General features: G+C 47.4%; 2 protein-coding genes across 8 annotated transcripts; one reads left to right on the top strand and one right to left on the bottom strand.

The window, feature by feature from the left end:
* The first annotated feature begins 46,780 nt into the window (after positions 1-46,780).
* LOC142584813 (solute carrier family 41 member 1-like) lies at positions 46,781-108,808 on the top strand. Of its 6 annotated transcripts, none has more exons than XM_075695094.1 (12): positions 46,967-47,389; positions 67,275-67,691; positions 69,478-69,585; positions 77,643-77,714; positions 79,765-80,056; positions 82,963-83,113; positions 85,423-85,496; positions 86,852-86,986; positions 89,248-89,396; positions 91,584-91,746; positions 96,276-96,326; positions 106,720-108,808. In XM_075695094.1, the coding sequence occupies exons 2-11, from the start codon at positions 67,305-67,307 to the stop codon at positions 96,290-96,292; spliced, it is 1,548 nt and encodes a 515-aa protein (XP_075551209.1). In that variant the 5' UTR covers positions 46,967-47,389; positions 67,275-67,304; the 3' UTR covers positions 96,293-96,326; positions 106,720-108,808. The 6 variants fall into 6 exon arrangements, with proteins under 6 accessions (XP_075551205.1, XP_075551204.1, XP_075551209.1 ...); XM_075695093.1 differs by lacking the exon at positions 106,720-108,808 and adding an exon at positions 100,391-103,844; XM_075695092.1 differs by lacking the exon at positions 106,720-108,808 and adding an exon at positions 100,698-103,844 and having other exon boundaries at positions 46,968-47,389.
* A 1,086-nt stretch (positions 108,809-109,894) lies between these two features.
* On the bottom strand, positions 109,895-113,892 carry LOC142584815 (prostaglandin reductase 3-like). 2 transcript variants are annotated; one of them, XM_075695096.1, is made up of 3 exons: positions 113,756-113,892; positions 111,967-112,292; positions 109,895-111,747 (listed from the first exon to the last, which is right to left on the bottom strand). In XM_075695096.1, exons 1-3 carry the CDS (start codon positions 113,760-113,762, stop codon positions 110,971-110,973), a joined length of 1,110 nt encoding a protein of 369 aa, XP_075551211.1. In that variant the 5' UTR covers positions 113,763-113,892; the 3' UTR covers positions 109,895-110,970. The 2 variants fall into 2 exon arrangements, with proteins under 2 accessions (XP_075551211.1, XP_075551210.1); XM_075695095.1 differs by lacking the exon at positions 113,756-113,892 and having other exon boundaries at positions 111,967-112,507.
* Positions 113,893-114,153: the final 261 nt, after the last annotated feature.

The raw sequence follows: 114,153 nt of genomic DNA, 5'->3' as shown, positions 1-114,153 counted from the left end.
CCGCTCAGTCAGCAAGCACGGCACAACCCTCACTAAGCCCTGCCAGGCTCTTTCCCCTTTTTATACCACTGCCTAGTTCCTTACAGTAGTCTAGCATCACTCAGAACGCGTCCACAAATTGAAAAATTGCACTAGAAAGCATATCATCACTTTGAAACACTAAACAAAAGCAATATGTTAAAAAAAAATCCTGCCTCAGGAAGAAAAACATCAGTAACAAACAATTTTGAGGCTGATTCCTACGTTAGGGGCTTCGACTTAAGCCATCGGCGTTACCGTTGAGACTCCCCTTTTTGTAACGCACCTCAAAGGAATATTGTTGTAAAGCGAGGCTCCAGCGCAGGAGGCGGCCATTTTTGGGAGAGATGGTCTGCAGCCATTGGAGAGGGCAGTGATCCGTCTCAATGATAAACCTCGAGCCGGCTAGATAGCATGACAATTTCTGAACGGCCCACACGAGACATGCACACTCTTTCTCGGTGGCGCTATACGCCTGCTCACGACTGGTCAGCTTACGACTAGCATACAGGACGGGGTGTTCTACTTCTCCATTTTCCCGTTGGCACAGTACAACGCCCATGCCTCGCTCACTAGCATCGCACTGAACAATGAACCCTTTTGTATAGTCTGGCGATCGTAGCACAGGCTGGCTTGTTAGGGCACTCTTTAGGGCGCTAAAAGCTCTTTCCTTGGTCTCGTCCCAGACGACTGTTTGAGGCTCTGTCTTTCTTAGAGCATCCGTCAGGGGAGCCGCGATATCAGAGTACCTAGGGATGTACCTCTGATAGTAGCCGGCGACACCCAAGAACGACCGAATATCGGTCTTTGTGCGCGGTTGCGGAAAGTCTCGCACAGCGGCCACTTTTATTTCAGAGGGGCGGCGACGACCCTGACCAATCACGTGACCGAGGTAGACAACCTCGGCCTGTGCTAACTGGCACTTAGGAGCCTTGACTGTCAAGCCCGCTTCGCGCAGGCGTGTTAGCACTGCCCGCAAGTGTGCCATATGCTCAGACCAGGATGCGGAGAATATCGCTACGTCGTCTAGATACGGTAAAGCGAATTCTTGCTGTCCCCGCAACACTTTATCCATGAGACTTGAAAAACAGTATGGCGCGTTCTTCAAACCAAAACTCAACACTTTAGGACGGAATGTTCCCATTGGTGAAATGAACGCCGCATACCTACTAGCCTCTTCTGTAAGTGGAACCTGCCAATAACCCCTGACAAGATCTAGGGTGGAAATAAACTGAGCGCTACTAACTTTCTCAAGGCGCTCCTCGATGTTAGGGATCGGATAAATTTGATCCTTAGTGATGGAATTAAGCCTGCGGTAGTCGACGCAAGGACGAGGTTCCTTGCCCGGTACCTCAACTAAAATCAAAGGGGAGGTATAATCACTCTCACCTGCCTCAATAACACCGAGCTGTAGCATTTTCTTTACCTCAGCCTCCATAATATCGCTCTGGCGGGGTGACACCCGATACGCCTTGGATCGTACTGGCTCTGGGGAGGTAAGTTCAATATCATGAGTAAGTACAGAAGTCCTACCAGGCCTCTCAGAGAACAGACCTTGAAACTCTTGTAATAGCTGGTGTAGTTCGGTTTTCTGCTCGGGCGACAGCGGTGCTTTACTGATAAGGTCACTAATGACTTGACCGGTGTCTTCCCTGTTCGTCACTGAGCCTAGTCCCGGAAGCTCGACCGGAAGCTCTTCAGGAACGTTTACCATCATGCACACCACTGCTTCCCTTTGTCTATAAGGTTTGAGCAGATTACAGTGGTAAACTTGCTGTGCTTTCCGCTTTCCTGGCAGACTTACCACGTAGTTAACGTCCGACAGTTTCTGAACAATTCGTGCTGGGCCCTCCCACTGCACGTCTAGTTTGTTGTTTAGCGATGTGCGCAATATCATGACCTCATCGCCAACCTCAAAACGACGGGCCCTGGCTGTCCGATCATAATAAACCTTGGCCCTCTGCTGGGCCTTTGTCATTGCTTCACCTGACAACTCCTGTGCCCTTCTTAAGCGTTCGAGGAGCTTAAGTACGTACTCCACCACGACTGGGTCGTCGCCCTTACCTTCCCATGATTCTCGAAGCATGCGAAGCGGAGATCGAAGCGAGCGACCGTACACCAGTTCAGCTGGCGAAAACCCCGTAGCCGCATGCGGCGCGGTCCTTAAAGCAAACATCACCCCAGGCAGACACAGCTCCCAGTCAGTTTGATGTTCAAAACACAAGGCTCTCAACACGCGCTTCATGACGGAGTGGAGCTTCTCAACGGAATTCGACTGTGGGTGGTACACTGAGCTGTGTAGCAGCTTTACCCCACACCTTTCGAGAAAAGTTGTCGTCAAAGCGCTAGTAAACACTGTGCCCTGATCTGATTGAATTTCTGCAGGAAAACCAACTCGCGCAAATATGGACAGTAGTGCATTAACTATCTCAACTGAGCTGAGTTCTTTAAGCGGTACTGCTTCAGGGAACTTTGTCGCTGGGCAGATCACAGTCAAAATGTGTCTGTACCCCGTGGCTGTTACCGGCAGAGGTCCCACAGTATCAATAACGAGCCGTCTAAAAGGCTCCGTAATGATAGGTACCAATTTCAACGGCGCCCTCGATTTGTCCCCTGGTTTGCCCACCCGCTGACAAGTGTCACATGTCCTCACGAAATGGTCTGCGTCCCGAAAACACCCTGGCCAATAGTACTCTTGCAAGAGACGGTCCTTAGTTTTCTTAACTCCTAGGTGTCCGGACCACGAACCCCCGTGTGACAAGCGCAACAGATCCTGACGATAGCATTGAGGCACGACCAGCTGATCGAACTCCACTCCTCTTTGGTCTAGATACTTCCGGTACAGGACTCCACCTCTTTCCACAAAACGCGCAGTTTTCCTGGCGATACCTTCTTTGACATTGCAGCGCACGTTTTCCAGGCTGCCATCCTTTTTTTGCTCGGCTATCAAAGCCGACCGGCTGACTTTTAGCAACCTATCAAGTCCGTCTGACGTAGGCGCGATGAGCAAATCAGTAGATAGCTCTTCTAACTTTCCCGAATCGGGATTTTCCTCTCCAGTATCTGGCGCCTTTAACGTTACAGACTCAAGTTTATTCAGTTCGGGCGTGCTCGGAATATCAGCTTGCTGCGCCTCTGACCCTTTTTCGTTGTTTGATAACGTCGGCCCCGCAACTACCGCCTTTGCAGCGAGCTCCCGAACCTTCGATCTGGTTAAGGCCTGAACACTAGCTTCACCAAACAAAAGCCCCTTCTCGCGCAGGAGGTGATCGGACCTGTTTGAAAATAGGTACGGGTACTGGGGTGGCAGCATAGATGACACTGCCGCCTCTGTCTCAAGCGCTCCGAAAGGTCCTTCAATAAGCACCTTTGCTACTGGCAGACACACGCTATGAGCTTCCACGGCTTGCTTGATCCACGCGCACTCGCCCGTGAACATATGGGGTTCTACGTAAGACGGGTGAACTACATCCATCGTAGCTGCGGAATCGCGAAGCACTCGGCACTCTTTCCCGTTCACGAGGAGGTCTCGCATGTAAGGCTCGAGAAGCTTCATGTTCTCGTCAGTGCTGCCTATTGAAAAAAACACAACTTTTGGTGTTGTTTCCGGACACTGCGCCGAAAAGTGACCCGGCTTCTGGCACGTATAACAAACGCGCGCTTGCCTCATCTCGAACCGCTTTCTGCATTTGGCTGCCGCCGTCTCTTTACGTTTGGTCGGACTGCTTTCACTCGCATCCTCCCTACGCGTGTCCCCCTTTAATCTCATGGGCGTGAACCTCGGCCTCTCAAACTTCGAGCCAAATTCACCCTTTTGACCGTCCTTAGCTCCGCGAGCCCGACGTGTCACAAGCTCCTCGGCTAGCTCAGCGGCTTTAGCCACCGTACAAACGTCTGGCCTATCCAAGACCCAGTATCGCACGTTCTCCGGTAACCGATTATAAAACTGTTCTAGCCCGAAACACTGCAGAACTTTATCGTGGTCACCAAACGCTTTCTCTTCTTTGAGCCACTCCTGCATGTTCGACATAAGCCTATACGCAAACTCTGTATATGACTCACTTTTGCCTTTCTCATTTTCCCGAAACTTCCGACGGAACGCCTCCGCAGACAGCCGGTACTTTTTTAGCAGACTCGATTTTACTTTGTCGAAATCCTCTGCCTCCTCTCTATCCAAGCGAGCGACTACGTCGGCCGCCTCGCCGGGTAACAAAGTGAGCAAGCGCTGTGGCCACGTTTCCCGAGAGAACCCCTGCTTCTCGCACGTTCGCTCAAAGTTAACCAGGAACAAACCAATGTCCTCTCCAAGCTTAAACGGCCGCATCAGGTCAGTCATTTTGAACAATACGCGTTCTCCTGCACCGTGTGCCTGACTTCCATTACGAGCGCGTTCCATCTCTACCTCAAGACGCTTCATTTCCAAAGCGTGTTGACGGTCACGCTCTTGTTGCTCTCGCTCTTGCTGTTCTTTACGTTCACGCTCTTCTTTTTCTTTCTGTTCTTTACGTTCACGCTCTTCTTTTTCTTTTTGCTCTTTAAGTTCGCGCTCTTCTTTTTCTTTTTGCTCTTTAAGTTCGCGCTCCTGTCTTTTTGCAGTCTCTCTCTCTTCAATGGTCTCAAGGCATTCCGACAGCTCGTCATCCTCAGCCTCTAACTCAAGAATAGCCTTTATCAGTTCCGGTTTTCTTAGTTTGTCTGAGACATCCAGACCCAACTCTCTTGCAAGCTCCAACAATTTCGGTTTGCGCAACGACTTCAAATCCATGGCTGCTCTGAATGCTGCTTTCTCTACTGCTTACTATTGTCTTGCCGCAACTAACCCGGCAGCAACGACAACCACAATTACCAGCTCTGTTTCTAACACTAACAAAAAGCCTGGCAAAGCTCAGAAGAAGAAAGTCCCGCACTCACCAAACCTCGCAGGCAGGAATTCCGCGCAGTCGTTCCGCTGCAGGCAACCAGTCGTCACACAGGGCTCGTTGCACTGCTCCCGGATCGTCGTTGAGCTGCTCAGCATACCGTCAACTGCATCTCTTCGCTGCTGGCCTCCGTTGTCGCGATCTCACCGCTGGCAGACAGTTGTTTGAAGTCGGAGGCGATCTCACCGCTGCCAACCAGATGTTTGGATCTGACTGGGATCGGACTGCTGGTACGATCTGTTGGGAACTCGGCGCTGACGCCCGTGGTTGTACCTGGGTCGCAAGCCCCAAGGGTAGCGTTGGCCTGGCGGCCTGGGGTACAACTGGAAGCATCCGAAGGTCCCGGCAAAGCATGAGTCGACTGGTAACAACGAAACAACTTGTTTATTTTAACATCGCAAAGAGTTGGTGGTCAGGTTTGACCGTAGTAGAGAGACGGGAGAGCACTTCACTCAACAGAAGAAATCGGAGCCCTCCTTTTGGCGTCCGGGGGCAGCTGTTTTTATACTCTCGCAGTTGAGGGCAAGAAGGAACCCCTCAAAAGACGAGCACGTGAATGTACAATGGGCTAATGGTGACGCACACTGTCGTAGCGATGCCGTAGCACCATGTCGAGCACGATCTCGTAGCACCCTGTCGTGGCGCTGCCGGTCGGACACAATGACTGTAATGAGAGGATGGTCCCTGCTTTGGCATCGCCTGTTTCGGGCACAATGACTGGAACGAGATCCCTGCTTTGGCATCGCCTGTTTCGGGCACAATGACTGGAACGCGAGGATGATCCCTAGGCGGTCGCATCGCCGCAGTCGCGCCTGGAAACACCTGGCGATGAGTGTTGCGGCGACGACGATCGGGCCAAAATGTCTGCCGCCCCGCCGCAGTCGCGCCGGCAAAACCACGTGTCGCAGGCGAAACGCAACAGTAGTATTTACTTAGGATGTTATTCACGTTTGGGAGTGCGTTTGAGAATTTAGTAGTAAGAAGAGGCGTGGTTGTTCTTGTGATCCTCGGGCGGGGCTTGAGGACCTCGGCTCGATCAAGTTTGGTTGCAGCGATGTAGGCTGTTTGAAGGTAACTGTTTGGGTGGTTCCTGTTTGATAGCGTTTCTTTAAGGTGATCGAGTCTATCTATGTAGTCTTGGTTTTCAACGCAAATGCGACGTAGTCGTGTGGCTTGGCCTTTAAAGATGCCTTGTTTGCAATGTCTGGGATGGTGGCTGGTATATTCTAGGTACTGTTGTTTGTCGAAAGGTTTCCTATACTTTAACTTTATACCACAGTGTGCTACTCCATCTGTCAGCTCCTTTCTTGTTTTTGAAAATCGGGCATGTAAGTGCTGTGTGCGTGAACAAGATGACGTGTCCGCGCTGTGGTGGTGATAACGATGAGTTGACGTGTGCTGACTCTGACTTGAAGTGCCCTAACTGCGATGGGCCGCACGAGGCAACGTCGAAGGACTGTCCAAAATTAAAGACTGAAATGTCCGTGCTAAGGAAAATGGTACGAGATCGATCTACACACAGAGTAGCGGCTACCAAGGTCCACCGCCGCCAGAGGCGCTCACGTAATCGCAGAAGGAGATGAGCATCGACAACAGGACAACCTGTGCTCCAGGAAAAGTCGTCGCACGCTCCTGCTAGTCCTCAAACGTCAGAGCCACCTTTAACCACGTCTACTCTTCTGAACACCAAGGACAGTACTATATGGCCTTCCATGCCATCTCGGAGTACAAAAATGCAGCCGGAACGCCAGCGTGAACATGAACCTTCATCGTCGGATGGGCAAATCAATGCAATGCTTGCACACTTGATTCATTCCTTGCGAGTGCTGCTCATCGGAGTTAAGACGCCCGTTGCCAAGGCTGCGGTGCAAATTCTCGACGCACTATAACCAGTGCTTGCTGCTGTATAAAAGCTAGTAAACGCCATGGCATCATCAACTTCAAGGTTGTCACTACAGGAAAGGATAAGCGGTTCGGTAATATTCCAGTGGAATGCAAGAGGTCTACGAGGTCGCCTGGGAGATTTTAAACAGAGAGTGCTCAAGCATCGGTTTCCAGTTATCGTAATATGCGAGCCGAATATGACATCGCCATTTAGACTCTCTGGATATGAACAATTCGTGTCTGGGACAAGCGGAAATACTAGCAAAGTTTTACTATGTGCGCGATGTGACCTCACGTATTCGCCAAACCAAGTTCCGGTGCATAACAGCAACGAGTACGTCTCTATAACACTGAAGCTAAAGCGCCGGATAATCTCGATCATCGGTGGCTATATTTCTCCTGGGGGAAGATTTGACTCTGGACTCTTGCGAAGGACCTCATATTATTGTAAGCGATTTCAACGCACACCATCATCTTTGGGGTAGTAGGATCACAAATCTTCGAGGAAGACAACTTCTTAACTTCACAAGCAGCAATGATCTTGACATCCTGAACGACGGCTCACCCACATTTCTTCGTGGCACAACGTACAGCAGCTGTCTCGATTCAGCTATCGCCTCACGATGCCTTTAGTCTTCTGCTTCCTGGTGCACAGATGCTGAAACGTATGGCAGTGATCACCTACCTATTTATGTACAATTGAGATGGTTTACAAGACTTCCAAGTTCTCATACGCGACGCATTGACTGGGATGCTTTTCAGAACAAGCTAGAAGAATCCTGCAAATGTGTAATTTCTTCGAAAAAGATTGAAGAGCGCATTATAGCAGCAATGCACGCAACAACACGCATCATTCAAACATCAAATTCAAGAACATCCGTTGACGTTATATATGAAGAGCTGCGGGCAGTCCGACGTCGCGCCGAGAGGAAATATAGGTGAACTAAATTGATATCAGACTTGAGGGCGTCACGCCGTGTGCAAAAGAAAATTCAAAGATACTTAGACAAGCTCGACAGACAACGTCGGAGGTCCTTTTGCACCAGCCTGGACCCAAGAAAACCGTTGTCCACAATATGGCATGTTGTACGAGCACTACCATCTCCTCCACAACAGCTAAGTCCCATCCGAGCTTTGGCTATCATCCAGACGCGCAGTGAGAAGGAAATCGCAGAAGATTTCTGCATACAGCTCTCTGGATCTACAACATGGGTAGCTTCAGCGCTCAAGTGCGCTCCTCCAACAATGGACGATCGTCTCGACCTCCCATTCCCGCTGCAACAGTTACGTGCAGCGATTTCCTCTTCAAGACACTCAAGTGCGCCTGGTCCTGATGGCATTACGTATTCTACCTTGCGCCATATGGGCTCTCGAGCGACTGAAGAGCTCCTGGTTTTATACAATTTCTCTTGGTCCTCGGGAACTGTGCCTGCACACTGGAAGACAAAACCGTGGCATTATTAAGACCAGACAAGACACCCATCCTATGCTTTCCTACAGGCCTGTGGCGCTTGCCAGTTGCATAGGTAAAAACATGGAACGTGTGGTTTTGACGCGCCTGGAGTGGTTTTTGGAGAAGCGTAATATATACCCAGACGCAATGACATGTTTCCGAAAGGGTAGGTCGTCAATCGACAGCGTCATTGACCTAGTAACAACTGTTGAACATCAGAAACGTCGCCGTCGATTAACGGCTGCTGTCTTTCTAGACATCAAGGGTGCTTTTGACAACGTTCTACATGATGCAATTTTAAATGCCCTAGAAGAATGTGGCGTCGGGGGACGTATGCATCAGTGGATAGCCAGCTACCTTCAAGAGAGAACGATATTCGTGACAACTCCAGACGGTGAAACAAAGAACCACCCCGTCTATCGTGGAGTGCCTCAAGGAGGTGTATTGAGCCCAACCTTATTTAATATCGTTCACATGAGACTGGTCAAAGAACACGCAGGCGCAGTCTCGGTCTCTGTGTACGCAGACGACATCCCTATATGGACCACGAGCTTAACGCGCCTGCAAGTGCAAACGAAGCTGCAGCGCGCGGTGTCAATAACGTCGACATACCTAAACAGTCGCGGACTGCAGCTCTCGCCGGAAAAAAAGTGTAACCATGGCATTTACACGGAAGTCAATGGCCTGCTACCCCGTTATGATTGATGGGAAGATTATACCTTCAGTAACCCACTACAAGTTTCTCGGAGTCATCATCGACCGTGACTTATCTTGGTCAAAGCACCTCTCTGGATTAAGAAAAAAGCTGGACAGCTTTACGCAGATCATTCGACATATGTCTGGAAAATCATGGGGGCCATCCAAGTCATCTCTTCTGCAGCTCTACCAGGCACTTTTTGTTGGCTACCTCCGCTACAGTGCGCCTGTACTTTCTCGGGTTAGTACAACTGCTGTACGCACACTTGAAAGTGCTCAGGCTCGCGCACTGAGAATTTGCCTAGGACTACCACGATGTGCGTCTACTTGGGGCACTATTGCATAGGCACGTGCGTGCCCAGCTCGAGTTTATCTGCAACATGAGCCATTGAGAGTGCATCTAAGGCCACTGACTAGACACAGGAATCATCCACTCACGAACGTCACAAGCGTACGGCATGTGTCCGCCTACTCAGAAGCCGTGTTATCAGAAGACTTATCATAAGACTTATTGCCGTCGGACTTCGAACCGTATGACATACCCGAAGTTCCACTCTGGACGATGGCAAAGCCAGCGGTGAGACTCTCAATCCCCGGAATAACGAAGAAGTCGAAGATGTCGCTTGCTGGGCTCAAGCATTTCGCGCTATCATACATTGCTTACATGTATGGATATTACGAACATGTTTTTTACAGATGGTTCTGTGACGCAGACCTCTTCCGCGGCGGCCTACACTGTGCCAGGAATGGGGATCGCACAACGGTTCAAGATAGGACACAGGACGTTGTCTACAGCAGCTGAGTTGACCGGATTTCGAGAAGCAGTTCGCTGCATACTGCAACAGAGTCGAGAAGTGGACAGTGTTCTGTGACTCAAAACCAGCACTGCAACTCATCATCAATTATATGAGTGACAGAACCGCATATAGTCTTCTGGTTTATGACATCATGTCTCTGCTTGCTGAGGCGCCTCATTTCGGGCATACCATCGTGCTGCAGTAGATTCCTGGCCATTGTGGAATAGCTGGAAACGAACAGACTGACGCGGAAGCAAAAAAAGGCGCACACTGACGGAACTATTATAAAAATTCATTTTTCCCGGTATTAACGCCTTGCTCCATACCTCCCTGAGTGAGTCAGTGAGTGAAAACTTTTATTGAGTCTTTCAAGAGTTTCGCGGTTACGAGGTCTCCGTGGTCTTCATCTTCTTGGCGCTGGCGACTTGAGACTTCTCTTCAGCAAGGGTGGGCCCCTATTCCAAGGCTCCACTGAGTCGTACTGCATCGCTCGCGTGCTGCACTAGGGCCCTTTGGGCCGTGAGCTCGCTGCTGGTGAGCCGACTCTCCCGTTGCTCCGCACTCGGGTGTCGTGTTTGCGGAATGCTTTGTTGCGTTCGCACTCCCAGGTGATGTGGTAGAGTGTAGGTGTGGCACCGCACCAAGGGCAGGTGGCCCTGTATTGTGTCGGAAACATCTTATTGAGCCTGAAAACTTCTACGGCGCAACATTGGGACAACCCCGAATATCGACAAGAGCGCCTCCATAGACTTGACGCTGGATTACAATTCCGGCTTCCACTTCGGTTGCGGAGAAGCCAGGAAACACTCATTCATCGATTACGGCTGGGTGTGGCATACACCCACCGATACCTTCACAAATTGGACAAGCACGGGACCCTGAATATAACGTCTGTCACACTCTCGAGACAATAGCTCACGTACTTTGCATGTGCCCTCAATATGCGGCCGAACGAAGAACACTCAAATCTACAGTTGACAGCTTGGACTCCCGCCCCTTTTCAGAAGAAAAGCTTTTGGGCGCGTGGAGGTGTGTTCACTGTGCCCAACGTGCCATAAAATCACTTTTGAACTTTTTAAGTGAGGTTGGTTTAGACGATCACCTCTAGAAGCTGTGAGACGTGCAGTCAGTGCGAAATGTGTTTGCGCAATAACTTTTTGTGACAAGATTACTTTTTGTATGGACAAGATTACTCTTACGTGTATTGCGTCTACAGTGCGCATCCGCATATTGGACAACGTGTATCTAGTATCTCATTGTACCATAACATAATCAACCGCCACCTACCTTTCCCTGTATTTCCCACTTCCCCTTTCCCCAGTGAGGAGCAGCAGGCTAGAGACACGCTGTCCAGGCCGACCTCTCCTCCTTTCTCTTCATTAAAAGCTACTCCTCCTCCTGTGGAGGTTGGCTGTGCTTTTTGCAGGAACGCGTCTGACGCTCAAGCTATTTTACGCATTCCTGAGGTGCACACACTTAATGTGAGCAAGGTCGGAGGTTGCGTGCGGTGAAGCGAAAACACCTGACCGGAATAGAGTGTTCAGCGGTCTCAGACTGAGCAGGAGACGAAGATGTGATGAGTACAACCACACGAAGAATCGACTGTCTTTAAAGTAGGCCTGATGCAATCTTGACCCCAGGTGCATGGAGGACGAGCTCTGCAGAAAAATAATGGCTTAGAGTAAATGACCGGGGTAGCTGTGTACTGCCTTTGTAAAAATAAAACAAAATGGCACGCACTTGTTTTGAAATCTACACTAACTGAGGTTTCCGTGAATCGTTTCAGTTAATTAATATGCAAAGAGATACATGATGCGTGCAATTATATTTTATTTACAGCTGGTGTAATTATTTGCACATTTTGGTGAAACGCAAGCATGAGTTCGTATGGCCCTTTGGTACGCGACATGGATGCAACGGCTACTCGAGGCTAGCGCAACGTTTTTGGCAGTGTCAAACGTATTATCCTAAAATCTTATTACGCAGAGAATGTTCTAAAATGTATCTAAATAGGCATACTCGGTGACAAACTCAATAGCAAAGGTTCGTGTGGCGTCGAGTGATGCTGCTCCCCCTAACACGATATGCGGAGCAGCATCACTCGATGACACACGAACCACAGCCAACACACTTTTATTTAGTAATGTTAAAATAGCCCGCCAGTTCGCGCACAAAGTTCATCTTTTCAATGTCCGTAAAAATAAGTTCTTCTGGAAGTAAATAAAAAAAATACGGCAGAACTCATCTCACAATGAGTGTCGATGGTAATGTGAATAGCAATCGGGAAATATAGCTACAGACCATATCCCCAAGTCACGTTTATTTAACACGTGTAATGGTGATTCTGACTCTTTCGTTGCTTCAACTGCATGACACATGCTCCGATATCGCCCAACTTTGCTATGGCACTCGCTTGCCAGGGTCACCCATAGGTACGAAGGCATGATAACTACTGTATGACGTCGACGCGGCGACGTTGCAACGACGAAGAAGGAATGGTAGCGATCGAACAACAAATGCGTTTAACAGTGACAGCATGACGGGAATTATATGACGACTGTATGATGACGGTGTTGTGACGACGACGATAAGACGACAGCCGGAAGAAGAAGCAGTAATGACGACGATGGCAGGACCAAGACGGCAGACGACGACGATATGACAATGGATACATGATATATCATCTGTGTGACGACAACGCATAATCCCGATAGAATGATGATGGCCCGATTATATATGATAGAATTATGTCATGAATCTAGCTGCAGTAATGAATGTTGACGCTGGAAGTACCGAGAGAACTGGGCCAGTGAGGTCCCCTGTCGCCAGGCTATATGACATTTCATTCATGAATAATCCCTTATATCAGGGTACCCAGACCATTCTAATTAAAGTAAATAAAAAGTCACTGGAGAATGGAATGTATGCAAGATTTGACAATAAATATCCACAATGAGTGCTGAACATAGGGATAATGAATCTGTCATTATGACAACTTATGGGGTTGCCGAACTTAGTTTTGGCAGGGCTAATATTTCTTCAAGGAATTCAGCCAGGAATACTGGTATGAAATCACGTATTCTAAGGGACAAAGACCAGTGAGAAGCAGGGGAGAAAATTCTAATACCCGACTTTTCTTCACATGCTTCTGTCCCAATCACAGTATCTGTCGCCAGACCCACTAAATCAACCTGTAATAAACCGCTTAAAATACTGCTGGAGAGCTATTTAGCATTGTGTAGACAGGTATCAACAAATACTGCTACCTCTAGAGATTCTCACGCACGCCAATAGGCTGTATCTCACTGGCGCGTACATTCAAAGGTTAAACCAGGTTCTGTAGGAAGACCACCTGAGGTGTATGAAATGTGGACCAATGAACTTCAAAAAATAATAATAATAATAACGCCGGCTGGGAAATTTTTTTATCGGTGCTTCGTACATTTTTCAGAATGCGAACATGTGACAAACGAAACCTGCACAGTAGAGATGGCAAACGTACTTCCTGGCGCAGCGGGTAATTAGCAACACATTTTTGGTAGCCCACAGCATAAAGGCAGAGCCTCCCGTTCCAATAGAACAAGAGGCATTAATTTATAAGCTGGTGCAGCGGAATATAGCACCCATCCAAATTCTAAAATTGGGCGGGCAGAGATTTTGTTGATTTTTGCTGCAGCAGACACATGCCTCATATTGTTGCAAGCATTTGCTCCGGTATGTTCTTGTCCTTAAACTACCAGCTCGAGCCTCAAACAGCAAGGCACTGCCATTTCTGTTATCGTACAGATATTCTCTTGTAATTTCTTTCTTCTCGTTCTCGTAAATCTAGATGGTAATTTTTGTTTCCATACTACCCAATCCACTTTCTTTGTTTCTCTCACTTTCCTTTTGATGGCTCCTGGTTGTCTATTTACGCTTTCAATTGACCTCTTCCGACATTCTGTGTCCGTGCTTTTCAGGTACTTTAGCACAGTCCTTCTACTGTCCTGTGGCACTATATGATGCAATCCCATGAAGCAAAAGTGCTGACCTGGCACTTGTCAAGACAGAACTGAGGTGCCCGCGGCCTAGGGACACTAAATAGAAGCACTGTAGCAGCTTATAATGACAAAGGCTGTGTTCCAATACTCGCCGTAGACGGCGAAGTAGACGGCTAAGTGTACAGCGGCTATCTTAAGTCTCATTCCGATTCTGACGAAGACGTTAGAGAAGACAGCTTCGCGAAGACAGCATCGAAGTCAAAAACGACGTAAGCTCCGTTGCTGTCCGAGTAAGATGGCGGCTGAAAAGGAAACTTGTACACTCGACAGTAAGTCGTCCGCGCACAAGAAAATGAAGCCACGCTTTCCTATTTGTGTGTGCAAACCTATGAAAAACACAACGTGATTTTTCATAGGTTTGCGTACACAAGTAGGCAAAATGCATAAATAATATGCGCTTTCTTAGCTTCTTATTCTCGACGCGAGGTGGTGCCACGTCGCAGAGGCGCCTTTCCGTTGTTTTCCAGACGGTTCCTGGCTCATTCCGTTACTTGGGCTCGAATCTGTCTTAGCTGTCCACGTAGAGAGTACCGCCCCGGTACCCACACGCGTCCCCGAGGTGGCGGAGCAAGTGGCCATAGCCCTGGCAATGCTCGACGACAAGCGGAAGATAATATTGAGCTACTCGAGACCGGCCATCAAAGCGTTCGAGAGAGGAGTCGTCTCTGACCAGGAGTTACATGTCCTCCGCCGCGCTGATCCGAGCACCCTCAAGCACCACACCGTCATCTTGTTTCGCGCCCACCTGGGTCGGATCCCGGGCGTCCCGCCCAACCTCAACGAGACAGCCCACGACGCTGCGCGCGCGCTTACTGACCGCGCCGTCACCGCCGGGCAGCTGCATCTCGACGAGTTGGAGGCGGACAGAGGCGCTCCAGTAACGAACAACGAAATCACTAAACACTTCTACTTGGGATGACGCCTCTTTGCGCCGCCGCACCCCAAACTAAACAGGCCGCAGGCGCTAACGCTACGCTTGTTACAGACACATACATATATCCCAACCCTGCCAGGTTCCACATCATCTACCCGGACGTCGACCCCGACGATGTGTGCCCCTCGTACGGCGACACTCGCACAGGTGCTCTGGGAGCGCATAAATGCTCCGCCCGACACCTCGGACAAGTCGGAGAAGACCCTGCGAAGCCCGCTGATCCAAGACTAGCAATGGGCCGCCCAGCAGGCTCGCACAGCGGCCGCCAGGTATACTCCCTGTCGGTCCCTGCGTGGGAGACACCCAATGCGCGCTGACGTGCGTCCTGCAGGACCTTTATTCAAGTTTGTCTAATCCAATCTCCCATGCTGGCTAGAATTGGAACATACCACAAATATTAGTTCTAAAATATTTGCCGTGATTTGGCGATAATAGGTTGATTATTATAACAGAAAATGGACGTCAAAATTCAAATAGCTTTTTTTTTTAAGTTCGCGCCACAACCCTAGCGCCGGTACATCAGTCTGAAGTCAGCGATTTCAAATTTTTTTCGTACTTGGGCCTCGTCAATTGCCTCTGTAAAAGTTGGCGAAACTCGCAAAATTTAATCTTTACCTTGTTTAAATTATGATGGCGTCGCGGGCAAAGATACTGGCAGTGGGATCCGGAAGGCAGCACGGTGTCCGTGGGCGAATGTAAGATCACGACTTAGAAGCGCGCATAGGTCTGCGAGAAACCGGTGACATCGTGGAGTGACGAATCGTAAGCGCAGGTCACGAATGGCAAGATCACGTCCCTGTAACGATAGTCGGAAGAGGCACACATCAATGTCTGGCCTGTCAGCGTCCGGTGTAATCGTTCGGCGAGCCCGTTACTCTGGGGCCGGAAGGCTGTGGTGAGTGTGTGCTGTGTCGCACACGATCGAACAATGCTGGCCATCGCTTTTACAAGAACTGTGAACTTAACAATGTGAATACTTAGCCATATATCTTTTCTCTATAGGTAGAAGCTGTTCATACTATTACAAATGAAGGTTAGTTCGGTAAATTCCTCTTGAATGCGCTTTTCCCTCTGTTATCAGCATTCACAGAAATTAGGCGAAACTACGAAGTATTAAAAAGCGGAGCACGTCCGCACCAAAACTACAAGAAGCATTTAACAAGTGGAAAGTTAAAGGGACACTAAAGGTTAATATTAATTCAACGTGTACTGTTGAAATACCATCCCAGAAACCTCGAAACGCTTGTTTCATGCGAAGGAGAGACTTATTTTTAGAGAAAATACATTTTGAAGCGTCCGCGTACCTCTAGCGCAGTTCAAATCACCCGCCCTCCGATTGAGGAGTGGTGACGTCATCGTCACATAGTGACGTTACGCCGTCGGTGAGTAAAACGGCGCCCGCAGACGGCGCTACGGCTTTTCTGCTCAAAACGCAAACGCGCGGCCAGAAACAGAGCCAAGACAGAGCCGACAGCAGCGCGAAAGCGGAACTATGGTGGCTAGCGGAAGGGAAAGCGCGCGACGATACGCTGGTTCTTCATTTTATGACGCCGACTTTGACGCTCGTTGCAATGGACGACCCTAACAACGACACATTGGCTCGCGATACTGGGCTCGACTTCAGAGATTTAAGCACTGATGTACGTGACCTGCTGCTGAGGGCTCGCGCTGCCGGCGTCATTGCGTACTGCTACGACGGCAACTGTACGTCATGGCTGTACATATTCGCACATTTGTAGCTTTTCCTTCGTGAAAACCAAATGTCGCACTCACCGCCCCGTCTCTAGCCTGCAGTTGTTCTTGCGCTTCGGAGAATGCAGGCAAGACCGACGGAACAGCGCTGCGGGAAAGCATTGCTTTGAAAGGCACTTCACACGACTTCAGTAAGTTGGCGTTGAACTCGTAATCCTCTGGACGAAAGTGCAGCGAGCACACTATGCGACTTTTCGGCTCTTTGCCAACGCGCTGAGGCAGAGGTACGGCACTTAACCAGTTCGAACGGAGAGGTTCACTCGTTGGCACACAGTGATAAGTAACGTTGGATTCGCCGCTGCAACTGTCCTTGGCCAAGTTCCGCGGACCATTTGCGCATACCACGACATCATATGGATGCGGCATTCTCGTTCGCTGCTTGTTCCAAATGAAAGTTTCGCGAGCCAGCAGAACCAGCGCAGCACAACGCGATAACGGAACAACTGAAACTTCAAAGCACGCTCGGCGCAGAGTCGAGCGAGAACGAAACCTTTCGACCACCCATACTACTGGAGGGTAACGGGAAAATGTTATTTTTTCTCAGAATCGAATAGTAGTAGACAAGTAGCACTTTCTTTCGTCTTATAACCTAATGAAATGATCTTTTTAGTACGAGTAGTTGAGTACTAGTGACAAATTATGATGAGGAGTGCCTTCGTCATCGGGCCTAGTACCGGAATGTCGCTGGGGTGTCTCAAATCGTGCCATGCATTCACCTCAATTTCTCGGTTACTAAAGATCTATTCGCGATTATATTGACGCCTTAGACGTTCTAGAGCATTGCTTTATCACTTTAACTTGACTTCATACTAACCTTTAGTGTCCCTCAAATGTGGGCGACAGAAGCCTTACAATGACAAATTGGCGCGCGGGATTTCATTTTGATCGTTTCTATCTTACTTAAAACCTACATAGCTACCTTTTATAATTATCTGTAGTCTGTATAGGATCTGGTCCAACAAATTTTTCCCTGCTTCGTTTCCGCCAATATTTCGAATGTTTCTTGCTTATTTCGACGGCATGACCGGGTAAGGCTTCCATCCACTTTAAAGCCCAATGCTTGGGCAGGACAGCTCTAACTTGTGCAGGAGAATGCATCCCGAATTCCCATCAAAGTTTTAGACAACGCATAGGCATCTACTTGCACGCGATACATTGACTTGTTCACATTAGCAAGGAATAACGGCCTGAAAATGATTGTGTTGTATACCTAAATGTTCGCATATTGACCTGTAAGCCGCAAATCACAGCACATACTTCCCGATTTGATAGCAATTTTTATAAATGCTCAAGTGCATTAATAATCTCATTCGGTGTGGCCAAGAGCTTATCTGTGTGTGATCGGTTCACCTTTTATTTACGCCTTCTCTATTCATGCAAGAAAATGCTTTACTGTGTCTTCCAGATATTGTCATACGCTGCAATCTTGCCCACGATCCTAGCATTCCTGCACAAAGATTATTTAGGTAGTACACTTATGTCACGCCTATTTTTATGAATATGCACACTCGGTCGTTCATAGAGCATGCAACTCTTTGACCATTAGTGTAAGATCCAGAACAGTTGAAGTGCTAAATTGACAGGGTAATTTAAAGCGGGATAATTCTGGACGCTTCAAGCATGGCAAATGTGGACGCCCGTGCATCTGGACAAGCTTTATGGGGCACTATATTGATGGCATCTACTACACCACTTTCGCTTTGTTGCAAACTACATCCGTATCACAAGCAGTTATTTGTGACGTTATAAATTGTACAAACATTTATGTAGAGCTTGACAGTATTATACCTGCGTATCTCCAATACAATAAACGCCACATCACGAAACTATATTCTATTGCTTATTAGGCGGTGCACCCGTAGCACGTGGTCAATCCTTATCACGCCCCGTAGCTTTCGCAGCACTACAAATTGACTTTATAGCGAAGCACTAAGGCACCCGTTCGTACTGCGAGCGTCGGCGTCCCTCCTAAGAGAGCGAGCGAGCACAGCGAAGTATGAAAGAGCTAGAGTAACTCTACTCAGGAGGAGCCAACAAACACTGACACCAAGGAAAACATAGGGGAAATTACTTGTGCTTAATAAATGAAACAAAGAAACGATAAATTAATGAAAATTAAAGTGGATGAAAAGACAACTTGCCGCAGGTGGGAACCGAACCCACAACCTTCGCGTTTCGCGTGCGATGCTCTACCAATTGAGCTACCGCGGCGCCATTTTCGAGCCCCTCATATAACCCCCTTTCTTCTCGTTTTCTACTCAGGAGGAATTGACGAACGGTGGGCGTGCAGTTCCTCACGGACGACGGAGCGAATCAAGGCACGTAGCTTACTCGGCTAGCAGGCATCGATCTATGAAAAATGCAATAAATGCCCTTGCGATTGCTTGCCCTACTTTGTTGTCCTTGCTTTGTCCCAAGAGTACGGGTGAGACCTTCCATATGTAAATACCATCTTCTGTACTCCCAACATCCTCGTAACAATATTATACCTGCCAGTTTATACAATTTTGTTGTGAAATTCCCTATATTGAGAGCTTCTTTGCAATTTTTGTGATTACGGTTATCATATATTTGATTTCACAGTTTAAACCATAATAAATTTCATATGTATGCCATGTGTCCGACACAACCTGTGCCGAAGCTTAAAAGAAGTGCCACATAGCTGGACAGAACCAAGGTAATGTTGTTTGATGTTGCTTGGAGCAAGTCATTTTTTTTTATTTCGCCTATAGTTACTGAATTAATTAATTAATCAACTTCATGAAATATTCACAGCAAATGTGTCAATGAGGAAATTGTAGACCGTCCTTAAAAATTTGCAATCTAGCTTTCTGCGGCAAATACGTGCTGCATAATAGAAGTTTTTTACAAGTGTGAAAGAAAGCCTGTGAAACACGAAAGTGCGGTGTGATAGGCCGCGCGGAATTTTCCACTGGCTTCTTTCGTTGGGGCAGATCATGCCAGCAGCGACTGAAGGGCACACATGCGTGATCACTTCATCTAATGAAGTCTTAATTTAGGCAGGCAGGCAGGCAGGCAGTCCCCATCCCTATCTTGGGCTGAAGCCATTCCAGTGGGGAGTGCTTGCTTGCAATGCAACATTGCATCGCGCTTCAAAGACATGTTTTAGACGCTGCTAAACCCGGCCGTCAAAATACGGCGACCCAGTAACACTGTGGCATCGCACCGCTCGCGCAGCGCGTTGCTGGCCCCACCCCGCCTGCACTCGCAGCGTGAGAGGGCTCACAGCGGCAGCACTGGCGCTGGAAGCCAGTTCACTCAAGCAACCAATGGATCTGTAATTGTTGCATGGAAGAGCGCACCAGCAACTTTCTCGTGACCAGCTGCGGTCACACGTTTCACAAAGAATGCCTTCGTGCTTGGGTAGAGCTGTCCCGTAGTTGCTCTGTTTGTTGTGCGCCTACTGACTTAGGCAGCACGATCAAGATACATGGCCCAGCCGACTGCTCTGCGAGACCCGACTGTGTGACAGAATTGAGAACAAACAAGGACCTTAGACGCCGGCTGCGCAACGCTGAGCAGGAACGCGATCAAGAGGCCTACAGGGCAAATAAATACCGAGGATAGCCTCTGAGAAGACAGAAAGCTACTTGAATGCCAAGGCAAAGCTAAGTGACGTCGAGGTAGAAATGGAGTCCACGAAGAAGAAAGCGGCGGCTAGCCTCCAGCTTCGACGAAAGGCGATCGCGTTGTTGAGGAGCCTGAGGTCAGTGCATGTGTGCCGGTGTGTACTTGTTGACTGTATTCTTTGAGTCATTTGAGAAGCGCGCAGGGAGGAGCACGCGGATGTGATGCGTACTGTGTTTCCCACGCGTTTCATATTGATTTCATGAGTATCGACACTACTTTTGCTGACTTTACAGAGCACGTAAGCCCGAGAACTAAGAGGTCTGGAGAACCGGAGAACCAAGCGGATCCCGCCGACTCCGCCGAGGAAGCCGACCCCGCCGAGGAAGTTGTTCACGGAAATGCCGCCGAGGAAGCCTAGGGAAGGCCGAGTGAAACTCGGCCTTCTTGTGATTGGTTACTCATGATTGGTTAGGTACCTGCACCTGGAAGATTTGCTCGGACTCCTGGCAAGAGGCATGCTCCTAATAAATTAGTCGGAATTGGTGGTTTTGTAAACCTCCAGCGCGGTTCGCCATTGGTTCGACTCGCGAGCGCCTGCCTGCCTGCCCGCCCGCCTGCCTGTTGGCCTGCCTGCCTGCCTGCCTGCCCTCCTGCCTGCCTGCCTACTTGCCTGCCTGCCCGCCCGCCCGCCCGCCCGCCCGCCCGCCCTGCCTTGCCCTGCCCTGCCCTGCCTTGCCTTGCCTTGCCTTGCCACTTGCCTGCCTGCCCGCCCGCCCGCCTTGGCTAATTAAGGACTTTTGTTGTGCCAAGTCGGAACGGGCCAGATGTGCCTCCCACTGCTCCATTGTGTTATTGGTATTTGGCATATGAGGGTGCTTAGTGCACTCCCAGGTTACATGTATTAGTGTGGTTATGCCACCGCAACAAGGACAGTTGGCCCTATAGCGAGTGGGATACATGGTGTTTAGCATTTTTAAATGGGGGAATACTATAGTCTGTATTTTACGCCAATAGGCGGCCTCTTCCCCGCTAAGGTGTGGGTGAGGCGGCGGATATTTTCTGCGGACTCCACGCAGATGAGCAAGGATGTCCTTGGCATTTAAATTGATGGGGATTGGAGAGGGATAGTGCGAGTGCTTGATGATAGAAGAGGACGCCGCGCGCTCGGTTGGTACACCCTCGAGCTAACGCGTTAGCCTGTTCGTTTCCTTGTATCCCCACGTGTACCGGGTACCAGAGTAGGCGATGACGCTGGTTGAAGGATATGGAAATTATCGCGAGGCTAGCCGCAGTCACGTGCCCCTTGAGAAACATGAGACATGTCTCCCGGGAGTCCGTGACCACGACCGAATTCCTTTGCGGACGCCATGCGTGAGCGAGGGCGATTGCCATTGCTAACATTTCGCCCTAGGTGGGAGATCCCGCCTAACTTTAATCCCGCCGTGGCCAACGTCGTTGTTTGCTGCTGGCAGATCGCGTTCACTGCTGCCAAGGCGTAACTCCTTTGGTAGCATTGCCCGATCTCCTCTGCATACGTAGCTGCGTCCACGTAGTACGTATCATACCTAGAGATATTAAAGCACATCAATTGAATATGATTGGATGATCGAAGACGCTGTAAAAATTCATGATGTCATAATGAGTGGGTGCAGGAACATTGCAGGAAATTCGATGAGGCGTACGTCATTACATGTCTCTTGTTATTGCGTTTTTTTTTCTGGTTTACCAAGCGTCTTATCGTGGTAAGAGTGGTGTTTTCTACGAAACCTCATAAAACGGCGCTTTCTGCAACAATTGCGTTGTGAATGCGAGCGAGAGACTTGGAATGGCCGCAATCCCAGGCATTAAACATCCGCTTTTATAATGTTGCCGACAAACACACGCTACTACCGTCGATTCGGATGCATTCAGGTGGTCTTGCCTACCCGTTTTGTGTTTCAACAATTTAAGAATTTGACCCAAGACACCTGCCCCACTGCATGCTGGCAGCTTTCAGCCCCTTGACATCCCTGATTAATTTCGCAGGGGGGACTGAACCTTCTAGGGCCTTACCTCGTGTCAACCACTGGCAATAGATGGTTTGCATTTTCTACTGACTACGCAATGTGATACGCTGTGACACGAGCCCTTCCTGCCTGCTGCTCTACTGATGTAGCCAATTTCGTGCTTCGCGATGTTATCATGCTCCACGGTGCTCATCCTCAGTTAATAACGGACCGCGGCCGCTGCTTCCTGTACAAAGTACTCGACGACATTCTTCGTTGATGCCCGACCAATCACAAGTTAACCACAGCGTAGCATTCATGCGCACGCAAACTGCTTTACTGAACGCCTATGCGGCGTTCGTAGCAATTACTACAAAGGAAACCCATACAGGTTCCTCGAAAGAAAAGGCTATAAATACATATTTCAAATAAATGTGATTTCAGCAATATGGTGTGTTACAATACTTGAATTCAACCACATTACTGTCGACAGACATAGTAAGATGGTTTGTGTAGTAATTGTTTATAGTCAAGTAATCTCATGTCTTGGTAATGTTTTACAAGCATATGTGACGCCCCCTCGAGCATAATCTTCGTTGGCCCGCCAGACTGGGTTGGCAACATTAGTCACCGCACCAAATAAACACAGACAAGCACAGCTGCTTGCGGTCAGTAGTCGTTCACCACCACCACGCTGCGATACGTCACTCTGACGGAGGGTGTTGCGTACTCCAGGGTAGCGTACCGTACTGCTGCCGAGAAGTAGCGGCGCCTGCCTAACGAAGCTCGACCGACATTACTTATTGGGTAGCGTGGCGTTGTCGGCGGGCTGCAGGCATCCGGTAGATCACGGCGACCAAGCAGGGGCGAGACGATTTGCTAGTGCGAAACTTGCACGGTTTATTCTAAGGTAGTTGAAAGAAAATAAGAAAAGCATGAAGTATGAAGTCTCAAGTAAGAAGTATATCAAAGTACATTTCGGAGCCCCTTAAATAGCTCTCTACAAGTGTGGGCGGGATCTTGCTTCCATTGATGACACGTGACAGGCACGGAGAGAGGGCCCCTCCTCCTGCAATACCAAGCACGGGTAGGAGAGGTCGATCCTTTCATCGACGAATCCGGGGAGAAGGTCGGGTGAATGACCCCTCCGGTGCACGTGGGCTCCGATTCAGGGAAAGGTCGGGTGAATGACCCCTCCGGTGCACGTGGGCTCCGATTCAGGGAAGGTCGGGTGAATGACCCCTCCGGTGCACGTGGGCTCCGGTTCAGAGAAGGTCGGGTGAATGACCCCTCCGGTGCACGTGGGCTCCGGTTCAGAGAAGGTCGGGTGAATGACCCCTCCGGTGCACGTGGTGTCAGACGCCAACCCTAACAGCATTTCCGGCGGGGGAGGAAGATCCCGACGTGTAGGGGCCAGCAGCCGCTGTACGAGGGATCGGCGTTTCGGTATCAGGACTCCCCGCGGAGGTCACGAACCCTTCGTTCGTAGCAGGTAGATTCCGGGGAGTGGTCTTCCGTCCTTGGTGGCGCTCTTGACTTTTCTCCTTGGTCCGGTCCGGTGAAATTGGTCTTTGCCAGCAGGTCTCGCAACTTTTCGTCTCCTGCGAGGGTAAGCAATCACCCCAGAACAGTGCCGGACCCACAACCACAAAGCAGCGAGCACACGGCCACTCTCCCCCAAGACACACCCGGCTTTTAGCAAAAAAAGAAAACCGGCTACACCTTTCCCATTTCCTACGCGTGTCCTTCCCCCCTTAACACTAAAGACAGCCATTTCTTGAAAGCGTTAAGACGTGGTTATTAAAATCAGCTAACAATCGGCTTCACTTCGGAAAAACATATGAATGCACGAAAAATATGCCACGGAAACCCGGATGAGCATGTGACTTTCGATACTCTAGCGGCAACGACTTAAACCGTCGGCATTGCCGTTAAGCTTACCTTTCTTGTAGCGAATATCGAAGGTGTACTGTTGAAGAGCCAAGCTCCAGCGCAAAAGACGACCGTTTTTCGTAGACATGGACTGCAGCCATGTGAGGGGACAGTGGTCAGTCTCTATGGTGAATCTTAAGCCAGCGATATAGCAAGCTAGTTTCTGTACCGCCCAAACTACGCAGGCGCATTCCTTTTCTGATGCACTGTATGCTTCCTCACGAACTGAAAGCTTTCTACTGGCGTACAGTACAGGGTGTTCGTTCTCGTCATCTTTCTTTTGACAGGGCACCACCCCCATAGCCCTGTCACTGGCATCACACTGAAGAATGAATGGCTTAGATTAGTCGGGCGCGTTCAACACTGGCTGACTCGTTAGTGCGTTCTTCAGCATACTAAAAGCCTTTTCTTTCGCGTCATCCCACTTTACCGTTTGTGGTTCTGTTTTTCTGAGAGCATCCGTTAAAGGACTCGCAATCTCGGAATACCGCGGAATATATCGTTGGTAATAACCAGCCAAGCCAAGGAATGATCTGATGTCTCGCTTGGTGCGTGGTTGCAGGAAGTTGTCTATCGCGGTCAGTTTAACCTCGGAAGGCCGACGGTGGCCTTGCCCTATTACATGACCTAGATAAGCTACCTCCGCGCGCCCTAATTGGTATTTGGGAGCCTTAACAGTTAAGTTGGCCTCTCGTAGCCGACACAACACGGTTCGCAGGTGTTGCATATGGTCCGCCCATGATGAAGAAAAGATAGCTATGTCATCGAGATAGGTAAGTGCAAAGTCCTCCATTCCTCGTAGCACCTGGTCCATAAGGCTAGAGAAGCAATATGGCGCATTCTTTAATCCAAAACTCAGGACTTTCGGATGAAAGGTTTCCATCGCGGAAATAAACGCTGCAAGCCTGCTTGCCCTCTCGGTCGACGGAACCTGCCAATACCCTCCGACTAAATCGAGCGTAGAGATGAAATTAGTACGGCTCACTTTCTCAAGCCTTTCCTCGATATGCGGTATTGGATAAGTCTGGTCCTTCGTGATTAAATTGAGCCTGCGGTAGTCGATACATGGCCGCGGCTCTTTCCCTGGGACCTCAACCAAGATAAGAGGCGAGGTATAATCACTCTCTCCTGGCTCGATTACACCTAGCTCTAACATCTTGTTTATTTCAGCGGTCATGACTTCACGTTGACGAGGCGAAACGCGATAAGCTTTCGAACGAACAGGGTCCGACGAGGTTAACTCGATACCGTGAACGATCGCAGTCGTCCTGCCCGGTGTGTCTGAAAATACGTCTTTAAATTCAAACACGATTTCCCTCAGTTCGGCCCTCTGAATGGGATTCAACTTCGCCTGTTCTACTAACTTATCAATGGTCTCGTCAATGTCTTTTGTCTCCGTCACTGCTGTTAACTCTGGAAAGTCGACAGGCATTTCCTCAGGTTGGTTATTCAAAGAGGGTTTCACGATCACTCGCTTTTCCCCAACTTCAAAGCGTCGCGTGCGAGCCGTCCTGTCATAGTAATGATCAGCATTGTTTTGTGCTTTACGCATTTCCTGCTCGGCAATCATTGTGGCAGGGCTTACTTTCAATAACTTGCTGCATTATGCTTCTCGCGACATTTCAGGCTCCGCTGCTTTCCTGGTTTTTTCATTAGCTGGCGTACTTTCCGCCTCATCCCCTATAGGGCTATCCTGTTCAGTACTAGTTGACCAATCAGCTGTCAAACCGGTTTCTTTCACCACTGGACTTTCATCCACTGCTTTAGCCGCGAGCTCCTTTGCCTTGGAACGAGTTAGGGCTTGCACTGTTCCCTCACTAAACCCGATTCCCTTGCGTCGTAGCAAATCCTCTGATTTGTTAGAAAACAAATATGGATACTGAGGCGGGAGATGTGCCGAGACGGCAGCTTCAGTGTCTAGTACTCCAAAAGGTCCTTCGATACGAATCTTGGCCACAGGGAGACAAACACTGGAGGTTTCCACGGCTTGCCTTATCCAAGCACATTCTCCCGTGAACTGGCCTTCCTCTAGGTACGACGGATGCACTACGTCCATTGTGGCTGCCGAGTCGCGAAGCACCCTACACGGTTTGCCGTTTACCACGAGGTCTTGAATGTATGGTTCTAGCAATTTCAGGTTTTCCTCGTTACTAGTTAGTGACATCAACACTAGTTTGGGATTTTTGCATCCCACGGAGATATGTCCCGTTTGCTGGCAGTTGTAGCAAACTATTGGTTTCTTGGCCTCGAAAGCCCTTTTCTTTTGCCTTTCTGCCCTCTGTTCGGGTGACTCCTCCCTTCCCTTGCTGTTCTCGTCACTACTTTTCACTGAATCTGACCTTTCCTGTGCTTTATACTGACTCGACTTCGACCAACGCTCTGGCTTGTCGGCTCTGTATTTAGTCACCTCCTTAGGAGCTTCGTTGCCTTCGAACGCACGGCGGATTACGTACTCCTCAGCGAGATTGGCCGCCCTCGTGATAGTGTCTACGCCTGGCCTATCCTGAACCCAATGCTTGATGTTTACTGGCAGCCGGCGGTAGAACTGTTCTAAGGCAATGCACTGCATTGTCTTTTCGGCATCGCCTAGTGCACCCTCTTCTCCGAGCCATTCTTTCAGGTTTACCTCCAAGGTGTATGCAAAATCTGAATATGACTCACTTTTGGTCTTCTCGACTTCCCTGAACTTTCGCCTGAAAGCTTCAGCTGATAATCTATACTTTTAAGCAGATTTGCTTTGACTTCATCGAAGTCCTCTGCTTCTTTCCCCATGCGGGCGATAATATCAGCTACCTCACGTGGCAGTAACGTAAGCAAGCGTTGCGGCCACGTGTTTCTCGCGAATTTTGCCTTCTCACACGTGCGCTCAAACTGCACCAGAGAGAGAGAGAGAACTTCATGTAGTCGCCTGCAGAACGACACCATGACTAAATGGCGCCGTGACGCGGGCCCTGACGTCTTCTCAGCGGGTGGTCTCTACTCAACTCCAGCGCGTGTTACTCCCGCGGTTGGTCGCCCTGTGGGGCAACGTTCCGTCGGTTTCGCTCGGCCTTTGTCTTTCAAGAGCCGCCGAGACCTGCTGGACGGCCCAGGTTTGGCTTTCGTGGTCGTAGCATTCCGCCGCAGCCGCGAGTCGCGGAGGAATCGTTGTACTTGTCGAAGCCTCATTGGGGAACTTGGTGCAATCCCATAGGATGTGCGTCAGGGTGGCCCTCTCCCGCTGGCACACGCGGCACACATCACTCACATATAATTTAGGGTATAGATGAGTCATTAATACTGGGGTGGGTAAAGAACCAGTTTGCAATTGTCTGAACAGCACCGCCTCCGCTCGGCTCAGCCCCGGATGCGGGGGTGGGAAAGTCCTTCGAGCCAGGCGGCGGAACTGGGTAAGTTCGTTGAACGTCGTAATGCGGTCCTTGGCACTACACCACGTTGGACGGTCGGTTGCAGCGGCGCGGTTGGTTAGCACTCGCGCCACTGCGTGTGCCGTCTCGTTGTGGTTATCGTGCTTCGCGGACGCATCGTTGCCCGCGTGCGCCGGGAACCACTTGATTCTAACACACCGATTCTGTCGTTGCAGGTCAGCCGAGCACAGAACGCGCACAGCCTCACCACACACTTTGCCCTTTGCATAATTCCGCACTGCACTTCGGGAATCGCACAACACCGTCTGGCACCCGGGGTCGGCAATGGCCAGGGCAATGGCCACCTCCTCCGCCTGACACGCCTCGCGGACCCGTAAGCTCGCCGCTGCCCTCGTCGCGCCGGACGACGCCTCGATGACGGTAGCTACAAACGCCGCGCAGTCTCCCTGGTATTCTGCCGCATCCACGAACCTTGCGTGCTCGTCCTTGGCGTGAAAGTCGATGAGGGCCTTGGCCCTCGCCGCTCTTCTCTCCTTGTTCTACTCCGGGTTCATGTTTCTCGGGATGAGGTCCACCCGAATCCGGCGCCGGGTTCCGTCCGGGACAGAAACGTCGCTACTCGCCGCTTTCGCTCCGGGCGTGAAGCCCAAGTATTGAAGTATGCGCCTGCCGGCTTCGGTCATAGAGAGCCGCTCCAGCTGGGCGGTCCGTTGCGCTTCCGCAATTTCGTCGAGGGTATTGTGTACCCCCAGGCTCAGGAGCTTGTTGGTGCTCGCACACTCGAGTAGTCCGAGCGCCGCCTTGTAAGCTCGGCGTAACAGGGCGTCGATTTCACATTGCATCCAGTTGTGGAAGGCTGCAACGTAGGTGACGTGGCTGATTACGAAGGAGTGCACAAGCCGAATCAAGCTTTCCTCCTTCATCCCGGCCTTGCGGTTGGCGACCCGTCTGAGGTCCGGCGTCGTATCCCTGGACACAGAGTTCCCAATCCTTGTAGGATCAGTCGGGTCTGTGATGAGGGTGAAGCCCAGGTCTAATGTGTCTTGGAACAGGGCTCGCCCCTTGGCCAACTGCTTGTTATATCCCCATGCCGGGTGTGCCGCGTTGAAGTCCCCGCATGCGACGAGCCTGTGAGTCCCCGCCACGGTGCTGGCTCTGTGAAGGAGCGTCTTGAATTTTTGCTTCCAGTGTGAAGGGCTACTGTAGACGTTAAGCAGAAAGGTGCTGTTCTTTTGTTTCTTGCCCGTAACGACCTCGATGAGAGTGTATTCAATTTTACTATTGTGCAACTCGTGCTCAATGAAGGTGAGTCCCTTGCGAACCAATGTGCATATCCCTCTGCCGTCGCTGACCTTTGGAGACTTGGCGTATACGCGATAACCGGGTAGCGACACTGTATCAGTGCGAGTCTCTTGTATCATGATTATATCAGGCTTGTTTGCTACTTGTGTTATGTGTTGCTGCAAGACTGCCTTCTTGCTAGCGAAACCGTTACAGTTCCAGTGCCAGGTCACGAGACCCTTCACTGCTGTAGTTGTTGTTGTTGCTGGAGCGGCCATGATTGTTGCTGATTGTACTGCCGCGTTATTTGCTGTATTGCGTTCGTTAACTGCTGACACGTCCGCTCGATGGCGGCGAACCTGTCGTTAATCATCGTGGTGAACGTTGTCTTAATATAATCTTCGAGCCCATCGAGGTGTTCCTCGATTTGGTCGACCTTGTCTTTCAGGTTGTCCACCCGGTCGTTGAGCTTGCGCTCCTTCAGGTTCTCGATCGCTCGTCTCTTGGGTGCCGTTTCCTTCTCAGCGGATGTTGATGGTAAAGCGCTGCTGATGCTGGGTGTTGGTTCACATGATACCGCTTGGGGCGTTTCGTTATTGGTGGAACGGGTCGTGAGAAGCTTCTTGATTTCCATGATCTCGTTTGCCATCTTGCTAATAGTGGCCTCTTGCCTACTGACTTTCGTCTCGAGCTCGTTGTTTTTGCGCCTGAGTGCCTCGTTGTCTTCCTGCAACATCCTCATCGCCTCGTCTTCCCTCGTCTTGCTCTTGTTGTTGCCATCGACGGTCTTGCTGGTGCTAATGGTCGTTGCGGTGGTCGTTGCGGTATTGGAGGTGGTGGTGGTGGTGGTGGCACCCCCCTGTGCTTTCTTGGCACCGTGCCTTGCTGCATCGGCCCAGCTCACGCGGTCACGTGACTGCGATCGCTTGCGGCTAAGGCTACGCTGTCTACTCTCGCTGGCCCTGCGCTTCGAGACGGAACGTGACGCTCGGCGACCAGCTGGGCCGGCAGGTGTTGCAGTTGCTGACATCAGCGATGGAAATTCCTCAGCTCTGAGAGATGTTCGCTGTTGCTGCTGCGCTTGTTGTTCGGCCATCTTGCGCTCCCATTGTCTCCTTGTAACTACGTATGGGACCTTGAACCTATTCTTGCAAACCTTGTCACCGGTCAGATGTGGCCCTCCGCACAATCGGCAAGGGGGGGTACAACTATGGTCTTCCTTGGGGTCAACGGCCCCGCAAGCAAAGCAAGCCCTCACGTGAGGGTTTGGACAAACGTCGCGGCGGTGGCCCACCTTTCCGCACTGCTTACATACATCGAATTGTTTTCGATATAGGCTGCACTTGGTGAGAACGGGACCATAGCACACGTAATTCGGGACCTTCAGGCCCTTGAAAGCCACGATGACTGTGGTCGAGCTACCAATCCTCTTCGCGCCAAGTGCCAAGGGATTTCTCGAGTTTACAATGTTCCGGTCGATTGCGGCCGTGGAGTCCTCTATTGGGATACCTCTAATAATGCCTTTAACGGTGCCATATGGCGCGGTTTGATATGCGCCAACCACGTGTTCCTTGCCACCAATGCAGATCGATTTTATTTCGGCGTAACGTGAAGCACGTATATCGTCGGGGGTACTCACCACCATGATGTTTTGTTGCAAGTTGGGGCAGAAGGTGTCCGCTGCTCCATCCTCCCTTGATGCGTTCGCCGCCGTCATGATGGCTGATGCCACGGTGGCGGTCTGGGTCCTCGCGATGTTAAGGCCTCCCCGAGGCCGCACTATCACCTTGGTCTCCTCCCTCGGTAGAGCGTCCGGCATCCTTGCTGCCCTCGTCACCGAAGCTTTCACGTTCCTGGCAAAGTTCTTCGTCGTAGGTCTTGACTGGTGAGCGGCAGTCCCCTGGCTGGCCAAGGTCTTTATACGCCGGCCTACATGCGACCAGTCTGCATTGTCGTTGAATTCCTCGGAAGAAATTTCTTCCCCTTGAGTTTCAACACACATCTGGCTAACGCCGGAATTCGCCGGGTCCCGGACAATGTACGTCTCCATCTCGGTCGACTGCACCAGAAAAAGACCTATGTCCCCTCCTACTGCGTAGGGTGCCATCAAGTCTGTCATTCTGCGCTCGCTTTCACGTGCCTCTGTGCTAGGTCTTTCGTTATTTTGTGCTTTCAGAAGCTCTATCTCTAGGCGCTTCATTTCGAGTGCGTCGCGTGCAACACGGTCGCGCTCTTCTTTGGCCTCTAGGCGCTTACGCTCTTCTTTTTCCTCAAGGCGCTTACGCTCTTCTTTTTCCTCAAGGCGCTTACGCTCTTCTTTTTCCTCTAGGCGCTTACGCTCTTCCTTTTCCTCAAGGCACTTACGCTCTTCTTTGGCCTCACGTGCTGCCCGTTCGCGCTCCTCTTTTTCCTCTAGGCGCTTACGCTCTTCTTTTTCCTCTCTTTCTTTAATGCCCTCTAGGCATTCCGTCAGTTCCTCGTCGTCTGCCCCGCTCGCTTCGATTGCCTCAATGATCTCCGGCTTTCTCTTTGATTCGGCAATTTGGAAGCCCAACTCTTTGGCCAAGCTCAACAATTCCGGCTTCTTTAGTGCCTTCAAGTTCATGGCTGCCCTTAGTGCTGCTGAACCTTCACTCTATACAACCTTGACGTACTCAAACTTCCGTCAACGGATTAAAGAAAAATCACTGCTATGTACTTTCCAAAAAATACGTAAAAGCCAAGTGATATCTCAGTGAAGAAAAGCCGTGCACTCACCATATGCAGTCATGATCCGGACACCTTCCTTCCGAACGTTGTCGCCAGGACGAAGAGGCTACGATCTCGTAGTTGTCGTCCAAGTTGGGGTCTCCAGGATTCCGTATCCCAATCGCTGCCAGCCAGTTTGTTGCGTACTCCAGGGTAGCGTACCGTACTGCTGCCGAGAAGTAGCGGCGCCTGCCTAACGAAGCTCGACCGACATTACTTATTGGGTAGCGTGGCGTTGTCGGCGGGCTGCAGGCATCCGGTAGATCACGGCGACCAAGCAGGGGCGAGACGATTTGCTAGTGCGAAACTTGCACGGTTTATTCTAAGGTAGTTGAAAGAAAATAAGAAAAGCATGAAGTATGAAGTCTCAAGTAAGAAGTATATCAAAGTACATTTCGGAGCCCCTTAAATAGCTCTCTACAAGTGTGGGCGGGATCTTGCTTCCATTGATGACACGTGACAGGCACGGAGAGAGGGCCCCTCCTCCTGCAATACCAAGCACGGGTAGGAGAGGTCGATCCTTTCATCGACGAATCCGGGGAGAAAGTCGGGTGAATGACCCCTCCGGTGCACGTGGGCTCCGATTCAGGGAAAGGTCGGGTGAATGACCCCTCCGGTGCACGTGGGCCCCGGTTCAGAAAAGGTCGGGTGAATGACCCCTCCGGTGCACGTGGTGTCTGACGCCAACCCTAACAAGGGTGCCTCGAGCCCCTCCTCGTTCACGAACCCGGGTGGATCGTGACAGCGCCGACGAGGGCCCACGTATCCACCCACGCCGCCGCAAGCGGCGAAACCCCGCCCCCCGTTCCGGCTACAATACCGCTGTGCGGAAGGCTCGAGCCGTTTGAGGGAGATGGGTCCACCTAGCTAGTCTACGAGGATCGAGTCCACGTGTTCTTCCGGACAAAGGACACACCAGAGGTGAAACAGCAGGACATTTTATTAGCCAGCTGCGGGACCCGCGTCTTCAGTCTCCTGCTCGACCTTCTCAAGCCAGCGACGCCGCATGTTAAGACGCTGGGCGAGCTGCTTGACATACTGCGCTCGCATTTCAGCTTGGCACTGTACATACTAATGAAGCAGTTCCGCTTCAACAGCCGGAGCCGCCGGGAAGGAGAGACGCTCGGGCAGTTCGTCACTGTGCTATGAGGATTAGAGTGTGCCTGCGCCTTCTGGGACCAGTTGGACTAGCTGCTCCGGGACGGTTTCGCCTGCAGCATAAGTAACTCCGCCATGAAGACGACTTCACTAAGAACACAGACAACATGAAGTCCAGGCAACTGACTCGAATCGAGAACCTCGAACGTACCATCTGTGCAGATGACGTGATCATGTGGGTGGCAAAGGGGAGCGAAGGACAAATCGAGCACACTTGACAAAATTCGATCCGAACCACTGAGGAGTAGCTCAAACCAACAGGCCTGCGGTGCTAGCCGTGCAAGTCTGAGCTGCTGCTATATAGACCCAAGAGACTAGGGCCAAAACCGAAGGGATGGGACACAGGCGCCGACCCATGTGCCCACCTGTATACTGCTGAAGGCAACACCATTCTGGTGGTCGGTCACATGAAGATGCTGGGCATGACAATAGAGGCGAATGGCTCGAACACCATCGCAGTCGCTAAGCTCCCACGAAGGCCGAGAAGGCCACACACCTACTGAGACGAGTAGCCAACCGGCATCACGGGCTCAAGGAGGACAACCTGCATAGACTGGCACATGCCTTCGTAAGAAGTCACTTCGTGTACATCGCGGCCATGCACAATTGGTCAAAAGTGTAGAGAGACAAGCTTGAAACGCTCCTGCGTAAGGTCGCCAAGGGAGCCATGGGTCTATGCACACGAGCATGGAGGCACTGGACGCATTAGGCAGGTACAACACGCTGAGCGAGATTGCGGAGGCACAGGAACGGGCACAGATCACCAGGCTGTCCGGCACACCTGCGGGCAGATGAATCCTACGAGAAGTCGGCGTCGCGCCTCGTAAGGTCGAGTGTAACAGGCACGGGCTAACACCCGACCAGAGGAAAAAGATCAGGGCAGCCCCCCTGCCCAGGAATATGAACCCCGAGCACAACATCGACAGAAGACTTGTTCGAGCCAAAGCACTCCTCCGACAGGTAGCCGCCTCCGGGAAAGCAAGCTGATTTGCGGACGCAGCCAAATATCCTGACAGACGAGCCAAGCAGCAGCGGTGGTCAACAAAGATGGCACGGTTATCAACGCATGCACGGCCCGCACTGATAGTCCTGTGGTGGCCGAGCAGGCGGCCATCAGCCTTGTACTCCTAGAAGACGGTAAAAGTTTGGTATACTGCGACTCCAAGAGGGCGATTCTGTCCTTCTGAACAGGAAGCATATCCCCGACCGTCGGCCGTATACTTGGTACTCAACACCTCACCCCACACTACATCAATTGGTTCCCGGCACACATGGGACCATTGGAGGGGCCGCTCCCTAACCTCAACGAGAGGACACACGAGGCCGCACGAGGCCTAACTCACCGTGCGAGCCGGGACTCCCTCTCGGCAGGATGGGAGAGTGAGCGCGACCCCCTCGTCGCTACAACGATCTTACCCAGCAATATAAGTTAGCCAAGAGAACCATGCCACTACCTCACAAAGCACTCAATAAAGCACAAGAAGCCACGTGCAGGCGGCTTCAGACGGGCACCTACCCATGCCCGGTTTTCCTGCACAATATCTTTCCGGACACGCACACTCACAATGCGTGTCGCTTTTGTAAAGACATAGCTAGTCTTGCTCACATGCTCTGGGGTTGCCCACTGGACCACAAAGGAAGAGTGGAACCGAACTCTATGCAGCTCGGACCTTGAAGCACAGCTCTGGGCTGTCCATCGGGCCCGCGACGCGGCCGAGAGGCATGGCCTCTCTGTCCCAACGTGGGAGCAGCCCGCTGCGCGTTAATCGCGCGCGCGAGGGACCTCAATAAAGTTATTCTTCAATCCATCCATCAATGAAGACACGCCTCCAGGAGCTTCCCGACCCCTCGCTGGACGACGCCGGGAAGGCAGTGGTGGCGATGGACGCTACGGTCAAGGACACCGGCGAGATTGCACGTGCGGCGGGCTCACTGTTGGCGGAAGTGGTGGTCAACAAGATGACGACAAATGGCAGTAGCAGCAGTCGCTGTGGTGGTGCCCACTCGCCCTCACAGTGCCAGTTCTCCCAAGCACAATGCTTCCCGTGCGGGAAAACTGGGCACCTGAAACGGGTATGCCGAAGGGGAAGGACGAACAACGGACAGCAGCAGCAGCCTGGTTCAAGCCCAGGTACCACACAAGCCCGTGGCCAGGGTAGTCGTCGCAAGGGTACGCGGCGGGGGCGTGCGGTAGCAGGCTCGAGTTTTTCCGCGGCCAAGCTCCACTTCGTGGCCGAAGGCCCGTCGATTTCAGACATGTGGCACACAGGCCTTGTACCGCCGTCTGTTCCGCCGTACATACTGACCGTCGAAGTCTGCGGGCACCCGATTTCCATGGAGCTGGACACAGGAGCCAGCGTGTCGGTCATGGCTGGGAAACTGTTCAAGCGTACCTTCCCCGGTGTGTCCGTTGAGGCTTCGGGCGTGATGCTGCGCAGCTACTCCGGGCAGCTCTCCCAGGTCCAGGGTCAGGCACAGGTCACCGTTCGCTTTGGCGATAGGGAGGCAATCCTTCCCCTTTGCTTAACCAAACGGTCGTCGCCGACTCTGCTGGGCCGAAACTGGATTCACGCACTGGGTGTTCATCTGCCACAGTACCGATTTCCAGTCCCTGTTCCAAGCAGGGGTGGGCACATTCGCCGGCACGACGGCTGTCATCTATGTACCTGAGGGCGGCCGACCTCATTTTTTCTAGCCTCGCCCACTGCCGTTCGCCCTGAAAGATGGGGTCACTAAGGAGCTGCAAGAGTTGGGCCGCTCCCATCGCCCTAGTACTCAAGCGAGACGGCAGTGTGAGGATTTGCGGGGATTTAAAAGTTACCATCAATCCCATCGCTACCAGCAAAAAGTACCTGCTGTCCCGGATTGAAGATCTCTGGTCAGCGTTGTCCGAGGGACAGAAGTTCACCAAGCTCGACCTCAGAGATGCTTACCAGCAGCTGGTGCTAAAGGATGCCTCCCGGAAGTATATCACGATATCGACAACTTTGGGGCTCTTCCAGTACGCGCGCTTAGCGTTTGCCCTCATGTTCGGGGTCAAGCACTTTCACTAGTATTCGTGGGGCTGGAAATTCGAGGTGGTCATGGACCACAAGCCGTTGCAGTTGGGGCTACTGGGGCCTGACAGGGCGGTTCCCGTGAAGGCATCCCCTCGAGTGGTACGCTGGGCCTTGAGGCTGACAGCCTACAGCTACCAGCTGGTCTACCGTCCAAGAAAGGACCTGAGACCTGCTGATGCCCCGAGCTGCCTGCCCCTGCCATAGGCGCCTGCTGCTGTTCCAGAGCCTGCTGAAATTTTTATGCTGGAGCACGCTTACCCGGAGGTACTCTCTAGACTTGCGGTGTCGCAGACGACCAGCCGGGATCCAGTCCTGTCCCAGGTGGTCAAGGCGATGTGCCGAGAGGAGGACTTGGTTCAGCGGGCCTACAGCAACAAGGCCACCGAGCTGAGCCTGCAGCAGGGCTGCCTCCTGTGGGGCTCAGGGTGCATGGTGATCCCATCCTCCGCTCCAGGATCCTGCAGTTGCTGCACGCGGGTCATCCTGACGTGGAAAAGACAAAGATGGTGGCCCGGTCCCACGTTTGGTGGCCTGGCCTGGAACAGGACATTTCTCACATGGTGCAACGCTGCCAAGTCTGGATGCAGCATCAGCGGGCCTCAGGTCATGTGGAGATCACCCCCTGGCAGCTCCCACAGAGACCCTAGGAGGTGAATTTTGGGGGCCCTTCAAGGGCCATTACTTCCTGGTGGTAGTGGATGTCTTTTCGAAGTGGGTGGAAGTTCTGCATGTCACCACTCCATTAGTAAGCGTGACCATTGCGGCGCTGCGATAGCTCTTCGCCGCCCAGGGGTTGCCGGACGGAATCGTGTCCGACAATGGTCCGGCTTTCGCCAGCACAGAGCGCCTGGCCTGGCTGACTAAGAACGGAATCCGCAGGATGATGGTTCCGCCATACCACCTTGCTTCAAGCGGTGCAACCGAGCGGGTGGTTCAGACCATCAAGGGCAAGCTCAAGAAGAGTCAGGCTGGAGATTTCCGGACGCAGGTTGCCCGGGTACTGTTCTTGTACCGGACCACGCCCACAATGTCACTGGCCGTGCCCCCTGTGAGCTCCTGCTGGGCCGGATGGTCAAGACACCCATGGACCTCTTGCAGCCGGACCTCCAATCCACAGCGTTTCTGAAGCAGCTGAAGCAGACACTGGCTGACACCGAAGGCGCCGTCCCGGGCCTTTGCCGGAGCCGGGAGCTCCAGTCTTCGCCAGAAACGTCCGTCCTGGCCCGCCCTGGTCCGCCGGACAGGTTGTATCTCCTGCCAGTGCCTTATCGCTGCTCGTCCACGTGCCGGAAGGTACCACATATGGCACCGGCACTCGGACCATGTTAGGCCTCGCCTCAGGATCTGCCTTGCACCCTCGACTGTCACTTCAGAAGTCCAGCCCGCAGGGAGACCAACGGCATCACGAGTCGCTGCCAGCGAAGCACCGCCCACCTCGGAGGCAGCAAGCGCTGCCAGTTGTGCGGCGCCCTTTGGGCCGGTGTCAAGTACGGCGCCACTCTCAAGGTCGGCCACTGCGGACCCTCCGGACGGAGCGAGGCTGGTTCAGGCAGCACCCGCAGCTTCACTGGCAAGTTACCGCCCGATGGCACTCACAAGTTGCCTTGTAAAGTGTTCGAAAAAAAATGATCAGCCGCTGTCTTCAATATTTCCTTCAATGCAACAAAATGCCTGATCATTATCAATGCGGATTCAGAGAAGACCGGTCTACAAGGGACCATTTCGTGCGCATCGAAGCGTACATTTGAGACACATTCGTACATAAACAATTCTTTTTATCTGCATTTCTCGATATGGAAAACGCGTACGACACAGCGGCACAACGTGGCGCTACGGAATCCTGTGAGACCTGCGACAATGGGCATCCGCGGGAACAGGCTGAACGTAATAAAGCTGCATAATAAGGCATCCGTTCGTGTCTAACGCTTTTCCTTGTTCTCGCGCCATTTGTGTTTCTCTGGTACCCCCTTCTTTCAAGTAATAAATCGATTTGGCTGATCGTACTTTACGCGTCAAAAGCGGCAATGTGTTACCCCGTCCCTTCACGCAAGAAACTGGTGCAGCCCAAGGAGGCGTGCTGCGCTGCATGCTTTTCATTGTGAAGATGAACACGTTCCCAAGTTCACTACCACCAGCCATTTTTTATTCCGTCTATGTCGACGATGTACAAATAGGGTTCAAATCCTGTAACCATATAGTGTGCATGAGGCAAGTACAACGAACAAGGTGTCTAAGTGGGCAGACGAAAATGGGTTTAAAGTTAACCCCCGGGAAAGCTCTTGTGTTCTTTTTGTAATAGAAAGAAGGGCTAGTCCCAGAACTCAATCTCCAAATGTACGGAGAGCATACATCTATAACTACTGCGCACAACTTCTTGGGCCATCATACTTCATTCCAAACTAACCTTTGTTGCCCACATAGAGCACCTCAAGGTCGAATGCTTAAAGACAATGAGCCGGCTGAAAATTCTGGCACGCACAACATGGGGCAGCGATAGGAAGTGCCTCTTTAACTCATACAAAAGCCACGTATGTTCGCCTTTGGACTACAGTGCCCTAGTTTACCAGTCCGCTACACCGAGTGCCCTAAAAATATTAGATCCTGTGCACCATATAGGCTTCCGACTTGCCAGAGGAGCCTTCAGAACAAGCCCTGTGCAAAGTCTCTATGTTGAATCCAATGAGTGGTCACTCCAACTGCAAAGTTTGTACGCTAGTTTCACGTGCTTTTTGAAAGTACACTCAAACGCTGATCATCCTTCTCACTCAAGTACAAACGATGCGACATGTGCCACATTTTTTCGTAATCGACCTGCAGCGAGTGAGCTTTTCTCGTTGCGTGTGCGGATTCTCAGCGATGAAGCGGGGTCAACACTCCTTGAACATCGTCTGATACCTCCAGCAAAGCTGTTACCACCGTGGCAGTGGCAGCTTATAGAATGTGACACATCATTTATTGAGAAGACGCCCCCGAGGAACATATTAACATGCACTTTCTTTAACTTTAGGCAAAATACTGTCACGTGGTCGTGACGTCAAAGAACGCAGTAGCAATACTGTAAAAGGCAAAACTATCTTTTATTGAGCGAACCTGTGCCCACAAACCAGGCTACACTTAAAGCACAACGATAGCGGCGAACACGGTCGGCGATCGTCGAAAATCTGATCAGCGGGTCAAGCGCGTCGGCTTTTATAGATCAGTCGTCGAATGTTCCAGATTAACCGCTGGGATCCGCGTTAACACCATCGATACCATTCCAGAAACTTCTTTTGCAGGCGCATCCTGCGCTGTGCGATAACACTTGTTAGGCGGCGAAACGTGGTCGCCCGATAAAGATAAGTACACGCGTCAATACTCGTGCCCCGAGTATTACTCTGACACATCAAGATCACATTCCGGCGTGTATTACGCAGCAGTAGGACCATCCTTCTCGGAGTCTGATGTTCTGAATTCGGAAACAAGCATTTATAAGGCTGAGGCCAATGCACTATTGTCGGATGTAAAGCACATCAGGCAAATAAAAAATACAAACGGCAATTATATTTAGACTCCCTAATCATACCGGAGAGGAAATCGCTCAAGAGCGTATTCGTAGTCAGTGTGTACAGCCCTCCCAGAGACCCCCTTTCAGACTTCGACCACCTTGTCCGAGAAAATAAGAAGCGCACCGATGGTCATCAAGTCGTTATAGTAGGGGACTTCAACGCCCCACGCACGGCCTGGGGATACCAGACCACCACGAAGAAAGGAGCCCGAGTGCACGACACTGCACAACAGCACAGACTCACCATGTGGAATGACCCACTCCAAACAACGAGGATAGGTAATAGTGTCTCCAGAAACACAAACCCGGATCTCACCTTCACGCTAAAAGTGCCCTCGGCAGAATGGAGTCGACTCCCAGAAACCCTGGGCAGCGATCACCACATCCTCCAACTAACCATGGCTCACACTCGCAAGCCCGCTAGGCTTGGAATGGCCCGGGTAACGGAGTGGAAGTCATTCAGAGACGTGCTAAATGTCGAGACCACCATCGAGAACATATATGACTGGCGGAAGAAAGTCCTCGACACGGTAGAACGCCACACGAAAACAATACAGCTGAATGAAGTAGTGCCAGCCGTCGACACGCACCTCCTGCACCTCTGGGAAGCCAGAAGAGCTCTCCTCAAGAGGTGGAAGAGACAGAAGCTAAACAAGAAATTAAAGAAGCGAATTGCCCTCCTCACCGAGCAAGCACAGGCATACGCGGAGAGATTAGGAAGACAGAACTGGTACACATTTTGCGACAAACTCCAGGGAACCCTGAGCACAAAGAGGACGTGGCATCTCCTGCACGCCCTTCTCGACAACAGCCCTACGAAGACGCAGCAGCGACAGAACCTCTGTAGGCTCGTGCATAACCACGCCGGATCGGAAGAGAACCTCCTCTGAGAAATTCGGAAGAAGCTGTGCGGCGACCCAGCCGTTAATACGACGGCACATGACAAAGTTTACGGTGGGAAACCAAACCCCGACCTTGACCAACCCTTCACGCATGCTGAACTCTCTGCAGCACTATCGACGCTCATCAGAAACACCAGCCCGGGCAAAGATCGGATCATGAATGAACAAGCATCTTCGGAACCTTCCGCAGCAGGCTACCGCAGCCCTGCTCCAGTACTTCAATGCATACTGGGAGAAAGGAAAGCTACCGGCAGCCTGGAAGCACTCGGAGATTAGCATGATCCCCAAACCAAATAAACAGCTCAGCATCGAGAATTTGCGCCCAATTTCCCTTACCTCGTGCGTAGGGAAACTTTTCGAGCATATGATTCACAACCGGCTAACCTCGTACCTCGAAGACAACGGGTATTTTCCAAACACTATGTTCGGTTTCAGGCAGAACCTGTCCCCCCAACGCAAGATGTCTTCCTTCTACTCAAGGAAGACCTCATTGACCACCTGAGTACCAGAAGCAAATCATCGATTTTAGCCATCGACGTAAAGGGAGCTTTTGACAACGTCAGTCACGAAGCTATCCTCTGCAATCTCGAAGACCTGGGCTGCGGTTCTCGGACATACGACTATGTCAGGAATTTCCTCACGGGCCGCACGGCCACAGTTGTTATATACAACCTGCGGAGCGACAGCTTCCGACTACCGAGCAAAGGCACCCCGCAGGGTTCGGTCATATCGCCGTTGCTCTTCAACGTCGCAATGATCAAACTACCCAGCCTCCTCGACGCGATACCAGACGTAAGACATGCTTTCTATGCAGATGATATCACGTTATGGACAAGGGCCTCAAACACTGGAACACAAGAAACACGCCTACAGGAAGCAGTAGATACCATCGAGAGCTACTTGCACAAATGCGGCCTCCGCTGTGCTACCGAGAAGTCCGAACACCTCGTCCTCAAGTCAAGAACGAGAGGCAGACCACCCGGCTACGATGAACCCGATCCTAACGTCACCCTCAATGGAACGCCCATTCCAAAAGTGGAAACCCTACGAGTTCTAGGGCTACACATACACAAAGATGGGTCCGGGGCGGCCACCCTCCCGCGACTACAGCGAACGCTATCACAGCTCACGCATCTCGTCAGGAGAGTTGCAAGCCATAGAAGCGGACTTAAAGAACAACACACGCTACGCGTGATGAAAGCACAACTCACCAGTCGAATAACATACGGCACGCCCTACCTCGCGCTGAAGAATGTAGAGGTAGAAAAAAATTAACATTCAAATACGGAAAGCCATCAAAATCGCCCTGGACCTACGATCTACGGCTTCGACTACGAGACTTCTCAAGATGGGCGTACGCAACACCTGGCAAGAACTAGCTGAAGCTCACAAAGCCTGTCAATTAGAACGACCGAAGCTCACGCCCACCGGAAGATCAGTGCTGCAACGGCTGAGCTACGGTGAAACCTTTATAGGCGGCGAGGAGTTACGGAGTCGCCATCTATCGGAAGCGCCTCGCTGGCGTAGTATGAGGGATCACGCGGCGCGCCCCTCATAGGTTTTGCTGTCAGCGCTCACTATAAACACCACGCGCGAGCTCTCCCGGACATTTCTGTAAGTACTTTCGAAACGTGAGAAGTTGTTTACTGTCTAAATAATAATCTTGGGCAAACTGAAAGCACACAATCGTTTAAGACGCTATCGCTTTACCGAATACGTACAGTGAACGCCACTGCGCGCGGTCGCCGCGATGGAGTCTCCCGAACCGGCTTCTTGCGTGAAAGGTAGGTAAACGCTGAGAGCAAGCTATGTGAAATATGTTCTTATAGTGTTTGTATAACTAAATGAAGCGTAATAGAAAGAAGCCTCAATGCAGCGATCGCGCAGATTCGCAGCGACCGACTGCGCGTCTGCATGCTTGTCCGCGCACTGTTTCGCTTTCTCCGCGCGCGCGTTCTCGCACAGTGCCATGAGCTTTAGGCCGCAGAATATGAGCATTTGACAGTATACAAGCAACCATTGTTGCGTGGGAGCTATCAGAGCTGTTCAAAAATAACTTCATTGTAGAGACTTCAACGCCTACAGGGACTATGATGTGCCGTCACGACGATTCAATCTTTTTTTTTCTTCTATATTCTTTGACCTTTCAATATTATTTTTCGAGTTGCGTCGCACTGTATGTTTATCGGTGTTCTCAGCGTGCAATTTCCCGCTGCTCCTTTTTCGTAATCCAGTGCATTATTTCATAACACAAACATGACCATACGCCATGCTTCTCTAAATGTGCTTCCTACCGCTGCCTTTCCACTCCACTGAACTTGCCAGTATCTATATCATCGACAAGTTGATAGACCAAACCGTCATAACATTAGTCGTGCAGCAGACTCGGGCGAGCGTCTCAGTGCGCGTTTTCAGAACATCGCAGACCGGGCGCCGTAGCAGAAATCTTCCTCGCGTCTGTGCTTGCTGCATACCCGAGTTGTAGCCGATGACTGTTTGCCGGTTTTATGTTTCGCGAGCCAAGCTTCACGCAGCTTCTTGTCCTGCGGCTACGTGTGAATAAGGCTGCCACCGGCCTCCGTTACGTGCGTCCGGCCCTGCTGCACCGAGCAGTAGCCTACCATGTTGCGCGCCTTCAAAGGCAGCCACTACCTATTGTAGTGCTTTCAAGCGTTGTAAAGGAGACACTCGAAGCGGGAAAATCTCGCCACTAAATGAGGACCACAGCGTACGAGGGAATTTAAACTCTCGTTTTCAGCTCGCTTCGGCGCTCTCGAAGCAGCCGGCGCGGCCGCTATGTCCACGTGATCCCTCCTAGCACGTCACGCCGAAGGTGGCGCCAGCTTTTCCAGTGGTGGAGCTCGAGGCCAATAGCCACCACGGACCGAAAAGAAAGAATTCCTTCAAACCTGCGCGAATCCCTGTGCATAGCCCCAATTCCACGCAACATGCACCCCACGTACCACAAGGAAAGAAGACAAGCCCGAGTGGATGCTCTATGGCGAAGACACAGGCAAGATCCGGACGCCAGATACACCGACACAGCCAAATACCCGCAAAGAAACGCTTATGCCCTGAGCGTCGTAGATTCTCAGGGCAGAGAGCTAGCGTCTGCCACACTCCGTGCACAAAAAACCTCGAGACTGCAGAAGAGACGGCGATCGCCCTAGCAACTACCACGTGCATGGACGCAGCTGTCATCTTCTCCGATTCTCAAGCAGCCGTCAGGAACTACGCTAAGGTAGAGTGTACTCTAGCTAAGGGTCGCGTGTCGACAGAAGCACTGAAGATATTGAAGCACCGCAATACTCTGATCCCCTACACCAGCGTGACATGGGTTCCTGGGCACGAGGGGCTGGAGGGGAACGAAGCGGCACATGCCGCGGCCCGAGGCCACACCTGCCGGGCCAACCCTTCCTACTCTCGAGACGCCCGGTCTGCGTCAGCGGAGGCAGAGACCGTACCCATCACGTACTCAGGGATCCTTCAACATCACAGGCTGGGGGAGAGATAGAGAGCAAATGATAAGGAAAGGTAGGGAGGTTAACTAGGACTGAGCCCGGTTGGCTACCCTACACTGGGGAAAGGGAAAGGTGGACGGAAAGATTAAAAGAAGAAGAGAAAGTCCACCGGGGATATCGTTCAGTCACTCAGTCCGGATCATAGTCGCTGACTCAATCCAGTAGCCTTCAAATATCGCAGCAGAGCAGGCTGAAATATCACAGGCTGGAACGCAGGGTGTACCCACCACCTCACCCAAAGCTCAACAAAGAAGAAAGCACTACACTCAGAAGACTGCAAAGTAATACTTACATCCACGGAATCATCATGCATAGACTATACCCAACGCTACAAGGATACCACTGCCCAATGTGCGGCGTACCGGACACCTTAGCGCACCTGATCATCGAATGTCCATGGCATCTAGACAAAGACGCATTGCCTTAACCGAGAGAATGTTGCGACGCCAGACAAAGCGAAGGCCTCATAGAAACGTCGGAGGCCAAGCTCGTCTCCGAGGACCTGGAACAACAACGACGCCTCGTCGCCAGGGACAAGGAGGCAGCGAAGGCGAGGGTTCCTGGAATGAGGAGACCTCCCACCGAGAGTGGAACCAGGGCTTACCCCGGAATACTGTTTCCAAAATAAAAGTTTATTCCTCCTCCTCCCTAAGCGTTATCAGAGCTTTGTCTCTGCGAAGAGATAACAATCCTGTAGTAAATGATCTATTCTCGTTTCTGTGTACGATGTATGCATCTAACCAGCATATCGTTTTATGCCGGGTCCCCAGACATAGAGGCACTGCTGGTAATATATATATATATATATAGACAAACTTGCTACATTCATAACAATGAGAGCTTGTAACACTACCATAGCTATCCCTCCCACAGACTTGAAGCGCCTTTCTTGCGCAGAACTCCGAGAAATTGGATGGAACCCACGAATCAGTCCGGGTTCTAGCTTTGGTGTCCCCATTGCCGCTTTGGTGCCCTGTAGGCGCCGCGAATAACGCGAAATAATGACATGTTGTTACAATTAGAAAAAACACGATTGAATATAATTATGTCCAGCCACCAGCTTGTGACGCACTACCGCGCCCCGCGACTTCTGCAACACGAGTCAGAACTTTGCCTCTGAAGGTACGTCGGCAGTGGCGTAGCTACGTCGTCTGGCACCCGGAACCCTTAGCTCTTCTGTCACCTCCCCCCCCCCCCCGGGGTGTAGTCGAGGAAGGCGAGGATATCGACAATTTTCGGGTGTCTTCAGACGTATATGACACCCCCCCCCCCCTGCTGGCCCCGTGCACCCGGGGCCCACGGCCCCCCGGCCCACACAAGCTGTTGCTACGCCACTGTACGTCGGACAGACTTTCTCGCGCCTGCAACGCTGGTGCTGAGTCAGACATAGTCATCGGCGGCCTGTCAGCCACTTGCGTTCAATCGCGGTTGCTAAGGCGCTCCGGCTTCTAGATTTTCAATTTATGCGGCCCGGCCTCTACTACGGTCGCTACGGCTCCCATAGAAACATCTGTGAAGTTATTTACAAGGTACATCGCCGTAAGGCGCGAGAAAGCTATGATCCGCCACGACTGGTTTAGCACGAGCGCCGCAGGTGCGAGACAGTCTGTCCGACACAGCGGTCGCCAGATCGGGCGTCAGTAACCGCTGCTTTGCATATTTTACCGCGCCAGCAGAAAGCGTCCAAGCGTAAACAAACTCGACCCCACTCCGCAAAGCCTAGGGACAAACGCCTACAACACGCGCTAAAAAACCTCCTCTATAGTGCCTAGGCGAAGTCATAAAGAGCAAAAGCCCCCAAATTTTCTCTCTCGCGCCTGCGCACAAACGGCTGGCGATCCCTCAAGGCATTGCTCAAACCGTGGCTCAAACGAACGTCTCGTTATACTGGAATCGGGTAGTCTATCGTCTCGCGGCGAAAACGTGTTTCTATTTGCGATGACAACCGGGAGTGCTGAGGCACGCCGGTCTACTGCAGCGCCATCTTTCGCTGCAGCCTGGAGCCATTGCTGGCAAGAGGAAAAATAATGGTGCAACAAGGGCCTCCGAGATTGGCAGTTATGGTTGTCGTGGATGTCATGCAAGTGTGTTTGCAATTCGCCGATTGCTTGCTGTGAGTTTGCAAACGTACTTCGTGTGTGCGTGCGTGCGCGCGCGCACGTGCATTGAAGTGCCTGCATAACGACCACAACTCCGGGCTGCTTCAGATCGGGCACATTGAGAACATTGGCTGCATTATTGCCCTTCGGCGCCCTTTTACGGAGCGAAATATAAACGTCAGCGGCTGAATCCGACACACAGCAGTTTTTTTTTTCTTCAGTGAAACCTGGCGACCACTTTTCTGGCCGATACAAAATGAAAGGAATCCCGTGCAACCGACCAGGCACAGTGCAGGTGCTCTTTCGGGGCTTTTCATCCTCGTGTCTTTCGTGCTTGCCGAACGGAACGAGCAGGCGAGTGCTTGTTCGTCTTCTGCAACCGAAACGCTGAGCCAATGCTGAGCAGACGATCAGGAACACTGCATGATCTGTAGTCGGAAACGTGCAAGCATAGACGGCGTTATCGATGTATCTTAACAGTTTGTATTATTTATTTCTTTTTTGCAAATTATAAGAATTTCAGTTGTGTTTTGAGAGCGTTTTAGTTTATAGATGCAGTAAGTTTTGCACAATATGTTTAAATTTCGCGCGCTAGGCACGCCGGTCGATCGCAGCGCTTACTGGTGGCGTCATCGCAGAAGCGTCCCCAGTTCTTCCATTGTTTTCCCGTACAGATGACACAGTGCCCCATTCCATGTACCACAGTTACAGCCACTGTACCACAGTCATAGTTCCCAGTTCTTCCATTGTTCACACTGCCCCATCGCCCCATTCACACTGCCCCATTCCATACACCATAGTCTCGTGCCATAGAGTTAGTAGAACAACTCGTCTCGTGCTTTGTACGATTATAGTTCCTAGGCACGACATATGTTGCACGAGACATGGCCACGACTATCCACGACACCGCACGCGTTGCTAGGCAGCAAACCAAAAAAAATTTTTTTTGTACAATTTCTACGCCCAGTCGGTCCGGTTACTTAGTTTTCATTTTATTAACGAGGTTTTCATTCTTTTTATGAAACACTGCAGCTGACAACAAGCGGGTGATTGAAGTTTTTTTAGTGACGTCATTTGAATGAAACGAAAACAAAGCAAGACAAGCCAGCCATTCACGTTGATTCAGCAGCGCAGCACGCAGCAGCAGCCGCTTTCTGCTGTTGTGGGCGGTCAGGGGTTTCCCTTCCCGAGTGATTTGTCGGGCGTTGTGAGCGAGGCCCTGCGTCGAGGGAGAGCAACAGGTGGCCCGACAGCCGTGCTTAGGTGAGCAGAGGCTCATCACATTCTTCCATATGGCGTAGACAAATGCCACGGCGGCTCTGACTGGGTGTGAGAGCGGCGGTAACAGTTGTCGCTCCGCGAAAGTGCAAATGCAGCTGACTGGGCTGCCGCGAGGTCCCTGCAGGTTGACCGTCGCTCTTCGAGGTTTCGCTGCGTGCAGTGCGCACTGTGCACGTTTGGAGCGACGGTGCTCCGCCCCTGACACGTCGGTCAAGCGGTGGCCGTGGCGTGCATCTTTGCGATCTCTCGCGTTTCCTTCGCACAGGAGGTCCTTGAGCTGAGCGCGGCGGCGCGATTTCTTGGCAGCATTGCCGGTGCTGCGAGTCTGTCACCTGCACTTGTTCTCGGTAGCAACCCGATTCATCTGCACGCCTAGGACACCTTGCAACAACAACGTTTCTAACAATGCCCGACAAGATGTGCCACAGTGAGTAGTTGCGGATCACCGCGCGATCCTTGGATGTTCGTTGTGCTTGCTGCTGCTACTGCTGCTGCCCTGTTGGCGTACGCGCCGGCGACCAGCACCGTGCACCACTCTCTCTCTCTCTCTCTCGTACATGTGTGATCAGTGCCGTGGCATGAAACACGCTTTTGTTGCTTTTCGTTGCCTTGGCGCGTCGGCCGTTAAGTGACAGTTTACGATGCTGCTTGCACCGTTCCGTTCTTCTGTTGTCCACTTTTCTGCTACTTGAACACCACTGTCTTCGCTTTGCTTTCTGGTTTCGCTTTTGAACTCCTGAGTGCGACGTTAATCTTGTCGTGGAGGGTTGAAGACGTTGTTTTAGCACATACATGTCCTTATAAGTTCGCCATCAGCGGAGCTATTCCACTGAATCGCAGGGCTGCCTCCTTGGATCGAAGCAAAAGAAACAAGACTAACCGAGAGACTTCACACTACAACACTGTTAGCGTCTCTCCTGTCTTATGCAACTTTGTTCAATTAGTCGCTGCATCAGTGCGAGAGAAGAAGAGGCCGGAATTCAAGCAGCTAGAGACTGTCGCTTAGAGCTGTTCTGTGAACGACATAATAGAAAGACTGAGCGAGAGATACCAAACGTTGCATGTTCGTGAGCATTGGAGGCCTCCTTACCAAACCCACCCCCCAAGTGCTGAAAAAGTTCATTAGTTCCATTCTCACCAGCAAATATTGAACAATAAGCACTCCAAGAGTCGCCTGGGCCCCACTGTATGTACCATAAGCTACATAAGCGTTTTGTTAAACAAGTGGAAGTTGATTAGCCATATCTGTGGGGATCCGTTACAGAAAGGAATGTTTGCATCCACTGGAAAGTAGCATGCTGCTATCGAGGAGATTCATGTGGAAGACAAAGCTTTACAGTAATTTAGGCCATCAACAAGCTGTCTTCCTTGGGCAGCCCCTTGCTTGCATAGCTGCTGATGATAGTGATACGAAGCCTCAATTTCTCCAGTGTGCAACAAATAGTCAATTATACACCATTTTTAATGTGGTGAATTTATTATGCATACCGCAAGGAGTACTGCTGTGGGCATGTTGAATGGGAATCCTTCATGTGTCATGAATACAGGGGTGGTTGCCACATGGTGTCATGTATGCTGGGTTGATGCAGTGTTTGCAGGCTACATTGTGGTCACATTGCAGAAAGCCTTTAATGAAGGAATAGTAGAAGAGAGAAGGTAAGACAGGTGCCCCTGTCCCAAAAGTGACAGCAGAAGACCAGTCCTGATCATGCTCCGGAGGTATTAGTGTGCTAGTTGGTGGGCAATTATCATTCCAGAGAGCTAAAAATTCACAGGATGAGGGACACTAGTGTCAGTTGCCCTTTAGTGTTGTTTTTTCAGGAAAATAAAAGGGTTCTTGTGCCTCTAATTTAGCTGAAGTCAAGAATTGTGTGTAACTTGGTTCTGGGCCTTCTGGATTTTTGTTACTGTTTCTTGTATCTAACGTTGCTGGTCTTAAGCTCTTCTCCCATTAATGTGGCCCTTGGGCCTTCCACCTCTCCCCCGTCTTCATTTCAAACGTGTGTGTTGTATTCAAGCATAAAACCTTAAATGCTTCTCACACAACAATGAACCCTCAGTTGTAATTCAGTGCTCATGTTTGTGATCATCTCTCAGCAGGTGTGCTGCCTTTAGGATGCTAAATGCTTAACAATGTTGAATGTACAGAAGTGAAAAAAAGATATAGCCAGTTCTGGGGGCTGTCCAGTTTTTCGCAACATGGCCATCGTGTGGCTCGAGACCACAGTATCGGGATGAATAACACGTACATCAGTGGTTTGTGGTAACTTGAAAAGTTTTTGTGGTGTACAGATGAGCCCTGCCCAACACATCCTACACCATGCAACTGCAGCCACACTAAATTTATTCTTTAGTATTATTCTTGCGAGACTGCAGTGGTACTGCTTTAAAAAATAGGGGGGGGGGGGGGGGGTGACTGCACAAAAAAAATTCACATAGTTTAAGGACATGACCAAGAAAATGAGTGGCAATGAAATTAAGAGGCAAAATATACAACATTTCATAATGCAAAATGAAAGTGCACATAGAACGAAACATCATGCAGTACGACAACAAAAGAAAGTGCCACTAATCTGTTATATTCACCAATTCTTTTGGAAAGTCATTCCAATCCCCAGTTGTCTCTTTAAGATGGAATTAGCAACACTGCAGGTTGTGAAGGAGTAAACTTGCACTTCTTGAAGTGCTGGCAGTACGTTGAAAAATATATGTTTGCTCTCGAAGATACTCTGTTTTATTATCCCAGTTGCACACCCAACAGTTGTGTGGCAAACCGTGGCACCAGTGATACCAATGGACGCGCTAGCTTTACTTGTTGTGCAGTCTTGCGCAGAGCACCATGTGCATTTCCATGTGTTCACCCACGTCAGCCCACGTTTTATGTCATCGGTAGTTGTGGTGAAGCGGTTAGGTTTTCGGTATGCAAGAGCTCGCCGTAGAGTATCCGAAGAAGGAGATGCCTGGAACATGCAAAACTCAATCTAGAAGTTTACACTATAGCAATATCAGTTTCTGAGCACCATTTTTCAACTTGAAGGCTAACACGGAAAAGTGTTTCCTTTTCTTGGACTTTATACAGAACGTCACGGTGACACCGATGGTAGAAATGCATGTGGAGTGTCCATATAATTGCTCTCGCAATAAAAACAGATTGGAATAGCTTTACGTTATACCAGCTCAGGGTTGATTGCGGCTCTCTGGGTCTGCGGTGACATATGGTGACCCAGAGATTACATTACCACATTGATTGGACCGCATAGTTTAAGAACATTTTCCACTATCTTCATGAGCGTCGACACAGGAATATATAGTTCGCTTGTAGTTCCACCGATGTTCTCGCCTTTATACATAGGGAAAGAATGCTGTGTGTTGTCTCTCGACATACCCTCCCATGTTATCTTCATGCTCGTCTATTTTGTGTTTTATAGTGGTTTCGAAGTGCCCTGCCATATTCCATTATTTGCCAGAATTCAGATTGGCCTGCTCCAAACTGCTTCAAAATGTAATTTTATCTGTTCCAAATTGCTCCAAATTGAAATTTAGTCTGCTCTAAAGTGCTCCAGAATGCAGTTTTGTCTACTCCAAGCTACTCGAAAATGCAATTTTACTTGCTCCAAAAATTGGTCCAAAATGACTTTGGGCAGTCCCACCCCTGGACATGGATCAAGGGAAGACGCAAGAGACATACAGGTGCTGTAGACATAAACGCAGCACCTTGCATCTTGCATTCGTCCGCGTCCTTCACACTGATATACTGTTTCTAATGTCGAACCAACTAGCTCAAGCTTCCATTCAGGTCAAGCACAAAGGGACCGTGGAAATTTGTGTTTGGGAAGCTAACGGCAAGGTCCCCAACTGCTTCAGCTTATGAGTGAATTTGACCAAAGAGTCTCTTGTTAGTGGTCTACTCTTATTGCAACTTCCTCACTCTAACGCCTCTAGTATAAATGCTTGCGATACGAAAGCACAGAAATAACTATTGTGACACTATTGTGCCATCAAATTTTGTTCTTTCTTTTTTTATGTGTGTGATATTTCAAACCAGCAAGCATTTTCCTTCCCAGTTCTGCATTTTTGTTGTGCCTTACAATGGAGGCATACTGAGAGAGTTGTCAGAGGCATTAATAAATGTGACATTGCACCTGCTATCAGCATGGTGCTTGATGAATCGTGCAGCCATGTATGCCAAAGCATTATCCATTGAAATCGTCACAGCAGTCTTTTGTAGTGTGTCATCTCAAGCTTCGCTGAGCTGCTTTGATTTTAACAAAAGGTAGTGAAAAAAATATTTAAATGTGCACACTCACATACACATATGTGCATTACGACAAAGAACAAAAAGCATGGCACAGAAAGGTCGAAGGTAAAATGCTGCAACAAAGAGATACATAATAAATGAATTATTCACACGCACCTCACGTAGCTGCTGACCTATTTATCAGTTCGATTTCATTTTCGTGTAGCATAGAGAAACGCACATTGACGCAGATTCCTTGCAAACCTGTTGCCATGTGGAAGGCATCTTATATCTCCCCCTTTGTCCCTGAGTCACCCCTATCTAGTATTGTTCTGTCTCCTAAGTTTGCCTGGTGTGTTCACATGAAGCAATGAGTGGCGAGGTTTTACATGCTGGCGTCTGTTCTATACATCATTTTCTCCTGCCTTGGCCAGTTTGGTCAAAGTATGAACATCCACGTGGTTTCTCGCACAGACATTTTCTTTTGTGCAGCCAAATTCGAAGAACTGAAAGGCAGGGAGTTCGAGGGTTGCTATTCTGACATTTGCAGGGAATTTCAAAATGGCAATCAGTTAAGTAGCCCTATGAAACCTCTGTTGCCTCTATTAAGAAATAAAGTCAAGGGAAATACCTGTCCCTGTAAAAATACATTCCAGTTTAATTTGTTGAGTTAGGTTAGGTTAGCTCATTGTAACGCAATGGATAGCAGCTATGGTGGTTCAATTTCTGACCGTGGTGGCTGAAATTTTGATGGAGGAAATATGCAAAAACACTTGCATACTAATTGGATTTAGGTACATGTTCAGGAGACTCTCATGGTCAGATTTGGTACAGAGCTATCCACTTTGGTCACCCTTATGTCCCCTGATTTACTTTAGTATGTTAAACTCTAATTTCGCTTGATTTTTGTAAAATCGTGCTGTGTTTCTGTCTTCTAGCATTCATGTCTCAGGCTGTGCACAATTCCAAATCAGCAGTAATGGCCAAAGTTAAAGGGTAGACCCGAGTAATATTAAAGCCAACGTAACAAAAAGGTTCCTGAACTTTATTAGCAAAACGACCATCGTATAGTGAGCCAGGCAAACCTTAAGGCATACTATCTATATCTGCAATTTAAGTATACAAGACGGTCAGCAGACCTCTGTGTAGAGACGTGCCTTGCACGGTGCGGTGGCGAGAAAGGTAACGCCTATAACAAATGACCTCACAACACAAGGAAACAGAAGAGAAGTGGCATGAGGAACTAGAATGAACTACAGTAGTGTGCTGATCTGGGCTGGTTGGCGCATCTTTACCCTTCTAAACATATACTACCCAGGTCAGTTCAGCAGGCCTCGGTGTGATAGCTGAGCTCATATTGGTGGCCAAGTTTTAACTGGGCGTTCTGTGTAGGAGAAAACTGTACTGTATGCTATCTTAATTGCACAACAGTGTTTGTCTGATGAGAGTAATTCTCTGTGCTATAATGCATTATTTGCATTTCTAACAATTTATTACCAGTGCCACATCAAGTTCTGTCACAAAACATAGTTGCAATTAATTTTAAATGTTTAGCAGTTTAGCTATGTAGACCTTATACTGGGATATAGAGAATTTAATGTATGTAATTGTGACTGGGCACACATTTATGGCTTTATAAACAATGTTATTAGATCTCAAAATGTGCACAGTGACTCCTGTAGTTGTAGTTCAGTGAAAGACGAAAATTTGGCTTTGTAATAATTTTAATCTTTTGATACTTCAAATTCTATTTCCTTTCGTATCCCGCCTGACCGTATCTGCAGAATGCCTTTGGAACCTTCAAAAGTGTGCTTGTGTCACTCGTGCCATGCATTGGGTGCACAACAAAGAACTCCGACTAGTCAAAATTAATCCCCACTGTGGCATGCCTAATAAGCAGACTGTAGAGCTGGTACTTAAAACCCTAGAATAAAAATTTTTTGCCTACCTTAAATGAAAGGAGCAGTAAGCAGGGTACTGCTATCGGCACCACCGCAGCTGACAGTAACTCGTAAGTTGGGGGTGAGCGAAGAAAGCAAACATTGCACTTAATATAGTGTTGTTTGTGTTAGGTCTTTTTCAGAAATGTTAATTGAAAGTCACTGCACTCATTGCAGCGCGTTTCTTAGGTTACAAGATGTTTTGGTAATCCTTTAAGAATCCTTTAAGGTGGACATAAATTAAGAAATTTTGAGCTTTTAGAATAGTGCATCTGTAGCTGTTTAATGTTAAAATAAGAGGCCTGTTTCAGTGTACGCTGACTTGCTAAACCAGCAAAGGTGAATGTGACAAATGTACCGCATCACGTGATTTGCATTTGTTACGAGAAACGACTTGGCAAAAGATGTAATTAAACTGGAACCTCTGTAATTCAAGCTTGATTCACTTCAATTCGCAGATACCACTTGAACCAGTTTGTGGGTCCCGTCAAAGTTGTATGCATTAGGATGAAAAATCCTCCAGTAATTGAATGGTGCATCTGCCATTTTTCTTACAATCATTCCTGGGTATCATTGTGTTTGTTATCATGTTTCCTTAACAGAAGTTACTGAAAGAAAAGAAATGTATTCCATGACTTGTCCCATCATCATGCTGTCCTTGTTGCAAATTCACCCAGTGTGTCATATTGTTTCTTGCAGAAACATTAACAGTGGAAGGCGAAAAATCTGCTCTAGAGAACTGCCTAAATTAAACATGAGTCAGCCACTTTAGTATGAGCTGCAGCATGTTTTGTTCATGTCAGCAAGCATATGCGGGTCTTCATTCCTATGGCATGAAGCATTTCAATGTACGCACAGCTTGCAAATGTTGCCATGGCGTGAAGGAGAGCCTTATCTGATTCGCACTGCTGCCAGTGAGATAACATCAACCTCATCAACTGTCACAGCTGGCTTTTCCATTTGAATGCTGTTTGTGAAGCTCGGATGCCCGCAGCCCAAACGAGTGCAACGTGGCTGGCATGGCAAAGGAAATGCCAGGCTGTTGGCTGTTAGGAGTTTGTGTTTGAATTGTTTGCCACCTGCCAACAATTACTTCCTTATAAAAGCGGTGCTGCACAGAAAAGCCACAGACAAGAGCAAGTTTCACCACAGCACTGTAGTGTTGTGCTGTCTTGTTTGTATATCCCTTGCACTGTTCCCCTTTGTGATGTGTACAAGTAACGCGAGCGTGATGTATCATAGCGCAATAGGGGTAACACAACATTAAGGAAACACACAAACCACAGCACTCACAACTGAGGTTTATTTGTAGAAATTAAACACGTATGTGCACAAAGAATGCCGGGTATGTAGATATAGTACATAAGGGTTTTACTCCCCGTTCCCCTTTGGTAATGGTTGAAAAAAGGCATTGCAAGGTATCTGTCGTACAGATTTTTGCAAATTCATTTTGGAGGATATGCAGCTCTGTGAAGAAAGTCTGTCTGTAAAAAGCAGGATGTGGATAGACTTTCTCAGTCAGCGATGACAGAAGTTGCGTAACTGCAGCAAGCAAACACGCTCAAACCACACTATTAAATGTACCAGCTGTCTCACTGTCGCTTACTGCACGTACTGCCGGAAACTCGTCCAACTGTGAGGCGAGGTGCGACATACAAGGGTGAGTCAGAAAGCCTCTGCTTCTATTTTTTATTAGCCGAAATAAGGTACACACAGGTAATTACAAATATACAGATTATTCTACCTACACTACACTATTTTTCCACATAGTCATCGCACTGGTTCAGACATTTGCCCCATCGCAGCATTATATTTGAGATGCTGCTGTGCTAGAATGCGACGCATGCGGCCTCCCCGAACGTTCACTGTCATGCAAGTTTTCACGGACTTTTGCGAACTCACAACACCACCGCCTCGCACTTCTCAAAGTGAGGCACCTTTCCCCATACATGGTCTGCATTTCCCTGTGTATTTCTATGGGCATTCGTCCCTTGCTCCATAGAAAACGAATCGCACTTCGTTCCTCGTACACCGTGGACATGTGTAGCACAACTGTCATCTTCAACAACTGACAGCAGCGCCATGCCGCGGAGCTGCCGGCAGGTAAGGCCCACTGCTGAGAATTTAAGAAAAACATATGCTCACTGTAAATTATTTTGTGCAATAAACAAAGTAGCAAAATAGTTCAATGTTTTAAAGCGAAGCTGTATACCTCTACTGTCCAAGGAAATTTTCGCATTGTTGTTGGCGTGGTAAGCAAAAAACTCCCCATACGTGGGCCGATTCCGAAGATAGCGCAATGCTGACCTGCGGAGGTGCAGTTCGCCATTAAGGGGCCCACATACACAGCTTCGCTGGTCATCCTTCTTCACAGACTGGAAGGGCACTGAGATTTTTTTCTATAAGTGGGAGTATTAGTGCTCTCTTGATGTTTGTTACGATAGAGTGTACACTATAATCTCTGATGATGAATTGAGCGGCTCGGTTCTGAATAGCTTCGAGGTCATTGATTAGATAAGTTTGGTAAGGTGATCAAATGGGTGCAGCATATTCAAGTTGAGGGCGGACAAATGTTTGATGTGCTATTTGTGAGTATGATGACCATCGTAATGGTTACGCTTCAGATCGCAGAGTGTATATGATGCTTTTGCTGTAATTGTGTTGATATACGTCGGTGTAAGATGGATTCCTAGATAGTTATATGAGGATGTGCTGGAAAGAGAGTGGTTGTTAAGAGTGTAGTTAAATGAAGAATTCATGGTTTATTACTAAAGGTAATCTACTTGCATTTATCTGTGTATAATGCCATTTTCCATGAGGAACACTAGAGAAGAATGCCGATGACAGGTGTGTGTACAGAGAAGCAGAACGTAATCCTGACAAAGCCAATGGGAGGTTCGATCGAGGACTTGTTGAAGAACGATGTGGTCATAATGCATTAGAATTTTTCATTACATGACGCAGTCATCCGCATATCTGATCAATGAAATACATGAGGGAAGGTCATTTATGAAAATGAAAAATAAAAGTGGACGCAGCACACTACCCTGAGGTACACTGGTTGTAACATTAGACATATCAGAAGAGTAGTTGTCAATGACTGTGAACTGTTTACGGACTGACATGGAGTTTTGAAGCCATGAGACAGTTAGGGAGTCGAGGTTAAGGCAATATAGTTTGGCAAACAGACGTCCATGCACAACACTATCGAAGGCCTTCGAAAAATCTATGAATACATAGTCAGCCTGGGAATTATCATCCATGCTTGCATGAAGGTCATTAGTAAATTCAAGTAATTGTGTTTCACAGGAAAGGCCTTTTCTGAATCCATTCTGGTTAGGAAAGAAGAAACTTCTTTTCTAAGTGTTGTGCAATGTTAAATACAATCACGTGTTCAAGAAGTTTACCAGAGACAACAATTACAGGGTCTCTTAAGATCTCTCTTAAGAGGTGAACAGCAAAAGCCTACTCTTCATCCTCTTGTCATTCGCCTCTTTCTCTTTGCCGCTTCTCTTTCTTTTCTTTCGTTTAGTCATAACTGCTCACTACTAAGCATTTTTAGTCATTTGTAATCAATTGTGGCCATTACAAGCTGTCATTCGGCATGTTGGTCATATCATAGTCATTAGTAGTCATTCCAAGTCATTTCAGTCATTATTAGTTGTTACTGGTCATTACTAAGCATTTATAGTCATTCCTAATGAATTGTAGTCATTACAAGTTGTCGTTAAACATATTGGTCATATCATAGTCATCAGTAGTCACTATAAGTCCTTTCAGTCATTACTGGTCATTGCTAAGCATTTTAGTAATTTGTAATCAATTGTGGTCATTACAAGGCGTCGTTAGACATGTTGGTCATATCATAGTCATCACCCAGGTAGCACAAAAGAGATACATAACGTTTTTCTATCATTTATCTGAGACGAAAGAAACGGTTTAAAGAAGAGACGAGTAAGAGAACTTCATTCGTAAAAAGTCTTATATGCCTGCTAATGTCCGGCCTAATTACTTTTTTCACATGATCTAGAACAGCTCTTCAAAACGTATTCGAAAAACTGATCTTGAAATAGGGTTGGGAAAGACAAATAATCCCTTTGCCTGGGCTCTTCATATATGATTTCTAAATGCTTTTAAGACGTTATCTAAATGCTGGTCTAGAAGTAGTCTTGAAAGGTTTACGATAATCTGAAACTCATTTTCGCAGTTACCAAATGAGTCGAAGTATCGGTGTCTATAGAGTGCCACTGAGCTCCTGGCGCAGTGCCAAGCACTGTTGCCTATAGAGGCCGACACACCCTCAACCAAGTCACCTGAAACGGCACGTGTCCATGAAAATGAATCCGCAATGCCACCTTTGGTATGCAGCAACGACGTTTATAAACAAAGTGGGAATGACATCCTGCTGAGAAATGTCTTGACAATCGGTCAGGACAGCATTTTTGTGCCAAGAGCACATGAAATGACCATATCACAAACCAACACTTTATTGCAAAAATAGCTCTCATGCAAGGTTTGTGCAAAATATATGAGAAATACAAGGTAAATCGAAGTAAAAGCACATCAAGAATCACTGACGCTACCAGAAACAATTCTTAATGAACTAGAAATTGATCAACAATGGCTAGAACATGCATAAACGAAATTCATAAGTACGCATACAGTGACGAACAGCAAGAACGCGAAGTGAGCTAAAGTTTATTTTGCACAGTAAAGAGCACATGCTATCAGATAACAGACTAGAGTTATTTAGAAATTGATATCACAGCAACTGCAAGAAGCAGAATGAAAATGCGAGATTTAATCACATGGTATCTGCCTACAAGCTATGTTACCAATAATCTAGGAGCTTGAAAAGAACACAAAAAGGAATAACAACACATATGATAAAAAATCAATCCTGTGATAAAAACCAAACAACGGGAACATGTTAAGCTTGAAAATATTGCCTGTACGGTACATCGAATGTAGTAATGGTGAAAGAATTAAAAGAACCTAAAAACTAAAAAACAATCTCGTGAATGATCATAAAGAATACTCAAATAAGGAAATCTGTGTAACAAGTGAGCAGCACTGTAATGCAGAGTACGACGAGACTGAGTAATGCTATACATAACTAAAATAATCATAGTACTCTAGTACACGAGAAATGAATGTGCAAGCCTTATTATTACAAAATTGTATAAACCTGGAAATTTCCCGGCCATGGCGGCTGCATTTCGATGGTGGCTAAATGCAAAAACACCCATGTACTTAGATTTAGGTGCACGTTAAAGAACCCCAGGTGGTACAAATTTCCAGAGTCCCCCACTACGGCGTGCCTCATAATCAGACAGCGGTTTGGCATGTAAAACCCCATAGTTGAATGTTTTGAAACTGGAAATTAACTCGAATGCACAGGAAGCTGTGCTTCAGTAACTAAGGGAGCAATGGTCATAATAAATACGAATCCGTTTATATAAACAGCATTGTACAAAGGGCACATATGTACCACTCTCACAAAAACAGGCATAAGGTCGCAATGAATCATTTGCAAACCCATGAATACATTAGCACACCTTGCACACATCTCCAGTCTCCTAAAGTAAATAAAAGAAATTGGCTCCCCTTCCCGACCCTGTGAAAGTGGATGTCCAGCAAAGCTGTTTAATACTACCACTACAAGTGCTGTGGGGCTATGCAGTGCTTTACTGCTTTAGAGTGATGGTAATTTTGACAGCACGCCGCCGCCCGTAGCGGTGCTGCAAGAACACTGAAATCAGGTGCTAGGCTGGTTATTCCATATACGCAAGGCTAGGGGCATCACTTCCCACGTTGCAAGCTGCCATCGTCGCGGCAGCTTCCGCAGCAGTAATCGCTATCGGGAAATGTATGCGGGGCGCGCTATGTGCTTCGCATTGTTACCAGGCGCACCTTATAAATTACGTCACTTGGATGCTTGTTTTGTGCTTGTTTTTTATTGAGATACACGCTGTTCTATATGTTGCATTCATAATTCAAAAGAATGTATGCACTGTGCGCTTCACTTTGCTGAATTTCTGCCTTACGGGGGTACGAGTCATCGTTTCTGACCCTGCACTGCCGCCGCGATCGGCCCACACTTTCGGTAACGGGCACGGACACAAAAAATGCCAACCAACTAGGGGCTAACAGCTTCACTGTAAAAAGCACTCTGAATGACAAAAACCTTTCACACATGCAGCCCCAAGCCAATGCTTTACCAGTTCACCCTCACTTTCACATCCAAAAATATTTGGCACAGAGTCTAGGCAGAGTTCCATTGATGAACAGCTTGGGAGAACACCACTTTGTAGCCTACAGTTCTGCTGGCAATGGAACTGCCGTACATGCTGGTACTTGAAATGTCTTCATTGTAGACACACTTGCTGCCCTGGACAGGTATGCCCAGATATTTGCACTGGTGCTCCATTTCGTCGAAGTGGACACAACATATTGTAATACGCTGGTAGGGAAATGTTTTGAATGCAGATGCAGTGGCTTCACCGGGACGACTTGCCCACATACCATCTCTGACACATGTATGCGCTCACTCTTGGTAGCACTGAACGTTAAGTGTTCCCACTCGGCGTGCTTGCCAGATAAGTGGGCAGGCCTTACACTCAAATTTTTGCAGTTTCTAATGAAACATATAGCAACACACTTAAGCTAGAATGTGAAAGATATGCTAAATTTATAACCCATGAAAGTGGCATGAGCACGAAATATGCAACAACACTGTATCCAGATCATAAAAATGAACATAGCCAATGCTAAGTATAAAAATGTATTGTGGAAATTGTTTTGAACAAGCTGTTCAATGAAATGGGCACATCATATGTAGATTCCATATTAAGTGTAGTAAGCCTTTTACCTATGTAATGACAATGTAAATTGCATTCACTCGCCCTTCCTGTGCTAGCAATCTGATTGCTTGCACTTAAACGATTTGGAGGACGTCCTTAAAAGTGGATGAGGGAAGATGCCCCGATGTATAACCACATATTTTCTCGCCCTTTTACCAGGGGACACTGTGTTGATGCCAGCGGTTTTTATGTCACCTGTCATCTGCTTAGTACCATTCAAGACACCACGCTAAGTTACCAGGCATTAGTCCGATATTACTGCATTTATTGGCACACTGTCGCCTTGTAATCACATATTCAACTAAGACCTCCAGGTAGAGACAAATATATGCAATTAATCATTCATAAACCCATTCTGCAATACAAGGCTAAAATTGCTGCGCAAATAACCCATATTGCCGCAGACAGCTCTCCACACGCCAGTTACAAGCACTCTCATGAGGTACCCTTCCAAGTGCCTCATCGCTAAAGACCCTAGGCATTACTCATCACATCGCCGTTAGAAAAGCACCAGCCATGGCTCGCGGATGGCAAGACAGCGCATGTCCCGCGTGTATGCGCACACGGCAGCGCCTGAGTCCCCCCATCCAATGAGAAGTCACGGCGTTGCTCCTGGTCTTCAGGGTGTGTGAAAGTGTGTTTGGTGTGGAGATGCGGTTCACTCTTGATAGGCTTCTGTTAACTCTGCTCGGAAATTGCATGAAAGTGCCTTAGGCTTGAGTTTCCATGCACAAGTTCGCCCACAATAAACCAGTTTGTTTAGTGTGCTTCATTGAAGAGTGCTACATTTCTGGTGGAGGTGCGAGGTATGGTTTTGAGTCTCCAGTTCGTAAGAGAGCGGAGTACCGACCCTCAGCGATTGGAATCCAGAGAACTGACTCCAGTACACCAGCGCACAAGCCGCTGCCTCCGAAGAGACTCGCCCGAGTTCGGACTGCCTGTTGCTGCAGCAGTGCAGGCAACAGTTACCAGCAACGGTGCAACCATGACCAACTCGGTGGCATCATCTCAGCTCATCGTGTACCCACTACGCATGCCGAATCTTCCCGCGGCAATACATTCGAAGATGTGGAAGACTGGTTAGAACACTTCGAGCGAGTCGCAGATTTCAATGGCTGGGACAAGGCAAGGAAGCTTCGCAAAGCGTACTTCACGTTAGAAGAGTCAGCGCGGACATGGCACGCAAATCATGAAGTGGCGCTATTCTCATGGGAAGAGTTTCTGAGACAGTTGCTTGCCACATATGCTAGCACCGATCGGTGAGGGAAGGCAGAGCACGCTCTCCAAGCCAGAAACCAGCGCACTAACAAGAGTGCTCGTAACTGGCATGTGGAGAGCTCTCTGCAGCATTACATGGCAATATTACATGAACTCTAAGCATCAAGTGCTATGTACTTTTACCCATCAACTTACTTAATGAACCGACGTGCCGAAATGCCTAAGAAGTTCCTCCGTTTGACGTACACTTGGAAAATTTGTTGCCTAAGGACCAAGAACAGCGGACACCCTGTTGCACGAAGTGCACGAACAGCACACAAATTGAAAGAACCGCGTGAGCGCTTCCGAAACTCCGTGCGTACACATGGGACACGCATGAACTCCGCGTCTGCCGAGTTTGAGGCCGCGCAGCGCGGAGACCGGCACCAGTCACAAACAGCAGAAAATAGTTACTACCTCTAGTAACAGGATATATTACGCCAAGGGGATTCATGACTCACGAGCGCAGTATCCACTAGTGAGTAATACATAGCATATGTGCGGTATCCAATCACAAACTATAGAAACTATAACAAGGACAAAGCTTTAGAAGCAGCGAAAGATATTGCTAGCATTCCGAGGTGCCGAAGAAAATTGAATTCGGCCGTTTCACATTGGACACAAAGTTCCTCTTAATACCATGAAATACCAGTCAAGTAGGATAAAAGGGGCTAAAGTACAATCGAATCTGAATCGCAAGCGATAACAACACGATGTGGTTCACACAATATTCTACGAGTGCACTGTAGGCCAGGGCATGGAAATATGGCGGGCACTTCACCTCGTGTCTTGCGCTACCGTACTTGTGATGAACATTAACGAAGAGCCCTTTGTCAGTTCTATTGTCTGCAACATTCTTGCTAAACAGAAGAGTAAAATACCACAGTGACTGGTGTCGAGAGGATATTGGCAGTGTGCGCAGAATTGGCGTTCCCGCCTTTCTTCGGATCCTGCAAAATTTGCTAGTTTCACATGTGACGACTGATCCAGATGCCAGGCACCCTAAAGCGACATTTAATCTCTAACTTTCATCGTAATACTGCTCTTTAACTCTTTAATTACAGCGTCATTGAAAAGGCCGTCACATAGCCATAGCGACATGACAATGAGCTTGAAGAGCAAATTTGAGCCCTCCACTCAGCGCTCTCCAATGAAAAACTCAGCTGCTCTCCAAATTAAAATGATGCAAACAAATCGCTGCACGTACAGTGCCAAGTAATATGAAGCACAATACTTACTGGACAAAGGACAGCGCAACCGAAAACAGTGAGAAACACACAACTGCCCAAACGAGCACAATTATGGAACTATACACAGATTGCTTTCACACGGCAGTCACGGCAGCCTTCGCCACATGCTTGGTCATGTGACTGATGTGACGATGGTATTGTATCGCCACCTTGCGTAAGGTTGGATTGTGTTGACGGGCTGTTGAAGCGCCGTGGTGTGAGCGCTTGGTGTGCACGTCACCGTCTCGTGCGCGTTGTGCGTTTCTGTGTATCGACTCTGAATCGTGTCATGCAGAGTCAGACGCCGCCCTCTGTTACGTTCTTTCGCGCGCTGGCTCGCTTGCTGAATATGCCGCTCCGACTCAAACCAGAGCAGTGAGCTGGCCGTTCCCGTTGTGCATTTCGCAGGCCTTTCATTTCGGGCGCCGTCAGTGCCGCATCGTTGTGGTTAGACGATCGGCGCGTCTGACCATGTGCGATCACACCAAGCTATGCGCCCACGCATGCCGAGCCCATACCATTGAGTCTCATGAATATTAAAGCGAATAGCTTACTGTCTCCGGCTGTTTTTATGCTTGTTAAGAGGTCAGTGGTCAGTCGTAAGTACTGTTGATGTGCAGGGAACACGTTCGTTCGTTGTTTTGCTCTCTTGCCAACTATATTTCGCTCGCTCTCTCTCTCTCATTCTTTCGTTCGCTCGCTCGTTCGAGCTATTCGCTTGTACTGACATTCATCAACGGTGGTTTCTGCACATTGTTTTTGTATACATTGTGCTCACAGTAGAATTCACCGCGATACTTTCTGCAGAGCACCGTTCCTACAGTAACAGATGTACCGATGCATTCCTTCGGTGCCATCGAAAGTGATGTTCGCTCTTTAACTCGATCCCTTTATTCATGCCTAATATAGAATAAGCCTTATAGATACACTGCATGAGAATGCTTACAAAATGTAACAGGGGAAAATTAACATGCCATCGGTAAAATAAATCTCAATGTGTAAGAAACTGTGAAAACAAAACGCGTAAAAAGTAAACAAATCAATCCAACGTGCACTGCGCTCAGTGTTCAGCAGCTCTTTAAATTTTGCTGCGTATAATTCAGTGCCTACGTGCGATGGCAAGTGGTTCCATTCTACGGTAGTGCGCGGTATGGATGAATTTGCAAAATGATGAGAGTGACATATCAATCGTTTCACATTTGCACTAGTGGTCATGAGAAAAAAATTACTGCAGGGCACTGAAAGAAATCGTCAGAAAGAATTGAATGATGATAAAGTTTATGAAAAAGCCAAAGCTATTGAAGTAGAGGGTGCGCTGTCAGAATCGGCAATAACACCCGCATGGTCTACTGACTGGCAGCGCTCCTCCAAAGTCGATGTGATGCTGTTGTCCGCGTCACAAAGAGCGGCTTCAATGTTAATGCACTTGTGCACCATTCCTCCGTGGCCTGTTGAGGTGTCAACTTCGTTTGCAATCGTTCGTCTCTTCTGACGTGAGGTCAACACTACGCGAAGCTTCTTTTTCCTAGCCGAACTCATGCTCATGCAGGACGAAGGCAGCAGCAATTGACACGAGTGCCACATGATAAATGGAGAATTCTCCCGCCAAGAACGGCACCATCGAAAACCCAGCACGCTAACTGCGGAGATACAGCCCGACTCATGAAAACGTTTTCAAAATGTGTTATCCTCTCGTTTTTAAGCTATCCTGTTTGTGGCGTTTTTAATGCGTCGAGTTTGGTAAAAAATCTGTTTGAGATGTTGAATCCATAAATACGATGTGTTGGAAGACTTTCTGTGCTACCTGGGCAGTAGTCCTTACAAATCATTTCAGTCATTATTGGTCATTACTCGTCATTACTAAGCCTTTTAAGTCATTTCCAATCAATTGTAGTGGTTACAATTTGTCGTTGGACATATTGGTCATTTCGTAGTCATTAGTAGTCATTTCAGTGATTATTAGTCATTACTGGTCATTACTAAGCATTTTAGTCATTTGTAATCAATTGTGGTCATTACAAGACATCGTTAGACATATAGATAATTTCGTAGTCATTAGTAGTACTTTAGTAGTAGTACTTTGTAGTCATTAGTAGTAGTAGTCATTACAAGGTATTATTAGTAGTCATTTTAGTTAATTACTAGAAATTTCTAGTCATTTCTAATCATTTGTGGTCATTACAAGCCGTCGTTAGACATATTGGTCATTTCAGAGTCATTAGTAGTCACTACATGCCATTAGTAGTCATTACTAGTCATTATTAACCTTTACCAATCTCTATCATAATGTTATCGTTCTCTAACAGTCACTATCAATAATTTTTTTCATTCTTTAATCTATCTTTAATCTCTCTTCATATGGCGTGATGACGCTTCGGCGGACACTCTGGCGGTTAGATCTGCTAACACAAACTTCACCATGAGCCTAGAAAAGTTTCCGCCTAACTATATTTGCTTCTTCGATTCCTAACCTAACCTGGCAGAGTTGTTAGCATCGTTTAATTGTGGAAGAGCCAATGACAAGTGAAAGTTTGTGCAAGTTTCAAGTGTAAGTAATGTGTCATTATTTACTACACTTTGGCAGTGCCTCCAGGACACCCAAAGGGTAGCGGGAAAGATGAAAGCTGGAACTCGTGCTGGTTTGTGGGTGTCAAGGGTGCATCTCGTGGTTGCCAAAGTGGCTCTGTGTACTCGGGATATATAATATTGGCTGTCCACAGTCGGCGGCCCCAATCCAAGGACCAGCCTGGATTCCAGCTTTGATACCCCCCCCCCCCCCCCCCCCCACTGCTGCCGCCTACAATTTTAAAATCTTGAGTGCTCTGCTGAGCTCTCCATTTGCCGGTTACATGTGCCCTCCTAGAGCAGTATATGTAAATCATTCAATGCTCTGATTTGCAGCCTTTCCACTTGGAACTCAATGTCCGATTTCATGAGAAGAGTGCTTGCACAAATTCTCACTTGTCACAGTTGCTTCACAATTAAAGGATGCTAAACACAGCTCCGCCACCTAACCTAAACTACCTAGAACAGCAATAATCTATAAAAAGAAGAAGGGAATAATTCAAGAAAAGAATTAATAACTACTAACATACACGTGGCTTGAACCAAGAACGTTGCAGTCGCAAATTCAGTGTCTTTCTATGGCGCCTCAAATCATGAATGGGATGAAGCGCTATTATACAGGTTCTGTATTGGCTGCTATTGCCTCCTGAATTTCTCGTGTTGTGACTATGATGAGGGGCCCACTCCCTATAGTCACTTCCAAAAATGAAAGACAAGTGGTGTTGGTGCCCTGAAGTTGCAAGATGGACAAGTGGACTAGCTGGTTGACATTCATCTTCGGAACATTACAGTGCAATGAAAAAAAAAAAGAAGACTAAAGACAAGAGGAACGACAGGAGCACGTGCTTACTCTCAACTGAAGAATTTTATAAAGAATGCAGGATCACTTCTATATGTATATATATATGATGCTTGTTTCTGAACATATTAAAAGCTCAACCAACTAAGTGTTAACTTTTCCTGCATCGAGATACCCCAAGTACAAAAGAACACACTGGGATCTGCGAGTAACAGCCACGATGGCTGCATTTTGATGAGGGCGGAATGCGAAAACACCCGCATACTTTGATTTAGGTGCACATTAAAGAACCCCAGGTGGTCGAAATTTCCGGAGTCCCCCACTACGGTGTGCCTCCTAATCAGAAAGTGGTTTTGGCACGTAAAACCCCATAATTTTTTTTTTTTATCTGCAAGTAACACTGAGTTCCTAAAACGGTGGTTCTGCCGTAAAAATCACAGAAAAGCGACGTTTGATCTTCGTTTTCTCCTGCGATAATCAAGCTTAACAATTTTGATAATCAAGTAACAATATTGATTGCATGTGTGGCATATTTTTCACTCTTCTCTTGTTGGGAGCAAGAGATTGAATATTTGTACTTGTTTCAGACATATCCAAATTAAAGGAAAGCAGAGTGAAAGTAAGCTGTGCAGCTTTTATGTGCATGGCTTGTACTGCTTCATGTGTACGCTTGCAACATTTTTGGTGTCAGTGTTCATTAGCAATGTTCTTGCCCAAGGCACCCTGTTATTGTGTAAAGAAAGGAAGATTGCGCTTTTGGTGACTCGGCTTTATAGTGTAACAAAAAAAAAACAGTTGGCACTTGCTACCTGGTTGTGCCTATATTGTTCACTCATTCTGTCAATCTCTTTTATCATCTACCTGCTCCACATCACCCTCTTGACGCTTGATGTCTTCAAAATTTAGCTTGTAGAAACAAGCAAGCTTTATAAAGATGGTTGCATAACCATCTTTGTAAAGATGGTTATACCATAGAGATGGTCGCCTAAATGTTGGCTGAGCTCAAGAAGTCTTGCACCTGCTGTCACTTCAACAGAGCAGTCTTGTTGCAGGACAGTGTGCAGACTCTGACTGGTCGTAATCAGTGCTATGGCATCCCTTAAAAGCCAGTGGACAGCTTTGGGGTGTTAAGCTCAATAATTTGAATTTTGAACTTTTGTTCCATCACGAATGCTGATGACACATGTTTGTTAACTCGTTCGTCTTGTCCTTACACTGCTTTTTGACACTTCCAATGTGTGTCCACCAGCACAAATCAGCATCCTTAAACACCTGTTTGCCGTTGTGGCAAAGATCTGGAAGTATGAAATGTGAGACGTAGGCTTTCTTGCTTTTCCAAGAGAGTGTATCTTATCAGGTTCCGGCTCGCACTGCAAACTGCACACCTTGTAACATGCTGATACCTGCTTTTTGTCCTTCCAGGGTTAGCGTGCCGATGCCCTCGCTGTCGCGATGGGCTCTGTTTCCCAGACCGGCCATGCACTGCCGCATAGCCGTAAAGGACTGAGGCACAGGATGGTGCCCCGTCTGACAGGCGACAAAGCGGCTAAGGAGAGCCAGCCGCTCAATGACCTGGCCTCCCCTACTCCTGCCCACCGCAATGATGTCGAGTCGGGCGGAGAGGGTGATTGGACGGCCGACGAGGAGGTGACGGTGGTAGACAAGGAGCCGCTGCTACCCCGGCGACTCAGTGCGGATGGTGCTAAAGGTGACAGGGCTGGAACCACTACGAGTGACACCCCAGAGGCCCTCTGGTCGGTGGCTGTGCAGGTGTTTGTGCCATTCCTCATTGCTGGGTTTGGCACAGTTGGTGCTGGACTGGTGCTGGACGTCATCCAGGTGCGATTCATACCGTCACAACCATGTCGTTGATGCAAGTAGCAACGATAGTGCAAAACTGTGGTGGCATCTAGGCTTGCAGTGTGGGCTTGTTTGTATGCCATCTTGAAATACTAGTGTAACTCAAACTAGATCACAAAGAAGAGCACATGGATATACATACAAGGTGCTAACTGCCAGCAGATTTGCTGTGTGTTCATCTCCTCTTGTTGTGTCCTTGTCTAGTAGTTTGCATTATATTATTGTATTTCTAAATGAGGCAGTGAAATGCTGCTGTTGTTGTGCATTGGAATGCAATCTGATACCCCTGAGTCTCATGCTTTTGAGCAATGTGTGCTTCTCTGTAAGTAAATTTCGTTGGTTTAGAGTAGAAATGAACAGTTACAGAACTCTGTAAGCTGGCTACTCTGTAATGGCATTTTTTAGCCCAGAAATCTCGTCCGCTGGCTACATTTCTCCTTATGGGCACCATCCTCTTGGGGAGGGAGAGCAAGCCACAAAGGCTTTCCGAGAATGATTCCAAAGATTTTATATCACCATTGTTCTCTCCAGCACGAGGAAATGTATTGTTCCCATTCAATAGCCTTTACAACAGCTGGACCCCTGCAGTATAGAGTGTGGGGATTCGGCATTGGGTAAAAGCTATTGATTGGAAGCAATGTTTCATGCTGCTACCTAGCCTGCAGATTTGGCTTCTTGGTTTTAAGACAGGCTTTCCTCACACGTGAAAATTGGCCTTTTTTTTTTTTCATATTGTCAATTCTGACCACTGTCTTGAAAGAGCTGGAAACTTGAGTTGACAGGTTGGATTCTACATCGCAGCACAACTCTTCGCCAAGCCATTGGTGGCTTTTTGGCTGTGTCACACAACATTTCAATATCGAAATAAGGAATTGCATTTGAATCAACTGTTGTTCGGAATGTTACTTGCAAGAAAGTGCAAAAGTATAGTTTTTTATCTTGTTCAGCAAAAACAATTCTTGCTGTAAAGCTGTCATGAAAGCACTTCATGATGGCTCTTATGTTAATTGTTTCTTGCCATGGTAGAAATGGGTTGCTCCAACTAAATGAGGATGTTTTATTAAGATGCACCATTGTTGCAAAGTACAGTACTGTCTCAGTCCAGGTGCACTTCTCTCCAGTGCCGGTAAAGGCTCATAAAGGCGCAACAAATAATTCAGTCAGGGTTCTTAAGCATGCCAATGCACATTCAAAACAATAAGAACAAAAAGGAGTGCTGGGCAAGCAGTGTCCATTCTTTTCCCTTCTTTCTTTTCGAATGTCTGCTTCTTCATGAAAGTAATGGATTGTCCACTTATCCAGCCTGCAGTATTTTAGTCTAACACTGTGTTTTTCTGCATTCACTTGAGTTGACTAGGAGCATTGAGTAGTATGCGTGGCTGAACGACTTTCCAGAGAAGTAATTGTATTTTGGGAAGTCATCGTAGCCTACAAGTAAAGTAGACATGAAGACCAGCAGACAGACTCGCCTGTGGAACAGGAGACATGGCAGCACGGTCACTGTTTAGATGACGGGAATTGCAGTAGAACACGTTGCGGGGCTAGTTGGTTTGTAGCTTTCAAAAGATGACAGGAGAGAAGGCAGGACAGCTTGGGTGCTGTTCACAAGACAGGATAGTATCTGTGCTCTCCCATCTTCTGTTGTTTGTGCATGCCTCATTTGTGCCACGCTGCCTTCCGCCAAGTATCAGCCAACATGCCCAACAGTAAGTTCCTTTGAGTAATTGTATACTGAAAGATTCTGTGTCACCCTGCTTGCTTGCAGCACTGGAAAGTGTTCCAGAAGGTGTCCGAGCTGTTCATCCTCGTGCCGGCGCTACTGGGGCTCAAGGGCAACCTGGAGATGACTCTGGCCTCGCGCCTCTCCACTCAGGTGGGGCACTCAGTGACAAGCCAACCCCTTGTGTCAGATTGAGGTTTCCCCCTTGGAACAAAAGGTGCGGTGGCAGGCATAAGGGAGTTTCCTGCGATGCTGCCTGTGAAAAAACCCAGCGCTATGTCTCTACGAGTTTCTTGACTAGCAAGAAATTTCATGCATGATTAGGCTAGTAGCCACACACCTGTAATCCAGTAATCTTTGTCAGCAAGGGCAAGATGGTAAAACACTTGTGTAGTCTAATTTATGAGCCCGTCAAAGAACCCCAGCTAGTCAAAATGAATGTGTAGACCCCTGCTGTGGCATCTCACATACATTGAGTGTTTCTTTAGGGGCACATAGGTCTTAGAGACTGAGAAATTGAGGAAAAATAGATTTCTTGAAAATGTTATTGAATTCTACAGAGACTGATGCCTGTTCTCAGAAATTTTCTTGCATCCTTGATTGATATTTCAGGTGTAATAGCATTTTATATCACACCTGCAAGCTGAATTTGTACTGATGGACATGCAAAAAAGGGCCTTTTTCTGCGACGTGCAGCTGCCATGCTATGTTTCCAATAACAGCCATCTTAGTCTCATTTGAAAAAAGCAGCTCTTCTTTACCTTTCACACCTCTGCAACTCCGTGCACCAGACAGGTATGAAGAAAAAACTTGTGAAATAGCAGTCCTGATGCACAATTCCAATTATCGATTGAGACACGTGACAATAGGCATGCCATGCCATTGGCACATTTTCGCAGTTGTGTGCTCGGACAAGCTACGTCAGGGCTTTCTTGCCTATATTGGATGAATCATTCCCTGCAACAATATTGAATTCACGGCCAAAGCTTTCCACAAAGCACAAATTCAGCAAACAGAAGAAGAAATGAACAGTGGCAAACTTTCAGAAATGTGCAATACCTTCGGAAGATGTTGACAGTTGCTTCCCATGCAGAGCATCGCCGAAGCCCCCAACTCTAGACTAGGCCTATGACATGGAATTCCTCTAGACTATTCTCTCTTCCATTATCGTCGTGGGTACCACTGGTACTGTATAAATCTCTATAGAACTCCTCAGCCACTTGAACTATGTCATCCATATTAGTGATGATATTGCCGGCTTTGTCTCTTAACGCATGCATCTGATTCTTGCCAATTCCTAGTTTCTTCTAGTAGAGAATAGTCTAGAGGAATTCGAAATCCCACAGGTAACGCCGGAAGAAGTAAAGAAAGCCTTGGGAGCTATGCAAAGGGGGAAGGCAGCTGGGGAGGATCAGGTAACAGCAGATTTGTTGAAGGATGGTGGGCAGATTGTTCTAGAAAAACTGGCCACCCTGTATGTGCAATACCTCATGACTTCGAGCGTACCGGAATCTTGGAAAAACGCTAACATAATCCTAATCCATAAGAAAGGGGACGTCAAAGACTTGAAAAATTACAGACCAATCAGCTTACTGTCCGTTGCCTACAAAGTATTTACTAAGGTAATTGCAAATAGAATCAGGAACACCTTAGACTTCCGTCAACCAAAGGACCAGGCAGGATTCCGTAATGGCTACTGAACAATTGACCATATTCATACTATCAATTAGGTGATAGAAAAATGTGCGGAGGGAAGGAAAAATGAGGAGGGAAGGTAACCGATGGTCATTAAGAGTTACGGAATGGATTCCAAGGGAAGGGAAGCGCAGCAGAGGGCGGCAGAAAGTTAGGTGGGCGGATGAGATTAAGAAGTTTGCAGGGACAACATGGCCACAATTAGTACATGACCGGGGTAGTTGGAGAAGTATGGGAAAGGCCTTTGCCCTGCAGTGGGCATAACCAGGCTGATGATTATGATGATGATGATGACATGGAAGCAATCCTGACAGCAGGCATTCAGCAGACGTTTTGGCACGACACCATTATACTAGAGCCTGCCGATTTGCAAAAGAATGAGGAGGAGGCTGAAGAAAAGCTACAAGACTTTGCTTCAAAACAAGATATTAAGCGTAGATAGGACTTTCTTGCACATGCTGACAACGCTGTGGCTGCCTCGGATGTAGTAGAGTCGTGGTTCATTTATAATGTCTATAAATGCTCTGCTGTCTTGAGTGAAATGCGAGGTGTGTGGGGCGATGGGACAGTGGGCAAAGGGGAACATTACAATGGCCTTAAAGGTGGTTATCACATACGGGATCTGCGGTGAAGCCGTGCTGGCATGGAATTCGCCACGTGTGAATGGCAACCGTGCATGGAAAATGTCCGTTGTGAAAATTTTCACTGCACGCGCAATGCGCAGCGCCGGGTATTGGCAAGCTGCGCTAAATGACATATTTTTCTATACACACTAAAACGTGGCAAGGGTGAGGTACAGGGGTACTTGAAGACGGCGACTGAAGCTGTTGAGAAGATGATGTGCAAGAGCACCCTAACAGTCCAAAAGCTCTACGGCAAACTGAAGCTCAAGAACCCAGCCAACATTGCCGTTTCGTATGATGATTCCTGGATGATGCATGGCCACTTGTCTCACATCTGTGTCAGCACAGGCATCAAACTTTTTTCAGGACTAGCCATTGACTGTGTTGAGCTGTGCAATTTTTTTTTCATTGTGTACAAACATGGACCAAAAGAAGATGACCTGCTCTACCAGTCTTGGAATGAGAAGCATGTATGCCAAAAGAACTCCAACAAAATAGCTGGAGGAATGGATGTGGAAGCTGCACTTCTTCTGTTCCCAAGATCAACAGAAAAGCACAAACTGAGATGTACTGCTACAGGGTTTGTTCTTAACGTAATGAGTCTGGGCCTGGTAAAAAGAATTAATTGATCCGATGATCGATCCGAGAGACTCTGTGACGACCCATTGAATGGTCGGAACATCTGCGAAACGGTGAGCTTACAGGCTTCTCTTGAGCTTTGGGAACAGAAAAAAGTCTGCCAGGCTCACATTGGGCCTGTATGGTTGCTGCGGCAAAGTTGCAACTCCTATCCAGGCCAGGTAGGGGGTCACAACGAAAGCGGTGTGGGCTGGAGAGTTGTCATGGTGGAGCTTCCAGCGATTGGCAATCTCAGGCCGTTTCCGTTTAACGACACTGTGAAGGTGCTCAAGGACTTCTTTGTAGAACACGGCATGGAGCTACAAATTCTTTGTCGACCACCTCACGCTTGTCAAAAAAGACAATGAACATTGCCTTTACCTTGAACTTTGACATTCTTGCTTTCTTGAGGCATGGGGAGTTTGCGGTGTGCCACTCCGAACTATGGCACTTGGTTTTGGGGTCGTACTGGAACACCCATAATTCGTTGGCTGTTATAATACTGTCTAAAATGTCCCGTTCACCTTCTAATTGCACCAACATCTCACAAGAAACGTCAGCTTGTCGTTTTTGTTCTTCAGTCAACACTTTTGGCAAAAATTTCGAACAAACTTTCCACATGTTCATATTTTCAGAAATAATTTTGTGAACCATTGTTTTTCACATGTTGAGGTCTTCTGCGATTAATCTGATACTCAAACGACGGTCTCAGTCCAGGAGATTTCTTACTTTGGCCACATTTTCATCCAAACCACACATTGAAGAAGGTCCAAATAGCTCCATGTCTTCCATGGAACCGTCCGTTCTTGAACTCACTGAACCACCGGAAAACCTGGGCCTTTGACTGGGCGTCGTCTTTGTACGCTTCCTTAACCAATGCGAGTGTCTTGGAAGCGATTTTGCCCAGGTGAAAGCAAAATTGAATTGCATACTGCTGCTTCAGCGAACGCTCCATTTTTTATGTTTTCTGCTGTGGCAAAAAGTTAATAACAGCTGTTGCACCACTTCAAACCCTCGCTACGTTCGAGCTTGGACACGACTGCCACCCAGTGCGTTACTTAGCTTAGAACCCCCACCACAAATCTTCCCTCCGGGGAGTGTGCTACTGGCGACAGCAGCACCGTGCGGCAGGCTGTCTCGTTACTTTACGGGCAAGCCCTGTGTATTCTCAGACAATGGCAGCCACGCCTTCCTTGCCTTACGGGAACCCAAGATGTATTAGTACATTCCCATCAGCAAAAAAGACTGGGCCAACCCTGTTAAAACAAGAGTGTAAATGGCACTGCACAACTTTATTTACAGAAAGACGGAGCTGGATCCGAGAGCCTTGGTGACAAGGGGAAACCGACTGGTTGACTGACTGACCAAGCTCGGTGCATGTTGTAGTTGGGTTCTCAGATAAAGCAAGGGTGATATGAAGGCCATTCACAATGCTGTCATGGCAATCTACTGGAGTGAAACCTCGTTACTATGAACATCACATTAACAAACTTTTCAGATTAATGAACATGTCAGAAATCCCCTGCAGACTTCTTATGACTTCAATGTAAAAATATTTCAGTAGTACCATGAACCTCGGAACACTGAGCTTTTCAGTTTCCATGTCATGTTAACAATGCCTCAGTACTATGAACTAATATCTGGAATTGTTAGATTTCCGTGTATCCTTCATGGCAGCCGAAAAAGTTGGCTAGCAGACGACAAGGCGCAGAGAGCAGATGTCGCGGTGCATGGGGTCTGCAAACTTCAGGCAGCGCCCATTAAAAGAAATGTGGGAGAGAATATATATATATATTTTTTTTTAATCAACTGCAGAGACAACAATGCATCAGGTTTTGCGAGTGCATGCTCCACTCACACAAGTGTCGCCTAGCGATAGAGACGCATCTCTTCCTCTTCTTGCCCTTTCTGCACCTGCACTAGTTCCATGTGCAGAGAAATGTAATCTCCGTACTCACAGGGATGCCACATACTTTCACTTTGCACTTTTCAGATGGTGTCGTTTACGCGTGCTTGCATCTTTAGAATAGTTAAAGTGTCCGCCTCAAGTGAGACAGTTGTGGTGACCATGGGGGGCAAGGAATGTGAAAAACAAACAAATGGCAAGAAACATTGTGCTTTGGAGGCAGCATGGAGCTTCCTTTTTGTCAGTAGTTTTCTCTGCGTCAGTGTCGGTTTTGCATGCATCACTGTTATACGGTGCTTCGGTAGTGTGTGGCAGCGGAATTTATGGAAAATAGCAACAACACAGGTCGAGAGCCAACAGCAACGTTTTCGTGGAGAGCTCAAATGGTGACAACTTACGCACTGGTAGGTTAATGGGTGGGCTGGTTAATCTTTGGGCTTTCACTACAGTCGAACCCGACTATATCGAACCCGGTTACATCGAATCATTCCATATATCGAACAATTTCTGGACACGGTATAGTTACAATGAGTATATATAGCAAAAATTACGCTTACATCGAACAAAACTAGTAGCGACTCCCGATATATCGAACGTCAAGCGGCGGAAAGTGCCCCCGGAAGTTGGCTTTCCCTTGCGGTGACGGGAAAACCCGGCGGCGCGGCTCCAACCAACCGCTCTCCCTACGTGACCGCGCTACCTCGGAGCCGCCGACACCCCCCTACAAAAGATTATCCTGGCCCGCCCGCCCGCAGCGCTTGCTCAGACAGCCAATCAGAGGCTCTTGTGCCCTCGTCGTGCAAGATGGCGAAAGTGCGAGTTGTCTCGCTGCTTATCTGGTTCATTGTGTGCGCCTTCTCCCGCATTGTTGCCGTGATGAAGCGGCAGAATTCGCCTTTCGTCGTGAAGCTCGAAATCATAAATCGGGTCGAACGCGGTGACAAGTCGGATGTCCCCGCAACGTACAAGATTCCGAGGTGCACTCTCGGCACGATCTTGAAGGGGGAAATTAGGGCTAAAGCGCCCTAACTCGCGACCCGGTGCCCATAGTGCCCGTGGCCCCCGACGCGTACGCAAGGCCGTGTACGAGTGGTTCATCCAAAATAGCTTCAGCCGTACCGACTTCCGTGTGCTTGGTGATGACTGTAAATTCTGATTAATGCGACGAAGCCGTTGCCGTTGTTGCCGAAGTTTGAAGCGAGCTGTCAGAATTTCCGGAAGCTGTTGACGAATCAACGGTGAACGAGTTGGTGAGCGCAAATGATGGTGTCGCGACCACGGGAGAGCCCGAAAACGAAGACTACATTGCCGACATCGTGCCGAGCACAAGCGAAAATGGGCACAATGAGGAAAGCAGCGACCGTCTTTGGCCCACATCCTCCGAAGTGATTGGTGCGCTCGCACTAGTCCGGTGCTTCTGCGCGAATGCGGAATGTTGCGGCCTCAGCTGCTCCGACTCCTTAAACAAAGTGGAAAAGTGCGTGCCTCGCACGCAGCGAAATTGCCCAAGCATAAGAAAATGCAGGACTATTTCGTGCGAAACTAAGCCAGTTTCATCAATAAAGTGATTTTATAAATGGTATGTGCTTTTATGACATCCAATTATTTAGCAGGCTTATATCGAATTATGCTCTATATTGAACTGATAGGCGTTTTTTGGCGAGTTCGATATAGCCAGGTTCGACTGTATAGCAACTTCTCAGAATAACAAACAATTTACTGCGGTCCCCTGAAGTTCGTTATATCGAGAGTTCACTGTACGACCTTGTTGCGCTTCTAATGCTGGCGTGTCAAGTTTGTGCCTACACTCGTGGTGTTGGCACAATGTGGCAAAGGCAAAAGGTCAGCCTGCACGAAAGCGTTCCTTCGACTTTCCACCACATGTTTGCAAGGCCCTCTTTCTGATGCACGAACGCTTGTCTCGTGAGAGTCTTCTTTAGCAGCGCCAGCGGGGGAAAATTCAGAACAGCAATGAGCATTTTTCATTCCATGGTGTAAGCAAGTTCATCAAAGGAGCAACATTCATCACTGTCTACCGTGCAGGCTGCTTTGGCCAAGGCTGTGTTGAAATTCAATGCAGGAGCCGAAAAAAGCCTCAGAAGCAATTCTGAAGGAACTGCAAATCAATTCTGACTTCATTGTTACTATAAACGCACGGTACAGAAAGACCACTGCATAGCTATGGCTTCAGCATGCAACTGTGCTTCCACAAAAAACATGTAGCAGATGTTAAAAAAAAAAAAAGAGAAGACACCACTTGGGTGAACTACAACCAAAAGTATGTTTTTGGTGCCTACTGATCACAGTGGAATTACAAATACTCCAACATGTTGTGCGCCTGTTTACTAGAGATAAGCTTATTTAGTTTTCTTCACATTTTTCCAAGAAATGACATTTTCGTTCCCTTGCAAACTTCCAGACACTATATCTTTGCCAGCAGAGTAGCTGGAGCTGTAATTTTTGTAGTAGATTATAGCTGAATCCAAGCACACAAGTCACGACTCTTGTAATTGGGCCTCTGAAAATTTGTAATTTTGCCTTTAAACTGGAGTGACTTGTTTGCAACGTGAAACTCAAGCTGCTATATGGTAACTAAAAGAATGTTATATCAGAAAAGTGCTCCTACCATTGTGCTCCTTATGCATTGTAGTATCTAGGCACATGCCCATAGTAACCCTCTGAGAAATTGCTTTTGTGTTATTGTCCCTAGAAACAATAGTTAATTCATCTTAATTGGAAATAATTGGCCTACAGAAAATGTAAATGAATTTTTGAGATCAGCATGAAAAAACTAAACCAGGTTGCCAAGTTTCATTGCAATAACTAAAACAATTTTTTTAAATTACTCGGCAGCAGTGTGCCCCCCTTTAATCTCTGAGTCAATCAATGAGCAGACTTCCCAGTTGTGTTGCGTGTCTTCAATTAAATAATTTCCTTTTTACCACATTTCCTCTCTGTTTTCTTTCTTTCGTTTTTTTGCTTGCATAATTTATACAAACATTCTGTATTCGATATACGAAGACTGCATTTTTCTAGTTATCAAGCCAAATGAAGTTTTTCTATTCAATCAGACATCGTATTTTAAAGTGATGATCTGTTTCTCACCTGTCTTGCACTCACCTCTCAGAATCTGCCTAGGAGTGCCCACCTCTGCTGCATGTGCTACAGATGGCATGTTTTGGGTGCCTGGTAGGAACACCAGGTGGTCCGTATTAATCCAGACCACCTCACCTACAGGATCTCTCGTAGCCCCAGTGTTGCTTTGGGACATTAAACCTAATCGATCAATACTTCAGTCAATCAATAAATCAATTGCACTACTGGTAGCAAATCTTGAGAAAAGCACTGGGATTGCTGTCTTCCTGCAGGCAAACTTGGGAAAGATGGACACTTCAGCCGAGCAGTGGAGGATGGCCACAGGGAACCTAGCATTGCTCCAGGTAGGTGCACCCTTACTCCTGCTGCCTGCATTGTCTGGAAAGTAATTGATCTTGGAGACGAGGTAAAGACCAATGAGCGACACTGTCGCGCACTGGTTAAACATAGAAGGGACAGTCCTGAAATAGCGTTTGAAGCGCGAGCAGTAAGATGGCTAGTTTACTCTTTCCAAGAGCGACTATCTTATGTTGTAGGCTGCACCTAATTCTGACCACTTGCTCTTGGCATTTCACCTGAAGTTGGAATCTGCTGCAGGCATTGGTTGCCATACTCACTCCACACTAATTTCACAGGCATGAGATAGTGCGACAAAGGGTGTGAGTGGGCATGAATTCGAAAGAGAGTGCCAATGAGTGAGTGTACGTGTGTATGAACAGGAGTGGCTGTCGGTGAGCGTGAGGGAACGTGATTGTGTGAATGAGTGAATTGATGCCATAAGCGAGAATGGAAGTGACTGTCAATGCGAGTGAGTGTTGGTGAGCATGAGTAAGAGTACAGGTAAGTGCTGACGAGTGTGAGTGCACATGAGTGAGTATTGGCAAATGAGTATCCACTTATTCTGCCGACCTATGGCTGCAGGCTCGGCCTGGCAGCATACAGAAGGAAAGTGATGTGGTTCCCGACATTAAGGGTCTGGTGAGCTCTTTCAGTGCCTACCATGAGTGGGCCGGTTAAGCAGCTTACGTGCTCGCCACCTTTGCACGAATTGTAGCACTTTTGCCGCAACCTGTGTAATTGCCCTGTTTGGGACCGATCCTGTGAGCTTTCTGTCCGAGCTTTGGAACCCGTTTCCCTTTGTTACACAAGAAAGGTATGGCCATAAGGGCTTTGCTGAAGATAAGGAAGGACACTACAGCCCCCATCATTCTGTGCCACAATGCACAAGGCAGTCACAAACCAGCAGTGACATGAAAGAAGCTAAATGATATTGGCAGCTGTTCACAGTCTGATTGTGCTGCTGCTGAAAGTTGTGCATATATCCCTTCTGTTCGTAAATTAAGTTGATCTCTTTCTCTCTATCTTTTACTTTATGACATAGCAGCTGCAGTGCACATGCTGCTGATAAGTGACTCTCTGTTTGAGACATTGTAGCCTTGTTTTATTTCACTTGCTGACACTTTCCATGCTGTTCATCTACTTAGGCTTGAAGCAGAAGACAGACGACGACTGTAAGTATTTGGCCTGTGGGGCTTCATGTGCAGCATGTAATCGTGGTGCCTACAACATCACTGGCAGTGCCAGAGGAACAGAATTGCCATTCATTATTCTCGGGGCACATTATTGTATCCGCAATGCGAAATCAGTGCATAGAGCTTAATGTGATCTCATGCCCGGCTAGACGTCTTGGCATGGTCTACTCGCTGAGCACGAGTGAAACTTGGAGCACTGATTCTGTCCATATTGATGGCACCAGGAAAAGCTAAATGCAGAGAAAAGAAGTGAGCAGGCTAAAGTTCAGCCTGGCGAGTGTACCAGATGGTTGTTTCCAAGGCATTTTACCATTTGGGTGTGTCTAGAAGATTGCACATAGCTAGAGTATGGCAGCAATAAACTGAAAGGTATTGTATATGCAGGCAGCATGGCCACTTCAGTGTACCATAATACTGCTTTCTCTTTCACCACCTGGAAGTCCACCACATTGTTCTGAACTTTATTATGAGTGCTCAGCATGGTCCCCCTTCTTCTTCTCGTTCACAGGTTGTAGTGAAGTGTGTCTTCTTTCTGTCAGCATGCAGCTTCTTGCGCTGTTGTCGAGATGAGTCCTTGCCAAGTTACACAGTGCACACTTGTCAAGCTGTCTTTTCTGCAGTGCACAAATGATGGCCAACACATCACTAAAATAACTTTTACGGCGCAGTTATTACACTGCTCTTGCTTTTTCGCAGTCATTCCCACCATATCTAATGCATCAAGCAAGAGCATCGCACGAGCTGCACAGTAATCATCACTGGGCTGGTCACAATGTTTTTGGCAGTCATGAACTGCGGGAAAGCTAGCCTAAAAGTTTTCAGTGAGAAGCTGTTGTTCACTTCTTCGAGTTGTGTGGTGCAGTGCCAGGCGACCGTGGTGGGCTTCCTTGCATCGCTGTTCGCCATGGTGATAGGCTGGATCCCCGAGGGGGCGTTCAGCTGGCGGCATGCGCTGCTGCTGTGCGCCAGCAGCCTGCTGACGGCCAGCGTGGCCAGCCTGGTACTGGGCCTGGTCATGATCGGAGTGGTGATTGCCTCGCGCAAGTGCCACGTGAACCCGGACAATGTGGCCACGCCCATAGCGGCCTCACTTGGTGATCTCACCACTCTGGCGCTACTCGCCCTGGTAGCCAGTTTCCTCTACGCCTGCCTTGGTGAGTACTCTGGACTCAAAAGACCGAAAAGCCAGACTAATTCACAATGGTCTTTATATAATGGCGGGCAGCATGAAATGGCGAGAACCTATTGAATGAAACCTTGACTCAGCCAAATCATGGCTAGAGAGGATGTGCGTCGCAAAATATTAATTGTCTGTTGTGTTTTGCGGTGTTGCTCTCCAGCTTCGGCACTCTGCGGAGTCCTGCCTTTTATAGCATGCACTGCTTGTAACGTGCATCAAGGCCACAGACGGAACTGTGCTTAGCTACCTCTGGCGTTTTTACATGGCAGTCGAGCAGAAAAGGCATCAGAACTATGCTAAGTATCCTGGGACGTCAGAATTGCCACCCGCATTTCTCACTGAACTTTAGTTTCACCATCAGAAGCTTAGTGTTTATACCACGCAGCGCGAAAGACAAAGGGTGTAGGGAAGGAGAATACCTCTCGACGTGATTGGTGAACAGTGCTGCAGCTCTGTGGTTTTCAGACTGCAGCAAGCATGGGTTCTGTTTTAATTGTCTTCTTTTTTCAATGTTCACAAAAGCACACATTCCTGGCAACATACAGTGAGTATACTTTAATGCACATGCTTGATGTGTGTGAGTTCATGATCATTCCTAGGAGTTGTTTGGCCTCAGGTTATGAACATTCTCAGCTTTTACAACTAAGCATCGTTCACCAAATTTGTAGTGAATTACGTCTAAGAGGGTTGCAATGATTCAAAGTATTACAATAACTGAAAGCAGTTTACATATTGCCACGACAACTTGGTCACATTCAAGTTGTGCGCCCTTCTTATTGGACACTGCACGCCGTACAGTGGTGTTGATCAGCAACAACAGGCGGCGATCTTCGTGGCACGAGTAGCCGGTTGGACCCAGCTCGCATGCGCCACGTGCACAAGGTATCATGAGAGAAAAAAGAAGACGGTTCGACGCCAATTTGAGAACGCGACTGCCGGTGATTTTTCAAGACCGCAGTGACTTTTAGTTGTGGGCACAGGTTCGCCTTTAATAAATATTTCTACGGCGCAGCCGCCACAGTGTGGTTTCACTGAAGAGGAAGAAGACGACGTGGGCCTCGCTTGATATATCGTCGCCATTTTGGCCTTCCGTTAGCGTCCCTGTAAATAAATTGTATCTATCATTGGGCTTCAGCTACACGTAACATTAATTTGGTGGAGGTGCGGGGTTGTCTTGTTGACCATTATTTCTCAACATCGTTACAATATTAAATCAGTAGTAAACATTCGGTAGATATCTGCTCCGTTGGAAACAACTTAATTAAGAAGGAAAGCTCCAACCCAAATTTATTTTAAAAATCTAATATTTCAGAGCCCAACCGGCTCCTTTCAGGGGTGAGATGGCATGAGGCATAGCAGTGCCTATGAGTTTTTGGCGCTTTGACAGGCATGCAGGCACTTTTTGTAGACCTCGAGTGTAAACAGCTGGAAGTGCTCCAGGTTATCGATTGATGTTACCTGGTGTCTTCTGGATGTGCCGTGATTGCAAAAGGAGCCGCTGCCAGTGGTTGTTTTATCTCTCCAAGATGAAAGTGCTGTCGGGGCTAATCTGGTGATCAAAGAGCTTGCAGCGTTTTGCCACAGCCCTGCATTCTCTCTTTAGGTGGCGAAGGTCATTCTTGTGTTGACAAATTCTTTCTGGGAAGTTTTTTGTCTCGCTTATATACAACGTAGGGCATTCGGTGTAGGTAATCTTGTGCATTATGCCCTGCACCTTTTCGACATGATCAAAGTCTTTTGGACAAAAGAGGAGGCTACTGACCATGGAGAGAGGCTTGTCAGCGACATCAACCCCTGCCCTTTGCAGCACACAGCGGTAATGTCTCGCGGATGCTTTGAACTTGCTGTATCAAGACACGGCACCGTTGCCTGGGTGGTGCGGCAGCCGCCATCCTCCTTTCATTCTCGTTTTATTGGTGGAGGGCGCGGTGAACAAATGCTTTTTTTTTAAACGTTCATCACAAGGTCACTGATTACTTTCTTCTTTTATTTCTTCTGGAGGTGCGGAGGCGGGCAAATTCTTTTGGCTCTCTTGATGAGGCTTCAGACTACAGAAAACTTCCGACAGATGGAGTGCTTAGAATTAACGTGACGATATCATCCTGTGTGTGTCGGTTTTCTGAATAGAGACAAGGAATGGTTTGGTTGCTCTCTTTTTACTTTTGACGCATGTAAAGGCCAAGCTAAGGACAACCATGTCGCATGAGTGGCTTCATTGGCTCATGCTGCCCTTTATAAAGTATGATATCACAATATCGATTTCATTTGACAGATGTTTTGGTGCAATTTACAGCAAAAATGCGCATGCTCTTGATGTGAATGCAATTTAATTTATGATGAAAGTGGGGGTGATTTCAAAAGCAAGCATTTCATTCATATGAACCAGGATGTGATTGAAACTGAGTTTTCTTTTTCTTAGTGATTTGGCAGTAAGAAAGGCCATATTGCTACAAATATTTTGAGGTTATCTACATGCATTCAGGTTCGCACTTGTCTGAGGATGCTTGGGCACGTAGGGTGTATGCGCATTGTGATATGAACGTACCACCTTTGTAAGATTTAGCTTTACTGCATTTGAGTGTGTCAGTGTCAAAACGCATGAGATGTCCTGGCTCCTTTTCCATGGTTGTCCCATGAGTGCAGTTTCTGTAGTAAATTATTTTTCATTTGCACTTAAGTTCACATCTCGCTCCGTCAACAGGCCTAAATGTTGAGCACGCCCCTGTGCGTTTGATTCACCACAGGCTGCTTTGAGACCCAGCTACTGTGGTGTAGAGACACAGCCAGACAGACGGTGGCATCATATTTCTCTCAAAGTTATTAACTTTACGGGACCGGCACACATGGCACCCTCTCCCATATTTTTTTTTTTCTCCGCAGAGGTGCACCGAATGTGGCTGGTGGTTGTGGTGCTGGTGGCAGTGGCATTGCTGCTTCCCCTGTGGGGCGTATTGGCATGCGCCAACCCCCACACCCAGGAGGTGCTCTACACCGGGTGGACACCTGTCATCTCTGCAATGGTTATCTCCAGGTGCACACCACTTCTGCCGCATAAAGCGCAAGCCGACAGTGCCGATGCTGTCTGCAGTATCTGCAGCTTTAGACTAGGAGTCCCAAATGTTGAGTGCCCCGAGGGCTTTGTGTACGTTGGCTCTGGAGGTGCACAGGAATTAAGAGTTTTACGTTAGGGTTTCGCACTCACAGCCAGCATATTGGAGCACTCCAGGGCACAGCCTGTAGTCACGCTTACATTTTTCGTTGTTTCCACTCTGTGTGCTATGGGTTTGCATTGTATGAGCCACAGTGTGAGGAAACCAAAAGTCACAGTTTGGACATAACTTATAGAATCCAGTGGAAGGTAATTAAAATCCAGTGTAAACTATGGGTCTGCCATAGCTCGAAGGAAAATAAAACTGTTCTCAAACTGGTGGCGTCACTAGGGATAAAGTTTATGCTGCTGTAATAGCGCATCAGGAATCTAGACATGGTAACCACTGAGCTGTCGCAATTCGTACAGTCTACCGTAAAAGTTCACAGAACATGGGATCTGAGAAAACACTGAATTTTTTACTATAACCAGTGAGGCATTGCCACTTTATGTTGTTAGTGTAGTAGAACCTCGTTCATACGTCTTGAAGAAAACTGCGAGAAAAAACGTACTAAGCAGGAAAACGTACAATATAAAGTAACTAAAAACAAAATTGGCAGACTCAACTATTGCTGACATCTACGTGATGCGAAGCGTCGCGCGTATGGTTGCAGCACAAGCCGCAGACGCGCATAGAGCTGGTGGTACCCCGGCGGCTTGTGACGCATTTTGTTGTTTTCCTATTGCATGGTGTTTTATGAAGGTGAGGGGAAACTGAAGCGAAATTGAGCTGGTGGGCGACACTGGATGCCGCCGAAGCAAAAAGTAATGGCCACACCGCGCCGCCTGCAGCAGGGAATGGCAGTGGGTTTTGATTATCACCTACTAAAGGCATGCACTTCGCTATCAATGGCATTACGTGCTACGCGCTGTAAAACAGATAGGCCAAGATGCTTATCGCAATAGGTTTGGTGGCGATAGCTGTGAATGCCGCATACGACGACCCCGGAGGAGATCTGCTGGTACTAAAATGAGAAACTGAGTGCGCACCGGCGTTTCCACATGAGACGGACAGGCAAGTATTGCGGTGAAGCTGCCACGGTGGGCAACTATATAGTGTTCTCGATCGCACGCGTCTCACACATTTTCTTGCTTAAATGGGCTCTAGCAGCCGGGAAACATATCATACGATCGCAATTTGGCGATGTATTGAACGTTGGTGCCGAAAAATTGTGTTTTCCGGGAACGTATGGTATGGTAAAAAAATGAGCGTGACTTTATTGGGTCATTTTCTTTTTTTTGTTCTCGAGTGGGAACATTGGTGCCGGGAAAACCTACGTAATGGGAACGTATCAACGAGGTTCTACTGTATATAGTTCTGCAGGTTGGCAATCTCTATACCTGGCTGCATTGTGAGGTTGTAGAGGTATTCACCCTTTTCTCACATCCTGTGGTTCATAATATGTTACGACAATCAACGTTGTCCATTTTTTTTTTTTTGGCGTTGCTGTCACCAGAGTTCTTGATACATACGCACGCACGCACGCACACACACACACACACACACATATATATATGTATATATATACATACATAAAGAAAAATTCTAAATAACCCACCGTGGTTGCTCAGTGGGCTATAATGTTGGGCTTCTGAGCACGAGGTCGTGGGATTGAATCCCGGCCACAGTGGCTGCATCTCGATAGGGGCGACATGCGGAAACACCCGTGTACTTAGATTTAGGTGCACATTAAAGAACCCCAGGTGGTCCAAATTTCCACCTACTTCGGCGTACCTCATAATCAGATAGTGGTTTTGGCACATAAGACCCCTTAATTTAATTTTAAATTTGCAGTTGACTGTGTGTTGGCCACCTCCTTCGGTACTAACTTGCTGACCATGAGGCTGAGCCATGGCAGGAAGAGCCAAAGAAAGCTATTTGCTTTTAGACCTGTTGTATAACCAGCTTTATAGCGCTTCTTTCATTGTTTGTGTGTTGCTCTTTTATTGCCTGTGTGTTAATTCTGGGTGTGGACCTGCAACAAATCAATGATTCAGTCAATTGAACCCTGTAAGGCATGACGACAGACCAGGCAAACTAGGTGGCCATTTATGTGCAGTGCTGTGTGGTGCGAGAAGAGTGTGTGCCAGTGCTTCTTGTGTGAGTGATGCCCTTTTCTGCGGCAAATGGGTGTAGGATGGTGTGTCCAGCCATAGCCGCTCAACTGAAAATTACCCCTTCTGTTGTGCAGTGTGGGAGGCTGCATCCTGGACTTCGCCGTCTCCCGCTTCCATGGCATTGCCGTCTTCCAGCCTGTCATAAACGGTGCGTGCTGCCCACTTTACACCCTCTGTCTTAATTCACCTTGACTGAACACGTAGCGCTTAGGGACGAATTACTCGGTGTTTGTCGCACAACTGCCACTATTTTTTATTCTGTGTGGTCAAGGTACAAGCTCCCCTAGGTCGTGTTTACGCCGAGTCTTTTAGCAAAAATAAACGTTAAACGTACGATCTATTCAGTGTGTAACTTCAATAATACTTGTAACTTTGATTACTTCTTTCTGAACTCTTGAGCTAGTTGATTGAGATGGCTGGACCCACAGGGCTTGTTAAGTTATTCTGGTCAGTTTCTATGAAGAGGCAGATTGGTTTTGCATTTTGTACGATGATGCCACTTACTGTAAGCAGTTACAATAGCTTTTGCCTTTTGTCTCTTCTGACGTCTGACACAAGTTATGGATCTGAAATTAACCCCGAAAAACATACGATGGCTATGCATCAATGGACTGTTTTCAGGGGGGAAGACATTGTGAACACCAAGGGCCAGTTTTAAGAACTCTGTCCTGTGTCGTCTGATCTCGAGTTGTCCAGACGCATTGAAGTGAGAGGCAGACAGTGTCTTTGGCTGCTGGCGCTTCTTATGATTGCGTCAACCCACTGCGGCTGAATCTTTCAGCCGTGTGGGCAGAGTGGACGCAAAAGCGTGGCTGGCTTGGCTTTGTACTGGCGATGTGAAGATATCTTGTCAACACGGCATGAAACCTTGCCTTTTGTTTTCAACTCTCAAATTCAACAAAATTATTTTTATTTTCTCATTCAGTTTTCATTTTTCCTATGGCCCGATAATTCAAAAAACTTTGTAACTTCTTCCATGTTAGAAAAATACATCGGCGACTGTACTTATTTGCATGTAAGGTCGATATTTAATGTTAGGGAATTTCTATATAAGGAAGCAGACTGTATATTTTACCGACTGCTTGTATGAAGAAGTCGGTAAACTACACGAAACTAACTGTAGGTGCAATATGAACATTGCATGTGCAGTATTGTCCACTCTTAAAGAGGACATGTAATTAGTATCCAAACCAACATAACTTCATATCATGAGGTATGTTTACAGGAAAAAACTAGTAATTTGTGCGAAATCTTAGGTACACCTACATTGGAAAGAAATTATAGCTGAGGCCTTCATGTCAAAACTTGGCTTTAATCAGTCCAGAAATATACTAATTTGGTGTTTCGTTTAACTGTGCTTACACAAAGAATGGTAGTTGTCCACATGGATGTGAAGTTGGGCGGGTTTGCTTGTGATTGGCGAACAACTGCAGCCATACATGGAGGCCCCTCTCGCCCTTTCTCCTCCCTTTGCTTGACTTCGTGGCTTACAACCGCATGCAGGCGTGGGCGGCAACCTTGTCGCAGTGCAGGCAAGCCGCATTTCCACCTTCCTGCACCAGAGGGCGACGCTGGGGTTCCTGCCTGCTTCGGACCCGTCCGTCTGCCTTAATCCCTTCACTGCCTTCTTCGGCAAGAGTGAGTCTTCCCTCCCTAAAAGGCGAACTTTTCACTTTGCCTAATTTGGTTTTGAATGAGAAGCATGCACCATCAAAGCAACCTTGGCAGAGCTGCTGTGCTGCTAGTTGCTTAAATTTTTTATTAACATCCTTCAAGTAGCACTTCGACAGATGACACAGGCATCTGGTGGTTCGCATGTACGATGCATATCCCAGAACATGGCCTTCGAGATCTTCAGGACACAGCACGCATTGCCTACTCTCGGAGTTCATGCCCAGGAGCTGCGCTTGGTTCTCACTCTTCTGGGTTCTGGGTCACTCCTAGCAAGTTGTAATGCCGGGTTTTTTTCTTTGTTTTGGTACCACAAAAGTATATTTTTCCTAGCTTTTCATGATGCATCTATTCATATTTCCAATGTAAACTTTTGCAGACTGACTATGCTGTATATACAGTTTGTCAAACTTGGCTTTTTCGAGCGCAGCTCTAAATTCTTTCCCTACCATGGGGAAAATAGGTGTGTTTTGTGGGTTATGCCGTATATTTTTTTTTCTGAAGGAACTGCTACTGCACTCAATATTTTATGTAATACATAGACAAAAAGCACAATGAATGCACTTTTCACGCATAAAGGCTTTATTAACGAGGTATGTCATAAAAATATATAAACTGGAAGAATCAAGATTGTGGGATAAAATTGAACAAAGTTTGTAAAGACATGATTGTATTTACTAGGAAAAATGTGCAACAAGAATTATGAGATATGCGAAATGTTTTGCCCTCTAGTAGGCACTATCTCCGACAAACTAAATTTCTCATTGAACAGGTATTCCACTACAGCTTCTCTTTTTTTAAATTTTAATAGCGCAAAAACATGCAACCACAAAGGAACAAGCAGCGCTTGTGTCTCGTCCTTGTTCCTTTGTGGTTGCGTGTGTTTGCGCTGTTAGAATTTTCAAATCAAGTGTGCACCAACTCACCCAGAAAGAAGTTTTAACGAAGCACTACAGTTGGGCGCACCAGGCTGCGACCACTGATGTTCTGGGCTTGTTTGAGAAGTTGCGCTCAAGAGTCTGGTGAAACAGCAGCATCCTCCGACTCACTGCTGCTCAGTCCATCGATAAAATCAGCCGCAGATGTAGCAGAATCACGAGATCTGCGATCTTTCGAAGCGCACACGCCGCTCCCAGAGATGGCCATTTTTGCTTTCCAGTTTGACGATCGCGAAACTTTGGAGCGCATTCAAAAATTGCTGCCTGGTGGAAAAAACATTGAACTGCTTAGAAAACAAAACTGTAGTTCTCCTCCTTCAAGTCTGATGGTGCAATTTGTCCGTGAGGGGTAGGGGCTAAGTGAGCGGCGCGGGAGGTCTCGAAAGCAGCATTTCAAACCATCGATAGCGGGCTGCCATTTTTGCTTTCTACTTTGATGATCACGAAACTTCAAAGCACGTTCAAAAACCACCACCTGGTGGGAAAAAGGCGAACTGCTCATAAAACAAAAATATGGTTCTCCTTCTTCATGTCCAATGGTGAAGTGCGTCTGCAAGCGGTGCGGAAGGTCTCTAAAGAGGCATTTTGAACCATCGTTAGTGGGTTAACAATGCGCAGTGTGGAATAAGTTAAGCGCCATTCCTGCATTGAGCGTCAACCGAAATTTTACAAGATTCGCATGCACTTAACACTCCTCATAATGAACCCATGTGAGCTTGTCATGGACATAGTAAACTGTTCTGTGCTGGCGTTTACCGACTCTAGACATACGAGACAGACAAACTTCTTTGCAGCGCACCAACGGTACAAGCAAATCACTCTTGCTAGCAAGCATAAAATTTCCATATCCAATGCACCAATAGTGTCGCACTCGGCACAGCAGTGTAGACACTTGACAGCATGGTCAACTTCCTCACATGGCCTCCGAGATCGGGCAATGCACAGCGACTTGAAGAGGTCAGAGGCCATGTCAGCGTACTTCCTCCAATCTGAGATGTCATTTTCGGCATTCTGCAACTGCTTCCGGTTCCGCATGGCAGGGCAGGTTTCGTTGCACGTGGTTAAGCATTCAACATGACAAAAAAAGCACTTAGTGGAGAGCTATGGCATTCGTGGTGAAGTCGCACTGGTGTTTGATTGCCTGGTGTTAATTTTACCCAAAAAATTTTGGCTACGGTGAACTATAGTAGTGCGATCATTGCACCATTTGTTGTAATAACTAATGCTGTTCGACTGTATGAATTAACGTATTGAACTCGAGCACCTGAGACCTCCAGTGTGGCTGCGCAGGTGTGCACGCGCGTACAGCTCGTGTGCTGCTCCTGATGGTGGTTCCGGGACACCTGGTGTTCACGTACGGCATCCGGCTGCTCAAGGCTGGCCACACGTCGGTCACTCCTATCTTCCTCGTAGTCTACCTCACTGCTGCCGTGCTGCAGGTCAGTGACCCAACACAAACCTGGGAGTAGTGGTCGAGGTAGGCCTACGCAGACCGTGATGGAATTTAATGGACGCATTCAATTCACGCGTAGTTAACTGCACCTCGCGTATTCACATTGTGCTGCTTTGACAATGCAGAACTTCACCCATCGTTAATATATGGAAAAGCAGTAGAGAAGTATTAAGATTACGGTAAGCAGGCTCATAAAATAGCCCATAAAATCCTAGTAGTACATAGTCCAGAAGTAGCCACCCTGATGAGAGAAGTAATCAAGCCGAAACTGAGTGATAGCCGCAGGCAAGACAAGACAATAAACAGTGTTATAGGAGAGTCTTTTGTCCGTTGGCCTCAAAACCGTGTTGTCATTTTTTTAATTTAGTCCTAGAATTAGAATTAAGTGCATCTTTTATCATGGGTGCTACTGTCGCTCAAAGCAGGGCTGTTTACTCAAAATTTGTTGTTACCGGCAGTTTTGCAGCACTACCACTGTACGCCTAAATCATGCCAGCAGTAGCAAAAATTAGGGTTGTGCAAAAACTGAATATTAGATTTCGAATTGAATATCAGATCAAAAAAGAAAAGCTGAATGTGAAATCAAATATTAAATACCAAGAATTTAAAGGGCCCTTAAACCACCCTGAGCTCAAAGGTATGCGAGTGGTTTTTCTGTTGCCTGCGCTAACTTCCCCACGGGCACTATCTCGTCCTCACCACATAATTTTCTAGAAGACGCATTACCGAACATCATAGTGGTGCTCTTTTCTTGTTTGAAAACACCATCGACCACCACTAATCGGCACTTTGTGCTTTTCGGCTACCCGCTGTTGCCACCACACCTGCAGTGCAAAACACATTGCACTAGGTGAAACTAGTTTATTGCGCACAACAGGCAAGTGAGGCGTCGAGGAAAAGTGGGAGGGCGACTGCGTGGTAGAGGCATGCTAGCAGAACAGATCAGAACAGATGTCTCCTCGTGCATTGACGACTTGACAACTTTTATGTGGGTCTTGGTTGTGACTTCACATGCCCTGACCCTGTTGGTGTCGCAATGTGTGAAGACCATAAACAGCTTGGGAGGAGCATGCAGTTGTTTATTTACTCATAAGAGTTGGTTTAGGGGCTCTTTAATAAAAGGTTTGCCATTGACATGTACGGTTGGTTCATCGGTCATCAATCCCAGGATCACTTGTACAGAGTTCAGACTGGTGGATATCGTAATGCTGTTCAGATCCGCAAGTGACCAGCCAGCAACCATTGCTATTGTATGTACCAAGCTTGTTGGTTTTAAGCTCGCATTTAGACGAAAAGCTCCAGTTTGCTAGCGTGGGAACATGCGACTGCATGAATCTGTGTACGTCAACATGTGTCCTATATGACCTCTCGTCTTCCAAAGGCAAATTTGCCTCCATCTTGTCATGCTTCACCGCATAACACAGCTTTACGGTGGCAAAACTGGCTAAAGAGAACTGGTGATTATGCAACGCAAATAAGACCCTTGTAGGTGCCAAAATAAATGTAACCCTGTGCTTGGTGGATTTGGCCCAGTGTATGTGGTTCTTGGTATGTGTTAACTGGACGCATAATTTTGCAGCTGCTTCACCAACTGACCTGTGCACATTTTCTCCTGACGCTTGTGCAGCTTCGGTCGCTTATTGTAAACTTTGGTCGCTTGTTGCAAAGTAGCAGTCACTTGTTGCAATGTGCGAGAGCAAATTTCCTTCTGCATCACTAAATTTACGTGACTGTGCTGTTGGAATGCAACATAAGATGCGGGAGCATTACAGAATGGCAACTTGTGAAATGGGAACATAGCACATGGGAGTCAATAGGATTTAGATCAGGATCACGAAAACACAACTTAGCAACCGGGAAAATGCAGCAGCAAGAAACGTATCAACAAAGTTCCACCGTATTCGATTTGCAAATCTAATTATTTGAACAGTCACTAGTTAATTCGTATTCTATATTTGAGTATTCAGACACACCTAGCCAAAATAGTAGCCAAGTACAAGTGGGCAAGTGAAGATTCTTGCTGCTGCAAGGCCCCAAGAGTGAGTAGCCAGAAGTGGTGGCCAGTTTGGCCTAAAACAGCCACAACTGGCAGCCCTTATTTTAGGGTGTCCACAGAAGAGTCCAGGTAAAGTGCAGCCGAGGCAACGTGATGAGAAGTCCACCATCCATGCAGGTGCTGCTTCTGCTGTACATGGCGCATGTCATGGTGCACTGGATGTGGAGCCGGGCGGTGGATCCCGACAACTCGGCCATCCCCTACCTGACAGCCCTGGGTGACCTGGCGGGCACGGCTCTGTTGGCACTCTCCTTCCTTCTGCTGGATGCCATCGGAGACGGTGATTCAGACGTTGGCGACTGACGACTGCACCTTCCATTTTCCCTGCACCACCTTCGAGGACACCTTTCCCACCCATGCCCTATAATGTCTGCAGTTGTCTTCATGATGGTCTTACTGTCTGAGGACAATATAGCAGAGTGGATAGTTGCGCTGTTCGGAAGACCTAGGCCTGTCACATCAACTGGCATCGGAGGCGTGGCTCGCCTCACTACGGTCGGCAGCTGCTAGTGAAGCAGCTGGGTCTCGGTACCATTTCCAGAGTCCCATCACGTGATGCTTCCAAATGGGGTGCCCTTTCTATGTTCCTGCATTCAAGCAGGCATCAGGTCTCTTCCCTGCTGCAGCTTCGGTGTTCAAGGTTGTCCTATTAGCAGAAAAGATAATCATGTTGGCCGGTGACCTAGCCCCGGTATGTCGACCAATGTCGTACGTCTGTCGTATCGTTGGTTGTTGCTGGTGAAGCTTGGTGTCGGCGCCCCTTCAGTCAACAGGTTTGACAAGTTCAATATTGATGGCACCAGATAGAAGTGTCATTTCTTTGAGATCTCTGGCTTCATTTTTTTTTTCTCCCTCTCTTCTAATTTTCCCTCACAGGGCAACGTGACAAATGTGTGTCAAAGTTGTTGGAGGACATTGGGTTAGTCGAGAAGCCACGAGCTGTGACACAATGAAAGCTATGCATGTAATATTAATGGGTTGCACACCGCCTCGTGTTGTTTCTCGTTATAGTGTGCAGCGCTTGGATATCTTGATGGTGATGCAGAGTGTGTAAAGAAGTCAAAATCAATCTGAAGACCTCCCTTTTCCATTCCTGTGTCCCTCATAGCCTAGGTGTTGCGTAGGGACTTTAAGGCATCAAACTGCCGTCAACGACCGCAGCTTTGGAAGAAAAAGCCAACACAGTGGCAAAAATTGGCAAAAGTGTGTTGCGAAATGAAACCTGCATCATTTACGTCACATTTTGACAATGTCACTTACACCTGCAAAGGTATGTTTCATTTGAGTATACAGGCATCCAGAAAGTTCCATTCGTCACTACAGGGGTTTCACAGGGTGTGCTCACTGAATTACTTCACATCCACTTAAAGTACAGCTAACCGTTTTTGTACTAATGTACTTGTCTGCTCAGAGGATCATCTCATTGCTTTTTTTGAGCATTTATTAGTGGTGATCTTTTATGAAGAAAGAACCATCTCAGTTCTCTTAGCTATTGTCTCAAGCAAATGCATGCAGCTTTTTGCAAATAACTTGATGGCTGGGAGCCGTGTTCAGCATCGGGCTGCAAGAGGATCAAAGTGCTGGTAGAGTCGAAATCACTTGAGGCAGACACTCCTGCATGTGACCACTACACATAAAAGCTTCATACGTCACTTGTAAAGAGTGAAAATGTCCATAGAGAGCATCTGAAAGCATGGATGTGCTGAATGCTGTTCTCAGCTGCCAAGCTGGGTGTTCACACACCAAGTTCCCACCCAGGGACCCCGTTATCTTGCAACAGCAGACAGAGTTACTCACTTGGCAAGATGTCAGTCCCGCAACAGTTGTGTGCTCATTGTCTCGCTTTCCACCTGCCTTTGCTGCCACAGTGAGCGCTGTCCAGCCGCTTTTGCCGCTTTGGTAGTTCATCCCTGCCAGTGCAAACAAGGCCTTGGAGCACTGCTGAGGTCTTGGAACAGAACCCACAGGTGAAAGCGGAATGCAACAGTGAATGCAGGCACACTGTTCTACCTTTACAGTCGTGACACCCTTGCATTGAAGATGCAACCGGTGCTTATGGTGCCACCTCTTTGACCTGGGCATTTTCTTAGGCGTGGAGGAGAGGATATTGTAGTTTAGGCATTTGACCACACTGTGGCGATGACCAACAGATGAGCTGACGGATGCTTCCTTTGTCTGGCATTTCCTTTCTGCTTTGTGTAATTTGCCACACAACAGTGACGCAGTACTTAGGGCAGTATTCTTAAGCAATCACCTTGGCAAGGTTTTGCATGACTCGGCACTGTAGACGTTGATGTATACAGCCGACAGTGTTCCTGGCATTGTCCCAAGCCAACTATATTCACACAGTGCCTGGAACACTGTCAGTCGTATACCTTGACATGTATAGCGGCGACTCGCGTGAAATCACGCGGAAGTGATCATACGGTATCTCTGAAAGCAATTGTTCAAGAATACTTGCCACAGCAGTACCGACCAATGCACTAGAGGTTTAAGCAAATGCATCTAGGATGCCACCGTCCTTTTTTTTTTTTTCTTAGTTCGACAGTCGCTGAGTGTAGCTGCCAGCAAGAATCGCGTGCCATGAAAGGTGCGACTGGTCATATTGCAATGTTTCTCGTCCTTCTAACGACTTAGGCTGAACTGCCTCCAATCTTGATGATAGATCACGTGGTAGGGATCCACATCCTTCGCTCCAAACTTAAGTGCAGCGTGTGGAAGAAGAGTGAAGCACACTTTATTTTTGAAAAACTCCTAGTCCGAGTGTGCAGCACGGAATGCGGATCTGGAATGTATGCTGGAAGGAGATGCATCTCGCGTCCACTGCGCTCCACTCTTCTTGCATTGGACATCACCACTTTACCCGTGATTCAGCGCTCCTGCTCAAAACTCTGCTACGGCGCTATGTACTTTGGATCTCTCAAGCTCTCGTTCGGTACTTCCTTATTGACAGCATGACATGTTGTGTCAGCGACATTATCTGCGATGCGGATTGTGCTGACAGTTCCTCATGTGTTATCCTTCTGTCAGTGCGTGTGTCATATTTTAGAAGGAACAAATCTCTGGTGCTGCTTTTGTGCCCACTATGAAGAAAGTAAAGTATGAATTTATGAGGCTGCGAGTTGCCCAGCAGTCATCTCTTGCTTGCATGCAAAGAATGAATGGAAATTTTGTTCTTGCTTCTAGTATTTGCATGTCACTATCGTAATTCTTGTATTCGGCCCTTACCTATGCACTTGAGGCTTTTAAACATTTCTCTCTTTGTTAACAGTTTACATTCTTTATTTGCAGTCTCATTATCAGCATGTAGTGGCCACCTTTACTTTGTTATCTTGCAATGTGAAGTACGTCAGCTGCAGATGTTTGCTTGCTTTTGAGGTCAGGGGTTTGCCAGCTAGAGCAAGAGAATGGGTAGTTGAGATGAGTAGCTGGCTTTTTTTGTTTTTTAATATCCTTGACACATGAGAAATTTAATGTCATTTCTGCCGAGTGCTGTCACACAGCGAAAACAAATTTAGCTTGAAAATGATGGCGGCGACCTTTGGGGGAAAAAAAAGCTAACAAAACTTGCGTTTAACATGTGTATACCTTTTAAATAATACTCTTTAATTATAAGATGTTGCTTTAAAAATACACGCTTGGTAATTTTAGCAATTTGTCACCGCTGCACAACAGGAACAAAGTCAAGTCAAGCTTAGCCACGCTAAAGGAAAAACAACATAGCCGATGACATAGGTCTCCAAAATACTTTTGCCATACTTTTATTCTTCAGTACTCTGTGCATAACTTTTGGGCTGTCGGTCCTCAACCTACGGTCAACAGCATGCGGTCCTCAACAGATGTGCACACGGAAGGGCCGAAGTGCCACCGACTAAACATGACCGGCACTGGCGTCCAGCCACCGAAGTCGAGTAGCTTTTCATCCAAAGATTTAAGTAAATTGACACTTGCTTAATAAACTAAATAAACAGATTAGTTAATTACAAAGTAGAGAAAAACATGAGTCATTAGCAATCTTTTTAGAGCATCCCTGGTGTCAAGACTATGCATTCAGTACCAAATGAAATGCGAACGCATTCTGTGAACTCATTCAGTTGAAAATGACGGTTCAGGCTAATTTCATTATGTTTTCATGTGTGACAGCAAGCAAATTACATTATGAACGGATGTCATTCATTGTAAATATAACAATAAATTTACCCTGTGATAGGGATCACAAATGAGCAACAATGCAAATGAACAACGTACTTTGATGAAAGGTTGCATACACGAGCGCTAAAACAAGAAGGAATTCATTTGCTTCGATTTTATTATTGCTACTTTTATAGAAAGGATGCCAATGATTTCATGTTTCTTGGTGTCCTTGAACTTCGTTTTTTAGTGTATTATTTTGGCGTTATTTTCTAGCACCTATAGCGATTTAATATTGGAACTTTTCTTTGGGTTGTTCTTTAGAGCAAGAGCTTCATTACTGAGTCATTGCCTGCTGCACATCTTGTAAACCACATTGATGAACCATAATGCTACACATTCTTTATGAAAGGCAATTCCAGATTTTTCTTTAGCAAGCAGAATTAAGTTTTTTTTTTTTTTTTTTTTGCTAAATTTACTATTTGTCAGCCATTCTGGCAGGGTAGCTTGAATTTGAAACAAGGCTAGGTGCATTAAGTGTTTTCATTTAACCTACATTTTTACACGTATGAATTAGGGCTATAGGTACATGAAAATTGATCCAGACTTCCGCTTGTTAGAATTCTACAGCTCCCGTTTCCTCTTTTTCTTTGTCTTCCTTTCTTTATTGGTCATTAGGAGATGCATTACCATAGTGACTAATATAATCTTAGAGACGAACTTGGACATGTGAGTATATTTTGAAACTCTGAATGTTTCTGCGGTTGCTTTTGGTGGCACTGTGGCAGTTCTGGGAAAGTTTCCTCTCTGCATCGGTAGTGTAGGTGTTATGCGCATGCCAGGTATGTTGCGACACCATCTTGATTCTTCTGGTCACTGACCGTCTGAATACACTGTGGTGCAAGGCGTCGGTGCAATGAACTGTGGGCTGTGCCAATCCACTGCATCTCCTGTTTTAGTGGCAACACCGACCAGTGTGTCTCAAGAACATGGATGTATTGTCAGGAGTGTTCTGATGCTTTACACTTATGGCTCGTCTGCTAGGTGTTACGTAGGGAAATCCTTGCTTTGTTCTAACCAAGCCTTGCTCTCTAGAAAGCAAGTTACTGTGTTTACAGAAGGGTACTTATGCAAGCAGGTTAGTTCACAACTTCGGCAGAAAAACACAGGCCAGTGGAGAGGACTTGGAAGAAAACACTGTTGAAGAAAACAGTCATCGGTGTCAGGAAATCGGGATTGGAAATCAGTGTCGCTCTTCTTTACACCCTTTTGCACTATTTCCCTGCTGAAGCTACTGTATTTTTGCTTGTCATTACACGTTGAGGTAATGCGTGCCTGGCCAGTTTGGAAGAGTGGCAGAGTGAATTCACCAATACTAGTGAGTCACCACACAGTGCCGCTGATATCACCTACACCTTTCTGGGCCACCTTGAAGAATGTTACCATTGCCACTTTTTTTTCTTTGTGTGTGAGCTGAAAAATGTAATCAGGTGTCCTTTGAAATGAATCGGATTTTCTTGTTTGTTTCTTGACCAGTCTGTTTGCAAAACTCAAATGTAAGCAAACTAGCACTTGAGACTGATTGCATGAACAGATCCTGCTTTATATTGCTTTCTCGCCAAATTCATGCAGCACAGCAAAAAGCCAGGCACCAGACACAAAGAAAGTTCATCCACTGCCTTCCGCTAATCCCTTCGTGCACACTGTGCTAGCCAAACAGAACGGTAATGAAAAGATCAATGGCTCACAGTTGGCAGTCTGTCTTCCTCTCTCTGTGACACATAGCCCATTCTCTCTGTACTGATTGAAACGACCCACATAGTTTTTTGCCTTACTGCAGTTGGTGAGACTGAGTATAGTTAACACATCTGATCTAACATAGCTTAGGAAGCTCGTAATGTGAAGAGGGTTCTGTCATGTAACCTAGATTGCATTCAGATCAATGCAGCCATTTGTCCAGCCACATGGACGAACTAATTGCGACGTAGCAGAAGGCTGTGTTTTGAGGCCATATTTTACGGCGACCAACCCTGTTAGTGCCAGGAGCTGCCAGCCTATATGTGCAATAAAGTTGAACAGACTTTTTAAATTCTACCGTGCATGTCGCAATTTACAAGAAAGGTCCAATATAGTCAGTTTCCTGACTAACATGGCTGCCAAAACGGATAGAGCTACTGTGAAGGGCTAGGACATACAACCCATATTGCACCATGACAAAAACAAAACCACCTTTATGTATATGACAGCGCAACAGTGCACAAGAATATCTAAACAAGCTGTCGGGCATTGTAAAAAGAAAATGTGGTCTATTTGTAATTATTCAGTAGAAAGAAAGAAAAATGGATATATGGCCCTCCTGACTGGGTGTCAAGGCACTAGGCATTTACTAAGAAGTTGGGAATGTCCTGCTAAATTCGGGACTGTTGGCAATCCTAATTGTCTGCAGTACAGCTGGAGAAAGCATGCAAACCTCCTCGGTGAATGCAACAGTGGCAGCATCTGTCTCAGAAATGTAATCTAAAGCATCCATTATGGAGAAGCGACAATATGTTGAAGATCACAGTGAATTATTTACCCGTGCTAAAGTCTGACAGTGCACGGCAAGGTTCACACAGGACTGACGCCAGTCCTTGCCGCTATGGTCCTATGGGAACCTCGAGATGTCCTGTAAGACTTTCAGCACTAGCAAATGTTGTATCGGAATAATTGGAAACAATTAGCCCAGCTTTCTCATAAAAATCTCGTTTATTGTTTGGCACTGCCACAGTTAGCATGCGTGCCACCAGTTTATTGTGCAAGTAATAGACCTGCGTGTTTCCTTTCAAATTACAAAAAAGATATTGCAGCTATCGCTGCTGTGTTCTTGCTCAAGTTTTGCTGCGAGATTGTATTCTATGGTCTTGATACTTCAGTATATCACTTGGCACCTTTACTTACCTGGCTGTCAAAAAAAAAAAAAAGAGAATGCAAATTTGCCTTTGTCTCTGCCTCCTCACAGTGAGTGATGTCTAAGACATGCCGACTGTGTCACTTGTGGCATCAGCAGTATGGCAAAGCATGGCCTTCAAGACTGCTTTCCATTAATTGCAGAGAGGTGCACTGTGGACGCTAAGATCCAGATGAAGGCAAATTCACACTTTTTTATTGACAAACACGGCAAGTAACAGTGCCAATGTGTTATTGAACGATCCAAGCCATAAAATGTTATCTATCTGCAAAATCTGTGCAAGAACAGAGAAGCAGTAAGCGCAAAATCTTTTTATAAATATTATTTGGAGGGAAAAACGCAGGTCTCTGTACTGCATCAAAGCGTGGCGACAAACAAAATGTTTCATGAAATGACACCTGCCAGTGGTTTGGCCGGAACAGCCGTTTGTACCATAGTGGACTCCCTTATCAAAGCGGTATTCTGTAAAATGCGTTTTCGCAGCAAAGCCAATTTGCTGAAATGAAGCGCGACTAAGTGCTGTTTTTTTTTCCCCTTCAAAGTTTGTGAATTTACTACTCTTGAGCACATTGTCAGAGGGAAATATGCCTTTCTTTCTTTTTTTTTCTTTTCATGAGGCTAGTATAGTCATGAAGCACCTACCAAATGCAGCACAGTTGTGAGACAAATGCGGCAGCTGCTCCTGTCAGCTTTGTCAGAAAAGTGCTTGTCACAGCAAACAGAAGATTGAAATTGAGAGAACAAGGAAATTGTACAAAAGCATGCATAGCTGTGTGGGTCATTTTGACGTTTCACTCAGATGAACACTTAGCATGATAACTTGTAATACATAATATCGCATGACGGCCCAACCAAATACCAAATGTGAAGTCACAAGCAGCTGGCTGAAACTTAGTGGCCAAAGCCATCGGCATTCAGTCACGCGAGTTGGCAGTGCTGGTCCGTTTTCGCAATATTGCACACACACCTGTACAACTGTGTAATGACCCATCACTTCCGTCGTCTGACTCTGTGCATGGAATTGCCAAAGTAGACCACCAGTTCAGTCACCTTAACAGCCTAAAAACTGTGCAGATGTTCACAAAACTGTTCACCTGCAGTCTTGATTGCATTCCATTCGTTGGACTGATTTTTCAGCCATAAGCAAAGTAAAAAAAGATGAAGCCATTGCGTAGGCAACTTACCATCAAATCTCTTGTAGTTGCTTGAGCTTGGAATGAGAGTCCCCACAGACTACTATATTATTGCTATAGGTAAGAATGATGTGGGGGGGGGGGAGGAGGGGGGGCATGCACCAGATGTGCCCCATGCCCTGCGCCCTTCCAAGACACACCCATTAAAACTTCTGGGCAAGTTGGTGCATACTTGACTTAAAAATTGTAACAGCGCAAACACATGCATCCACAAAGTAACAAGGACGAGACACAAGTGCTGTGAGATACACCCCCTTGCGTGTATCGCACAAAAGGTGTGTGTTCAGGGCAAGCCTTAAAGAAACTTACAAGCGTGCTGTACTGACACATCCCCTGTGGTGTCATGTTTGTGGGATTTTTACACATATTAATTACTCATGGGTGTATGGGTATGAAGTAGGGAAATGTTGCAGTTAGCACTGAACAACTAGGTGCTTAAACTACAGTGTGATGACAAGCGACGAAAGGGCAAGGTCATGGCATCAGACTACTCAAACCGACATGAATTTCAGGCTCAGCTTCAACTCAGCCAAGAAGTAGCTCGAACACAACTTTGCTATGTCACAAAATTGCATGTGGCACGTTCCTGCACTGGTCTTGAGCTGGGACATTCACTAAGCATTTTCACCCTGTGTTTCCTGTGTACTTGGCAGGAGTACTTGACACAACAAAGAAAAGCATGATTCTGAACACGATGGACTGGGATGAAAAATGTGGCAACAAATTCTCAAGCTGTGCTCTGGATCTTGTACTTTGGCTCTCGCTTTACTTTCTTTTGCTTGTACCATGTTGAATAACTAAAGTCGGGAACACGCACCCCTTTGACCGCTGCGTGCTTTATCATGGCTTGCAGCGAAACTGAGGTGGCGGTGCTTTTTTGGTTGTTGCTGTATTTAACTTTCAAATTGGCCTCAAGGCCAATCCTTTCCCCAACTTATTTTATTTAAAAATTTCTTGCAGATGCAGGGAGTGAAAGGGCTTGCATTTGTGAAGAATTTTGCCACATGGGCTTTTAAAATATCTTTTTAAGTGCAGTCTGACACAACAGTGTTCTTTTTTTTTTTTATTTTTGGTAACACAAACGTTTGAAGGGTGCCTGACACGTTTGTTCATCAGGTCGTTAAAGTGTTGGCACTTGAAGATGTTTTGTTATTTGCTGTTTTATTCTTACACTGTCAGTCCTTGATCAACATACAGTGTGTTTACACTAACTTATTGTAGCTTGTTCAGTGCCGATTGTATGCACCTGTTGTTATTTTGTGCACTACTGCTGTACTTATTTGTGTGTCTTACCTGCTTGTGCAAGAATTCCGACCATGTAGGTTGCCAGAAAACGAGTGACAGCTGCGTCATATCACTGACCTATAGCATTGCAGGTTTCTGCACACATTCTTTTTTTGTGACTGTCATGCCCTCATTATGAATGTGACAAGCTGTCTGCCTTTCTTGTACCATTATCATTTATTTTTTTCTAGCACTGCATTAGGTCCCTTTTTAGAACTGTGTGTTTGAGGCGACTAAGCTGTGCTCAAGTGCGTTACTGTTTTGAACAGATTTGTTCCAAGTTGTGGCTTGCCGCAACTACATCCTGCACTATGCTGGGATCAGCAGAAAGTATGAAGTCAGTTTCATTTCTTGTTTCACCATTAGGGCTTTTCCAGGTCCACTTTTTCTTGCTACGCTTCCTGAAAAAGGTGTTCATTATTCGAAGCCTATTCCTTTCTGCGAATTCTACCAGCATCTCTCCTCTAGCGTTCCTAGAATCGAAGCCGTAGTTGCCAATTGCTTGTTCACCAGCCTGCTTTTTCTCCACTTTTGCATTGAAGTCGCCCATTACTACAGTACATTGAGCTTGCACTTTTCTCATCGCTAATTCAACATCTTCATAAAACTGATCTACTTCCTCATCACCGTGACTGCATGTTGGAGCTTAGGCTTGTACCACCTTTAATCTATACCTCTTATTAAGCTTGATTACGACTACAGCTACCCTCTCATTAATGCTGTAGAATTGCCTTTCTTTTTTTAATGAATGTAAACAAGGTGGATTTAGTTGCCTTATAGCAATGACAGCCACTGCTTTTCATGTATAAAATTCAGAGCAGATAGAAAGAAACCTCACAAAGGGAGTAAAGACAAAGGAAACTGTGCGTGAGCCGCTGTTCAGGTTTGACAGTTACGATGTGGTCAGCAGTTCCCTCTTGCTTTCCTCCTCCCCCATAAAAAGAAAATGCTGCTACTAATACTACACTTCAACGGATAACAGTGAGAGCTGTACATTCTGCTGATTTTGGTAGCCATGTACATCACAGCTTTAGTGTGCTAGGAAGAGGTGCACTGGTTTCTGAAGTGTGCCAGGCTACGTGCCATACAGTACAAAATCGAAGTGCACACAAAATCTCATTCTTGACCAAGACAGTTCAGTAGAAATCACAGAATGTTGCCAACCATTTAAGCTCTCTGCCCAAGCATATAGTGGCAAATAGTTCCTTTGTTGCTAGCAGAAAAAGTCGCATGCAGCTCATAAACTCTCACTGAAATTGTCATTGAAGCAAGAGCAGTGTGTCTCGAGATTTTGCCAGCATTTCGAATTATTTGGTAAGTGCTGCAGTAGGACTCTGCAGGTTATATCATGAGGTATGGATATCCCTGTCTTGAGCAGTGTTTATTGGTGTTACTGTAGTGACACTATGCTTGACCCAGAGCAAATGCACTCAGACATCGCAAACATTTGACTGCTTATAGAGCGCAGTAAAGCTGCAATGCTCTCCGGACAAATGTTTGTACCCAATGACGCAGCGTGGGAAAATTATGGCACAAGATAAGACTGCTCGAATTCTTTCTCAGCCTTGTGGAGCTTGCCTCCACTAACTATGTTGTGCGCTCTGTGGTATTTGGAATAAGTTCTTTAGCTTGCTGGTTAACAGCTGCATGGGCTCCTACAAGCTAGATTGACAGCTGAAGCTAGCAAGTAAGGATATGTTTCGAGACGTGGGCTTGATTTCCTAAAAGATAATTATCAAGATGCTGTAAGGCCTATCTGAAACAAAAAGCCTGTGCACCTCTGCAGTCAGTTCAGAATTAGACGACAGTGGCATAGTCGTTACACTTTCATGTGCTCCATATTTGCAAGTTTGCGACCATGTATGGCACTCATTGCAGGTCAATCAATGCCCCATTTACATCACCTTTTAAAGTGATGCTTTCAGTCTCAAATCATCAGCTAATGCTGTTAAATTATTTTTTTTTTCAATGTTTCTATTTTGCATGACTTGGAAAACAATTCAACTCTGTCATGTCCTTTTAAGCCCATACCATGGCTAAACTCTGATTTTGTGTTAACAAAGTCTTTCTTACAAAAGAAATATTTGTCTTCATTCAGATGCCTTTCTCTCTGAATAGCTTCAAGCATCATGTTACAAAAGATACATTAGCAGCACTGATGTAGTGACAGATATGTGCACTCCATCTTAAAACTATCTTTCCTCTTTTTATATTCTTCATGCAACAAAATGAAACAAGTTTATTCATACAACGTTGCCATTGCCAAAGGCTATAAAAGGATCAGATGGAGCAGAATCTGTGAGCTGGTGTCTGTGCTCTTGTTTCACGCATCGAAAGGTCGACAGTGAATGAACCCTTTTCTTTGGAAAGCGCTCACTTATGCACCCTGTTTTAACGTAGTCCAGTAGTGCTTGAGGTGTCGTTACGTGAAGCTGTGTGTTGTGGCACCTGTGTTGCTGACGTTTCTGTCCTGGATTAATGTTGCCACCTGTGTTGTCCCCCATTGTCCCTTCCCATTAGTCACTTTCCTTTGTTTCCCTGCCTAGTCAGTAGGCATGTCGCCATGCCACCTGTGTTCCTCTACTTGAACTGCAGATTCAAAGATATTTTTATACCGGTGTTGTTGAGGCCGTGTATTTTTGTATCCTTTTGAGATGGACTGTTTGAAGCCATGTTGAAAACATTCCTGGCAGGTGATGCCGAAGCCACTGTGTCCCAAACCCGTCGCCGCCTGCATTTTCACGCCCATTGTGACATGCTTTCCGCCCTGTAGTCTCTGTTGTGAACTTGCATGAGCAGTTCTGTAGTAAACGTTCTGGTTCACTCGCGTGCAAATGCGTGCATCTCTGTGACTGTCCAAAGCTTGCTTCACGACCAGAACACAGTAAGTAGCAGGTGTGCAGTAACTAGCAGTAAGACAGATGGTGGCATGTGCACTCTGATGCCGTTATGACATCATGTAGCACATTGTCTTCTTTTGTTGGTTTTGATGGCTATAATTTCCACCAAGCAAACTCCTGAAGTGAGTTGGTGTTTTTCAAGCACAGATATGCAATATTGTTCCCACATGTCAAGTATTTTTGAGAGCTCGTGTGTGCAATCTTATATTTGCAAACACACCACAAAACTTCCCAAGAAATTCAATATTTTTAATCTATTTTGCTGCTGTTGGCTGTCAATCATGCTGAAGATGCAAGAAATTTGTTTTCAGTGGACAGACATTTGTGCCAGAAGGGATTAAATTATATGTGCAGTACAATCCACTTTTAAAGAACACTCAGTTAGTATTTGGCCACTGATTACAGCTTGAATTATGTCGTGAAGACTATTCTTTAATGCATAGATGCCAGCATATTGTGACCTATGGGCCCTTCTTTTTTACTCTCAATAAAGTAGAAGTGTTTCAGTTAAATTTGCTTTATTACCAGTTCGGTGTTCCCTTTAAAAACGGACCGTACTGTACACTGTTAAGTAGTTTTCACAAAGTAATACATGTACCATTTTTCAAAAGCATGGCGATGTTGCCTAACTAGGAGGGAACGCATTCAAAAGGCAGAAAATAGCATCAAAGTTGATACTCCCGTGTTTTACTGCAGCTCTTGAGACTATAGATATCTTATGGTTCTTCGAATATCTGCAAGCTCACTCATGGCATGGAGAACAACGTCCCTGTATTCAGCGAGCTTTCAATGAGCCTGGTGGTTCACGGTTACCGTAGTACCCGAATTCACCTGTCCACTTGTCGTTGCAGGGCAAAATAAAAAATGTAATGGTTAAGAGCTGTGCAGCTAATGGCACGCAGCATGACTCTCCATACCTGCCCGTGTTATGCCTACAGTGTGCGTGTTTATGCCTAAAACTTTAGTATTACTAGTGTAGACTCTAGCTTGTTCCTTTTAACCAAAACCAGAAGAGCACAAAGAAAAAATTACTTTAGAAATGGACACATCCTTCAGTAGTGACAGCTAAGCCAGACATGCCACACTTGTAATTTTAGAACTACAGAAGCGTTGAAATGCAGATGTAGAAAAAGTGATTAAGAGCAGCTGAGTAAGGTACGTTGCTATATCAATGTTTTGACAAAAGGACTTCTCAATGACTACATGATGACGCATTGGCTCAAGAAACGTCTGTTGTTTGACCACTTTGTATTTCTAGAGTTATTCGTTTATGGTGACATTCAGGTGATGACATGGCATATAAAGCTACAGCTGCAAGCTCTGATCACGGAGCTTCAATGGTCCTCGTTCCACATTTACAAGCCCACATGAAAACCATCCACTCCATTCTGCCAAGGGCTCACTGCTGCTTCGCAAGCAGCTTTTGGGAAGCTAAGCTAACCAAAACAAGAAAGGCCTTCCACCTCTTTGCTGTGCTCAGTAGTGCACGAAAAACATGTATTTTATGGCATATTTTGGGGAGTGTACAAGAAACTGGTACTAGCCCAGAGGCTCACAGCAACGGGATCTCCTTTGAGTGGGCTTCAGTTGTGCAGTTGCAGTACGTGCCCAAAACCATTCAGTTGTGCAGTTGCAGTACGTGCCCAAAACCATTTCAACAGCCAGTTTTAGTAATTTACTACGAGTCAGTTTCACAAGACTCTTGAGATGCACCACCACCGGTAACATGCTGGCAAAATTAAGAAAAAACCTCTTGAGCAAATTGGTCTTTGTTAATTCTTTCATAGTTTGCTGAAACACCTGGCATTGTTTGCATGTGTCAAAACACCTGTCAAGGCAACAGTTGCATGTGCTCTTGACCATGTCTTAGTTTCCACTAGCAACAGCCCTATACATGCAGTCACTTTCTTCTCCTTCAATTTTGTCAGTCATTAGCAAACCCTTGGATATATGTTGCCACAAACTGATGCCTTGCAATGTTCAAGCATCTTAATTTTCATGAACAGAAGTGTAGCAGTTGAGCCTAAATTTAACGAAGTAGTTGGGTGCAGACTAAGTATTTAAAGGTGGGGTGGCAACTGCTCCTGGAAGGAGCACAATGCTTGCCAGGCTGAAAGAGCAAGGGACAGAGAAGGCACGAGAAGGAAGACGAATTGAAAAAGGAGATAGCGAGTTGAATGGCCTGAAGTGCTCCTGAATGGCACTCTGTGAAGCTCGCATGCAGATCGCACAGGAATGTGCCGTTAAAGGAACACTAATTGAGACACTAAATCAGGTTAGACTAATACATTATCAAAACAGACTACTTCAAACTCCATTTTTGCAGCAAGAGGTTGAGTACTAGAGGAGAAAATAAAGGCCAAACTTCAATCATTTCTAACTGTTGCACCGAATCCTCAGTGCCAGTAGTACATTGGTGTGACATGATGGATGTCAAAGTTCTTCAGTTTGGGTCATTGTAATACTGTGAAAGTTTCCAAAACACATCATTCAGTCGCTGGCTCCTCAGAATGCAATTTAGTCGACCCTTAGCGAATAAAAAATTAATTACGCCCGAGCAGACGGCTTTAAAATTCATGACGTCCTAATTTGGCTGGTGCGGGACTTTCAAGGCAGCGTTGTCACTAATCTCTTATCAAGCGTCTTCTCGTGGTAAGAGTGGCTTTCTTGGTATTATAGAAGGCTAATTTATTGGTGCAACTTTACCTATTCAGCATACCTTTCAAAACAGAAATTGTGGCACAAGCCATCGAAGGCAATCATCAAACTCGGCGAATTCTTTTTGTAACCTGCTGCAGATCACAAAACCTTACGGGCACATCAGTAGACAGGCACAGTGTCCCTTCAAGTCTGATATGGAGATGGACTTTTCAAGTGCCAACCGGTGCCTACACAGTGTAACAAACTATACACACTGCATGCTAAAAAAGAGAAGTACGTTGGCATGGGCTGCTGGTACCAAAGCCTTCTCCTTTTCTGTGCACACATTTGTTACTGAAGTACCACAGAGACATGGTCTGCAATGAAGTTTGATTGCTGGTACTGCCGTAGTTTCCTAGAAAAGTTACTAGAGGGAACTCTGGGGCTAGTCTCTACATGAGCTGCAAGCATGGCTATACAACCAGCATGAGAATGACAAGGAGTACAGTAAAACCTCATGATAACGAAGTTGAAAGGGGAACCAGAATTACATTGTTAATTACTTCATATCTGTTATTGCATTTACTGCACCATGAATTTCTATGGGATTTTCAAGGGGAATTTCACGTACTTTGCTAAATCCATTAGTTCACTATAACGACATTTTGACTATGTATGTCATTCTGGCTTCAAATGGCTTTGCGACTTTGCAAGCTGATAGTTTTCAATAAAATATTGTTATAAATGCAAGAACTCTCAGTGAGCAGGCATGCATGCAGTCTCATTTCCTTCCGAGTTGATAAAAACAATTGCATTTCTTTGAAAGTTGCGCTAATAAAGGCACATAAAGCATAGTAAGCAGAGCTGCCAACCTTGGTATTTGAGAAAGGCTACACTGAAGGCCAAAACATACTAAAAAATGCAAAAATTGGTTGATTGTTCACTGCTTATTAAAGGTTTCCAGGCTTTGTTCCATAGGGGTGTTGACAAAAGTTTGTCGAAATATTTACATAAAAGCTGTTGAAAATTCACTCTGTTCTATCAGGTGATGCTGCCATGCAGGTAAATCATTGTAATCGATGGGTCCGAAAAAATGTACTGTAATATCATGCAGAGACCAATGTGCTCCTCATTTTTGAAATTGATTTGGCTCCAAACTAAGTGCAACCAAAAAATTCTGTAATATTTGTGTCAATATGACAACTGTAAACGAGCCTTAAAAATTGGCATTTTATTATGAAATCTTCAAAGTTGGCAGGTATGATAGTAAATGAAGTCAGAAGAACATTTGAACCCACAAGCACAAAGATCAGACAAATCTATGCACTGTCAGTCCCACACTAGCTGAAATATTAGTGACAGAGTTTTCTTTAGCAATTTTGGTAGGAAATTTTGTGGGTATTGCTTCTTGAGTCTACTATCAGTCTGGTGCTTCACATCCATCACCTTCACAGATTACACTCGCCACCTAGAGACTGGTGTCGCTTCACTGTCGCCACACTGAAATGAAGGCAGCTTTCCTGGTCAACCACACCTTTATTCTTCACATCATGACCTGTAGACAACATATCGCATGACCCAGTTGACCCCACCATCTCGACCCACCCTTTTTTTTTCACCCAGACCGCATTCTTCCATCGTTCTTATGTTGTGTGCCATGACAAGGTCTAGCTTTATTTAAAGCTTTCTCGTCTTCAAGAACAGGCAGTCCTTAGCACGGAGCAACGAATATTGCAACCCTTCAAACTTTAGATGTGGCACAGAATTGTACACATAGTGCATAGGCCATGCACAACGTCCTCAAGTATCCAGTGTATGTCACAGTAAATGTTTGAGCAATATCAGTGGTCAATGCATGCAGTAAGCACTCATCAGAAGTGCCACATGCTTATCTACACAAGCGGGTAATCATGGTAATTCACTGGGGGCAGAACATAGGGACCTGTGTGTGTGTTGGTGTGTAGTGCAGATAGCAGGCCATTCACAAAGTGCGTGCTTCATAACAGATAACATGTGCTGGTGTGTAGTGCAGATAGGAGGCCATTCACAGTGTGCTTGTTTCATAAAAGATAAGATGTGCTCCACAGTCTACTTTTCTGGCTGCGGATTGATGCAACAGCAAGTACCCTTGGCCTCTGTGTGGAATTCTTCCACTGGACACAAGAGGCATATTTCTGGTGCTTCCGACAATGTTGAAACCAGCTCATACTAATGGCTCCTGGTCAAAACATTGAGTGTTTGCTGCATTCACTTCCATGAAAAATTTGCACCAGTCTATACTGCCCTGCAGATTTGTTTCAGGTTCGTATAGCAATTATTCCCGATGTCACACTAGTGAATAGCAAAGTTACAAAAAATGCCTATAAACACACGAGGATATAGCTAGGCGGCACTGTCAACAAAAATTATCCAAAAATTGTCACATTAAGTCTTCATGCACCTGGGAATAATTTGCTTAATAAGTATGTGACTAGCCACAGACACATAAACTGTTACACATGCTTTGGCGCAACAGCTGTCATAACTATCATGTGCTGGACAAAACTTCTGCCATGGTCTTCTCATATTCTTCAGTTCACATTGTTTTCACCGGTGAGTAACCTTGTGTAGGACCATCATGGTCAAGATTACTCACCAAGGCCCAGCTATGTAGCCCAGCTATGTAGTCGTGGCATAAAAATTTGGAGGACGCTTACGTTTTGCCTTTGAGAGTGGATCCCTGGTGGCTTCTCATGCTTCCCAGCAACTGCTGCTTATGTAATCGTAATGTTTACTAGGAAACGCTGGCGGCGAACGCTATGCACGAAGGTGGGCTTTCTGGTATAAACGCAGCCTCTTGCGTGGGCAGCGATGGACGGATGGTTGGCCTAGTCAAACTGTCCATAATAGCCTTTAGCCCATGAACCTCCCCAGAATATTTTCTCTAGGAAATACTCTAGGAAATATAGGAATACTCTGTCGCGTGGAGGCAGCTACAAACGGGCTCGTACCCGAACCTAAACGTACTCAGCAAAATTTATCCCACACAATACAATGACAAATGCCCCTGGTGCCACGAGACACCCACGCTGTATCACATAACGTGGGCATGCCAGAAGATAGACGTGGTACCCGTTATACCAAACCCGAGTGCGGAGCAATGGGAGGGAGTGCTCTCCAGCGATCGCCAGGTCGACCAAGAAGGTCTGATTCGGCGAGCACAACTGGCAGCAGCATCCAGCGGAGCCCTGGACTAAGGGCAACCGACCGTTGTGCTAGAAGATGGACGATTCCATCTGAAGACCGCAGAAGACCAGTGAATCTAGAGCTGATAAAGTTTTTCACTCACTCACACTCTAGGAAATAAAATCATACGATTTGATGGATATTATGAGCATCCCCTTCAGAAAGAGGTGGTGGGTTGCGCTACCAAACTCTTGCTATTGCCTAATATCCTGCCTATGTCAAAAAAGAAAAATACCACTATGAATTCCCATAACCAAAGTTTCTGATCCCCTATTGTGGACTTTGTTTTTCTACGCCTTCGTTGTTTGTCATTTCCCTACTTTTCTTCCACCAATGTTCTAATCGCCTCTTACTAATCTCTATTACGGACATGTTTACTTTCCTCCTGCTCTCGCTGAACCCATGGGCTTCAAGGAGGCCAGTGGTGCCTGAATCGACCGCTGGGCAGATATCTTCACGCTCTAATAAAACATGCTCCATCGTTTCCCTAGCTTTACCGCAGCCTCTTGCATGGGCAGCGACGTGACAAAGGTGAGCACCATCTGGAGGTGTTGCAAGGAACGAGGCACGCCTCTTCGTGGCCTCCAAGGTATTCGTGCGCCAGCATGTGCAAATGGCAGACACTGTGGCCTGTCTGTAAATGGTAGAAATGCTGGAAAAGGAGTTTGAGTTTTTGCGTAACAGAATTATGTTTTCTCGTATATTCAGATTACAATCCAATGCTATCATGTCTGTAGGTTCTGTGTAAGTCATACTTTGCAATTTTTCTAAATATTTTAGCTTAAGTAATTTAATTAGTTCAGTAACTTCCTTGCGCCACATGGAGGGCCTAGGTACGCATGGCTTGAAATTTTTTGTCGAAATGATGTTCGATGCTAGACGCAGGATTTTCTGCGACTCGAGGCCCTATAAAGCTATCGTGTTAAAATGAAATTTATCATATGCCTGTGAACTTCAAATTGAGAGGACAGATCTGGACCTTGACAGTTGATGCCCCCTTCCAGCTCTATTTCAGCTTGCGATCTGCAATGTATTTTTTGACCCTGCTGTCCTCCACCAACTAGGCAACATGTGGGCGTGTCTGTGGGAAAGTCAGCTGGACTTGACAAACACCTTGCCAGAGCGGTTTTCGACGTTTTCGAAACGATCAGTTACGAGTCCGGATTCGCTGCATGGTGGAGAGGTCAGTCAAACTTGACGACCACCTTGCCTACGCTCTTTGCCGAGTGAAGGTACTCCACACCGCGGATGCACCCTTCAACACCCTTCAGCTCCCCACCCTCTGCATTCAATCCCAAGTCAACCCTGGGTACTAGGCTGCCGTCCTGCAGCATCATGTACAGCTTACCAATGTACTCCTGATACAAGTGGGCATAGTCGGAAAGCAAGAAGCCCGCAAGAGTGGTTGAGCGTGCGAGCAGTCGGTAGGGTAGGTTGTGTAGATCAACATCTGGGAATGGTTTATCCCCCTGGAGATAGCCCTTAATGGCGCCTACCACTACGAGGCGGCCTCGCGGCCGCAGCTTCCTGAAGAGCGTGTCGAAAGTCTCGCCGCCCACGGTCTCCCAGACAACGTCGACGCCTTCGGGATACGCCTTGCCCAGCTCGGCACCTAGGTCCTGCGTGCGGTAGTTGATGACCTTCTCGCAGCCCAGGCTGCGCAAGTACTCTTCCTTCTGGTCCGAAGAACAGGTGGCCACCACGCGGCAGCCGGCGGCCCGCGCGTACTGCACGGCCAGGTGACCGAGACCTCCTGCCGCCGCCGTAATCAGCACCGTCTCGCCAGCGCTGATGCGCCCCTGTTGGTCGAGGCCGATCGCGGCCGTCAGACCGCTTACCAGGAGCGGCACTACCTCGGGTATGACCTGTGGTATACGGTACGCATGCTCTGCCCGCACGCATTGGTATTCGGCGAACGCGCCGAACTTCGGGAAATTAGTCGTGGCCACGGCGTTGCCGACCTGCAACAGTCACAAGCAAGGTGGCCGCATTAAAAGATAATTTGAAGAAATTAACAAGCTGGTTACAAATAAGCAATAGGTTCTCCACACTTTTCAAGACTACATGCATCGGCAGCGATCTTCACAGACCGCGAATTCGGCAAAGTTTACATGGCCGGCACCTCTAAAAACGAAACCGAAACCGGACGACTGACGAGCCGTTGTGGCGATAAAAGTTACCTTAAGTCCGTCGACGTCCGGACCGACCGCGACCACCTCGCCGACCGACTCAAAGCCCAGGTCGAACGGGAGGTCCTTGGATGCCCGTTCGTACCGGCCGGCGGTTGCGTTGACGTCCGAAGCATTGACACCGGCGTAGCAGGTCCGCACGAGCACCTCACCCGGCCCGGGCTTCGGCGTGGGCACCGTAACGATGGAGACTGCATCGTGGAACTTCGGCGTCGTCTTGACGCACACTAGTTTGCGATACTCGGCCGGTATCTTGCTCTTGGTAGCCATGGTCGCCCGGGAAGCACTGGCTGCCGGCGCGCAGCGGAGCAACAGCACTGCACGGGTCGAGAACTGAGCTAACATCGTGCCACCGAGCCGTTTATCAACGGATGTAAGTCAAGAGGCCGCGCGCTTCCTGCCGGCGTGTGACACTTCTGATAGCTCAATGGCAGGTAACAAATTGCTACACGGATGCGGCTATCTCCGTGAGGACGAACGACGAGTCCGTTTCAGCGCCTGGGGCTGCTGCGCACGTGCTTTACACGATTATTTGTTTTTCTGTATTGGAACTTGAAATCCCTGGTGGCGATACACAACAACTAAAGTGGTGCCACCAAAAAAAGAAAAAGGAAACACATTGTACATGTCATAAATAAAAAAAGGCAAGGAACACATTTATACAAAATACTGCTACCCGAATGAGCGGCAAAGTATGGCCGAAATATGGCGCCTTCTACTCTATGGCATGCTCGGCATGCTCTATGGTAGCCGCCATAGTGTCACACCATATCTATGGCTTCCGAAATCGGGCGGCGCGCGCCGTGGCGCGCACATTTCGGAGGCTACGTAAAATTCCCTCGTGACTCTTGGATGGCTAAGGGGCCACGTTTAGAAAAAATTGTGCGAGGACGCTGCGAGCGAACTGGGTTGGGATGCAGACGCGTTTCGCGGCATATTCAACGTAATTACGCTGCGGGCTCTGAGGGCGATTGCGCGCATAGTCTCTTATTACGCCGCTTTATTTCAACTGCAGATTTATATTTACACCTTTTTGCTGCGTATACATATTTGAGGCATGGGTTATACAGCATGACGTCTTCAATTTTGCTGTCGTTGTCAAGTGCGTCGTCTGTTAGCGAGCGTGCCCAGTGTTCGTTGCGCGGACGCTCGCGGACGCCCAGTTTTTCACGGAAGAAAGTCTGTGCAGTAAAATTTTTTATAGTTTTACTTGTTTTGGTGCGCCCACGAGTCTTGTCGGCCCGTATCAAGTGCAGTTTTAGCCAGGTGAACTACTATTTTGAACACTGTTTTCTGAAAGTAACACGTAGTTTTTGCCACAGAAGCCGCCTAACTGCAACATGAAGCTACGTAAGAAAATTTTATTATTATCATGTCATTCTACGCTCGCTTCTTGCAGGTGAAATATTGATCAGGGAAATGATCAAAGATAACTATTGGGGGCGAGAACTTACGGAGTCGCCATCTGTTGGAAGCGCCTCCCTTGCCTAGTATGAGGGATCACGCGGCGCGCTCCTCATAGGTTTCGCTTACGGGGCTCAATAAAAACACCACGCGTCAGCCCTCGTGGACATTTATCCGTGCCTTTTTTTCAGCCTTCATGGCGCTCATGGACCATATGTCGTGCCTTTTCTTAATGTGCGTATTACCGCTCCCTTTCCGTTCCAATGAACTTGCCTGTATCTAGAATCAACAATTAAGTTCATAGACAAAACCGTCATAACATTAGCCGCGTAGAGGGCGCGGGCGAGCGTCTCGGTGCGCGTTTTCTGCTACTCACCGAACATCGCAATCCTGCAGCGCCGTAGCAGAAATCTTCCTCGCGTCTCTGCTTTCTGCACACCCGAGTTGTGGCCGATGGCTGCCTGCCAGTTCTAAGTTTCGTGAGCCAAGCTTTACGCAGCTCCTTGTCCTGTGGCTACGTGTGACTAAGGCTGCTGACACCGGGCTCCGTTGCGTACGCCCGGCACCGTGGCACCGAGCAGTAGCCTACCATGCTGCACGCCTCCGAAGGCAGCCACTACCTTTTATAGTACATTCAGATGTTGTTAAGCAGACACCCAAGGCGGTAAAGCCTCACCACTTCATCAGAACCGCAGCACAGGTGGGACTTTAAATTTTCGTTTTCACCTCGCTTCGACGCTTCCGAAGCAGCCGACGCGGCCGCTGTGTCCACGT

The sequence above is a fragment of the Dermacentor variabilis genome, chromosome 6 (genome assembly GCF_050947875.1).
Source record: "Dermacentor variabilis isolate Ectoservices chromosome 6, ASM5094787v1, whole genome shotgun sequence".
Classification (NCBI taxonomy): domain Eukaryota; kingdom Metazoa; phylum Arthropoda; class Arachnida; order Ixodida; family Ixodidae; genus Dermacentor; species Dermacentor variabilis.
Note: the sequence above shows the minus strand (reverse complement) of the source record. Positions and strands in the feature narration are given on the sequence as shown.

Coding starts and splice junctions, on each gene's coding strand:
- LOC142584813 (XM_075695090.1), top strand. CDS start 67,305: ATGGGCTCTGTTTCCCAGACCGGCCATGCACTGCCGCATAGCCGTAAA. Junction 86,987..89,247: donor CACTGCCTTCTTCGGCAAGA/GTGAGTCTTCCC, acceptor GTGGCTGCGCAG/GTGTGCACGCGCGTACAGCT. Junction 89,397..91,583: donor TCACTGCTGCCGTGCTGCAG/GTCAGTGACCCA, acceptor CCATCCATGCAG/GTGCTGCTTCTGCTGTACAT.
- LOC142584815 (XM_075695095.1), bottom strand. CDS start 112,320: ATGTTAGCTCAGTTCTCGACCCGTGCAGTGCTGTTGCTCCGCTGCGCG. Junction 111,748..111,966: donor CGGACGTCGACGGACTTAAG/GTAACTTTTATC, acceptor TGACTGTTGCAG/GTCGGCAACGCCGTGGCCAC.